This window comes from Heteronotia binoei, chromosome 2, assembly GCF_032191835.1.
Source record: "Heteronotia binoei isolate CCM8104 ecotype False Entrance Well chromosome 2, APGP_CSIRO_Hbin_v1, whole genome shotgun sequence".
Classification (NCBI taxonomy): domain Eukaryota; kingdom Metazoa; phylum Chordata; class Lepidosauria; order Squamata; family Gekkonidae; genus Heteronotia; species Heteronotia binoei.
Window position 1 is genome coordinate 18,034,076 of NC_083224.1, and position 128,147 is coordinate 18,162,222.

General features: G+C 47.3%; 1 protein-coding gene and 1 non-coding gene across 2 annotated transcripts; one reads left to right on the plus strand and one right to left on the minus strand.

Moving 5' to 3' along the window:
- Window positions 1-1,856: 1,856 nt before the first annotated feature.
- Window positions 1,857-110,702, minus strand: CABLES2 (Cdk5 and Abl enzyme substrate 2). The gene is made up of 9 exons (XM_060232935.1): window positions 110,146-110,702; window positions 48,428-48,520; window positions 46,606-46,683; window positions 26,940-27,048; window positions 18,723-18,888; window positions 12,811-12,914; window positions 8,535-8,641; window positions 4,959-5,163; window positions 1,857-3,047 (listed from the first exon to the last, which is right to left on the minus strand). The coding sequence occupies exons 1-9, from the start codon at window positions 110,700-110,702 to the stop codon at window positions 2,907-2,909; spliced, it is 1,560 nt and encodes a 519-aa protein (XP_060088918.1). The 3' UTR covers window positions 1,857-2,906.
- On the plus strand, window positions 95,687-95,753 carry TRNAH-GUG (transfer RNA histidin (anticodon GUG)). Its single transcript has one exon. It is a non-coding gene; the product is annotated as a tRNA-His (tRNA).
- Window positions 110,703-128,147: the final 17,445 nt, after the last annotated feature.

Below are 128,147 nucleotides of genomic sequence, written 5' to 3' on the forward strand. Positions count from 1 at the left end.
CATTTCCATATTTGGCCATACCCTCTGATGCTAAGCCAGTTGGAACTGCGTTCCTGTTAAAAAAAACAAAAACCCTGTATGTAGTCTCTTCAATGAAGTCAACCTGGCCTTATTTCAAGGTCAATCTGAATAGGTTTATATTTGTGTATAAGTTGCCAGACACATGGAAATCAAAAAGCCAAGCCATTTCTACAGTTTACATTCCCCTCTGCGATAAAGCAGGAGTAAGTTCCCTTCTTTATTTCAGATTCTTCTAGCACCACTGAGTGATCTCTCCTCCCTCAGGATCCAGGTTGGAATATATGGCATTCTAGATGACATAAAGCCCTCTTAAATGCTAGCAATTTCTGGCTCCTCATCTACATAAAAAGCCTATTTGCTTTTCTAACTATCGTTAAATGACCTGAATGTTACTGTAACATTCGATGCAGCAAATACACAGCTGCTGCAACTAAACGGTGTTTGTTTTTAATGAATAGTGAACAGTTTAACTTTTTTTGTTATTTTGCTGTCTTTTTCTGGTCAAACAGCCAATTGGCTTTAAGACCTTGATGGGAAATTCTAACAAGAGGTGAACTTTCTAGGCACCGACCCCTACATTACTCAGGATAAGGTGCCAGAATTCTGAACAGCCTGTAGGAACTGGGTCATATTTTTGGGTGTCCCTCTAAACCTCCCTGCATGTACGAGAATTAGCAGAAGAGTGTTTGTCCAGTTTGGTGCAGCAGAAGTGCATGGACTCTTATCTGGGAGAACCAAGTTTGAGTCCCCACTCCTCCACTTGCAGCTGCTGGAATGGCCTTGGGTCAGCCATAGCTCTCACAGAGCTGTCCTTGAAAGGGCAGTTGCTGTAAGAGCTCTTTCAGCCCCACCTACCTCACAGGGTGTCTGTGTGTGTGTGGGGGGAAGGTAAAGGAGACTGTAGGTCAAAGATTTCAGGTTTTCACGGCTGGTAACATCATTAGGGTTAGTAGAATCTTTCGGGATCAAGTGCCGTGTTCTACTGGAGCAAGTTTTCCTTCCAGACGTTTCGTTCTCAGCTGCGGAGAACATCCTCAGTGGCGTTGCAGCCGGAGCAGGCGCTCAGACCTTCTTGGTTGCTGTGGAGCAGCCAAGAAGGTCTGAGCGCCTGCTCTGGCTGCAACGCCACTGAGGATGTTCTCCGCAGATGAGAACAAAACGTCTGGAAGGAAACTTGCTCCAGTAGAACACGGCACTTGATCCCGAAAGATTCTACTAACCCTAATGAGACTGTAGGTCGCTCTGAGACTCTTGAGATTCAGTGTATAAGGCGGGTATAAATCTAATATCATAATCATATTCTTTTTACAATTCCTGTGTTTACTACACTTGGGACAAATCGTTTAAAAATTAGACTCCTGTTCCTATAAAGTCACAGTCCAGATTTCTACTTCCTCATTTTAGATTATATACAGAATAAGCCAAAGTCGCAGTTAAAAAAAAAATGAAATTCTCAATCGCAACACCCAAGTAGTAATTTTGTTCCCTGGCAAATAATATATACATCTACACACACATACACACACACACAAACACATTGACTTGTATCACAATATTGCTTAGAAAAGAAATCCAATACCCTAGCCCACTCTTTTGCTACAGATTCAGGAAATGACAGTTCATCTCTTAACTTGTGAATGCTTAAAAGCCGAAAGACCTTGCTAAAGCTGACAGAAGCGATATCCTCTGTATACACGTCACTGTGCTAGATATTAACCGCTAAGAATAAGGTGGTTTGGAAGTACAATGAAGGTCAGGTTCGTGAGTATCATCACAGTGGCAAAATAGCTTGGAAGTCCAAGTATTTTTTTTTTAAAGAGCATTTTTTTTAAAAAAAAAGAAGTCACACATGCTCAGTTTCATTGGCTTAATTTTAGATAACGACAGCTGTACCAGCTGCAACACTGGTGTCAAGCGCGCTCAGGAAAGACAATACGTGAAATAACATTGTTATAAATAAAACAGTTCTTCATTTCAGGCTACAGGAAGCGGTAGCGAGAGATGTCCGCTACAAAAATGAGATTTATCTCCTTTAAATCGCCCCACGTTCAGCTTGTCGCTGAAGGACAAGTTTAACGGGGGAATTGCTTTGTCGTAGCTGCCTTGTTCAACAAGCGCAACGTTTGAGGAAGAGGTTTCAATTAAAAAAAAACAAACAAACCAAAACAACCCCAACCTTTGATTCATGATCTAAGTGGAACAAACATTATTCTAGAACATACATCCCCTTCTGGAAGTTGATCATGTGGACACACTGGAATCATTTTCCCCCCCTCACGGGGCGTGTTGAAACAAGGCCACATCTCTATTTCACAATTCTCAACTAAGCAACGTTAACATTTGTTTTTTTAAAAAAATGCACGCACAAGACTGGTACCAGCCCAGTCCAATACCTAGGCACGTCTTTTCTTTCCCTCCCCCTCCCCCAAAGCAGTATCATTTAAAATGTACAAGAGTTCTCAGTAATACTATTTGAGAGATACGGCGTTTTGGTATGGAAATGATAGTTCGTCCTTTAGGTTTGACGAAGAAACGAACGACAAAGTTTTCAAGGGGAGGAAAGCGACACAGCGATCGATGCTCGGAGGGAAGGAAGAACGAAGTAGAAAGCTGAAAACGTCTACACGGTACGACCAGCAGCTCTAGCAGCAACTGGATGAGAACACTTTGTGCTTCAAACGTCCAAAGCTCAAAGGCTCTTTTTGGCCACTTCCCTCACGCAGAAGAAGCTGTATGGTCCACCGGATTCATGGCAGCTCCACAGATGTAGTCTTGCTGTAGTCTTCACACCAGTCATACCCACAATTTAGTTTGATACTGTGGTGCCGAAAAGACCAGTGGTCGATACCAGAAGTCAGCGGTGAAGCGGTAGCGGCTTGCTTTCGCTAGGATTGCTGCGTGAGACGCCTGAAGTGAGGTAACACTTGGTTTTCGGGAAGATAGAGGGCTAGTTCCAATGCGACGAGAACCGTGAATTCAAATCCGATGAGTTCTCGTCTGTTGAATCTAAACCTCTCTTCTAACTTCTGTAAAAGATTTTTGAAAGAGAGAAGGAATTTTAAAAATCGATTAATACTGGGCTGCTAAATCCTAATACTTTTGGGTTTTTTTTTAAAATGTTGCTTTGGCGATGTTTGAACACGTAACTTATAAGGTGAAAGACTTTGCTGTGGAGGCAGCAACAGTTATGGTCTGCGGTATCTGGTCCGTGGTTAACAGCTTCATTTCTGATGCTTGGACTACAGAAAGGAACTGGGTAGAAAGCAGTGCTATGCACTGTTTTCAACAGCTGAGCCGCTGCATTTTGCACCAGCTGGAGTTTCCAGATCAGTCTCAAGGGCAAGCTTGCATAGAGCATGTTACAGTAATCCAACCTGGAAGTGACCGTCAGTCACATGGATCACTGTAGCCAGGTTCTGTAGAATAGAACACTGTAGACATAGAACACTATGTCTAGAGCAGTGATACCCTGTATTCTTGGTGCTTGGGGAGGGGGTGGGGCTACAGTGGAAGGCTTTTGGAGTTCTGGCCCCACTGGTGGATCTCATAATGGCACCTGAGTTTAGTCTACTGTGTGACACGGACTGGATGGGCAATTGGCTGGATCCAACCTGATCTCTCTTATGTTGTTATTTGTAACAGGGTCCCTCTATCCAAATGGTAGCTTCCAATTCACAATCAGAACTATTAGATCAGGAGTGTCCTATCAGGCCCCCAAGCAACTGGCTGTCATCTGCTTCCTTCTCTCTCTCTTGCTTCCTTCTGCATCACAGCTTGCTTTGCCAGGCTTGCTCAATTGCACAGGAGCTACAGAGCAAAGCCTCTATTTTCTCCATTGGCTGAGGCTCCATTGGCTGAGGCTATTAGCCACAGTGTGTGTGTGTGTGTGTGTGTGTGTGTGTGTATATATATATATATATATATATATATATATATATATATATATATATATATATATATATATTTGGCCGCTGTGTGACACAGAATGTTGGACTGGATGGGCCATTGGCCTGATCTAGCATGGCTTCTCTTATGTTCTTATGCTCCTGTCTTGGGGAGGGATAGCTTGCTTTGCCAGGCTGTCTCAATCGCAGAGCAGAGCTACTGAGCTAATCCTCTATCCGTCTATTGGCTGAGGCTCCTCTCTTTCCTGGTCCCCTGGGGAAGGAAGGAAACAGCCAGAGCTTCCTTTGCCTAGTTCCCTGGATCACATGGGAGAGATACAAAGAAAGCAGCTTTAAGACAAATGATTATGTTTTAAGCATGTTTTATTTTAAGCTTTTAAAAAATCTTTGTGTTTGTCTATGTCCTTTATAAAGTTGGTATCTTTGCTACCTGACACTACATTTTATGATACACACGACCCAACAAAGTCTCATTTACGTCAGATCCAGCCCTCCTAAATGAGTTCGACCCCCTGTATTAGATTATGCATCGCTCTGGTCTTTTCTCAGTTTTATGGTGACAACTGAGGGAAGACTATTCCTGTCGAAACCCTTCCAAACCTGCATCTGATCTGTCCTCTCAACATGACAATTAATTCGATGTTCACAAGAGAAAAACTAGTATGCCAATTCTTATACACAGATTTAGGGAAAGGTTGTAGGGTCTTCAAGAAGAAGAATAACTGCAGATATATACCCTGCCCTTCTCCCTGAATCAGAGACTCAAGAGCGGCTTACAATCTCCTATATCTTCTCCCCCAACAACAGACACCTTGTGAGGTGGGTGGGGCTGAGAGAGCTCTGACAGAAGCTGCCCTTTCAAGGACAAGTCCTGCGATAGCTATGGCTGACCCAAGGCCATTCCAGCAGGTGCATGTGGAGGAGTGGGGAATCAAACCCGGTTCTCCCAGATAAGAGTCCATGCACTTAACCTCTACACCAAACTGGCTCAGCGTTCCGGATGTATCAGGCAGTTATTCCGGCCGTACTTACATCGATAAGGTGTTTGACTTCATGTTTCCTGAGATCGCTGCTAATCTTGGCTGCGAGGAGCACGCAAGCACCGGCGCACAGTTTTCGGTTCTGTTTATTGAGCTTGCCCTGGAGAACAAGCTTTTCGAAGTAAACGTAAGCCATGGAGACGGTTACCGGCTCCAGGTTGCATTCCATACTCAGGTTCCGCATCTCTCGCTTTAAGCTGCCCATGGGTGAGGAGGAGAGAAAAGACATCTATTTCAGTCTCAGCTTCCATAGTTCAAGGAAAGATGCACCGAAACTGAGGATTCTAATTTCCCCTCTGTCGCGCATCCACAGTGTTACACATATGCCTTTCATTGCTGGCAGTTCATCACAATAGATCCAAAGTGGGCAGCCGTGTTGGTCTGAAGCAGGGGTGGCCAAACTTGCTTAACATAAGAGCCACATACAAGACACATCAGATGTTTGAGAGTCTCAAGACATGAACAAATATTACACACGTGTCTTTATGAAAACTCTTAATGCTTTCTTTGCACAGAAAGATAAAATACATATGTATGCACTATATAACACCACCATTTTAGAAGGGGACTTTTTAAAGAACAAAAGCCGGGAATAACAGTACCCATAAAACCAGCATAGGGAAGACTCGAGACTCAGTCTGCATTAAGTTCCTCCTTGACCTCTGGGAGACGTGTAATATGTGTGAGAGAGCTGCATGTGGCTCCCAAGTCACAGTTTGGCCACCCTCGGTCTGAAGCAATGTGACAAAGTTAGAGTCCAATAGCACCTTTAAGACAAACAAAATTTTGTTTGACAAAGTGTGCATGCACATGAAAGCTCACCGCCTGAATAAAACCTTGGTCTCAAAGGTGCTATTAGACCTTTGTCACACTTCATCACAATGTTTGCAGTTCTCCTGGAATTCATTGCCACAGGAGGTGATGGCGGCTGCAAGGATAGACAGCTTCAAGAAGGGACTGGATAAATATATGGAGCAGAGGTCCATCAGTGGCTATTAGCCACAGCGTATTGTTGGAACTCTGTCTGGGGCAGTGATGCTCTGTATTCTTGGTGCTTGGGGAGGAGAGGGGCCACAGTGGGAGGGCTTCCAGTGTCCTAGCCCCATTGATGGGCCTCCTGATGCCACCTGGGTTTTCTTGGCCACTGTGTGACACAGAGTGTTGCACTGGATGGGCCACTTGCCTGATCCAACATGGCTTCTCTTATGTTCTTATGTGACACAGAGTGTTGGACTGGAGGGGCCACTGGCCTGATCCAATATGGCTTCTCTTATGTTCTTATGTGACTCAGAGTGTTGGACTGGATGGGCCATTGGCCTGATCCAACAGGGCTTCTCTTATGTTCTTATGTGACACAGAGTGTTGGACTGGATGGGCCACTGGCCTGATCCAATATGGCTTCTCTTATGTTCTTATGTGACTCAGAGTGTTGGACTGGATGGGCCACTGGCCTGATCCAACAGGGCTTCTCTTATGTTCTTATGGGACACAGAGCGTTGGACTGGATGGGCCATTGGCCTGATCCAACATGTCTTCTCTTATGTTCTTATATGGAGCAGAGGTCCATCAGTGGCTATTAGCCACAGCGTATTGTTGGAACTCTGTCTGGGGCAGTGATGCTCTGTATTCTTGGTGCTTGGGGAGGAGAAGGGCCACAGTGGGAGGGGTTCCAGTGTCCTAGCCCCATTGATGGGCCTCCTGATGCCACCTGGGTTTTTTTGGCCACTGTGTGACACAGAGTGTTGCACTGGATGGGCCACTTGCCTGATCCAACATGGCTTCTCTTATGTTCTTATGTGACACACAGTGTTGGACTGGATGGGCCACTGGCCTGATCCAATATGGCTTCTCTTATGTTCTTATGTGACTCAGAGTGTTGGACTGGATGGGCCACTGGCCTGATCCAATATGGCTTCTCTTATGTTCTTATGGGACACAGAGTGTTGGACTGGATGGGCCATTGGCCTGATCCAACATGGCTTCTCTTATGTTCTTATGTGACTCAGAGTGTTGGACTGGATGGGCCACTGGCCTGATCCAACAGGGCTTCTCTTATGTGACACGGAGTGTTGGACTGGATGGGCCACTGGCCTGATCCAACAGGGCTTCTCTTATGTGACACAGAGTGTTGGACTGGATGGGCCACTGGCCTGATCCAACAGGGCTTCTCTTATGTTCTTATGTGACACAGAGTGTTGGACTGGATGGCCCATTGGCCTGATCCAACAGGGCTTCTCTTCTGTGACACAGAGTGTTGGACTGGATGGGCCACTGGCCTGATCCAACAGGGCTTCTCTTATGTTCTTATGTGACTCAGAGTGTTGGACTGGATGGGCCACTGGCCTGATCCAACATGGCTTCTCTTATGTTCTTATATGGAGCAGAGGTCAATCAGTGGCTATTAGCCACAGCTTATTGTTGGAACTCTCTGTCTGGGGCAGTGATGCTCTGTATTCTTGGTGCTTGGGGGGCACAGTGGGAGGGCTTCTAGTGTCTTGGCCCCATTGACAGGCCTTCTGATGGCACCTGGGTTTTTTTTTGCCACTGTGTGACACAGAGTGTTGGATTGGATGGACCACTGGCCTGATCCAACATGGCTTCTCTTATGTTCTTATGAGGATTTGTTTCTTTCAAAACGGATACCTCCATACCCCTCCTCTATGATAGGGATCTTGCTGACCAAAGACACAATATGATGGAAGATGGATGTGCTACTGGTATGTAAACAGGGCTTTTTTTGTAGCAGGAACTCCTTTGCATATTAGGCCACACCCTCCCGAGGTAGCCAATCCTCCAAGAGCTTACAGGGCTCAGTACAGGGCCTACTGTAAGTTTCAGGAGGATTGGCTACATCAGGAGGTGTGTGCCCTAATATGCAAAAGAGTTCCTGCTACAAAAAAAAAGCCTTGTATGTAAGACATGGAACGTCTCTTTCTCTGGACTAGGGATACTCGCATTTAAGGAAGGGAGAACATGGCTCAAAGTCAGGATGGGCAACAAGAAATCGCCATGGGAATCAGAAGATGCTCAGAGCTTACTGTATTTCAGTAGGGATGGTATCTGTTTTTTTGCAAAAACAACTGATCTTATGAGCCCTGGGAAGAAGGAACATGCAGCCAGATGGACAGTCACAAGGACAATTCCACAATTTCGGACAAATTTTGTATAACTGTCCAAGAAGACAAAAAAAAGAAAAAAATCAGTTCTGTGGAGTACAGTGGAAAAGACCAGTTGTGGAGTAAAGTGTTGGTCCCATCAGACATCCACGTCCCAGACAATCTAAGAATTTGCTGCAGAAGGCCCAAGTAGAAAAAGAGGAAGAGACTGGGTTTATATCCCACCCTTCACTACCTGAAGGAGTCTTGGAACAGCTTACAATCTCCTTTCCCTTCCTCTCCCCACAACGGACACCCTGTGAGATAGGTGGAGCTGAGAGAGGCCTCCGAAAACTGCTCTTGAACAGAACAGCTCTGAGAGAGTTAGAACTGACCCAACGTCACTCTGGCAGGTGCAAGTGGAGGAAAAGGGAATCAAACCTTGTTTCCACCACCCTTAGTCTTTTCATTACCTTCTGATTTTGCTCAGTGTCAGCTTGATGTGAGGAAATTTCTCTTTAAATGTTTCATTCATATCCTTTTTAAGGTCTGAGGGCTTCACATATTCTATGACTGTGGTCTGAAATTAAAAAATAATAATTATAAAAGGTTTTAAAATGCCAGTTTTAATAAGGGGGGGGGGGAGGACCAAGCTTTCAAAACTCATGAGATGCTAATCCATAAAGGCAAAGGTAGTCCCCTGTGCGTTTCCGACTCTGGGGTTACATTGCTTTCACAATGAACATATGAAGCTGCCTTATACTGAATCAGACCCTTGGTCCATCAAAGTCAGTACTGTCTTCTCAGACTGGCAGCGGCTCTCCAGGGTCTCAAGCTGAGATTTTTCACACCTATTTGCCTGGACCCTTTTTTGGAGATGCCAGGGATTGAACCTGGGACCTTCTGCTTCCCAAGCAGATGCTCTACCACTGAGCCACCGTCCCTCCACAATGTTTTCATGGCAGACTTTTTACAGGGTGGTTTGCCATTCCCCAGTCCTCTACACTTTCCCCCCAGCAAGCTGGGTACTCATTTGACCGACCTCGGAAGGATGGAAGGCTGAGTCGACCTCGAGCTGGCTACCTGAAAAACCAGCTTCCGCCGGGGATCGAACTCAGGTCATGAGCAGAGCTTAGGACTGCAGTATTGCAGCTTTACCACTCTGTGCCAATGAGGGACAAAACAGAGAAGTATGTGTAGCCTTGTGTTTCCTCCAGCACTCCAATCTACCCCGAAACAAAACCACACAACACAGCCAACCTCTACCAAGCATTCCGGTTCACACATCCCTTCAGGCATGCGCAGAGGAATTTTTTAGGTGAAGCGCAGTGTGCGCGGTACTGGCTCCACCCTTTCACCTGGGGGTCATCTGCCATGGCCCAGTAAGCCGGGACGCCGGCAGCGAGTCCTCCAGGTGGTAGGTGTTACATTAACGAGCTCTATCTGCCCGGGTTTGATGTTAGAGTTTTCCTTCTCTTAGGCTGGCGAGGTTGGTGGGCCCAGCCTGCCCATCCGGTTATACCGCCGGACAATTCGGTCGCACCATGACGTAGCAAACTCTGTGAAAAATGGGGGGGACCAGCGAGAAGGTGTTGCTACGGATGCAGTAATGCAGGAGAGGCCATTGCAGTGACCATCTGCCAGGCATAGCCAGACAGTGACCACGCGGCGTTCACTACACCGGGAGAGGAGAGGCTATGTATTGCGCATACACTTTCCCTGGGGGGGTAGGATACCCAGAGGGAGCCCACACACACACACACACCCCGCCCCATGGGGGGGGTTCACGCATACAGCTGGTTGATCATGCGGCCTGCCTTTGAGCCAGGATCTATGCATTGTTGTTTTGGTGACTGTAACTGATATACCAATAAAGGCTGCCTGTCTTGTCTGTCTGAATATAACCATGGTGCGTGTATAAGCTTATATGCGCACTAGGAAAAGGAAAGATCCCCTGTGCAAGCACCAGTCATTTCCGACTCTGGGGTGACGTTGCTTTCACAACGTTTTCACGGCAGATTGAACCTGGGACCTTCTGCTTCCCAAGCAGATGCTCTACCACTGAGCCACCGTCCCTCCACAATGTTTTCATGGCAGACTTTTTACGGGGTGGTTTGCCATTGCTTTCCCCAGTCCTCTACGCTTCCCCCCCAGCAAGCTGGGTACTCATTTGACCGGCCTCGGAAGGATGGAAGGCTGAGTCAACCTCAAGCCGGCTACCTGAAAACCCAGCTTCCGCCAGGGATCGAACTCAGGTCGTGAGCAGAGCTTAGGACTGCAGTGCTGCAGCTTTAACACTCTGCGCCGCGGGGCTCTTATATGCGCACTAAGGGGGCCAAAAAGCCCCGGAGGTTCGTTCTCTCATCGGCATCCCAAAACACGGCCTTGGCTGTCAGAAAGGGCAACTTCAGAACAAGACGGCATTCCTGGGCTGGTGTCATGTTATGCTAAGCGTGTTACTCAACACCAGCTCTCTTTGTACAGACTCAAAGTCAAAGCCTTCTTGCATCTAGGGCATGGCCGAGGAATCCCAGATGAGAAAAGTCTTAATCTCTTTGAGGACAGAAGGTTTTCCAAGCTCTCTGGTAATCTCTTAATCCTGTGATCCTTGGCATTTCGAGTGCAGCGCAGCGCTGAGCGTTTTATACGGCTTCTCTTCTTGGCAATGCATGCAAAGAGATACCGTCAGATTCCCAAGGGCATTGTGTGACTAGCAGGTGAAGCATTAGAGGGAGGTTAACAGGCAATAAGGCAAAGTCTCAGCTGTTTGCCTGGAACCAGTATCATACAGAGACTATAGCACAGAACTTGACCCTGAGAAAGAAATATGAGTCTTTGGCTGCGATCACCCACACCAGATCCGGGGTGTCAAACGTGCAGTTCAGGGGCCAAATCAGGCCCCCGGAGGGCTCCTATCAGGCCCCCAATCATCTGCTTCCTTCTCTCTCTCTTGCTTCCTTCTGCATCACAGCTTGCTTTGCCAGGCTTGCTAAATTGCACAGGAGCTACAGAGCAAAGCCTCTATTTTCTCCATTGAAGAAGATGATGATATTGGATTTATATCCCGCCCTCCACTCCGAAGAGTCTCAGAGCGGCTCACAATCTCCTTTACCTTCCTTTACCACAACAGACACCCTGTGAGGTGAGTGGGGCTGAGAAGGCTCTCATAGCAGCTGCCCTTTCAAGGACACCCTCTGCCAGAGCTATGGCTGACCCAAGGCCATGCTAGCAGATGCAAGTGGAGGAGTGGGGAATCAAACCCGGTTCTCCCAGACAAGAGTCCGCACACTTAACCACTACACCAAACTGGCTGAGGCTCCTCCCTAGGGGAGGAAAGCTTGCTTTGCCAGGCTCTCTCAATTGCACAGCAGAGCTACTGAGCCAAACCTCTCTTCCTTCTACTGGTCCCCTGGGAAAGAAAGGAAAGAGCCAGAGCTTCCTTTGCCCAGCTCCCTGGATCCCATGGGCGAAATACAAAGAAAGCACCTTTAAGACAAATGAGTGCTAATATTTTAAGCATGTTTTAAGTTTAAAAAAATATTTGTCTTTTTCTGTGTTCTTTATAAAATTTATCTCTCTGCTACCCAATCTTAAATAGGTACGCACATGGCCCGGCCTGACCTGGCTCGGCCCCTCAAGGTCTCATTTATGTCAGATCCGGCCCTCATAACAAGTGAGTTCAACACCCCTGCACTAGATAATGCACTTTCAACCCACTTTCCAGTTCAGGCAGTAAAATCCAGTTGGAAAGTGCACTGAAAGTGGATTGAAAGCGCACTATTTAGTGCGTGTGATCGCAGCCTCTGACAACTTCGTTGCTATGTCAGAAGAAAAGGCTGTCTGGACAACCACCCCCGGAGACCACAGAAGCCAGATATTATGGTGGTAGCCAGTTATGTGGTTGCCATCTCCAGCGTATCTTGCTCATTTCTTCAATTATTTTCTAGCAGCTATCGATGCTACAGGGCAGCTATGTACCACTTCAGAGCGTTCAAAGCAATACACACATGCCAATCATCAGTCCAATTGCCTTCTAAGGGAGGACAATTTTAATATTCCTTTATTTCAGATGTGGGGCTGAGAGAAGGTGGTTTGCCCAAGGGAATGTATGGCCTATATAGGATTTAAAACAATAAATATCTTATTGATATTTTGGGGGTATTTATTCAGCTGAATAAAGGCTGATATTATCTGGCTTTTATTCGGGTGCAGCTAGAAGGCATTTAAAGAGACTGCTTTAAATGCCTTCAGTTCCCTTGCTGAGTCGGACCACTACAGCAGTGCATCAGTGAGCGAACTGAAATCATTTAAAGTTCAGCAGCCCACCTTGGTAAGGGAACTAAAAGCATTTGAACTTTAAACGACTTCAGTTCACTTGTTGAGTTGTGCTGCTGTGGCTGCCCTCCTTGGTGAGGGAACCGAAAGTATTTAAAGTTTAAATGCCTTCAGTTCAATTGTGAAGTTGTGCCACTGGGGCAGCATGACCCTGCAAGTGAGATTCTCCATCATACCCTATGGGGACGGTCCCCATAGGATATAATGGAGCCAAATACATTTGGGTTCCAAATATTTACCTGAATACTGGTAAAATACCGACACTGGTATTAAAGTATATTTGAAAAAAACAATATTTTTGGGGTTCAAAGATCCAAATTGGTAAAAATCTGAATTTATTATTTTGCACAGCCCTACAAACCAATCGACACCAACTGCACCGTGTGATGAGGATCTGTACTCTCAGCATCTTACCATGTATGAGGCAAAGATGAGGACCCGTTTATGCTTCCCACATGGCCACTGGGGGTCATCAAGGAGATTGGGATTGTATTCTGCTAACTCGCCAACTTCACTGCCTGCAAGGAAAAGCAGAGAGAGAGAGATCATAAGAACATAAGAGAAGCCATGTTGGATCAGGCCAACGGCCCATCAAGTCCAACACTCTGTGTCACACAGTGGCAAAAAATGTTATATACACACATACACTGTGGCTAATAGCCAAGATCTGCCAAGATCCATGAAGTGCTCAGCAGCATGGTAATGTTTGAGAAGAAAAAGCATATCAACCCCCCCTTCTATATTCTACAAACTATTTGCAAACAGGAGGAGGGCAAAGACAACGAAAAAGGCCTTCTGGAACGTTTAAGCTGTTTCTTTACGAAGCAAGAATAGAAAAATTATTTGGGTTGGAACATACCAGCTAGGACCAGAGGGATCTGAAAGAACCAAGGGTGGGATTCTAGCAGGAGCTCCTTTGCATATTAGGCCACACCCCCTGATGTAGCCAGTCTTCTAAGAGCTTACAAAAAAGAGCCCTGTAAGCTCTTGGAGGATTGGCTACATCAGGGTGTGTGGCCTAATAAGCAAAGGAGCTCCTGCTAGAATTCCACTCCTGGAAAGAACTATACTAGTTGCTTATCTTTCCCACAGATCTTGCCCATCCCTTTCCCTCCCAGGCACTCTGACATAATTCTTCCTATTGGAATTCAGACTGTTAATTCCTTGGGGCAGAGACCTTCCAGTCTGACTTATCTCTGCTGCTCTGTTAGAATGCACACTGATGGCATTACATAGAATTAGACAGGAAGTCAGCTACAGAGACGTCAAGGGCTTTTTTTGATCAGGAATGCACAAGAAGAAGATTGCAGATTTATACCCTGCCCTTCTCTCTGAATCAGAGTCTCAGAGCATCTTAAAGTCTCCTTTATCTTCTTCCCCCACAGCAGACACCCTGTGAGGTAGGTGAGGCTGAGAGAGCTCTAACAGAAGCCGCGCTTTCAAGGACAACTCCTGCCCAGCAGGTGCAAGTGGAGGAGTGGGGAATGAAACCTGGTTCTCCCAGATAAAGAGTCCACACACTTAACCACTACACCAAACTGACTCTACGCAGTGGAGTTCAAGCTGGCTTGGCGTCAGGGTGTGTGGCCTAATATGCAAATCAGTTCCTGCTGGATGAAACAATGGTGACGTTAGAAGGTGTGGCCTAATATGCAAATGAGTTCATGCTGGGCTTTTTCTACAAGGAAAAGCCCAGGAAACGTCACTTTTCATGAAACAGTAATCCAGGACTAGTTACTACTGCCTACAACCACCCACACCCCCAAAAAAGTTTATGGCATAAACAGGACGGAATAAAAGTTTGGATGCATTCTACTGCATTTGGAAAAAGACCTGGGATGGTGCTGGTAGAAATGGAGGAAGATTTCAAGGTGGATCATTTTGAGCATTTCTTCTTCCCAAACACACGAATCCCTCTTATACAACATACATTGATCACCTTATAAATAAGCTTAAATAGATGTTGCCACATTTGCTCACACTCCAGTTTTTCAGCTGTCTCCTCCCCCCCCCTCCCAATCTGAAAATTTATCTCATCAAACCACTGAAAATCAGTCTGGTTTCACTTGTGACCTTGTGCTATCGGCTGCAATAAGCTTTCAGTTTTTGTACAGGCTGTGAACGTAAGAGCAGAAGAAGAATTGCAAATTTATACCCCGCCCTTCTCTCTGAATCAGAGACTCAGAGCTGCTTATAATCTCCTATATCTTCTCCCCCACAACAGACACCCTGTGAGGTGGATGGGCTCTCACAGCAGCTGCCCTTTCAAGGACAGAGTCTCAGAGTGGCTTACAATCTCCTATATCTTCTCCCCCCACAGCAGAAACCCTGTGAGGTGGATGGGGCTGAGAGGGCTCTCACAGCAGCGGCCCTTTCAAGGACAACTCTGCGAGAGCTATGGCTGACCCAAGGCCATTCCAGCAGCTGCAAGTGGAGGAGTGGGGAATCAAACTCGGTTCTCCCAGATAAGAGTCCACCCACTTAACCACTACACCAAACTGGCTCCCTGCTTGGAGCTCACTAATGCCCATCCAGTCCAACACTCTGTGTCACACAGTGGCCAGAAAACCAGGGGCCATCAGGAGGTCCATCAGTGGGGCCAGGACACTAGAAGTCCTCCCACTGTGCCCTCCCCAAGCACCAAGAATACAGAGCATCCCTGCCCCAGACAGAGAGTTCCAACAATACGCTGTGGCTAATAGCCACTGATGGACCTCTGCTCCATATGTTTATCCAACCCCGTCCTGAAGCTGTCTATGCTTGCAGCCGTCACCACCTCCTGTGGTGATACATGAAACACCATGCAGTTTGCTCTCTGCATGGCTGGACTGTTGGTTCTGTAGAGCTTAGTTCAAGACAATAGCTGCGGGTTTTGCAAGCCAACACGTCTGCCAAGTACACTGGCATTTCTACATTGTTATTTCAACACAGCAAGATTGTGATGGAACCTGGCATTCTGGCTTGCAATTCAAACTGGGATGCTCAGAGACCTGGACTTGGGAAAGTGGAGAAAGCCAACACCGGCTGGAAAAGGTAACCATGAAGCACCATCATTAAACCGCTCCGTGTTTTGACCTTAAAGCGGCTGGTGCTTTGCCCACTTTCTTATTAAAAAGTGCATCTGGATTCTGCATTTTAAGGCATTGCCTTGCATTGCGTGTCATGGTTACGAAGCCCAAAGAAAGTTCTTGTCTATATTTAGACCTGTCTCAACATTTTCGTGCTCAGCTGCTGAATCTAAGCACCGTAAAGGGCAGATTTGCCTCCTCTTCAGCCACAAGGAAGCATGATTAAACCGGTAGCAGCAGAGAGAATTTGGATGTGGTCCGCATGCCTGTAAATTCTCCTACGGATTTCTGAAAGCTGGCATCTGGCTTGGAATTCTGCCTTCTGAGATTCTCACCTTGCTTTTAAAAACAACAGTTTTCCAGCTCTTACTGTTGGATAGAAATGCATGGAACCAGTGTATTGCTTTTAAAAAATCTGAGAAGGTAGACGAAGAACCAACGTGGTGTAGTGGTTAAGAATGGGATGGCTCTAATCTGGAGAACCGGGATTGACTCCCCAATCCTCCACATGAAGCCAGCTGGGTGACCCTGGGCCAGTCAAAGAACTCTTAGCCCCTCCTACCTCACAAGGTGCCAGTGTTCCCTCTAAGCTGAGTTAGTGTGAGCAAGCTCACAGTTTTATAGCCTCCAGCTCACCCGTTTTTGTCGTAGCTCAGGAAAAACGGCCCCAGAGCAAACTAATGGATGCAGGAGCTCGCAACTTTAATACCAGTAGCTCACAAAGTAGAATTTTTGCTCACTAGACTCCACAGCTTAGAGGGAGCATTGCAAGGTGCCTGCTGTGGGAAGAGGAAGCCACTTTGAGACTCTTTCTCTCTCTCTCTCGGCTTGGCTTCGCGAACGAAGATTTAAGAAGGGTGCAATAGTCCACGTTTGCTGCAGGCTCGCTGGTGGCTGACAAGACCAATGTGGGACAGGCAGGTCCGGCCACAGCGGCTGCAGGGAAAAGGCTGATTTAGGGTTGGTCCTGTAGCAGTGAGGCCACCTTTTCTAGGCCCCTCTCCGTGTGGAGCAAGCAGTGCTGTCCCTAGATAAGGCTGCTTGGTCGTTCAGGGTGCTGCCGAAAGATGCTTTCGTCTCCGGGTTAGCATCAGGCGACCAATACCCTGAACCGCCTACATGCAGGATCGGGACTGCGGCTTCCAGTGGCACCTTCCACCTGCCGTTTCGCCCCTTGCCCATCGCTGCAGGACTTGATGCGTTGTGGGTTGTGTGTGTGGATATGCCCTTCAGGCCTGCGCAGAGGAATTTTTTAGGTGAAGCGCAGTGTGCGCGGTACTGGCTCCACCCTTTCACCTGGGGGTCATCTGCCATGGCCCAGTAAGCCGGGACGCCGGCAGCGAGTCCTCCAGGTGGTAGGTGTTACATTAACGAGCTCTATCTGCCCGGGTTTGATGTTAGAGTTTTCCTTCTCTTAGGCTGGCGAGGTTGGTGGGCCCAGCCTGCCCATCCGGTTATACCGCCGGACATTCGGTCGCACCATGACGTAGCAAACTCTGTGAAAAACGGGGGGGACCAGCGAGAAGGTGTTGCTACGGATGCAGTAATGCAGGAGAGGCCATTGCAGTGACCATCTGCCAGGCATAGCCAGACAGTGACCACGCGGCGTTCACTACACCGGGAGAGGAGAGGCTCTTTAGGATAAAGCAAAATGAGGTATAAAAAGCTCTTCTTCCACAGTCCTCTGCCATAGGGCTCAGTAACCTTTTAATAATTAAACCGGCCAAGCGATGTCAAAATTCAGGGCAAGAGATCTGTAACAAGCCAGTGTAAGAAAGTCTATTTGCAATAGGGAATCAGGAGGGGGAGGAGTCTCAGCCAACAAAAGGAAGAGAGGCTTGGCTCAGCAGCTCTGCTGTGCCTGGCAAAGCAAACTCTGCCTCCCCGCTTTCCTCCCCAAGGGAGGAGCCTCACCCAGTGGAGACTATAGAGGTTTTGCTCTATAGCTCCTGTGCAATGGAGCAAGCCTTGCAAAGCAAGCTATGATGCAGAAGGAAGGAAGAGAGAGGGAGATGACAGACAGTTGCTCGGGGGCCTGATAGGGGCACTCCAGGGGCCTGATTTGGCCCCCAGGCCACATGTTTGACACCCCTGTTCTATTTTAGTCTCACAACCACTCTGGGAGCTAGCACTAATTATAAAAAGAGACTTAACGCCCCCCCCCCAAAAGAATGGAAACACTCGCTGCCCTAAAAATGGAATTTGCCTTCAGAAGTGGCATCCTTGTTTCTATGTGAAAAAACCTTCTAGCAACTGCATTTAGAAGAAGAAGAATTGCAGATTTATACCCCACCCTTCTCTCTGAATCAGAGACTCAGAGTGGCTTACAATCTCCTATATCTCCCCCCACAGCACAACAGACACCCTGTGAGGTGGGTGGGGCTGAGAGGACTCTCACAGCAGCTGCCCTTTCAAGGACAGAGAGCGGCCTACAATCTCCTTTCCCTTCCTCCCCCACAACAGGCACCCTGTGAGGTGGGTGGGGCTGAGAGGGCTCCCACAGCAGCTGCCCTTTCAAGGACAGAGTCTCAGAGTGGCCTACAATCTCCTTTCCCTTCCTCCCCCACAACAGGCACCCTGTGAGGTGGGTGGGGTTGGAGAGGGCTCTCACAGCAGCTGCCCTTTCAAGGACAGAGAGCGGCCTACAATCTCCTTTCCCTTCCTCCCCCACAACAGGCACCCTGTGAGGTGGGTGGGGCTGGAGAGGGCTCTCACAGCAGCTGCCCTTTCAAGGACAACCTCTGCCACAGCTAAGGCTGACCCAAGGCCATTCCAGCAGGTGCAAGTGGAGGAGTGGGGAATCAAACCCGGTTCTCCCAGATAAAGAGTCCATGCACTTAACAACTACACCAAACTGGCAGCAGCAGACGACGAAGACGACTGCAGATTTATACCCCGCCCTTCTCTTTGAATCAGAGACTCAGAGCAGTTTACAACCTCCTATAACTTCTCCCCCAACAACAGACACCCTGTGAGGTGGGTGGGGCCGAGAGAGCTCTGACAGAAGCTGCCCTTTCAAGGAAAGCTCTGCAAGAGCTATGACTGACCCAAGGCCATTCCAGCAGCTGCAAGTGGAGGAGTGGGGAATCAAATTCGGTTCTCCCAGATAAGAGCCCGCGCACTTAACCACTACACCAAACTGGCTCTCTTTTTGTTCCCTTTTGCTCCCTTCCTGAAATTTCACATCCCAAAATATTTAGCAGCAGCAGCGGCAGCAGCAATGTAACCATGTCAAAGGCGAGTGCAGAAGGGGCTTACCAATATCTGTTGCGGAGGATATCACTTTGGCTGTTGTGGCTTTGTGCCTGGATCCCCCGGCGCTCCGCGGAATGCTGGCTCGACACAAGGGAATGGCACCGTGGACATCGGCTTTACGGCCGACGAGAGCGTTGGTCGGATACAAGAACTTTGCATAGGACACCACCTGCAGAGAGAGACAGCGAGCGAGTTTCATTAACCTTGGCAAAGAAGCATCAGGTCACTGGTTTGCAAAGCAATTTTTGGTGCTTCGGTGCTTCCATTGTCAAAGTAACCGATGGGAAATGGTTAGCAATGGCCTGTAGCCAGTACTTTTTTTTGTGTGTGTGTGGGGGGAATCCCAGCAGGAACTCATTTGAATATTAGGCCACGCCCCACCACAGCGTCATTGTTTCACACAGGGCTTTTTTTGCAGAAAAAGTCCAGCAGGAACTCATTTTCATATCAGGCCACACCCCTCCCTGCGCCAGTGGCCCCCACAAGCCCAGCAGGAACTCATTTGCATATTATTTATTTATTTATGTCATATTCATGGGCCGCCCATTCTATGCAGGCTCAAGGCAGCTTAGTAATATAAAATACACAATAAACAATATTAAAACAGTAAAAACAATCAAATAAACTGCAATGGTGCTACTTCAGGCAGATCATGTAATATTTCCCTAGGCAGTTAATGCAAAAGAACGATAGATCCGGATATGGCGGCAGCCCTCTCCCATTAGATGTCATATGCCATCCGAAACAGTTCAGTCTCGCAGGCCCTGCGGAACTGCAATAAGTCCCGCAGGGCCCTGATAGCTAATGGGAGGGTGTTCCAGAGTACTGGAGTTGCAACCGAGAAGGCTCTTGTTCTGGTGGAATTAAGCCTAGCTTCTTTTAGCCCAGGGACAGCCAAAAGACTAGGCCACACACTCTGACACCAAGCCAGCTGGAGTTCAGTTCCTGTGTGTTCCGGCTCAAAAAAGCCCTGCCTGTAACCAATCATCCAGACTGAAATGTTCCTGCTTGTCCCTCCTGCATCGGCCCATTGTATTTCCCTCCTAAAGTCCTAAGAGAGAAGGAGGAGGGTCTCCCATGGGAGTGGTGGGGATCAGCAGAAACCACCAATCCCTCTTCTAGGAGATCAGAATTACTGTTCCATAAGAGAACTGGGTAGGGTTGGGTCCAAAGACAGAGACCACAGTTCAGTTTTCCTTCTAATCCTTAAACACGGCTGATAACGTTCCAAGATCGCAAAGGAACATTTGGAAAAAAGAATAGTTCTACTACCTCAACTTTAAGAACGTAAGAGAAGCCATGTTTGATCAGGGCAGTGGCCCATCCAGTCCAACAACACTGTGTCACACAGTGGCCAAAAATCCCAGGTGCCATCAGGAGGTCCATCGGTGGGGCCAGGACAGTAGAAGCCCTCCCACTGTGCCCCCACAAGCACCAAGAATACAGAGCATCACTGCTCCAGAAAGAGAGTTCCAACAATATGCTGTGGCTAATAGCTACTGATGGACCTCTGCTCCACATGTTGATTCAATCCGCTCTTGAAGCTGTCCATGCTTGCAGTTGCCACCACGTCCTGTGGCAGTGAATTCCATGTACAATAATCTTTATCGGCATGATATCAAACATAACAGGGAACCAATCCATCCATCAAATGGCAATTTGCAAATACATTAAGCACCTCTTAGATACAAAAAATGTGCAAGTTTCAATTACCCACTGGTTCCGAGTTGACAACAAGAAGACAATTTTATATTTGTCGGGCTTCACTGTTTGTTCGCTCAAAACCGGGGTCAATGAGTATGGAGCACAGGTCAGAATAAAAAGTACAGTTTAAGAACACATGTTCTAAAGTTTCTATCTCAGGACATGCACAAGCGCACCGCCTGTTAGCATAGGGAGTTTTATGGAATCTTCCAAGAAGTATCGCAGATGGTAGCACATTGAACGTAGTCTGCGAATAGGCTCTGTGTTGCCAAGGGGCTGAGATATTCAGCCCTATACCCAGGAGGTAAAACCCCCAAACCCAAGTGTGAACATCTGCCTTTAGCAAGGCTTTCGAGCAATTCCCAAAGGGTGATTAATATATGGAATTCACTGCCACAGGAGGCAGTGGCAGCTGCAAGAATAGACCAGTCACTGCCTTGTGAAGCAGATTTGCCTATTAAAAAAGTACCTGATGATTGTGCTTCAGGTTTTTTTAAAAGTATGGTAGGGGAGAAGAGAAAAGGCAACAAAGAAGAATAGGAGGGTTTTCCTTTAGCTTCTTCTTTCTTGTAATTTATTTCAGAATATTAAGTTGTATCTCAGAAAAAAGTTAGCATCTTTAATGCATGGATTAAAATGCAAGCAATTAAAATGTGGAATTTGCTGCCTGAGAATGTAGTGATGGCCACAAATAAAAGGGGATTAGATAGATTCATGGGCGATAGCCAGGGTGACGGAGGGGAGCCTCCAAATTCAGAGGAACTAAACCTTTGAATCCCAGAGCCAGGAGGCAAAACCAAGGGAAGGCCTTGACCTCCTATGACCTGTTGTTAGTCGTTCAGAGGAACTGGTCTGTGGGACTAGATGGAACACTGCTCTGATCCAGCAGGGTTCTTCTGAGCATAGAATCATAGAGTTGGAAGGGACCTCCAGGGTCATCTAGTCCAACCCCCTGCACAATGCGGGAAACTCACAAATACCTCCTCCTAAATTCACAGGATTTTCAGTGCTGTCAGATGGCCATCTAGCCTCTGTTTAAAAACCTCCAAAAAACGAGAGCCCACCACCACCTGAGGAAGCCTGTTCCACTGAGGAACCGCTCTAGCAGTCAGGAAGTTCTTCCTAATGTTGAGCCGGAAACTCCTTTGATTTAATTTCAATCCATTGGTTCTGGTCCTACCTTCTGAGGCCGCAGAAAACAATTCCACACCATCCTTTATATGACAGCCCTTCAAGTACTTGAAGGTGGTGATCATATCACCTCTCAGCTGCCTCCTCTCCAGGCTAAACCTGCCCAGCTCCTTCAACCTTTCTTCATAGGACTTAGTCTCCAGACTCCTCACCATCTTCGTCACCCTCCTCTGGACCCAGCTTGTCTATATCCTTCTTAAAATGTGGTGCCCAAAACTGAACACAATATTCTAGGTGAGGTCTTACCAGAGCAGAGTCAAGCAATACCATCACTTCATGTGATCTGGACACTATACTTCTGTCGATGCAGCCCAAATTTGCATTTGACTTTTTAGCCACCGCATCACACCGTTGACTCATATCCAGCGTATGGTCCACTAAGACCCTATGTTCTTATGTTATGTTATGTTCCCATGTTAAGGGTTTTCACTCCGCTCCACAACCATTTCAAAGCCATAAAAGGCAATTGAACAACAAGAGTCCAGTGGCACCTTAAAGACATAAAAAGATAGGGTATGAGCTTTCGTGAGTCAGTGCTCACACACCCTGCCACAATTTTTTTTTGGTCTTTAAGGTGCTACTGGACTCTTGCTGTTTTCTGCTGCTACAGACAGACCAAATACCAAAACGGCTACCCATCTTGATCTACCACCCAAGAAAACATTAAGGTAGAGAAACATGGTAGGAAGGGTTGGTTCTGACATTTGACTATCTTGTCTCTGATTCATTCAGCTACTAGCTAAAGATGCTTCCTCGATGTGCAGATGCTTGCTTGAAAAGGGCATCGGTGACTGCAGGCGACTAGATACAGAACAGACCGGACATTTTCAGAAGGTGGCAGGAGAGAAAAGAGTTGGGTAGCTCCAAGGTAGCAAGAAAGAGCTTTCTGGAACTCCAAGTGAGGTGGGGCAACTAGCACACTTTTGAGACCAGTACCTGCATTCTGCCCCATGCAGAGGTGGAATTCTAGCAGGAGCTCCTTTGCATATTTGGCTACACACACCTGATGTAGCCAATCCTCCAAGAGCATAAGAAAAAGAACCTTGTAAGCTCTTGGAGGATTGGCTACATCAGTAGGTGCAGCCTAATATGCAAAAGAGTTCCTGCTGGAATTCTACCCCTGGCCCCATGACTCAGACAGAGACCACCAGAAACTCCTTGTAGTATCTCCTTATAAGGAAACCAATCCTAGAACATGTTTCCCTGGAACTTCCCACCAATTGGAAATGTGAGGAGAGAAAAACGGCGTCGCTCTTCCTAGAAGATCCAAAGAACTTTCTAGATCTTTTTTAAAAAGTATGAATAGGCTCAGAGAAAATACCAAAAAAGAAGCTCAACTTCAAGTCAAGATTCCTTCCATGTTTAAAACAAGCATGTTTTTCTTTTTCAAATTTAGTTACCAAGATGATTTCAATACTGAGAGGAACGGTAGCTCGTGTAAGGGCATATGCAAAAGAGAGATTTTTAACCCTTTCCTCCCATGCAGCTTTCTAGCCAGGAAAAAAAAAGCCTTCCCAGAACTGCTACTTCCACTGAGGAAGGCATAAAGGTGCTTGTCTACTCCTCCTCCCTCATCTCCAACAGTGGTAAAAACACCTTGCAGCGATTTCTTCTATCAAGAACATAAGAGAAGCCATGTTGGATCAGGCCAATGGCCCATCCAGTCCAATGCTCTGTGTCACACAGTGGCCAAAAAATCCATTTGCCATCAGGAGGTCCATCAGAAGCCCTCACACTGTTCCCCCCACCCGCCCCAAGCAGCAAGAATACAGAGCATCACTTGCCCCAGACAGAGAGTTCCAACAATACGCTGTGGCTAATAGCCACTGATGGACCTCTGCTCCAGATGTTTAGCCAATCCCCTCTTGAAGCTGGCTATGCTTGTAGCTGCCACCGTGTCTTATGGCAGAAAACAACGAGGAAGCAAACTGTTAAAGCTTTTGTCTCTTCTTATGGCACCTAAATTTCCCCAAACGAGAACAAGTAATTTAAAACTAACATGGAAGAAGAAACCGGAATGGACAGTTGAGCCCTCAATGGCAGAACTGAGGTAGAATTCTAGCAGGGGCTCTTTTGCATATTAGGCCTCATCCCCCTGATGTAGCCAATTCTCCAAGAGCTTACAAAAAAGAGCCTCTTGGAGGACTGGTTGTGTGACCTAATGTGCAAAGGAGCTCCTGCTAGAACTCCATCCCTGGGCAGAGCACAACCTTGCCACGTTGGAGATACCCGGGTTCAATTCCCAGCATTCTCCCCCCTCCTATTTATGGGACCTCCAGTAGTAGCTGTAGGGAAAATCTCTTTTTTTGGCAAAGACTTCAGAAAACAGTTGCCAGGCTGCGCTGGCAGTCTTCAGCAAGATGGAAGACAGGTAGCCGTGTTAGTGTGTCCGCAGCAGTAGAAAAGAGCCAGAGTCCAGTGGCACCTTAAAGACCAACACAATCTGTGGCAAATATTGGAAGACCTAAAGAAGTGAGCAGTGACTTACAAATACTCATCCTCTGCCCCAAATTCAGCAAGATGGACTAGTGGGCCATCTCAGGTGTCAACAGCACATCCCCTGCACACTTTCCCCATCAACCGTGAACGGAGTTCATCAGGGCTTTCTTGGTAGCAGGAACTCCTTTGCATATTAGGCCACCCCTCCCTGATATAGCCAATCCTCCAAGAGCGTACAGCAGGGGCGTCAAATTCATGTTATAAGGGCCGAATTTGACATAAATGAAACCGGGCCATATTGGATTGGGCCAGGCCATGTATGTGCCTATTTGTGATCAGGTAGCAGAGATATAAACTTTATCAAGGACACAGAAAAAGACAAATATATTTTTTTTAAACCCTTAAAACATCCTTGAAATATTAGCACTCGCTCTTAAAGGTGCTTTCTTTGGATTTCTCCCATGGGGTCCAGGGAACTGGGCAAAGGAAGCTCTGGCTCTTTCCTTCCTTCCCCAGGGGGCCAGGAGGGGGAGGAGCCTCAGCCAACAGAAGGATGAGAGGCTTGGCTCAGTAGCTCGGCTGTGATTGAGAGAGTCTGGCAAAGCAAGCTCTCCCCCCCTTCTTCCCCAAGGGAGGAGACTCAGCCAATGGAGAAAATACAGGTTTTGCTCTGCAGCTCCTGTGCTATTGAGCAAGCCTGGCAAAGCAAGCTGTGATGCAGAAGGGAGCAAGAGAGAGGGAGAAGAAAGCAGATGACAGCCAGTTGCTCAGGGGCCTGATAGGAGCGCTCCGGGAGCCTGATTTGGCCCCCGGGTCACTTGTTTGACACCCCTGGCTTACAGGACTCTTAGTACGGGGCTTACTGTAAGCTCCAGGTTACATCAAGGTTTTTTGTGGCCTAAAATGCAAAGAAGTTCCTGCTACAAAAGAAGCCACATTTGGTGGCCACTTTTCTCCCTTGTGGAGCTCAAGGTGGCCTACAATATAAATGTTATGGGTGCTTTCAGATACACTAAGTAACACACTTTCAGTACACTTTCAATGCACTTGGCAACTGGATGTTATTGTGTGTAATGACAAAATCCACTAGCAAACGGCTGCACGAGTGGATTGGAACTGCATTATTTAGCATGCGTGAAAGCGCCCTACAGAAAAACACAATTAAAACCAACCATTCTAAAACCCCTTAAAAGTCACTGTTTAGATAACCTGATTTCTTCAGCATTTAGAATCATAGAGTTGGAAGGAACCTCCAGGGTCATCTAGTCATCTGCGTTGGTCATCTGCACAACGCAGGAAACTCGCAAATACCTCCCAGGGGTTATTTCATAGAAAAAGAGGTGCTGGGGCTCATCAGCACAACTTATTTGCATATACCACACATTCCTGACATCACCGGAAGGTGGACTAAATCATATCAGCTCAGCATCAGCCTTAAAATGCTTCTTGAGTTATAATCGCCATAATAAAACCTTACTCCCATCATACCTTTTAAATTACTTTCTCCTACGTGGCCCCAGTGGCATGAGGAAGATTTCCATCTGTCTGTTTTATATGTTTTGGTTATTTTCCCATTTTTTTAATGGGGAAAATATTAGAAAGCTTGTCAGATCTTAGGAGTTCAGCAAAATTCTTGCAGGGGGTTTGAACAATGGAGCCCAGAAGCAAGTATTTGGAGGGCGGGGGGGTAAGAAAGAAAGAGCACAATAAAATTTACAGGTTCCAGAGCTCCACTCCTGTGAACTTCTGCCCCGAATGAGGCCTACCTCCCCCACATTCATACACCCTCAGTGACCCCTGATCCATGCCCAGAAGATGGCAAAACCCTCCAGAATCTCTTACCAATCTGGCCTGGAGAAAAACAGCTTACTGACCCCCAAGTGGCAACCAGCATTTCTCTGGGTGTGTAAGAAAAGGCCACGAGAACTAAGCACTGATGCAACGCTTCCCGCCCTCCTTCCCATCCAAATAATTTTACTGTTATTGTAAATATAATCCGAGGGGAAAAGGAAAAAGGAGGGCGGGAAAGGAAAAGGGGGAAGGAGGGATGAGAAGATACAATATATTTCTTAAAACAATAAGTGTCTTCACTCTTTTTTGATCCGTAGGTGGTAAACTTCTAAACTGGGTATAAGGATAACATTTCAACACCTTAGTCTATGAAAAAGTCATAGAATCATAGAGTTGGAAAGGACCTCCAGGGTCATCTAGTCCAACCCCCTGCACAATGCAGAAAACTCACAAATCCCTCCCCCTAAATTCACAGAATCAGCACTGCTGTCAGATGGCCATCTAACCTCTGTTTAAAAACCTCCAAGGAAGGAGAGCCCACCACCTCCCGAGAAAGCCTGTTCCACTGAGGAACCTCTGTAACTATCAGGAAGTTCTTCCTAATGTTGAGCAGGAAAATCTTTTGATTTAATTTCAACCCGTTGATTCTGGTCCTACCTTCTGGGGCCACAGAAAACAATTCCACACCATCCTCTATAAGACAGCCCTTCAAGTACTTGAAGATGGTGATCCTATCACCTCTCAGCTGTCTCCTCTCCCCATTTTCATTACTTCATAGAAAGGAGTCCAATCTCTCCAGCACTTGGGTTTATCATTTAAAATGTCTGTCGATATGTCCGTTTCAGCTGTTTCTCATATTTTCCCATGATCTGCCTAAGTTCATAGAATCAGCACTGCTGTCAGATGACCATCTAGCCTCTATTTAAAAACCTCCAAGGAAGGAGAACCCACCACCTCCCTAGGAAGCTTGTTCCACTGAAGAACCGCTCTGTCCGGAATTTGTGTCAGAACCGGCAATTCTGTGCTACCACCCAACCAGAAGCAGAGAAGAGAAGTTCAGTGACGGAACTTCAGCCCACACACAGAGCTCCTTACCTTGCCGTCTGCTCCCACCTCAACTCCTTCCATTCCCAGCACCATCTCTGAAGACACGGAAACTCCGCCGGAAGGATGCCGCTGCTTTTGTCCCTCTATTTTCAGCTCACTGTGAAGCACAAAGTTGGTAAGACCGGAATTAAAGCAGCTTCTTTTGCTTCGACTCTGCAGCGTTAAAACAAGAATGCACAACTCCAGCCCCCCCCCTCAAACAAACAAACAAACTCCCACAGTTACCAAAAGATTAGAAGGGCAAGTCCTACAGCTTCCTTGCTCCTCTAAAGATTTATTTGACAAAACCCAAGAGAGAAAGACCTCTAGAACCGGCACAGATGTCATGTCTTCCTTTAAAACAAAATCATTTCTCTACAGGATGGTTCACGCTTTATTTGCATACACTAGAGTGAACGTGCGCACACACATACACACAAAGTACAATTCCACACATACACACATACAAAGTACAATTTTAAAGGTATTCAATGATCAACCCCATGACAGCATTGCAATTAATTATCCATCCACTTCCTTACTGACTAGTTTGCCTGAGTGGCCTCCTGTAACTGTGTGTGAAAGAAAATCCCTCATTTCCTCAATGAAGAGTAAACTTCCAGGTGAAAATTTTATTCCACCAGATATGCTTAAGACTTTTCAAGACGGTGGGCACCTGTTTTAGCCACTCTCTTCACTAACATTGACAGGACTAGCAGATTTCCTAAAGAATGGACCTCCTCTAATTTGGTCCCGATTTATAAGAAAGATGATCGTACCAACCCTGCAAACTATAGGCCAATAAGCTTGTTGGATGTGGCTGGGAAATTGTATGCTAGACATCTTCTATCTAAATTGGAAATATGGATATCTGAGAATAATTTGAAAGTACCACATCAAACAGGATTCAGGCATGATCACTCCACTCTTGACCACTGTCTATTTACTGCAGCATCTTATTAGTAAATATACAATCCGTCCTTTCAAAAAATTATATGTGGCATATGTGGATCTTAAAGCCGCATTTGATGTGATCTCAAGGAACCACCTATGGACGAAACTGAGTAATATGAATATTGACCATAGGCTGCTTGAACACATTAAAGGTCTTTATTCTGATACAAGTATGAAGATTCGACTTGACCCTCATGGTAAATTGTCCAACCCAGTTAAAACAACAAATGGAGTTCGACAGGGGTGCATTTTGACCCCACTTCTTTTTAATTTATACCTGAATGATTTAGTAAGCTATCTTCGACTTGACTCTCATGGTAAATTGCCTAACCCAATTAAAACAACAAATGGAGTCCGACAGGGGTGTATTTTGACCCCACTTCTTTTTCATTTATACCTGAATGATATAGTAGGCTATCTAGCAGGTCCACAGTTTTTCCCAGTTAGAGGAGGAAAATTTATTTCTACCTTACTTTATGCAGACGACACCTTGTTAATTTCTCATACCCAAATTGGCCTTAGAAGATTATTGAGACATTTTAGCCGATATTGCAAAGACAATCTATTACATGTAAACTATGATAAAACCAAGATTATGGGCTAGAAGATCCCATTACTATAAGTGGATGAGAAACCACTAGAACAGGTTCCCTTTTTTAAATATTTAGGTGTGATGTTCCATCAATCAGCCTCTTGGGTCTCTCATATTGAATACGCTAAGCGTAATCTCGAAGAAGCTGCTGTGGGGCTATTGCGAATTTATAGGAGAAGAGGTGGATGCTTGATACGTCCAGCTGTAGAAATCTACAAAATGCAGTTATTACCCCAGCTTCTGTATGGAGCGCCAGGATGGGCTTCTGGAAATTGTCATACTTTAGAAATTTCCCAAAATAAATTTACACGCAGGCTTCTTGCTGTCCCACCTTCAACACCTTCTGCAATTACTAGAATAGAATTATCTTTATCTCAGATAACAAACTTAGTTCATAAAATAACTATCAATTTTTGGTTGAAGATTATTTTTCATATGGCTTCTGAATTACTTACTTTGGCATATGGGAAAATGAAGGATAGGTCTCGGTGCGGTTTTGTTTTGAGAATAATGACCAAGCTTGGCTTCTCGGTTGATTAACTGAGATCCCTTGGTTTTTACAATGCCAAATCTCTTGTTAAGCAAAGATTGTTGGACCAGTGTATTCAAGCTGACATGGGACTATTAGGCAAACTGAGAATTCCTGTGATTTATAGACAGTTATCACCCTCACCTCTGGTATCTTCTTCATATTTTGTTAATCTAATTTATTTCAAGTATCGAAAAGCTTTTACTAGGGCCTGTTTTGATATCTTACCATTATTGGCCAATGAAGGTCGTTTTAAGCGGATACCTTATGAGAAAAGAGTTTGCCCCTGTGATCAAATGTCTACTGAAGACCTATCTCATGTCATATTTTATTGTGTAAAACATGAGACAGGACGAAATAGGTTTTTGTGTACCATTTTATCTCACCTTCTTGGAAGGTCGAACCAAGAAAAATTAGTATTCCTACTGTCAGATAGAGATAAATATATTAGTTTCCAAGTGGAAAAGTTTATGGCTGCCATAATAGATACAAAAATGAGTAAAGAGATATATTAACTACTCTCCTTTTTACTACTGTGAATTGTTTTCTTAGGATGTCATTGGATAAATTTTATTCAGCCCAAGTTTTATCATGATTTATATAATTCTATTGTTGTATTGAATGTTTTATTTTTTTGTCTGGTTGTCGGTTGCTATGGCATTTTGTTGCTAATGCAATAAAGATTAGAAAATAGAAATTCTGGTCAGCGGTTCCCATGACTGGTTACATCTTCTGAGCAAACTATGTGTCCGCCTTATAAACTGATACTTGGTGCCAGCGGGTTTCTTGGGGAGCAAACAGAAAGATTAAATTTTTACAGGAAAATACAAGCATTTTATCCAGCTATGGGAGTCTTTTTGCCAGGGGTAGAATTCTAGCAGCAGCTCCTTTGCATATTAGGCCACACACCCCTTATGTAGCCAATCCTCCAGGAGCTTACAAGGCTCTTTTTTGTAAGCTCCTGGAGGATTGGCTACATCAGGGGTGTGTGGCCTAATATGCAAAGGAGCTCCTCCTAGAATTCCACCCCTGCTGATGGCAAAGAATTCCCTATACCTAGAAACAAGATCTACAAGAAGAAGAATGGTAGGTTTTTGTACTCCATCTCTCTCTACCGTTAAAGCGTCTCAAAGGCAGCTTACAATCGCCTTCCCCTCCTTTTCCCACAACAGGCATCTAGTGAGGCAGTTGGGACTGAGAGAGCTCTGAGAGAACTGTGACTGGCCCAAGGGCACCCAGCAGGCTTCATGTGGAGAAGTGGGGAATCAAACTCGGTTCTCCAGTTTAGAGCCCCCTGCCCCATGCTTAACCATTACACCACGCTGGCTCCATTCTCCATGCCTCAAAAAGGGAAAAATTTTCTAGCATTTACTAGTCTGTATGGGGTTTTCAAGTCCAGTATGAGTTGGGCAGCTATATACACAGATCTAGTTTGGTGTAGTGGTTAAGTGTGCAGACTCTCTTCTGGGAGAACTGGGTTTGATTCCCCACTTCTCCACTTGCAGCTGCTGGATTGGCCTTGGGTTAGTCATAGCTCTCACAGAGCTGTCCTTGAAAGGGCAGCTTCTGTGAGAGCTCTCTCAGCCCCACCTACCTCACAGGCAATGTTCCCTCTAAGCTGCAGAGTCTTGTGAGCAAAAAATCTACTTTGTGAACTTTGTCTTCCATGGCGACACTAGGACTCTCCCAAGTAGTTATGACACCCACTCACCAGGCCGGTCACATGTTGGACTTGATCTTCGCGTCGGGAGTTTTAGTGAACGATCTTGCTTCTATAGCAGTGCCATGGTCGGATCACTATGCCCTCAAGGCTCGTGTGGACGTCCCACCCCAACCCCGTTTGGGCGGCGAGCTTATTTTAGCTCGCCCGCGGAGCCTGATGGACCCGGAACGGTTCCTGACGGCTCTGCGGGATCCCTGGCCCCCTGGCGATTCCCTCGATGACCTGGTGGAGTCTTGGAATAATAGGCTCACCGGGGCCATCGATGAGATCGCGCCTAGGCGTCCTCTGCGCCCTCGTTCAAGGCCGACACCCTGGTATAACCAGGGGTTGCGGCGGTTGAAACGAGGACTCAGACGACTAGAGAGGCAATGGCGGCGTACCCGAGATGAAGCGACTCGAACATCTTATAGAGAGGTTATGAAGTCCTATGAGATGGCAGTCAAGGCCGCAAAGAAAACTTACTTTGCGGCAGAGATTGCGTCCGCAATTTCGCGCCCGGCACAACTGTTCAATACAATTCGGACCCTTACAACGCTGCCACAGGGCAGACCAAATTTTAATGAATTGGAAATTGGCTGTGAGGCTTTTGCGGATTTTTTTGCGGATAAAATCGCATCGCTCCGTTCCGACTTCCCTGCCACATTAGATACAGTTAGTGAACCTGAGGCTCCGTGCCTGTCTTCGGATTGTGTCCTGGACGGCTTCGGCGCGCTCAGCCTGGAAGAAGTTGACAGGATCCTCCTATCTGCACGCCCAACAACTTGTAAATTGGACCCATGCCCCTCCTGGCTTATTAAGACCTGCCAGAGGGAGCTAAGATATCCTATACGGGATATCATAAATAGATCCCTATTGGAGGGACATTTTCCATCAGCGCTCAAAGAGGCGGTGGTCCGTCCCCTCTTGAAGAAAACAACGTTAGATCCGACCGAATTGGCACACTATCGGCCGGTATCGAATTTGCCCTTTTTGGGCAAACTTATAGAGAGGGCAGCGGCGTTGCAGCTACAGAGCTTCCTGGAGGATGCTTCTGTCCTTGACCCCTACCAGTCTGGTTTCCGCCCGGGCCACGGGACGGAGACGGTGCTGGTCGCCCTGGTAGATGACCTTCGGCGACATCTGGATCAAGGCGGCTCGGCGGTGCTGATGTTGCTGGACCTATCGGCAGCGTTCGATATGGTCGACCATCGGCTTCTGGCGTGCCGCCTTGCCGACGCAGGGATTCAGGGGTTGGCCTTGCAATGGCTTTCCTCTTTCCTTGACGGTCGGGGACAAAGGGTGGCGATTGGGGAGGAACTGTCCCGGAGACACACGCTTGATTGTGGGGTGCCTCAAGGGGCGGTGCTCTCCCCGATGTTATTTAACATCTATATGCGCCCCCTTGCCCAGATGGCCCGGGGGTATGGGCTGGGTTGCCATCAATATGCTGATGACACCCAGTCTATCTGCTTATGGACGGCCGGCCCGCCTGCGCCCCAGAAAATCTGGACCGGGCGTTACAGGCAGTGGCTAGGTGGCTTAGGCTGAGTGGGCTGAAGCTGAACCCGGCGAAGACAGAGGTCCTTTGCTTGGGTCGCTGCGGCCCGGGAAGGGAACTCCCCCTGCCAGTTTTTGACGGCGCTCCATTAACAGCGTCGGGCAGGGTTAAGAGCCTGGGGGTGCTGTTGGAGCCTTCATTGACGATGGAGGCTCAGATAGCAGCCACTGCCAAGTCCGCTTTTTTTCATCTTAGGCGGGCGAGGCAGTTGGCCCCCTTCCTGGAACGTGACGACCTGGCAACAGTGATTCATGCTACGGTCACCTCGAGGCTGGACTACTGTAATGCCCTCTACATGGGGCTACCCTTGTGCCGGACCCGGAAACTGCAGTTAGTGCAGAACGCTGCTGCCCGGCTGTTATTAGGGCTCCCAAGATGGGAGCACATTCGGCCGGGGCTCCGGGATCTGCACTGGCTGCCAGTAATATTCCGAGTCCGGTACAAGGTGTTGGTCATTACCTTTAAAGCCCTATATGGCCTAGGACCTGCCTACCTTAGGGACCGTCTCTCCCCACACGTTCCCCAGAGAGTACTACGCTCAGGTTCACAAAACCTGTTGGTAGTCCCCGGGCCAAAGGAGGCCCGTCTAAAATCCACCAGGGATCGGGCCTACTCAATAACGGCACCTTATTGGTGGAACCAGCTGCCGGAGGAGGTGCGGGCCCTGCGGGATCTAGGGCAATTCCGCAGGGCCTGTAAGACAGTCCTCTTCTGGCAGGCCTATGATATTAGCTGACAATGTAAAACATCTTGGATGGAACAAAATGTATCTATAGGCCGCCGGTTTTATTCTATCTTGTTTTTTTACTAATTTATGGTTTAACTGTATTTTTAAATGTTTTAAACTGAAGCTGTTTTAGTTATTATGTTGTAAGCCGCCCTGAGACACTTAGGTGAGAAGGGCGGGGTATAAATCTTAATATAAATAAATAAATAAATAAACTACTGGTCTTAAAGTTGTGAGCTACTGGTCTTAAAGTTGTGAGGTACTGCATAAATGATTGTGCTCTGGGGTCATTTTCCTGAGCTAAGACAAAAATGTGTGAGCTGGAGGCTAAAAATCTGTGAGCTAGCTCATGCAAACTCAGCTTAGAGGGAACACTGCTCACAGGGTATCTGTTGTGGGGGAAGAAGATAAAGGAGATTGTACGCTGCTCTGAGACTCTGATTCAGAGAAAACTGTGGGGTATAAATCTATGGTGTTCTTCTTACAAATCTGCTTCTTTGTCAATCATGTATCAGTGACCCAAACATTCATGACCCTGAAAGAAAGCTTTTAGCTCTAAGACGTCAGAGACATCAAAAATATACTGCTTCTCAAGAAAAAGCTGTATATGTGTTCAAATCATCACTAGACCAATTCAACAAGTACAAATGTTGGCTATGAATGTCAACTAAATGCTGACCGGAACATGGACTTATACCACTCAATTGGGATTTTGCCAGCCAACACCTCTCCCTGCTTCAAGTCCCCCCCCCTTTAAACAAAGGCAGTTTTTAGCAGAGCTGTGCTCTTTCAAAGCGACTTCACAATTTTCCCAGGGAGCCTGAAAGAAGTTTCCCATCGTCTATTTATAGAGCACACATCTGCATGTGGATTTCCATCATGAAAATATCCGCTTCCTTCTTCGCTGTGTTGGGAGAAGGGGCTTGGCCAGTCACTCAAACACATTTCCTGCTGCAGATGCACTAAAAAGATTAGGAATACAAAGGGTCGCCATCCTCAAGGTGGTGGCTGGAGATCTGCTGTTACAAGGGATCTCCAAGAGCCAGTTCCCCTGGAGAAAATGGCTGCTTTGGAAGGTGGGATCTATGGCATTATATCCCGTTGAAGTCCCTCCCTTCCCCAAACTCTGCTCTCCTCAGCCTCCACCCCCAAACCTCCAGGTATTGAACATATGAAGCTGCCTTATACTGAATCAGATCCTCGGTCTATTAAAGTAGGTATTGTCTACTCAGATGGCAGCGGCTCTCCAGGGTCTCCAGCTGAGGTTTTTCACACCCACTTGCCTGGACCCTTTTTAGTTGGAGATGCCGGGGATTGAACCTGGGACCTTCTGTTTACCAAGCAGATGCTCTATCACTGAGCCATCGTCCCTCCCAACCTGGACCTGGCAACCCCAGGAATACAGCCACTGGTTTAAGGAGTAACATGCGGTTTTTATCATTTATATCATAAGTTGTTAGCTGGCTTGGTGGCCATTGTGAGGGCAGGATGTAAACTGTGTAAATAAAATAAATAGAACAATAAAGAAGTGGCTGGTAAATGAATCTCCACTTAGCTCCTCTCCCCCTGACCTTTTAAGACTTGGTTCATATTTGCAACATAGAAGGTTAAACCACTTCAGATTGTAGGCAGGGGAAGAATCTGATTTAGCACTCCCCAAGGAAAGACTCCCTAAACCAGGGGTGTCAAACATGTGGCCCGTGTCAGGCCCCTGGAGGGCTCCTACCAGGCCCACGAGCAACTCACTGTTATCTTTTTCCTTCTCCCTCTCTTGCTTCCTTCTGTATCACAGCTTGCTTTGCCAGCCATGCTTAATCAAGCTACAGAGCAAAGCCTCTATTTTCTCTATTGGCTGACCAGCACATGAAGCAAAAGCTCACAATGCCCAGCCATTTTCATGTTTTCCTCTGGGTCTTAGGCTCAAAGCATTGACCGTGAGATTTCTGTCATGAATGTCAGTGAATCAAAAGTTGGTTTGCAACTTACAGATACACACCTGAACAACACCTGAACAGCCTACTCAAGATTGCTACAGCACAGACATAGTCTCCAGATTTTGATGTTATACTTCAGAGCAAGACGTGTCAGCTAGCAGAGACTGTTAAATAAACCAAATATTGCAAGAGTGCTAATCTTTTGAGCATGTTTTAAGCTTTTTAAAAAAATCTTTGTGTTTGTCTGTGTCCTTTATAAAGTTTATATCTCTGCTACCTGGCATTACGTTTTAATTACACATATGGTCCACCCCGACAGATGAGTTTGACACTCCTGCCCTAAATTATCACATCCAAGGGAAAAAAGGCCATAGTTTAGTCCTGGGCATGTGGTGCTAGTTTTCATTTACAATAACCCCCTCACCTGCAGCCTGACATGGTAGAGTCCATTCTTCCATTGTTTTCCATGGTCAGTTCTTATCAAGCACAGCTGTAACTAAAGTACAGTTTTAACCATCACCGATATTCCAGAGAATTTCAATGTATTCTGGCCCCAATTCTGCTCCAGAAGTAGGTGATATTGGATTTATGTTCCACGCTTCGCTCTGAATCTCAGAGCAGCTCACAATCTTCTTTATCTTCCTCTCCCACAACAGACACCCTCAGAGGTGAGTGGGGCTGAGAGAGCTCTCACAGAAGTTGCCCTTTCAAGGACAGCTCTGTGAGAGCAATGGCTGACCCAAGGCCATTCCAACAGGTGCAAGCGGAGGAGTGGGGAATCAAACCCGGCTCTCCCAGATAAGAGTCCACGCACTTAACCACTAAACCAGGGGTTGGCCAAACTTGCTTAGCATAAGAGCCACGTAGAATAAATGTCAGATGTTTGAGAGCCGCAAGAAATGAATGTCAGATGTTTGAGAGAAGAGATGAAGAAGATATTGGATTTATATCCCGCCCTCCACTCCGAAGAGTCTCAGAGCGGCTCACAATCTCTTTTACCTTCCTCCCCCACAACAGACACCCTGTGAGGTAGGTGGGGCTGGAGAGGGCTCTCACAGCAGCTGCCCTTTCAAGGACAACCTCTGCCAGAGCTATGGCTGACCCAAGGCCATGCCAGCAGGTGCAAGTGGAGGAGTGGGGAATCAAACCCGGCTCTCCCAGATAAGAGTCCGCACACTTCACCACTACACCAAACTGGCTCTCCGGAAGGAAGGAAAATAGATGATGGGAAGGAGAGGTAGAAAAACTTTAAATGCATTCTCCAAGTTACTGGCTGGTTTGGCTTGGAGAAGTGATTTAAGGAGACAAATGCCTTCTCCAAGCCAGTCGATGGGGTGGGAAGGGGCTTCAAGAGCCACACATGTGAAAGAGCCACATGTGGCTCCTGAGCCACAGTTTGTTCACCCCTGCCCCAAACCAAACTGACTCTAGCTGTGTGTCAGAGGGGTAGCGCACAGGTAGCTGTTCCAAGATCGCACAGAGCTGTGCACAATGGTATCAGGCAGTTGCATTACAGTCTGGTGGGGCTGTTTCACACAGAAGGCTTCTGTCGTGCAGAGCTTCCTTTTGCCAGACTGATGCAAATGCATTTAAATTCCCATTAAGAATGCTGAACATAATAACAGGACAAGTGTGTTGGATCAGATGAAAGGATTCAGTTTGCTCTGGGAGGCCCACAAGTCAGGCAGGGAAGACAAAGACTTTCTTAGTTGTTGTCTCCATCCCGCATCCCACCACCGCAGTGGTATTCAGATAGTTTACTGCCTCTGATAGCGAAGGTTTCTTTCGGTCCTCTGTGGCAGCGGTTCCCAGCCTTTTTGGCATCAGGGACCGATTTTGTGGAAGACAATTTTTCCACGGACCGGGGGTGGGGTGTGTTGGTTTTTGGATGATACAATTGCACACTTTATTTCTATTAGATAGATCCAAGTAGTCAGCCATATTGGTCTGAAGTAGTAGAACAAAATAGGAGTCAAGTTGTACCTTTAAGACCAACTTAGTTTTATTTAGAACGTAAGTTTCGTGTGCTCTCTAAGCACACTTCATCAGACGAGGAATCCGGTCTGATGAAATGTGCTTAGAGAGCACACAAAGCTTACATTCTAAATAAAACTAAGTTGGTCTTAAAGGTGCCACATGACTCCTATTTTGTTTTATTTTTATTAGTTTGGTGTAACGGTTAAGTGTGTGGACTCCTATCTGGAAGAACCGGGCTTGATTCCCTACTCCTCCACCTGCAGCTGCTGGGAAGGCCTTGGGTTAGCCATGGCTCTCGCAGAGCTGTCCTTGAAAGGGCAGCTGCTGGGGAGAGCTCTCTCAGCCCCATCCACCTCACAGGGTGTCTGTTGTGGGGGAGAAAGGGAAAGGAGATTGTAGGCCGCTCTCTGTCCTTGAAAGGGCAGCTGCTGGGAGAGCACTCTCCAGCCCCACCCACCTCACAGGGTGTCTGTTGTGGAGGAGGAAGGGAAAGGAGATTGTAGGCTGCTCTCTGTCCTTGAAAGGGCAGCTGCTGGGAGAGCCCTCTCCAGCCCCACCCACCTCACAGGGTGTCTGTTGTGGGGGAGGAAGGGAAAGGAGATTGTAGGCTGCTCTCTGTCCTTGAAAGGGCAGCTGCTGGGAGAGCCCTCTCCAGCCCCACCCACCTCACAGGGTGTCTGTTGTGGAGGAGGAGGGGAAAGGAGATTGTGAGCCGCTCTGAGACTCTTCGGAGTAGAGGGCAGGATATAAATCCAATGTCTTCTTCTTTCTCTTAATTATACAACTTAGGACCCAGTTGCTAACAGGCCATGGACTGGAATTGGTCCACAGCCTGAGGGTTGGGAACCCCTGTTCTATGGCTAGTAGCCATTGGTGGAGCTCTTCAGGAAGGACAAAAGGAAAGACTAATTTACATAAAGAATGATTAAAATGTGGAATTCTCTACCAGAGGATGCTGTGAAGGCCAGAGGCACAAACAGCTTTAAAGGGGATTAGGCAAGTTCATGGAGGATAGCCCTATTAGTGGCTTCAAGCCACGGTGACTGAGAGGAACCTTCAACAATCAAAGGCACTAAGCCTGTGAATTCCAAAGCCAGGAGGCAAAATTAGGGGAAGGCCTCGGCCTCTACTGCTGGCTCTTCAGAGGAACTGCTTGGCCCCTGTGTGAGACAGGATGCTGGACAACCTGAACCACTGGTCTGATCCAGCAGGGCTCTTCTGATGTTCTTATGAAGGCCTCAGCCTCTCTGCCCTGTTGTTGGCTCTTCAGAGGAACTGGTTGGCTACTGTGTGAGGCAGGATGCTTGATTAGATGGACCCTCACTGGTCAGATCCAGCAGGGCTCTTCTGGTGTTCTTACGAAGGCTTCAGCCTCTATGCCCTGTTGTTGACCCTCCAGAGGAACTGGATGGCCACTGTGTGAGGCAGAATGCTGGACTAGATGGGCCACTGGTCTGATCTAGCAGGGGCTCTTCTTATGTTCCTCCATGAATCTGTCTAATGTTATTCTAAAGTCATCTATGCTCATTTAATAACCTATTAAGTAAAGAAGGTTTCTATTTTCCATCCTGAAGCCACTGCACATTAACTTCACTAGGCGTGCCTGAGTTCAATTATTTTCTTTATTGACTTTCTCCACCCCAGGCATGATTTTATAAACCTCTGTTAAGCTCCCTCTTCTCTTAAATTAAGAAATCTCCAACTCCTTAGCTTTTCCTTGTTGAGAAAGTTTTCCAACCCCTCTACGAATCTGGCTGTCCTTTTCCTCTCCTTTTCCAGTAGTGCAATATCCCTTTCAAAACACCCCTGTATACAGCAGGGGTGGCCAAAGTTGCTTAATGCAAGAGCCACAGAGAATAAACATCAGATGTCTGAGAGCTGCACAACATGAACGTCAGATGTTTGAGGAGCCACAAGACAGGTAGGAAGGAAGGCAATTAAACAATTAAAATAATAAAATTACTCCACTTCAGGTGGAAGACAACTAATCAGTCTATAGTGCAAACAGAGCTAGAACCAATGATGTTCCAATAGGCCTGCCCGACAGACACTGTGACAAGGAGGCCAGACTCGATGTACTATGGCCGTCCGCTGCCTCAGTTGAAAGCCTGGCGGAACAGCTCCATTTCACAGGCCCTACGGAAAGGTAGTAAGTCAGGTAGGGCCCTAATCTCCAACGAAAGCATGTTCCACCAGGCTGGAGCCAGGGCACAAAAATCCCTGGCTCAAGTTGAGGCAAGATGGACGCCCTTCGGGCTAGGGTAGGGTGGCCAGACCGTCCCGGTCACCCGGGAAAGTCCCGTTTTTTGCCGCAAATTCCCGCCTCCCGGGCTGGCTATACCGGGACCATTAGAGATCCCGGTTTAGCCAGCCAGAAAAGCCGGCGGGCCGCGCGGGCGGGGAAGGCGGCGAGTGAGGGAGGGAGCGTCCCTGCGCGTGCGCATGGCGATTGGCGGCGGTGTGGTGGGCTCTGCGCATGCGCGGGGCCAGGAGCGTGGGCGGCGTAGGGCCCGCCACACCGCCGCCAATCGCCGTGCGCACGCGCAGGGACGCTCCCTCCCTCACTTGCCGCCTTCCCCGCCCGCGCGCGCGCGGCCCGCCGGCTCCTCTCGCTGGCGTGGGGCCCCGGCGGCGTTGGCGGAGGGGGAGGCGGCGGAGGCCCGCAGCGGCATGGCGGGAGGCCCCGGGTCGGTGGACTCGGCCGCCTCCTCCTCAGCCGCTGCCAGCCCGCCCGGAGGGGAGGCTGCGCCCTGGGAGAAGGTAAGACGGCAGGCAGGGAGGGGGCTGAAAGCGGGGGGGGGCAGCTGGCGGGAGGGGGCGGCCTTCCTTCCTTCCTCCTTCCCTCCCTCCTTCCTTCCTCCCTCCTTCCCTCCCTCCTCCCTCCCTTTCTTCCTTCCTCTCTCCTTCCCTCCCTCCTTCTTCCCTCCCCCCCTCCTTCCTTCCTCCCTCCCTCCTTCCCTCCCACCCTCCTCCCTTCCCTCCTTCCTTCCTTCCTCCCTTTCTTCCTTCCTCCCTCCTTCCTTCCTTCCCTCCCTCCTCCCTTTCTTCCTTCCTCCCTCCTTCCCTCCCTCCTTCCTTCCTTGGTTCTCAAATATCCGATGTTCATGTCTTGCGGCTCTCAAACATCTGACCTTTATTCTGTGTTGCTCTTTTGTTAAGCAACTCTGGCCACTCCTGGAGTAGACAATACTGACTTTGGTGGACCCCAGCACTGATTCAGTGTAAGGGAGCTTTGTGTTTGTGTCTTCTGGTGCAATTTTGTTCTCAAATCCTGTATTTACTTCATCAGTATATGGGATAAGGCACTTTCTCAACTGTGCTGCATAATGCAGCCTATTTATTTTGTCCTGTTTGCTCTGTTGGCTCTATCTGCGCCACCTTCATTTATTTATTTATTTATTCCGGGATTTATAACCCGCCCTTCCCACGAGTGGCTCAGCGTGGCTTACAACAGACAACAAAACAATAAAATTGGAATAAATTAGTTACATTTAAAATCAAGCATTTAAAAACCTAAAACCTTAAAATTAGTATTAACTATACAGTTATCACAGAAATCTAGAAAGCTACATTTATCCAGTCAGGGGTAGGCTAACCGGAAGAGGGTCGTCTTACAGGCCCTGCGGAACTGGGTAAGATCCCGCAGGGCCCTCACCTCTTCCGGTAGCTGGTTCCACCACATAGGGGCCGTTGTAGAGAAGGCCGTGTCTCTCGTCTTGAGACGCACTTCCTTGGGCCCGGGGATGTTGAGAAGATTTTGGGTCCCAGACCTCAGTACTCTCTGGGGAACGTGTGGGGAGAGACGGTCCCTCAGGTAGGCAGGTCCCAGGCCATATAGGGCTTTAAAGGTAATAACCAGCACCTTGTACCGGACCCGGTATGTTATTGGGAGCCAGTGCAGAGCCCGAAGACCCGGCCGAATGTGCCCCCATCTTGGGAGGCCCAATAACAGCTGGGCCGCGGCATTCTGCACCAGCTGCAGTTTCCGGGTCCGGCACAGGGGCAGCCCCATGTAGAGGGCATTGCAGTAATTCAACCTCGAGGTGACCGTAGCGTGGATCACTGTTGCTAGGTCGTCGGGGTCCAGGAAGGGGGCCAACTGCCTTGCCCGTCTAAGATGAAAAAACGCGGACTTGGCAGTGGCCGCTATCTGGGCCTCCATCTTTTAGGGATGGCTTCATCACTTTCGGGGTGTGGATCCCCCAGTGGGGTGGGCTCCCTCCTCCCGCTGTTTCTGATAGCCCTGCGCCCCCTCTTTCATTTGATATGTGTCCCGTGTGGGTGCCACCCTCCCGCCGGGAGATGCCGCAAAATGAGCCCCCTTGAGGCTTATGGCGGCAGGGCTCGGGGGAAGCGAGCTAGACTGCTGTTCTTTTGAGGGGTTATAGAGTGTTTCGAGCCCGTCCCTGTGGCATCAGTCCCATCGTTGTGGGACCCAGGGGGCCGGCGCAGCAGCCCGCTGAAGCAGCCTGTCGGTCACTTCCGGGTTTCTGTCCTGCATCTCGACCTGTGTTATTAGTGACAGGCTGCTTCGGCGGGCCGCTGCGCCGGCCCCCTGGGTCCCACAATGATGGGACCGATGCCGCAGGGACGCGCTCGAAACACTCTATAACCCCTCAAAAGAACAGCAGTCTAGCTCGCTTCCCCCGAGCCCTGCCGCCATAAGCCTCAAGGGGGCTCATTTTGCGGCATCTCCCGGCGGGAGGGTGGCACCCGCACGGGACACATATCAAATGAAAGAGGGGGCGCAGGGCTATCAGAAACAGCCGGCGGAGGGAGTCGGGAGACCACCCCACTGGGGGATCCACACCCCGAAAGTGATGAAGGTGGCGCAGATAGAGCCAACAGAGCAAACATGACAAAATAAATAGGCTGTATTATGCAGCACAGTCTCACTGGAATCTCACTGGAATCTGACTGGCTTCTCAGCGTGGAACCCGTTCTCTCTAGTCTTCTCACTTTGAAAAAAGTAAAAAAAGAGTTTTATTTAACTTTATTTCCCCCTTTCCCTCTCTATAAATAATCTTGGTGTTTCCGGCGGTGATATTTGGGGGATTTTGGGGGACGTCACAGGAAGTGCTGTGAAGTCACTTCCTGTTTCCGGCAGTGGCATTTGGGGAAATGATGTCACAGGAAGTGACGTCACTTCCTGTTTCCGGCGGTGGCATGGCGTCACCGGAAGTGACGTCACTTCCTGTTTCCGGCGGCGCGCGCGCTCCGCGCACACACATTCCTTCCCCCCTCAAGGTGTCCCTGGCTGGCCTGCAGATATTATGGCCACCCTAGGCTAGGGACAGCCAGCAGATGGAGATTAGCTCAACGTAAAGTCCTTCGGGGCAAATATGGGGAGAGGCAGTCCCTCAGATATGTCAATATCAGGCCAGGCAGCGCTTTAAATGTTAGTACCAAAACCTTGGAAGCTAATCCGGTACTCAATAGGTAGCCAATGCAATAATAGTGCGTGAGATCTTGTGAACTTCCCATGCAGGCATTAACAGTGTGAGTCAAGGAAAGGAACACGCCCCTACACCAGAGGTGGAGAACCTCCGTCCTGAGGGCCATATATGGTCCTCAAGGACCCTTGGTGTGGCCCTTGGGGATTGCTGGACTGAACCAAGACACGTGGCAGCCTCCCTGGGGCCTGGCTGGCCAGCGAGGATCGTGGGCTCCAGCCATGCTGTACAGCAGCCTCCCCAGGGGCAGGCAGGGATCACAGGGCCCAGATGTACTGTGCAGCAGCCTCCCCAGGGGAAGGCAGGGATCACAGGGCCCAGATGTACTGTGCAGCAGCCTCCCCAGGGGAAGGCAGGGATCACAGGGCCCAGATGTACTGTGCGGCAGCCTCCCTGGGGCCTGGCTGGCCAGCGAGGATCGTGGGCTCCAGCCATGCTGTACAGCAGCCTCCCCAGGGGCAGGCAGGGATCACAGAGCCCAGATGTACTGTGTGGCAGCCTCCCTGGGGCCTGGCTGGCCGGCCAGAATTGCTGCAGGGCCTGGAAAAGCTACTGTCACAGTTCAGTTTGCACTTGATTATCCCAGATGGTGTGGCCTAATATGCTAATGAGTGTGTGACTTAATATGTTAATATTAAGGGATGTGGTCTAATATGCTACTGAGTTCCTGCTGGGCCTTTTCTACAAAAAAAAGCCCTGGACCTATGCATTTGCCTAGGGTGGAGGGCCGGGTGTGCGCGTGCGAGCCAGATTAGGCTCTCCCCGCATGACTTCAAATAGAAAAACAATTATTTGCATTAATTTTGCTGGCCTGAATCGGCAAAGCACTGCTTTTTAAGTTGATAATTTTTTTATGGCCAGTGAATGATGTTATAAATATCCATATGGCCCTCAGCAGAAAGGTTCCCCACCCCTGCCCTATACTAAAGAGGCCAGTTCAAGAGCATGAGCATGTCAAAGAGCAATCAAGAGCCCAACAGCTCAGAAAGGATGACTTTTCAATGGGTTAGGAGCTGTTCCCATTTCAAGTCACACAGCAAGAATAAAGTTCACATTTTAAGCAAGGGAACATATAGGCAACCCCAGCCCCTTGTGTCAAATATTTAAACATCCAACGCAGTAGGATCCTCAGACAAGTGAGCATTTGTTGTTCTGAACAAAGAAGAAAGCTTCCAGCGGCAAACCTATTATTATCGCTGAGTGGGAGTAAGATGGGGGAAAGCAGTGTTTAAGACCACGGACATCTAAATAATTCTGGTGGCCCAGCCTCAAGACTGTGCCACTAAACTGCCTCTGAAGAATGCACTTTTTCTACCACAACTGGTAACCCCCTGCAAACAACATCCACTGTAGGATTGAAAAAAAAAGGAGGAGGAGGAGGAGAAGGAGGAGGTATTACTCCTTACTCTGAATCTCAGAATGGCTTACAATCTCCATTACCTTCCTCCCCCACAACAGACACCCTGTGAAGTGGGTGGGGCTGAAAGAGCTCTGACAGAAACTGCCCTTTTGAGGACAGCTCTGTGAGAGCTATGGCTGACCCAAGGCCATTCCAGCAGCTGCAAGTGGAGGATTTTTTTTGTGCTAAAAAGGTAGCTGTGTGGGGAGCCCAATATAGATCAAAGGTATGCTGTTGGGAAAGAGAGGTTTTAACTCTTTCCTTCCCATACCATTTGCCTCACTAGAAACCCCTCACCACTGCTTAAATCCCCTGGAGAAAAAACTGTATCTATATCACTGGGCTCAGCAAATCCCAGGCACCAGGTTGCCTAAACATTTCATTGTGGCACCTAATTATGTCCAGTCATTTATTGCAAGTACTTCTTGGTAATTTTCAATAGATGTACAATGCTTGTTTAGGTGAGGGCAAAGGTTTTTTTTGGTAGCAGGAACTCATTTGCATACTAGGCCGCCCCCCCAATGTAGCCAATCCTCCTGGAGTTTACAGAAGGCCCTGTGCTAAGAGTCCTGTAAGCTCTTGGAGAATTGGCTACATTAGGGGTGTGTGGCCTAATATGCAAAGGAGTTCCTGCTACAAAAAAGCCCTGGGTGAGGGTCACAGGCTAGCTCTTTGTTCTGATGACGACTGTACCCCATATTCATTCATACTCTACTACAATTTTATTAAAGCATTTACAAATGACAAGCAACTGTGAAGAGTTTAGGATTTGTGGTAGCAACAACCAAAATGCATTTCAAAGAATTAACAGCATTGTCTAAATCCTTATGCTTTGCTTCAGTTTTGTTTTTAGACTTCTGGTTGATTCAACAACCCTAATCCTATTGTGTTATTAAATGTGTGACACGGAACACTGGACTGGAGGGGCCACTGGCCTGATTGAACATGGCTTCTCGGATGTTCTTATGTCCCATTCATGGACCGTATGGACTCACTCCGTATGATCTGCCTCGAGTCCGGGAAAGGTGGACTATACATAATGTATGTAAATAAATAATTTTTCATTGATATATAAAACCCTAAAGGCTGCAAAAAAATAAGTCTTGCTTCTAAATTTTGGAGGTCTTTCTTAAACCAAACGAAGCTTGTCAAGGCTGCTATAGTGTATCTGCTTTTGTTTTCGAAGCCCCACCTCCTCCACTGACAGACCCTGTCCCCCACTGTTGATCAGCTGACTAGTGGGGGGACTTAACAGGAGAAAGAGGAATGCCCAGGAGACATCGCCGGTGACGTGGCAGCATAACTTCTGGTGCGTAGAGGAAGTGACATCACACTAGCAGCATCTGGGTGACACTCTGGTATTTGGGCAAAAACTCTATGGTAGAAGCCATTTTTACCATATATATATTTTTTGCCCAGAGTGTCAGAGTAGCTCTTTGTTCTGATGATGACTGTACCCCATATTCACTGCTGCGGTGTGATGACATCACTTCTTACGTACATCGGAAATGACGTCTCTGTGTTCCTGGTGGCATCACCTGGGTCCCCCTCCTGCTCCTAGTAAGTTCCCCCCCCCCCCCATCTCCTGCCAGTTGCCAGGAAGGACCTGGCAAACCTACGGATTAAAGAAGCATGTCTGTCTGTGTTTTTGGTCAGAGAAAGAGTGCACGGGCCCCCATGGCAGCCCTGATCCATACTGCTCTCTTCTTTCTTTTTTAGGAACAAAATGACACACATGGAATTCGAAATGTAGACCTCCAGCACCCCGCATGGCTTAGCCCTCGAAGGCACCTCATCGTCAACAGATTTGGCTGAAGGCTGTTCAGCATCCATTTTCTTTATCAAGCACAGCTCTATCCTTAACAGAATTTAGCTACAAGAAATTCTATATGGTATTTGTAATGGGCAGCTTTCCCTAGACCTTTACATAGTTTGCTGTTTCACTGAAGGAGTTACTGAGCACGTTTTTATTTTGCTAGCATTCTCATTTGTGCTGGTGTCCAGAGAGAACTCGGTGTGTGTGAATTAAACGGCATTCATTTGTGGAACGCAGGACAGCACTGTAAGACAAAGCCCCACGGATTCTGCGACACCCAAAACAGCTATATCCAAACCCATGGAAACCTCACTTCTGACATGAAGAAAACCAGCTACTTTGCATACTTTCGTTATCTTGCATGCAATTTTTTAAAAAAAAATTAAAGAACTTTTTGGGCAAAAGCGGAGGTACCGGAGGAAGAAGAGCTAAGGATACAGCGGAGAAATGGCTGATGGGATGAAAGGGAATGCTCATGCATGCTGAGCAGGGCGCTAAAGCCCTGGAATGCTTATGGAACTTCTTTTGATATTTAAGCCAAACACTGCCTCATGTTTCCAGGCTTCCCAATGCCGCAGTTAGGAAGAGAAAATTGCTTTTTAAAGAAGCGAGCAGACTTATACTTCAACCATGCTGGTTGCACCCAAGCTATTAAGACACTGTGCATACTCAACTGAAGCCTCATGCAGATGTATACAACTCAGCTCAGTTCATAACAACCAATGGTCCCTCTAAGCTGCAGAGTCTTGTGAGCAAAAATTCTACTTTGGGAGCTACTGGTAGAAAAGTTGTGAGCTACTAAATAAATTATTGTGCTCTGGGGTCATCCTTTCTGAGCTAAGACAAAAATGTGTGAGCTGGAGGCTAAACATCTGTGAGCTAGCTCACATTAACTCAGCTTAGAGGGAACACTGTGAATCGTAACTATATCCCAGAGAACACAGCATTTAGAAGTGACATGTTGCATTTGCAAATGAGTACATAAGAACGGATATAAAAGGTCAACGGTCTTTAAGGAAAGAGCAACCACTCACCTGATCCGTAAGCTCTCCCCATAAGGCAGGATAGAAAAAGCCACACACAGAGTTCGCTTGGCACAAATCAATACTATCCTACAAGGAGGCAAAAAACAAACAAACAGGCTCATATGAAACATCAGTAGTGTTTTGCATTTGTCTGCAACCTCTTTAACTGCCCACTTAGCTCAAGTTTTTATTGAACACCTGTCGGAACTTTTGTTTTAAACTTCGGCAACTCAGCAATGGAATATGTTTTTGGTTGCAAACTAGTATACACGTCCATTAACCATTTCTGACATATCGCCTTAACAGAGAAATTTATTATTTATTTATTACTTTAAATTTTTATCCCACCCTCTCCGCAAGCAGACTCAGGGCGGCTAACAGTTCAAACATCTATAATACAATTTAAAACCAATAAAATACAATTTGAAACATTTTGTGGTGCTGTACAACTTCGATATAAGAGAGATCTTTCTTTTTCTGTTAGTGATCCTATAATGTTCGTAGCTCCTCAGCGGTGTAAGGCGGCAGTTCTCTCCCGGTTTAGGTGTTGAAGGCCAGTTGGAATAGTTCAGTTCTGCAGAACTGAGAAAGATCCCGCAGGGCCCTGATGGCCTCCGGGAGGGCATTCCACATTTCTGGTGCTGCCACCAAGAAGGCCCTAGCCTGTGTAGGACCGAAGATTTTGTGTCCCTGAATGCAGTACTCTCTGGGGAACATGCGGAGAAAGGCGGTCCTGTAGATAGGCAGGGCCCCAACCATAAAGAGCTTTTAACGTCAAAACCAACACCTTGAAACGGACTCGGAACACAATAAGTAGCCAGTGCAGCTCTTTCAGCACTAGCTGAACAGTTCAGCAGGAGATCCCATGTTTTGCAAACAGAATTCCAAGAATTCAATATCCTGCAGTCTCCAATTAAAAGATCTCGGGCAGTTTTAGGTAAGACCTTTTCTTGAGAACTGCCGCCGTTCAGATTAGATGATAATAGTCCAGACAGACCCAATAGTCTCACTCATCTCCATCCACTTCGTGCGACCACTACAGGCATCCCAGCAATGAGGCTTAAGTTCAGGCTTAGTTAGTTAATGGTCATTTTGAATGGTGTTGTTGTCAGAATAGCTGTGTCAAGAAACCTTCTGCAAGTAACTGCAATGTTGCCCTTCACTACCACTCTGAAAACAGTTGTTTCTCTCCTGCTGAAAACTGCCAAGCATGGTTTGACCACACTTCTTCACTAGCAACACAAGTTTTCCCATGTCTCCCATCAGTTCCTTGAACAGCTAGACTAAAGGGACATAGAAATGCTCAACCATTTTGTGGGGGAGAGGAAGGGAATGAAGCTCAATTCCCATGGATGTTATTCCTTTCCCACCCCATTCAGTTTAGTGGCACTTAACAGCTCTGTTCACTCCCAGTGACATCCTCCGAGAAGTCAAATCTGATTGGTTCATAGGCTTGATGTCACCATACTACCTATCTGATTCCTGAGTGACTAGAATAACGTAGGGAAAAAAACCGAAAACCCACAAAAAACAAAACAAGGCTTTGGTAAGGAAGAGTTCTGCTCTCTCAAAACAGACTTTCAGTGCAAACAAAGCTTTGCTCCTGAACATTCGGGACTAAAAATCCCTGCTTCTGAACATTCGGGACTAAAAATCCCCGCTTCTGAACATTCGGGACTAAAAATCCCCGCTTCTGAACATTCGGGACTAAAAATCCCTGCTTCTGAACATTCGGGACTAAAAATCCCTGCTTCTGAACATTCGACACATCCTCAGCATGGGAATGTTTGCCATAATCTCTGAAGAACCCTTCTGTTCACAAGAAAGTTACCTGCTGTTCTTTGTGTCGTACTGCCTCATGTTCTTGATGAAGTGTACTTTCTTCAAGCCTTTGTGTCTTGGTGAGCCAGATATGTGCTTGGTTCTACGATGGGGGGGAGAAAAAGATGAAATTAAGCAATCTCAACATGGAAAGATAAATGGCAAAATAATCTGGATTGTACAACTGAAATGCGCTCGCATGCAGGGGGCCTTGGGTATTCAGCTCGGAGGAAGATGCAGGGGAAAAAAGGACTCGCAACGCATGCAACAAGGGCAGGTTGATGCTGCTTTGGAACAAGTACCTTCGGACACTGGCACATTCCACTATGTCTTCTAAAAACTCTAGAGAGCAGCGCTGGGAGATAAAACGCCTTCTGCAAAAATGCACAACATCACGAAGAGCGAACAGTATTAGTTCATGGCCTCCGAGATCCGCAAGGTGTCTTACTACAACAGCAGACCTATAAGTTTAGTAGCTCCCCCCCCCGCTCCCACCCCACCGTATGCCTTACAGATTAAAGTTGCTGTTGCCAGACCTCTGTTTACAGGAACACTTCCCCAACTGACCTGTCACTGCTGAAGACTCTCTAAACATCTGCCACGGAACCCTTGAGCACAGCAGAGATTTCTGGGGCTCGCTGTAAGGGGCACACAGTTCCCCTGACGCAAAGGCCAGGCATGACGGACTTCACAATTACCCTGCACAAACCCTGTGTCCTAAAAACCCATGCAACTGACTTCTAGCAACTTTAGAGAAAGAACAGCAGCTCATCTGGAATATGGAACCCCTGGCGAGCTTCCAATAGATTCCCTGAACAGAATGATCTAGCCGTAACATCCCATCCCTGCCCAGGTCTGGATAGACCACTTCCAACATTTATTTTTTTACCATTGTATCGGATCAGCAAGAACAAATCCCCCCCCCCCCCGCCAAATCTACCTGAATGGCTCCCTGTTAGTCTTAATGAGATTAATACTCTAATCAAAGATTTCAGCTTTTCACGGCTGGTAACATCATTAGGGTTTGTAGAATCTTTCTGGCTCAAGTGCCGTGTTCTACTGGAGAAAGTTTTTCTTCCAGACGTTTCGTTCTCAGCTGCGGAGAACATCCTCAGTGGCGTTGCAGCCGGAGCAGCCAAGAAGGTCAGAGCGCCTGCTCCAGCTACAACGCCACTGAGGATGTTCTCCGCAGCTGAGAACGAAACGTCTGGAAGAAAAACTTTCTCCAGTAGAACACGGCACTTGAGCCAGAAAGATTCTACAAACCCTAATACTCTAATCAATCAGTTGAAGGCAGGGAAGGCCCCAGGCTCAGACAGTCTCCCAACAGAACAATTTACAAATAATTCTGACTGGTGGGCTTCTCCTTTGGCAACTCTCTTCACAGTGATCAATAAAACAGGGACCATGCCTGAATCATGGACAAATTCCATAGCGGTCCCAATTTACAAGAAGGGTGACTGACCCGCAAGCACTAGAGAACTACTGCCCAATTAATCTGCTTGACATAGCAGGCAAATTATATGCAAGACACCTCTTGGGGAAACTTACTTCATGGATGCAAGAGCAAAATCTCCCAAGTAGGGAACAGATTGGATTTTGCCCTGGCAAGTCTACACTGGACCACGGTATAACTCTTAGCCATCTGATAGAGAAATACAGCGGTACAGGGGGCGGTTAGAAGGCTGTTTGCGGCCTTCCTTGATTTAAAAGGGGCATTTGACTCTATTCCCAGGGACCGTCTATGGAATAAATTGGACATCATGGGTCTGGATAAATGCCCACTTTTTCTTATCTGTAAAATGCATTCTCTTGATCTAGCAGTAAAAAAAAAAAAAAGGTAAAGGTAGTCCCTGTGCAAGTACTGAGTCATTACCGACCCATGGGGTGATGTCACATCATGGCGTTTTCTTGGCAGACTTTTTTACAGGGTGGTTTGCCATTGCCTTCCCCAGTCATCTACATTTTACCCCCAGCAAGCTGGGTACTCATTTTACCAACCTTGGAAGGGTGGAAGGCTGAGTCAACCTTGAGTCGGCTACCTGAACAGTAAAAACAGGTATACAATTTGATTAATGAGTGAGCATTCTCTTGAAAAAGAAAATTCCCTAGATTCTCCTTCTGGTTGCTGGAGTTCTGGTGAAATTCAAGTGGAAAACTTGCACGCTGTTATCCTTGCACATACGAGAGACCGAGGCAGGGAAGACGTGGTAGAATGGACCATCCCGCTTCAGACTGCAGGTAGACGACTCCATTTTGAACGCCCCCCAACTTAATATAAAGAATTCCTTCCGAATAGAAAGCAAGAACATGACGCAAAGAGAGAGGATATAACTTTGTCTCCTCTCTCAAACTTCAGCTTTCCAGAGAATTAGCCAAACAGTACATCATATGACTAGAACAGGGGTGTCAAACATGCAGTTCAGGGGCCGAATCAGGCCCCCGAGCAACTGGCTGTCATCTGCTTCCTTTTCCTTGTATCTTGCTTCCTTCTGCATGCTTTGCAAGGCTTGCTCATTCGCACAGGAGCTACAGAGCAAAGCTTCTATTTTCTCCACTGGCTGAGGCTCCTCCTTTAGGGGGGGAAGGAGAGCTTGGTTTGGCAGGCTCTCTCAATTGCAGAGCAGAGGTACTGAGCCAAGCCTCTCTTCCTTCTATTGGCTGAGGCTCCGCCCCCTCCCAGTCTCCTGGGGAAGGAAGGAAATAGCCAGAGCTTCCTTTGCTGAGCTCCCTGAATCCCATGGGAGAAATACAAAGAAAGCATCTTTAAGACCAATGAGTGCTAACGTTTTAAACATATTTTAAGTTCTTAAAATATATATATATGGCCTAGGACCTACCTACCTACCTTAGGGACCGTCTCTCCCCACATGTTCCCCAGAGAGTACTTAGATCTGGATCTCAAAACCTTCTAGTAATCCCCGGGCCGAAGGAGGCCTGTCTGAAGTCAACCAAAGATAGGGCCTTTTCAATCACAGCCCCTTGCTGGTGGAACTAGCTACTGGAGGAGGTGAGGGCCTTGCGGAACCTTGGGCAGTTCTGCAAGGCCTGTAAGATTGTCCTTTTCTGGTTGGCATACAACTGACCCGTATTTAAGAACTGCGGAGGAAGGCCGTCAGAATAGCACCAAACTGTTAGACTGTTCTTTCTGGTTTTATAGTTTTAATTATTGTAAATTATTGAATGTGTTTTAATATTTACTAATTTTATTGTTCTGGTATTTTATGTTGTGAGCCGCCCTGAGCCCGCTTTGGTGGGGAGGGCGGGATATAAATCAAATAAATAAATAAAATATATATCTCAGCTACCTAATCTTATACAGTTATACACATGGCCTGGCCCGACATTGCTGGGCCCAACCCGACATGACCCGGCCCAACAAGGTCTTATTTATGTCAGATCCGGCCCTCATAACAAATGAGTTCGACACTCCTGGGCTAGAAGGTGGTTGTTGTGATCTAACATTGGAAAGAACCATCTGTTCCTCTTCATACAGTGCCAACGGCATGCTAGGGAAACCTCAATTTGTCTCCAGGCTGTGCAGGGAATGGCTAAAGTTTAACCCATTCAATCTTCTGGGGTTTTTTATTGAAAACCAAGGTTCCTGCTTGGTTGTGTTTCAAACAGGAAGTGCATTTGTCTCCTTTAAACTTCCAATAAAGAAAAAAACAAGACAGCTTGGTTTCAAACAATGAAACTAACAGAACTGAAGGGCTAACTGGATTCCCTTCTTCCAACTTCAGAAACAAACTGAAGCCGCACAAACCTGCAATTTGCATTTTGTAGACTGAAAGTCTTATTTATGATTGCATCGTTGCATATTCATGGATAAGCATTTAAAAACACACACACACAAATGCACACACAAATTCAAGTTACACTTGAGCATCGAAAGCAATTCTAGCACTGCTATTTTTTGCTGAGTAATTAGAACTTACACAAGTGATACCTGCTTCTGAGAATTCTACAGAGGAGAAAACAGAAAAACAGTCACCCACGCTGGAAATGGATTTCAAGTTCAGTTCCGCTTCTGTGTCAAGAATGATAGTCTCTGAATTAGCCTATGAAATTATACCAAATTGCTCTCTGGGGCAAGAATGTCAAAAGAGCAGTTTCCCACACTCAATCATACTGTGGTAGGGAGCACTGCTGTGTGCGAGTCATTAAAATCCTATGATTTTCTGTTCTTGAAGACCAAGTTTTGAAAAGCTGCAATTGTACTACTTTTATTCCTTTCTCTCAAGAGCGTTCCAAGCACGACTACCCCACTGCGAGTAGTTTTGCTCTTTGGCTGTAAAGAGTAAAGTATGCAGCGGGGGAGGTACAGTTTCTCAGTGGTAGAGCATCTGCTTGGTAAGCAGAAGGTCCCAGGTTCAATCCCCGGCATCTCCAACTAAAAAGGGTCCAGGCAAATAGGCTCTCCAGCTTGAGACCCTGGAGAGCCGCTGCCAGTCTGAGTAGACAATACTGACTTTGATGGACCGAGGGTATGATTCAGTAGAAGGCAGCTTCATAGGTTCATGCAGCCATGAAAAGCCAATACTGTTTATTACTTTGGGGGATTTGCAGCAGGTTATTCCTCAGGTGCGAGGCCTGATAGTTTCAGTAAACTTAACTTCTTGAGTCCTACTGCAAATCGAAAATAACCAAGTTATCGAATATTGGTTATCAAAAATAACCACGTGCAAACGGTGGTGGGGGGATAAGTGTTGTCATGGCTCACGGCTCTGGTATTCCTTGGAGGTCTCCCATCCAAATACTAGTCAGGGACGACCCTGCATAGCTTCTGAGATCTGATGAGATCGAGCTAGCCTGGGCTATCTAAGTCAAGACCAAAGTGAAAGTAAGACATGTAAAAGAACTGGCCACAAGAGAAACACCATCCATGGCCCTCCTTGGAACAGAATGTATGGTAAGGTAAGTAGGACGAAAACGTGCTAGTGAAAGAAGTACTTTTCTCCCTTTCTCACAATACAAGAACTTGTGGACAAAGGATAAAAGGAAGTACTTCTTCATCCAAAGGGTGATTTACACGTGGAATTCACTGCCACAGGAGGTGCTGGCAGCTGCCAGCTGCCAGCTTCAAGAGGGGACTGGATAAACATATGGAGCAGAGCTCTATCAGTGGCTATTAGCCACAGTATATTGATGGAACTCTCTGTCTGAGGCAGTGATGCTCTGTATTCTGGGTGCTTGGGGGGGGGCACAGTGGGAGGGGCTTCTAGTGTCCTGGTCCCACGGATGGACCTCCTGATGGCAGAGTGTTGGATTGGATTGGCCATTGGTCTGATCCGACATGGCTTCTCTTATGTTCTTATCTGTAATAACAAGACCAATTCTCCCACAGTAAAGCAGCTCCTTGGTCAAAGTGAACTAATCTGTTGCCTTGAGATGAGCTGTAATCCCAGGAAATCTCCAGGTACTGCCTGGACGTTGGCAACCCTAGTTATAGGGGTTAAAGTGCCAGGCTAGGATATGAGACACCTGGGTTCAGCCCCCACAGTTCTGCCAAGAAACCTGCTGGGCAATGCCTGTCAGCTAAAGCTACCTCAGAATTATTCTGAAGATAAAATGGTAAAATGATCAATGTATGCAAATTTTCTTAACATAAGAGCTACACAGAATAAACTTCAGATGTTTGAGAGCCACAAGTTGGGAAGGAAGGAAGGGAGGGAAGGAAGATAAATAGATGGGAAGTGGGAGGGAGTGATGAAAAGAAAACAACTTTAACTTTAAATGCATTATCCAAACTGCTGGCTGGTTTGGCTTAAGGAAGTGATTTAAATTGAGAAATGCCTTCTCCAAGCTGGCTGATGGGGTGGTGGGGGCTTCAAGAGTCACACAATGTGTGTGAAAGAGCAACACATGGCTCCTGAGCCACAGTTTGGCCAGCCCTGGTGTACGCTCTTGCAAGGAGCTCTAGGGAGGAGGGGTGTTTTGCTTTAAAAAAAAAAAAAACCTTAGATAGGCTCCACTTCCCTCAGTAATACCTTCCCCACTGGTGCTTTAAGCCTTGAAAGAGGTTAAAAGGGTCATAAACGGAGGCCCGGGCCCAATGAAGACGGTGGGAATTGTTTCAGGTCAAGCACATCAGCTATCAGTTGCCTGACAAGAATTTCCTCTGAAAAAAACCACGAACAAAGGCGTCCTTAACTGTCATTCTCACCAGTCAAAACACACTCTTACTGACAAATTGATCGGCTAATTGTTCTATTAAACCTCACAGCTTTTATACTTCCTATAAAATTTAAAAAAAAAAACGAAGAAGCGCAAGTGCAATCCAAGCACAAAAGCCACATGAATATTTATAATGTAAAACTGCCTCTCGTTTGTGAGGGAGAAAGGTGGTCAGCATTTTAAAACAAACAAAGAAATAAAATGAAATATGTAACAAGAGCGTGCACAACTGACTTGAGTTACTGTGGCTGATGTTCATAAATTTGTTTTTAATGTGGCTTCTGTTGGGACTTTTACTTTGGATAAAGGCAGCTACCCACGATCTCTGTTTACAGGATAAAAAAAGAAGAGACGTATCTTGTGAAGGCCATCTTTGTTATCAGCAACCTCCCTCCCATTTTTAATCAGATCATAAGAACCTCAGAAGAGCCATGCTGGATTGAACAATGGTTCATCCAGTCCAGCATCCTGTCTCACATCGTGGCTGACCAGTTCCTCTTGAGGGGTAACAACAGGGCATAGAGGTTGAGGCCTTCCTCGGATATTGCCTCCTGGCTCTGGGATTCAGAGGATTAGTGCCCCTGTACATGGAGACTCCCCTCCTTTACCATGGCTAGTAGCCATTGCTAGACCTGTCTTCCATGAATCTCTCTAAAAAGGTCTAGGTAGTCCCCTGTGCAAGCGCCAAGTCATTACCCATGGGGGTGACGTCACATCATGACATTTTCTTGGCAGACTTTTTATGGGGTGGTTTGCCATTGCCTTCTCCAATCATCTACGCTTCACCCCCAGCAAGCTGGGTACTCATTTTACCGATTTCAGAAGGATGGAAGGCTGAGTCAACCTTGAGCCGGCTACCTGAACCCAGCTTCCATCAGGTCATGAGAAGAGCTTGGACTACAGTACTGCAGTTTACCACTCTGCACCATGGGGCTCCTATGAATTTCTCTAATCCCCCTTTAAAGCTGTGGTCATCACACCTGCCAGTGAATTCTACGTTTCAATCACTTTCTGTGTAAAGTAGTATTCCCTTTCGCCAATCCTGAACTTATTCCCTTTCGCCAATCCTGAACTTACAGTCTACCAGTTTCATTGGATGCCCTTGAGTTCTAGAATTTTGAGAGAGGGAGAAAAAATTATATTTCTCAACTCTCTCCACTCCATGCATAATTTTATAAACCTTCATTGTGCTCCCCCCCCCCACATAGAAAAGTCCCAGACTTTTCAGCCTTTCCTCATAGGGAAGGTACTTCCAACCCCCTAATCCAGGGGTGCTGAACATGCAGCTCGAGGGCTGAATCAGGCCCCCAGAGGGCTCCTATTAGACCCCCGAGAAATTGGCTGTCATCTGCTTCCTTCTCCCTCTCTCTTGCTCCCTTCTGCATCACAGCTCGCTTTGCCAAACTTGCTCAATTGAACAAGAGCTACAAAGCAAAACCCCTATTTTCTCCATTGGCTGAGGCTCCTCCCTTGGGGAGGAAGGCAAAGCTTGCTTTGCCAGACTCTCTCAATCGCACAGCAGAGCTACTGAGCCAAGCCTCTCTTCTATTGGCTGAGGCTCCTCCCCCCTCCCGGTTTCCTAGGGAAAGAAGGAAAGAGCCAGAGCTTCCTTTGCCAGTTCCCTGGATCCCATGGGAGAAATATAAAGAAAGCACCTTTAGGACCAACGAGCACTAATGTTCTAAGCATGTTTCATTGAAATCTGCCTCCATTCCTGAGGACTGGAAGGTAGCAAATGTCACCCCCATCTTTAAAAAAGGTTCCAGAGGAGATCCGGGAAACTACAGGCCAGTCAGTCTGACTTCAATACCGGGAAAGTTGGTAGAAACCATTATCAAGGACAGAATGAGTAGGCACATTGATGAACACGGGTTATTGAGGAAGACTCAGCATGGGTTCTGCAAGGGAAGATCTTGCCTCACTAACCTGTTGCATTTCTTTGAGGGGGTGAACAAACATGTGGACAAAGGAGACCCGATAGATGTTGTTTACCTTGACTTCCAGAAAGCTTTTGATAAAGTTCCTCATCAAAGGCTCCTTAGAAAGCTTGAGAATCATGGAGTAAAAGGACAGGTCCTCTTGTGGATCAAAAACTGGCTGAGTAATAGGAAGCAGAGAGTGAGTATAAATGGGCAGTCTTCGCAGTGGAGGACGGTAAGCAGTGGGGTGCCGCAGGGCTCGGTACTGGGTCCCATGCTTTTTAACTTGTTCATAAATGATTTAGAGTTCGGAGTGAGCAGTGAAGTGGCCAAGTTTGCGGATGACACTAAATTGTTCAGGGTGGTGAGAACCAGAGAGGATTGTGAGGAACTCCAAAGGGATCTGTTGAGGCTGGGTGAGTGGGCGTCAACGTGGCAGATGCGGTCCAATGTGGCCAAGTGCAAAGTAATGCACATTGGGGCTAAGAATCCCAGCTACAAATACAAGTTGATGGGGTGTGAACTGGCAGAGACTGATCAAGAGAGAGATCTTGGGGTCATGATAGATAACTCACTGAAAGTGTCAAGACAGTGTGCGTTTGCAATAAAAAAGGCCAATGCCATGCTGGGAATTATTAGGAAGGGAATTGAAAACAAATCAGCCAGTATCATAATGCCCCTGTATAAATCGATGGTGCGGTCTCATTTGGAGTACTGTGTGCAGTTCTGGTCGCCGCACCTCAAAAAGGATATTATAGCTTTAGAGAAGGTGCAGAGAAGGGCAACTAGAATGATTAAAGGGCTGGAGCACTTTCCCTATGAAGAAAGGTTGAAACACTTGGGACTCTTTAGCTTGGAGAAACGTCGACTGCGGGGTGACATGATAGAGGTTTACAAGATAATGCATGGAATGGAGAAAGTAGAGAAAGAAGTACTTTTCTCCCTTTCTCACAATACAAGAACTCGTGGGCATTCGATGAAATTGCTGAGCAGACAGGTTAAGACGGATAAAAGGAAGTACTTCTTCACCCAAAGGGTGATTAACATGTGGAATTCACTGCCACAGGAGGTGGTGGCGGCCACAAGTATAGCCACCTTCAAGAGGGGTTTAGATAAAAATATGGAGCACAGGTCCATCAGTGGCTATTAGCCACAGTGTATGGAGCACAGGTCCATCAGTGGCTATTAGCCACAGTGTATGGAGCACAGGTCCATCAGTGGCTATTAGCCACAGTGTATGTGTGTATATAACATTTTTTGCCACTGTGTGACACAGAGTGTTGGACTTGATGGGCCGTTGGCCTGATCCAACATGGCTTCTCTTATGTTCTTATGTTCTTATGTTTTTTTAAATCTTTAATTGTGCTTGTCTATCTCCTTTATAAAGTTTATATTCCTGCTACCTAATTTTAAGTAGGAACATACACAGCCCGGCAAGGTCTCATTTATGTCAGATCCAGCTCTCATAACGAATGAGTTTGACACCCCTCACTTAATCATCTTGGTTGTCCCTTCTCTACTTTTCTCAGCAGCTTTCCTTTTTACAAGCAGTGAAACAAGCAACAATTTGTGCGATTACAGTCATTCAGCTACAGTTTTTTATTTCTTTTTATTTTTCAGCTGACACGTATCCGTAGAGGCCTTCCTCTGCAGCTCATCACACACACCAAAGCTCTTTTGACAGGGGCAGAATTGTTAAGAGCGCAACAATGTGTGGGCACAACCCCATGTTCAAGCAGCAACCTGCTAGCAACCGCTAGGCCTGAAGGAACTGCTGAGCCTTTCACTCTGGAAGGGATCCTCCAGAAGTGATTTTGTTCAAGCCCAAAAGGTTTATTTAAACCAACTAAAGGAGCCATTCATAAAACACAGTTGAAGTTGTCCTCGCCCTCGCTTCCTGATTCACAACCATAATGCACATTTTATCGACAATAATAACAATTCTCGCATGGCATCAGGTGCGACATAGCCTGGCGATCGGAAGAGCACCTGTCTGCCTGAAGTACTAGCTCCTATTACTGTTATGCACCACTAGGGGGTGAACTAGATTTATTTTGGGGGCTGACAGCTCTGATGGCTGCGACTGATCCAAGGTCACCCAGCCGGCGTCACGTGGAGGACAAATGGGGAATCAGAGTTCTCCAGGTTAAGAGTCCGCTGCTCTTAACCTCTACAACCACCCTGGTTCTCTGTTTTATTAACTAACTGGTTGCACTGGGCCAGTAGTAGATATTGGATTAGCTTCTGCTTTTCAGTTCTTTTTGAGCATGTCAGCTTCGTTTCTGGTTTCAATTCCTTTAATCGTGTCAGTTTATTTATACCTGATGGAGGGAGCATGGCCTCTCAAAAGCTTATACCCAAAACACTGCTGGTCTCCAAGACGGGTGAAATTCTAGCAGGAGCTCTTTTGCATATTAGGCAACACCCCCCCCCCCGATGTCGCCAATCCTCCAAGAGCTTACAAAAAAGAGCCTTGTAAGCTCCAGGAGGATTGGCTACATCAGGGGTGTGTGGCCTAATATGCAAAGGAGCTCCTGCTAGAATTCCACCCCTGCTCTAAGGTACTACTGGACCAGCTCTTCTACCACGGATCAACACGACTACCTTCTGAAACTAGCTTATTTGCACTGATTCATCTGCAGTATTTTATAAATTGGCAGCACACAAAGTTCTGTGCCTCTTCACTACATTCATCAGAAATTGGGGAGGAACGGTGGTTCAGTGGTAGAGCATCTGCTTGGTAAGCAGAAGGTCCCAGGTTCAATCCCCAGCATCACCAACTAAAAAGGGTCCAGGCAAGTAAAGGCTTGAGACCCTGGAGAGCCGCTGCCAGTCTGAGTAGACAATACTGACTTTGATGGACTGAGGGTCTGATTCAATAGAAGACAGCTTCATATGTTCATATGTTAGTTAATATCATCCAGAGCACATTTTGTTCAAAACTGATGGTTGAGAACCGATGGTAGAGAATGTCATGGGTTACAGGTCCCAAACGATGTTCCCTGCAGCTGAGTGCAGCTTCCTGTGTTAATGAGTGGCCGTTCATGCACACTGGTCCCTTCTTAAGTGAAAGAATCTCAGGGAGCAGGAAAGGTCTTTCTCTGGCCAATAACCTGCAGAGCCAATGAAGGTCACAATAGGCCAGGGGTGGCCAAACTTGTTTAACATAAGAGACACACAGAATAAATGTCAGATATCTTACAGCCTCAAGAGATGAATGTCAGATGTGGAAGGAAGAAAGGCAGGCAAATAGATGGGAAGAGGGATGGAGTGATGGAAAGAAAGCAACTTTAACTTTAAATGCATTAACTGCCAGCTGGTTTGGCTGAGGGAAAATGATTTAAAGAGACAAATGCCTTCTCCAAGCCAGCTGACAGGGCAGTGGGGGCTTCGAGAGCCACACAGTACGTGTCAAAGAACCACATGTGGCTCCCAAGCTGCAGTTTGGCCAGCCCTGCAGTAGTTGATACCGAGCTAGATGGACCAATCCTGCCCAGTGATATTGGGCATCCAGTCCAAAGCCATTCAAATAAGTTGCTGTCTTTAACAACCGCCCCCCCCCCCCCCCCCCAGTTACTGGAATGTTCTTACAAGGGTTTGGTCAACAGGAGTCCGTGTAGTCTAATGCTAATTATGACTGGGAAGACTTAATTTCAAAATTGTCACTCAGCTGGCTGGATGACTTTGTGCAAGACACACCTGCTCAACCTGACCTACCTAACAGGGATTTATACTCCGCCCTACACTGTGCATCTCAGAATCTCTGAGCAGCTTACAATCTCCTTTACCTTCCTTTCCTACAACAGACACCCTGTGAGGTAGGTGAGGCTGAGCGCGCTCTTCCAGCAGCTGCCCTTTCAAGGACAACTCCGACAAGAGCTATGGCTGACCCATGGCCATCCCAGCAGCTGCAAGTGGAGGAGTGGGGAATCAAACGCGGTTCTTCCCAGATAACAGTCCTCACACTTAACCACTACTCCAAACTGGCTCTCAAGGTGCAGTTCAAAGCCTGGGGTATATACACACTGCACACATTAAAGAATCTGGATCAAGAAATGCTAACTTCTGTTGCCTACACAGTTTGTACAAATTGGTGTGTACATGCTTGTTTTGAACAATCCATTGAACATATGAAGCTGCCTTATACTGAATCAGACCCTTGGTCCATCAAAGTCAGTACCGTCTACTCAGACTGGCAGCGGCTCTCCAGGGTCTCAAGCTGCGGTTTTTCATGCCTATTTGCCTGGACCCTTTTCTAGTGGAGATGCCAGGGATTGAACCAGGGACCTTCTGCTTACCAAGCAGATGCTCTACCACTGAGCCACCATCCGTGCTACACAGAAGGGCATCAAGTCTATTCCCCTGTGGCTACTTAAAATCCTCCTGCTTAGCTCCTGACATTTCATCGGGATTTTGCCCACACATTTTAAAGCACGCTCACATTTCACCTAAGGTCAGCTGCTGCATATGAGACACACCGCCCTGCCTGTGAGGAATGGGCAAAAACAAAACAACAGATATGAAAGCGTGTTTGTGGCAGGCACAAGAAGAGAAGATGAGGGCTGTTACTGACGGCTCTGGGAACTCAATACCTTTGCTATGCGACTTCAGTAGCGGCGGCTAAGAGCCTTCGGATAGCAGAAATTCTGTAAGGCTGCTTATCACTCTCCTCTAAACAGGCGGATAAAGAACGCCATCGACTTTCACAGGAGATGATTTTCCGCTTTGACCAGAAAGGACAGATGCCGCTGTATCCACACCCACGCAACCTCCAGAGTGTACAACTAGCTAAAATTAGGTTCTGATGTGCTTTAGAAGGACAAAGACGAAAAGCGTACAAGTCTCAAAAAGACACAACTTTTAGTGGTAGTACCTTTGGCCACTGGATAGTGGTTCAAGAATTCCCCCCCCCCAAAAAAAAATCTCAGAGCAACTGCCCCCAGTGCAAAAGGCTTCAGTAATAATTGGGATTTGTCCTGCATCTTTCTGGAATGGAACAAATTACCTCAAGGCACATGTTTTCTCACGAATCTGTAGGCACTCATAAGAACATAAGAAAAGCCATGTTGGATCAGGCCAATGGCTCATCCTGTCCAAAACTTAAGAACATGAGAGAAGCCATGTTGGATCAGACCAATGGCCCATCCAGTCCAACACTCTGTGTCACATAAGAACATAAGAGAAGCCCTGTTGGGTCAGGCCAATGGCCCATCCAGTCCAACACTCTGTGTCACATAAGAACATAAGAGAAGCCATGTTGGATCAGGCCAGTAGCCCATCCAGTCCAACACTCTGTGTCACATAAGAACATAAGAGAAGCCATGTTGGATCAGGCCAGTGGCCCATCCAGTCCAACACTCTGTGTCACATAAGAACATAAGAGAAGCCATGTTGGATCAGGCCAGTGGCCCATCCAGTCCAACACTCTGTGTCACACAGTGGCCAAAAATACCAAGTGCCATCAGGAGGCCCACCAGTGGGGCTAGAAGCCCTCCCACTGTGTCCCCCACCCCCCAGCACCAAGAATACAGAGCATCACTGCCCCAGACAGAGAGTTCCAACAATACGCTGTGGCTAATAGCCACTGATGGACCTCTGCTTCATACATATTTTATCATACTCTATCAACACATATTTTATCCTGCCTTTTCACTAAATGTTGGCTTCCACAGTGACTCTTATTTTAACCCAAAGGATAACTAAGGATCAAGTTAGAACTTTTTTGCCCAGAGGAGTCAGATGTGGAGGCAGTGCAATCAGGGTCACCATCTCTAGGCTGTGAGATTCCAGGAGATTTAGGGGGGGTGGAGCCTGGGGAAGACAGAATTTAGAGAAGGGAAGGACCTCAGCAGGGTATAACACCACAGAATCCACCCTCTAAAGCAGGGGTGTCAAACTCATTTGTTATGAGGGCTGGATCTGACATAAATGAGACCTCGTCGGGCCGGGCTGTCGAGTTGGGCCAGGCCACATCAGGCCAGGCCATGTGTGTACCTATTTAAGATGAGGTAATAGAGATATAAACTTTATAAACGACACAGACAAACACACCACCCCACACTGGGAAGCATGTTGGGCAAGGACGAGAGAGATTTGGGTTCAACATATATATAAACTTAAAACATGCTTAAAACATTAGTACTCGCTGGTCTTAAAGGTGGTTTCTTTGTATTTCTCCCATGGGATCCAGGGAACTGGGCAAAGGCAGTCTGGCTCTTTCCTTCCCTCGGGGACGGGGGAGGATCCTCAGCCAATAGAAGGAAGAGAAGCTTAGCTCAGTAACTCTGTTGTGTGATAGAGAGAGCCTGGCAAAATGTTTTGCTCTGTAGCTCCTGTGTGATTGAGCAAGCCTTGTGAAGCAAGCTGTGACGCAGAAGGATGCAAGAGAGAGGGAGAAGGAAGCAGATGACAGCCAGTTGCTCAGAGGCCTGATAGGAGCCTTCTGGGGGGCCTGATTTGGCCCCCGGGCCACATGTTTGACACCCCTGGTCTAAAGTGACCAGTTTTTCCGGGGGGACTGATTTTGGTGTTCTGGAGATCAGCTGTAATAGCGGAGGGTCTTCCGGTGCCACGTGAAGATTAGCATCCCTCAGTGTGAGGGAAACTGAGGAGGGACAGTGGCTCAGTGGTAGAGCATCTGCTTGGGAAGCAGAAGGTCCCAGGTTCATCCCTGGCATCTCCAAAAAAGGGTCCAGGTAAATAGGTGTGAAAAACCTCAGCTTGAGACCCTGGAGAGCCGCTGCCAGTCTGAGAAGACAATACTGACTTTGATGGACCAAGGGTCTGATTCGGTATAAGGCAGCTTCATATGTTCATAAACCTGGCTGTCGCTTCCCCTCCCTCAGATACCATCAGCGATGGTAATATATTACCGCTGGCCAGTGGGGGGTGGTGGGGAGCATGTCAAGCGAGGACGAGAGAGATTTGGGTTCAAATCCTATGCACAGGTATACTAGTTTAAGCACTTTGAAGTCAGTGGGTTCAGACTGAAGTAACTCTGCTTAAGAGTGCACATTTGTGACCCTAGGCTAGGTAACCGTCTAACCTACCTCACAGGACTGATATGAGAACAGAAGGGGGAGCGTAAATCATGGGAGGGGCATAAACCCCTGGAGGGAAGACATGATGAAAATAGATGAATATGTAGCCTTTTACAATTTGTGTTGTAACAGCTGATTAGCTTCAGTTTTGTGTTTTGGTTTTTAAAGAAGCTAAAAAAAGGACAAATCAGTGGGTTCTAGATCAAATTGAGCCCATACTCTCCCTAGAAGTTAAAATGATTAAGCCCAGGCTATCATACTTTGGTCACATTATGTGAACAGGAGTTGTTGGAAAAGATAAGAATGGGAGGCAAAGTTGAAGACAGCAAGAAGAGGGGAAGACCTAACGTGAGGTGGGTTGACTCTATGAAGGAGGCCACGGCCCTCAGTTTGCGGGACCTGAGCTAGATGTAACAATAGGATTTTTGGAGGTCATCAATTCTTATGGTGCCATAAATTGGAAGTGACTTCGCTCTCTCACACACACACACTCACACACTTCTATTAGGACTAGTGGTCTTTGTGATCGCTATTCATGAGCCTTAGCCTAAAGGAGATATTTGATTCTACCAAACACTAACCAGTGATCCATGAAATCCCCATCTCATTATGTTGATCAATATCGTCATCCATTTCATTTATCACTGGAACACAGCCCAGGTCAAACACACTCTTTATATTTACAGGAATCTGAACACCCAAGAAGTTATTGAGGAAGACCCATTTTGCAAGGACAACTACACATTATTAATTCACCATTTTCATAGAATCATAGAGTTGGAGGGGACCTCCAGGGTAATCTAGTCCAACCCCTGCACAATGCAGGAAACTCACAAATATCTCCCCCTAAATTCACAGGATCTTCATTGTTGTCAGATGGCCATCTAGCCTCTGTTTAAAAACCTCCAAGGAAGGAGAGCCCACCACCTTCTGAAGAAGCCTGTTCCACTGAGGAACCTCTCTAACGGTCAGGAAGTTCTTCCTAATGCTGAGCTGGAAACTCTTCTGATTTAATTTCAACCCACTGGTTCTGGTCTTACCTTCTGGGGCCACAGAAAACAATTCCACATCAACCTCTATATGATAGCCCTTCATAAGAACATAAGAGAAGCCAATGGCCCATTCAGTCTAACACTCTGTGTCACACAGTGGCCAAAAAACCCCAAGTGTCATCAGGAGGTCCACCAGTGGGGCCAAGACACTAGAAGTCCGCCCAAGTACTTGAAGATGGTGATCATATATCACTTCTCAGCCATCTCCTCTCCAGGCTAAACATTTTTATTTTAAATTTTATTACTTAAGTAAACTTTATTATTTAAAACCTAACATTTTGCATTTTCCTAATTCATTCATTGTATACCTTAATATTTTATTGTTTTGTTTTTATCTCCTTTGGTGCTGATAATCTGTCCTCATGGAATATTTGAGCTGAATTCGAACGTCATTTGAATTCTTTCAAATTCCAATGACCCACTTTTGGCTGAGAAAGCAGATTAAAAAACACAAATATCGGTGTGTCTCAGGCTATAATATTAGGGGGAGGTGAATTCAGGGGGAGGTGTTTGTGAGTTTCCTGCATTGTTTAGGGAGTTGGACTAGATGACCCTAGAGGTCCCTTCCAACTCTACGATCCTATGATTATGGAGTAGATCAGGGGTAGGGAACAGTGGTTCTCCAGATGTTTTTTTGCCTACAACTCCCATCAGCCTCAGCCAGCATGGCCAATGGCTGGGGCTAATGGGAGTTGTAGGCAAAAAAACACCTGGAGAGCCTCTGTTCCCTACCCCTGGACTAGACCTACAAAACCAGTTTCGGCCAAGGGCAGCCATGCCTAGGAAGGACACCTGGGCCTTAAAAGCAGAAAGACTAGCTCCAGCCACACCAGAAAGAGGACAGAGCTGATGAGTGAGGAAGACGCTAGAACATGGAGTGATGCTTGACCCGATTAAGACAAAAGTTCATCTGTTCCCGGGGCCCCTACAAGGAAGCCGGAGCTCACAGAGAAGCAACAAGGAGAGATGCCCTGTTGATTAAGTGGAAACGCAAACAGGATTTCTACTTGGCTTGGCGTACCCAGCAACTTCTTGCCATGAGACTGACACTGGATCTCTATTCCCAGGGCGGTGTGTACTCCATGCTAATTCAAAAAAGAACAACATCAGCTCTGCTCTCAACAAACAGATTCAGAGCCAAGGTAAGCTGAATTCTGACCTTCAAAAAATTACGCAACTCACGTCAACAGAGTTTCTTTTATGTTGCTTCTGGGGCATGGGTAAGAAAGAGGAGCCAGCTACTCGAGACACTGAAGCTCTGGTCTCCAGCTTCTGGATATCTCATTGCATCATTTCTGTAACTTCCAAGGCATTGTTCAAGGCATTTTATTTTATTTATAGGATTTCTATCCTGTCCATCCCGCCAAGGCAGACTCAGGGCTGAAGGGACTTTTTAAATGCTGGCTTTTAATTAATATCTTTTAGTGCAGGGTCCCAAACCTTTTGAAGCCTGTGGGGACTTCTGAAATTCTGATACGGTACGGTGGGTGCAGCCACAAAATGTTTCCCACAAAATGGCTTCTTCGGGAGGTAGAGCCAGCAACAAAATGGCCGCTGACCTTTAGTCACACAGGGAAGATCCGTGTGCTGTGGCGGCAGCTGCTGCCATAGGAATGGTTTTAAAAAATCTGCAAGGCTAATTAAATCTCGAATGGCCAACAAGAAACCTGACTGGGCAGAAGCCTCATTTATCCCTGTCCACTTTCTAAAAAAACATAGGTGAGCGCCCAAAAAGATATCAGTGGGCGCCACATTGAGGATCCCTGTTTTAGTGTTTTGTTCATAATATTATTTTCTACAACGCTTTGGGCAGGTTCCTGGAAAGCAGCATAAAACCGTTCTAAATAAAGTATTCTTTTTTTATGTTGCTTCTTTTTAATGACAAGTCCTACCTTTACTAACCCTCAGTTCAAAATGTACATATGCCCAGAGCTTTTCTTGTAGCAGGAACTCCTTTGCATATTAGGCCACACACCCCTGATGTAGCCAATCCACCAAGAGCTTACAAGGCTCTTAGCACAGGGCCTACTGTAAGCTCCAGGAGCACTGGCTACATCAGGGGGTATGGCCTAATATGCAAAGGAGTTCCAGCTACAAAAAAAAAAAAGCCCTGCTTAACATACAGCTTATCCTAACTTATCATATTCCCTGAACCCTTCTTGTTTCTTCAGATTTTGAAGAAAAGATATTAGGATCTCCGGCTGAGCAAGATAATTCAGCTTCTTCTAGAATCTTGGGGAATTCCAGAAGATCACTAAAGTTTCTCATCCTTCCCTATTAAAATGTATCTAAGCCTCCAAGCACTGAAACCCTCAAAGGCATCTTTGATTCCAGCCTTTACCAATCTGGCTTTATAGCATCAGTCTTCCTTTGGGACAAATATCTGCAGTGTTTTCTTGTCCTGCGTTGGAAAATACAGCTTCTCGTTGGCAATACACACCCTTATCCCCCAAACTGACAGCCTTAGTACCCAATTTAATAATAATAATAAAAGCACATTAATATGACAGTGACGTTTCAAGTCCCACTTAGATATTATCCCCATTTTTACTGCCTAGGCAAGACACAATGTAGAGTGACATTTTAACAGGACGAGGGCAGCAGGTTACAAAACCAAGACTCTTGCGAGCCTTGTTAGCATGTGAAATCTGAGATTTCCTCTCACTGTGGCATGTATGGGAGATCGGATATCCATTCCGGCTCCTGCACAAAGCTCTCAACAGGTTTACAGCAAGCAACTGGGAAGTTCAAGTTCTCACTGCTAGAGCAGAGGTTGGCCAAACCGGGATGTGCGCATCTTAAAAGGATGTTATTCTGGTAAGGAGATTTGGAAGTACCACAATCGGTCACTAAACAGAGGGATTCTTCAGCGGAAGGGACCTGGGAAGAGATTCTGCTTATTGGGACCCTTAACCCACAGCCCATCACTAATTGATGTCACCAGGGGTGGAATTCTAGCAGAAACTCCTTTGCATATTAGGCCACACACCCCTGATGTAGCCAATTCTCCAAGAGCTTACAAGGCTCTTTTTGTAAGCTCTTGGAGGATTGGCTACATCAGGGGTATGTGCCCTAATATGCAAAGGAGCTCCTGCTAGAATTCTATCCCTGGATGTCACCCAATTTGACTTCAGCTGACACGTTACCTAGTGCATCGTCTAAAATTAATTTCTGCTTTTGTTAATAAACACTACCAACATTGTTCATCTACACTCAGTCTTCTAAGGGACCAGGTGTGTTACATTCAGAGTCTGAGGCAATTGATCCATTGCTGGTTTTCATTTCCAACTAACAGTTTCCATTTTTCTTCCTTCAACAGAGAAGACCACCATAGATTTATATCCCACCCTTCTCTCTGAAACAGAGTCTCAAAGCGGCTTACAATCTCCTTTATCTTCTTCTCCCACAACAGACACCCTGTGAGGGTCTGAGAGAGTTCTCCTAAAAGCTCCCCTTTCAAGGGCAACTCTGCGAGAACTATGACTGACCCCAGGCCATTCTAGCAGCTGCAAGCGGAGGAGTGGGGAATCAAACCTGGTTCTCCCAGACAAGAGTCTGCACTTAACCAAGACACCAAACTACACCAAGAGGTTGAAACCTGATAGAAGTACCACACAGCACCTCTTAGTCCATTCAGGCCGGGGTGTTGACATGTAACCATAAGATCAGAATCTGAAAAATCTTTTCCTCCCGTCCTCTTTACATTCCAACATTCAGCCTGAACAATTCTGGAGAATTCTAAAGCTTGTACAAAACATTGTGTTATTTTCATGTGACCCAATAGAAGGTTTTTGGTTATTAAGGTACCAGATTCTACCAAGGCACACAAAAATTGGTACAATGATTATATAAAAGATTACTGCTAATATTTTCATGCACTTTTAATTTTTTTTTAATTAGAATTAAATCACAAAAATACAATACTCCATGGGGCAGGGATGTCAAACATGTGGCTTGGGGGCTGAATCAGCCCCTCGGAGGGTTCCTATGAGATCCCCAAACAACTGGCTGTCATCTGCTTCCTTCTCCCTCTCTCTTGATTCCTTCTGTATCACAGCTTGCTTTGCTAGGCTTGCTCAGTTGCACAGGAGCTACAGAGCAAAACCTGTATTTTCTCCATTGGCTGAGGCTCCTCCCTTGGGAAGAAAGGAGGGGAGGCAATGCATGCTTTGCCAGGCTCTCTCAACTGCATAGCAGAACTACTGAGCTAAGCCTCTCTTCTTCTGGAGAGCCAGTTTGGTGTAGTGGTTAAGTGTGCAGACTCTTATCTGGGAGAACCGGGTTTGATTTCCTACTCCTCCACTTGCACCTGCTAGCATGGCCTTGGGTCAGCCATAGCTCTGGCAGAGGTTGTCCTTGAAAGGGCAGCTGCTGTGAGAGCCCTCTCAGCCCCACCTACTTCACAGGGTGTCTGTTGTGGGGGAGGAAGGTAAAGGAGATTGTGAGCCGCTCTGAGACTCTTTGGAGTGGAGGGCAGGATATAAATCCAATATCTTCTTCTGTTGGCTGAGGCTCCTCCAGTGATGGAAGGAAAGAGCCAGAGCTTCCTTAGCCCATTTCCCTGGATCCCATGGGAGAAATACAAAGAAAGCACCTTTAAGACCAACAAGCGCTAATGTTTTAAGCAGGTTTTATTTTAAGGTTGTTTTTTTTAAAAAAAATCTTTAATTGTGTTTGTGTCCTTTATAAAGTTTATCTCTGCTACCTAATCTTAAATAGATACACACATGGCCCAGCCTGACAAGGCCTCATTTATGTCAGATCCAGCCCTCATAACAAATGTGTTTGACACCCCTGACCTAGATAAAATCTTAAATGCGTTCTTATCACTGAGTTTTTAGAGTGAAACGAACATGAACAAGTATGGTTGGCCCTACTTGAAAGGCTGTCCTATAGAGGATGGTGTAGAATTGTTTTCTGTGGCCCCCAGAAGGTAGGACCAGAACCAATGGGTTGAAATTAAATCAAGTTTCTAGCTCAACATTAGGAAGAACTTCCTGATGTTTAGAGCAACTCCTCAGTGGAACAGGCTTCCTCCTTGGGAGGTGGTGGGCTCTCCTTCCTTGGAGGTTTTTAAACAGAGGCTAGATGGCCATCTGACAGCAATAAGGGTCCTGTGAATTTAGGGGGAGGGATTTGTGAGTTTCCTCAGTGGAACAGGCTTCCTCCTTGGGAGGTGGTGGGCTCTCCTTCCTTGGAGGTTTTTAAACAGAGGCTAGATGGCCATCTGACAGCAATAAGGGTCCTGTGAATTTAGGGGGAGGGATTTGTGAGTTTCCTCAGTGGAACAGGCTTCCTCCTTGGGAGGTGGTGGGCTCTCCTTCCTTGGAGGTTTTTAAACAGAGGCTAGATGGCCATCTGACAGCAATAAGGGTCCTGTGAATTTAGGGGGAGGGATTTGTGAGTTTCCTCAGTGGAACAGGCTTCCTCCTTGGGAGGTGGTGGGCTCTCCTTCCTTGGAGGTTTTTAAACAGAAGCTAGATGGCCATCTGACAGCAATGAGGATCCTGTGAATTTAGGGAGAAGTTTCCTGCATTGTGTAGGGGGTTGGACTAGATGACCCTGGAGGTCCCTTCCAACTCTATGATTCTATGCTTAAAACTTGGAGAAAACCAAGGAAGTTCAGGGTTGTATGCCGAGGCAGGCAATGGCAAATCACCTCTGAGCATTGAAATATTGATGCAGTCACCATAAACTGGCTGCAACCTGCCAGCACTTTACACACACAATATTCAAAAGAAGAGATATACTCCAATATAAGCCATCCCACCCCCCACAAGGTGGTATATAATCCCTATAATCTGAAGAAATGCCCTCTGCAAAAGCTAGTCAAGTCCCCCTGCAACAGAAAGCTTGTTACAGCAATAACACAGCCTGTATAATCTTTACAAGCAGATTTTGGAGGGCCTAGGTGGACCAGGAGAGTGGGGAGGGGGGGAAGGAAAGGGGGGTATATATTAATTAAGATACCAGGCAAGGGTGTCAGTATATCATCGTTATGGCTCTGCAGTCCCGGCAAGCAAAGTCCTAAAAGCAAGAGGGATTTTATTTCGAGACACGGAAAGCCGTCTCCGTAATGAAGCTTTTGCTCATCAAATTTAATGGCATATTGTACAGTGGGTATAAATGTCAAGCTTCATGAAGAATACGACTTTAAGCAGTAGATGGATATCAGCAAAGGATTGCTGGGAGACATACTAAAACAGGCTTCTAATATCGAGGAGGACTATTCTAGCCTTAAAAAAAAAACAAACACGTAAGTGCCTCTGGGAACTTTATTTCAACAGCTTGTGAATTACAGTTTCCAACGCTCTGGTATGAATTCAAGGCATATGAAATTACGCTCCCCCCCCCCTTTCATTTGAAAACGTGAAAATGAACTATGCAATCACCACAGCTGCACAAACTGAGAAATTCTACAAAGCAGGCTTCCCCGATGCATGCCTGTGGGCACCATGGGGGCCTGCTCGTGTTTTTATTAAATGGGTGGGACCGGATGGGGCTTTTGTCCAGCATGGCTTCTGATTGGCCACTGGAGACATGACGGGCTGTGCAGAACTAGGTTGCCCCGGCAGCAGCTGCCACCATAGCCCAAGGATCTTCACTGGGTGACCGATGAAAAGCTGTGCGCATTGAAGGAAAAAAACCAGTTTGTAAAGGGGTCGTTTTGTAGAAAAGTAAATGGTGGAGCTCATTAGCATATGCCGCCCCCCCCCCCCACCAGCCAAAAGCAACCTGATTCAAGAAAGCAGAGCCCTGGGCGAGTGAGGCCTGCTTGGGCTGGCTAGAGATCCAGCCAGCCCAAGCAGGCCTTGCTCACCTGAGGCTCTCCTTGGTTATTCCCGCAACAGTCAAAAGGCCAGCAAGCCACCCGCCACCCAAAATCACATAAGAAGTGGAGAAAGGGTGGCATAGGCTTCTCCAGGGGTTAATGAGGGCTGCTGGGGGTGTGGCAAAGCCCCTGGGGGCGGGCTGGCTGCTCTCCTAATCCAGGGATTCTTATGCAGCTGCACCTCCTATTCAATGGACAAAGTAGGTGGGGAGGAGGAGGGGGAACCCTCAGAAAGGTTCAGGAGCAGTGTTCCCTCTAAGCTGAGTTAGCGTGAGCTAGCTCAGAGATTTTTAGCCTCCAGCTCACACCTTTTTGTCTTAGCCCAGGAAAAAACGGCTCCAGAGCACAATAATTTCTGCTCACAACTTTAATGCCAGTAGCTCACAGAGTAGAATTTTTGCTCACAAGATTCTGCAGCTTAGAGGGAACCTTGTTCAGCAGCTGTGCTCCTGTGAGCTCCTGCTGAATTCAAGGCCTGAGTATGTTCATTTAAAAAGGCAGTCTGTTAAACAGATCTACCTGAAATGCTGAAGAGCCACTATTGGGGTTATGCATAACATACCAATCTGACTTTTTTTTTGCAGTTGGCTCTGCCTCTTGTGGCAACTATTTTGTGGTCAGAATTCCAATGGTGCTGAAAAAGGTTGGAGACCCCTACTACAGACAAGCACGATTCGAACCCAGCAATGCATCCAGACAGCATCTTGTTAATATCTCAAGGAGGTTACTCCCCACAGTATTGTGAAACCCATTCACACAGTCAGTAGAGTGGGGCTTTTTTTGTAGCAGGAACTCCTTTGCATATTAAGTCACACACACCCTGATGTAGCCAATCCTCCTGGAGCTTACAAAAGGCCCTGTACTAAGAGCCCTGTAAACTCCTGGAGGATTGGCTACATCAGGGGTGTGTGGCCTAATATGCAAAGGAGTTCCTGCTAAAAAAAAAAAGCCCTGGGTACAGCTATCTCCGGACTATACAATTTCAGACTATATGCCTGCATAAGTGCTACTTGTCACAGTTAATGACAAGTTGGCCCAGTTAATTGGGGGCACATCTTCTAGCAGAATAGCTGCTTCCACCTGAACTTGGTGTTCAGAAGCTTTTCTGCTAAAAAAGCATGGGGCAACCCATCTGCTGGGTTGCATCCTATCAGCTTTTCCACCAGAATGCATATTCCTCCCATTCTGTGGACGCTCCATTGGTTGCCCATATGCAACCAGGCTCCATTTAAGGCATTTGCTTTCACATACAAAGCCCTCCATGGCCATCTACAGAACTGCCTCTGCCCGAGCTCTACCATCTGAGCAGGAACTTCTCTGCAGGTGCCAACCTGCAAATGGGCATAATCAACCACCGCGTGTACATACACTTTCTCAACTGCAGTGCCAAGTTAAGGAACGGCCTCTGCTGGACGTCAGGAAGGCCCCAACTCTCCGGGCTTTCTGCAAACTATGAATTATTCAAGGGGGTCTTTTTGCTCAGGTAATAGGGTCGCGCTATACAAAATGGTTCACAATCTTACTTACACAAGTTATTAGAGACTGCTGTCTATACCGCTATGTATAGCTTATTGTAACAGCAGGATGCTATTAAGCAATTTTTGCACTGCTTAAATTGTCATGTTAATATCTATGCTATGCTTCAGCTCCTTCTGGTTGTTTCAGATTTAAGAATATCAGAAGAGCCCTGCTGGATCAGATCAGTGGTCCATATAGTCCAGCATCTTGTCTCACACAGTGGCCAACCAGTTCCTCTGAAGGGACAACAACAGGGCACAGAGGCCAAGGCCTTCATAAGAACATCAGAAGAGCCCTGCTGGGTCAGACCAGTGGTCCATCTAGTCCAGCATCCTGTCTCACACAGTAGCCAACCAGTTTCTCTGGAGGGCCAACAACAGGGCAGAGAGGCTGAGGTCTTCATAAGAACATCAGAAGAGCCCTGCTGGATCATACCAGGGGTCCATCTAGTCCAGCATCCTGTCTCACACAGTGGCCAACCAGTCCCTCTGAAGGGCCAACAACAGGGCAGAGAGGCTGAGGTCTTCATAACATCAGAAGAGCCCTGCTGGATCAGACCAGGGGTCCATCTAGTCCAGCGTTCTGTCTCACACAGTAGCCAACCAGTTCCTCTGAAGGGACAACAACAGGGCACAGAGGCCAAGTGACGGCACGTCACTCATAATATGTGGTCTGCCCCCTCCTCCCCTGAAATACTTCTAACCAATTGGTCATCTACTCAATCAGAAGACCAAATGAGAGGGGTGGAAAAGAACTATTAGATCACTATCACACCCAGATGCAGAGTAAACATTTTTTTAAAATAAAATATTTTATTCATGGGTCTAAAAATGCCAGCATCTGACCCTTCAGGTCATGGGAACATTCTGGCTAGAATGCCATAGATGGGAAACAAGTAGAACATGACACACAAGGTTATACAAGCACGGGCAGTTACCATCTGGAACAGGCAGGCCTTTCCCACCCCCATGCCCCAAGTAAAATGGGTAGTTCCAGCTGAAGAACTATCCTTAGCCTGCAGGCGTCTTTACCAAACTACCAGCTCATCTCCATCTGCCTTCTGCTTGCGGTGAACAATTAGACAGATCTGGGTTGCTGATATCTTTCAAGGTATCTGAGCATGGAGGCCTCATCTGCCATGTAATACGGGTGCTGGGTGTTACGCTACAAAACTCTGCATGCCTCTTTGTTCTTGCGTGGTTTATTTTTGTCTTTTTTAACTCAGAATCCCCATGGTTTTGAATCTTTCAAAACCAGAGACAAGAATACATATTCAGCATTTTTAACTGCGGCAGCTGCTAAGAAAGCAGTCATGCAGAAGACTGTATGAAGTGCATGATAGAGGTTTACATGATTATGCATGGGATAGAGAAGGCAGAGAAAGAAGTACTTTTCTCCCTTTCTCACAATATGAGAACTCGTGGACATTCAATGAAATTGCTGAGCAGTCAGGTTAGAACAGATAAAAGGAAGTCCTTCTTCACCCAAAGGGTGATTAACATGTGGAATTCACTGCCACAGGAGGTGGTGGTGGCTACAAACACAGACATCTTCAAGACGGGATTGGATAAACATCTGGAGGAGAGGTTCATCAGCGGCTATTAGCCACAGTGTATTGTTGGAACTCTGTCTGGGGCAGTGATGCTCTGTATTCTTGGTGCTGGGGGGAGGGGGCACAGTGAGAGGGCTTCTAGTGTCCTGGCCCCACTGGTAGACCTTCTGATGGCACTTGGGGTTTTTTTGGCCACTGTGTAACACAGTGTTGTACTGGATGGGCCACTGGCCTAATCCAACATGGCTTCTCTTATGTTCTTATTCCAGAACTGATAATTTGGCCAAATATAACTTGTTAGCATTGATGGCAAACGCAGGCAGGATGCCACGTTTGGGAGGTGCCGAACAAAAATCCCTTTCCGCTGGGCTTTTTTTTTTTCCTGCTGGAGCTCGCAAAAGCAGAGCTCCACCTGGGTTGGCCAGGGCTCCAGCTGGCCTTACCCACCATGCAGCAGCCATGTTCTCCCAGGCCAGGTGGTATGTTCTAGTACACAAATGAGTTTGTGCTGGGCTTTTTCTACAAAAAACCCACTGTCTTTCTAGAAGGAGATAAGACTATAAGAACATAAGAGAAGCCATGTTGGATCAGGCCAATGGCCCATCCAGTCCAACACTCTGTGTCACACAGTGGCCAAAAAACCCGGGTGCCTTCAGGAGGTCCACCAGTGGGGCCAGGACACTAGAACACTAGCGTCAATTTCCATCAGTACTGGCAGATGAAGTTATTAACTGTATCAATTGTATTGACTGGTTTTTAAAATTGTTAAGTTCAATGTTTTATAATGTTTTATATTGTTAAATTTAACTGTTTTGATTATTATTGTATGTTTTTATGAAATGTTGTCAGCCGCCCTGAGCCTGCCGAGGTGGGGAGGGCGGGATAAAAATAAATTATTATTATTATTATTATAGAAGCCCTCCCACTGTGTCCCCCACAAGCACCAAGAATACAGAGCATCACTGCCCCAGACATAAGAACATAAGAGAAGACACGCTGGATCAGGCCAATGGCCCATCCAGTCCAACACTCTGTGTCACACAGTGGCCAAAAAACCCAGGTTCCATCAGAAGGTCCATCAGTGGGGCCAGGACACCAGAAGCCCTCCCACTGATGCCCCCCCCCAAGCTCCAAGAATACAGAGCATCACTGCCCCAGCCAGAGAGTTCCATCTATACCCTGCGGCTAACAGCCACTGATGGACCTCTGCTCCAGATGTTTATCCAATCCCCTTTTGAAGCCGTCTATGCATGTAGCTGCCCACCACCTCCTGACAGGCAGCAGGTTCAGTCTGGTGATAGATTTCCACTCAAAAGAAGCAGAGTGTGGGTGTTTTTGCGGGGTCCCACCTTCCATTGCAAATTTACCTACAAACTGTTCCTGAGCTTCCCCTGTTCCTCAGAAGCAGCATTTCACAGAGCCCGCTGTGCTGCAGCAAGACAGGGAGGAGTGAAAGTCCCATTCCGCTGACGAAAATCCTTCAACTGGGTCCCATTCACTCGTGCGTAAGCTGGTGGCGGAGAGTGCCGTAAAGCTGCAGTCGGCATACAGTGACCCTGCTGGGTTTTCAAGGCAAGAGATGTTCAGAGGTGCTTTGCCATTGCCTGCCTCCTTAGCAACCTTGGACTTCCTTAGTGGTCTTCCCATCCAAATACTAACTAGGGCCAACCTTGCTTAGCTCCAACCCTGGTGAGATCTGGCTATCCAGCTCAAGGCATTTTGGGCTGCAGCAAAGGCATAATAAAAATAATGGTCTGCTGATGAAAATCTGTTCATCAGGAGATACTTGGTGGGATCCAAGGCCAATTTGATTCATTCTAACTTCCTTCCGAGAAACTCAGGGGCAGTGTGTATGGCTTTCCCATTGTGGTGCTGGAGAAGACTCTTGAGAGCCGCTTGGACTGCAAGAAGATCAAATCAGTCAGTCCTAAGGGAAATCAACCCAGGCTGTTCCCTGGAAGGTCAGATGATGAAGCTGAAGCTCAAATACTTTGACAACCCAATGAGAAGGGAGCCCTCACTGGAGAAGACCCTGATTCTGGGAAAGACAGAAGGCAAAAGAAGAAGGGAGTGTCAAAAAATGAGATGGCTGGACAGCGTTAGTGATGTAGCTAATATGAATTTGAGCAGTCTTCGGAGGATGGTGGAAGACAGGAGGGCCTGGTGTGACTTGGTCCATGGGGTCGCAAAGAGTCAGATTGACTGTGTGACTGAACAACAACAAAAACTTGTGTGGCTAGTCAGTCCAAGAATGCTCCTAGTCATCCAGTGGGCCTTACAGCAGAGTGAGGATTTGAACCTATGTCTCCCAGGTCCTTGTCCAACACAGTAACTGATACACCACATGATGCTCCTAGATGCCTACTGTTTCCTTTATCTTCCATCCTTAATTGCTGAGTCACTATACTAATGTCAGTACCCAATTAAGCAGAAGTTATTTTTATCTCTGTTCTATCTTGTTTCGGATTGCTGGCAGATTGTACTTCTCCACCCATATGATTATATGGCCGGGATTTAGGACAGGACGTCTTGGCTGGTAGCCAGTGAGATGCAACAAGTGATGTAGAAGACTTGAGACAGCCAAAAGATTTGAAACGACGATCCATGAAGGTTAAAGCAGAAAGTGCCAAAAGCAGGATCGCGGCTGAGTATCAAGTATACAAAAGTAATGACTACCGGGGAAGTACACAACTTTAAGGCTGAAGATGAGACTACACCCAAAAGATCAGAAGGATACTGAAACTGGGAAAGGCAGACATGAAGGAATTGGAAAAGATCCTTAAGTGTAGGGATGGGTCACTGACTACAGCCAGAAAAGAGAGCCAGTTTGTTGCAGTGTTAAGTGCACAGACTCTTACCTGGGAGAACTGGGTTTAATTCCCCACTCCTCCACTGGCACCTGCTGGTATGGTCTTGGGTCAGTCATAACTCTCTCAGAGGTGTTCTGCTCAAGAGCAGTTCTGTGAGAGTTATCTCAGCCCCACCTACCTCACAAGGTGTCTGTTGTGGGGAGTCGAAAAGAAAGAAGATTGTAAACCATTCAAAAACTCCATCGGGTAGTGAAGGGCTGGGTATAAATCCACCCTGAGACTCCTTCAGGCAGGGGTGGAATTCTAGTAGGAGCTCCTTTGCATATTAGGCCACACACCCCTGATGTAGCCAATCCTCCAAGAGCTTACAAAAAAGAGCCTTATAAGCTCTTGGAGGATTGGCTACATCAGGGTGTGTGGCCTAATATGCAAAGGAGCTCCTGCAAGAATTCCACCCCTGCCTTCAGGTAGTGAAGGGCTGAGTATAAATCCAATCTCCTCCTCTTCCATCAAGTTAATTCATGCCACAGTATTTTCCATTACTACATAGAGAATCATAGAATCATAGAGTTGGAAGGAACCTCCAGGGTCATCTAGTCCAACCCCCTGCACAATGCAGGAAACTCACAAACACTTCCCCCTAAATTCACAGGATCTTCATCGCTGTCAGATGGCCATCTAGCCTCTGTTTAAACACCTCCAAGGAAGGGGAGCCCACCACCTCCCAAGGAAGCCTGTTTCACTGAGGAATCGCTCTAACAGTCAGGAAGTTCTTCCTAACGTTGAGCCAAAAACTCTTTTGATTTAATTTCAACCCATTGGTTCTGGTCCGACCTTCTGAGGCCACAGAAAACAATTCCACACCCTCCTCTATAGGACAGCCCTTCAGGTATTTGAAGATGGTGATCATATCACCTCTCAGCTGCCTCCTCTCCAGGCTAAACATCCCCAGCTCCTTCAACCTTTCTTCATAGGACTTGGTCTCCAGAAGTGTGAAAGTTGGACAACGAAGAAAACTGACAGAAAGCTTCCTTTGAAATGTGGTACTGGAGGACAGTTTTATGGATACTGCAGACCGCCAAAAGACAAATAAGTGGTTTCTAAACCAAATTAAGCCTGAACTCTTCGTGGAAGCGAAAATGACCAACCTGAGGGTATCATATTTTTGGATACATGATGAGTAGACAAGAGTTATTGGGAAAGACAGTCATGCTGGGAAAAGCTGAAGGCCACAGGAAAAGAGGAAGACCCAATATGAGATGGATGGACTCCACTGAGGAAGTCATGGCCCTCTGGTCGCAACACTTGAGACTGACTGTTAACAATAGGACAGTTTAGAAGATATTCATAGGGATCTGTAAAGATTTGAATTTATATATGTGTGTTTCTTTAGGTGTTGGGGGAGGGAGAGAGAGTGGGGGGTCAGTAGTGAACTCTCAGTGGAGTGACAGCAGTTGTCAGTATTTCGTTTCAAAAGTTGCAAAACTGAGACCCTCAACATCTTCTTGACCAAAAGTTGCTTAGCAGACACTTCTTGGCCATTTCTGGCCTGTCTTTTAGGTACTCTCACAACCAGGGTTCGTTTCAAAGAAAAATAGGTGGTGGAGCTCATCCAGGGATTGTATGTGCAGCTGCGCATGCTATTCAATGGACAAGGTGGGGAGGAGGGTGGGGAACTGTCAAAAAGGTTCAGGAGCTGTGCTCCTGTGAGCTCCTGCTGAATCAGAGGCCTGCCCACAACCAATCTTTATCTGCTGCCCGTCTGATGGAGAGAAAAAGGAAGGGAAAAGGATTTGCACGTCTCCCACAACAGTAACAAAAACGCAGATGTCCTCCACAGCATTAATAACAGTGTTTGGATTCTCATCTAATGATAAAGACACCCAAATTCCAACTGTGGTAACATTCACAACAGAAGATAGATGGCCATCTGACAGCAATGCTGATTCTGTGAATTAGGCAGATCAGGAGAAGAAGGGCTTGAAGGGTTGCATCAGTGTTTAGTTCTTGTGGCCCTTTCTTACACATCCAGGGATCCTAGAGGGCTGTCTGTCTCTCTCACACACAATTGGGGGGGGGGGGGGAAATCCAAGAGTAGTTCAGACATTATATTCAATAAATTCAGAACTTTATCCAGAAATAATGCAAACATTTAGAGAAAATCAGGGCTTTCTTTGTAGAAAAAGCCCAGCAGGAACTTATTTGCATATTAGGCCACACTCCCTAACACCAAGCCAGCCAGAACTGTGCGTTTCTGCTCAAAAAAAGCTCTGGAGACAATACAGTACACACTTCCTTAACAGTCTTTAACTTAAGAAGGCAGTGAAAACAATCCATGCTAAATCCACTGAGGGCCCTTCACATTACTGTGAAAGCGTGTTAACATCTGCTGAAACGAATATGTAGAAAGAGATCACAGGGGCACCTGCGTTTTACCATCCCTCCTCATAGCATCATGTCTATTACCTATTTATTTTCCTCACCCTTTCTCCACAAGCTTAAGTTGTTCCTCTCTCCTCCATTTTACTTGCCAGCTCCAGTTTGGTGTAGTGGTTAAGTCCACGGACTCTTATCTGGGAGAACTGGGTTTGATTCCCCACTCCTCCACATGCACCTGCTGGGATGGCCTTGGGTGAGTCAGAAGCAGTTCTGCTCAAGGGCAGTGTCTGTCAGAGCTCTCTCAGCCCCACCTACCTCACAGGGTGTCTCCTATGGGGAGGGAAGGGAAAGGAGATTATAAACTGTTCTGAAACTCCTTTGAGTAGTGAAGGGTGAGGTATAAATCCAATCTCCTCCTTCTATTATGAGACTGGGTATTACAACATCCTTTCCATCTCAAGAAAATTTCAGAGGGTAGAGGTGTTGGTTTGCAGTAGAACAGTTTGATTTGAGTCCAGTAAAGATAAACCAGAGTTTCAGGGTATAATCTTTTAAGGATCAAAGCTCCCTCTGAGGATGTTCTCCACAGCTGAGAACGAAACGTCTGGAAGGAAAACTTTCTCCAGTAGCCCGAAAAATTCTACAAACCCTAATGATGATGCCAGCTGTGAAAACCTGAAATCTTTGATAACACGCCTCTACGGGGAGGAATCCTACCGCCTGATCCGACGGCTGGAGACACTTCGCAAGAGAAAGGCCCAACTCCTCTGCTCACTCACCTTTCTGCTACGCTGCCGAGATACATTCACAAACCAATTGCCCTCTCACCACACCCCCTCCAGCCTAGAAATAGCAGCTCTCCAGCAGCCCTGGCCTCACTCAATGCACAGCAGCCAAGAAGGTCTGAGCGCCTGCTCCGGCTGCAACGCCACTGAGGATGTTCTCCGCAGCTGAGAACGAAACGTCTGGAAGGAAAACTTTCTCCAGTAGAACACGGCACTTGAGCCCGAAAGATTCTACAAACCCTAAAGCTCCCTCTGTCAGCCATGAGTAGGAATGGAGATCCCTGAATCTTTTTTATCCCAGTCAGAATGTCCCAAGGCATTTCCCCTCTGTTCCAATCACTCTGATTATAATATAAGAACATCAGAAGAGCCCTGCTGGATCAAATCAGTGAGGCTCCATCTAGCCCAGCACCCTATCTCCACACAGTGGCCAACCAGCTCCTCTGGAGGGCCAACAACAAGGCACAGAGGCCGTCATAAGAGCATTTGAAAAGCCCTGCTGGATCAGGCTAGTGGTCCATCTACTCCAGCATCCTGTCTCACACAGTGGCCAACCAGTTCCTCTGGATAGCCAACAACAGGGCAAAGAGGCCGAGGCCTTCCCCTGGTGTTGCCTCCTGGCTTTGGGAATCAGTCCCTCTGAATGTGGAGATTTCCCTCAGCCATCATGGCTAGTAGCCACTGACAGACTTATCAATGATAGACATTGAGAGACATATATGCATCCTTTAAAAGCATTTTCTACAACATCTGGTGTCTGTTGTGGGAGAATAAGATAAAGGAAATTGTAAGCTGTTTTGAGACTGATTCAGAGAGAAGAAAAGGCTATAAATCTACAGTCGTGGTCTTCTTCAACATAATCTCAAAAAAAAACAAAACACATGTGGAATTTGAAATCTGGTTCGGGATGCCCTTAACTTCCTCCCTTCCCCTCTCCTTTTGACTAAAGTCCGTTACAAACACAACGTTCTAGTCACAGGTTTGCTAGAAGCCTGTGGAGAACTGGAAGAAGGGAACATGTGAGAAACATTTTGACATGTATTTAAACTGAACGTTTCCACCAAACTGGTGCCACGTCAACTCCACAAACACCTCACAAGCCTCACAGTGTCAACAGCAATAAATTAGCCCTTCAAAGCAGAGATTTTTTTTTAAAAGTAATGACCACAGTTTCCATGAGGCCAGCAGCTGCAGACCTGAAGTGCCCCTGAATGTATTTAAAAATGCAGAGATCTTTATCCTGAGAAATGCCAGTGTATTCCACTTTTCTCCCTGAAGGAGACCTTTTCAACAGAAACACTCTGTAAACAACAAACCATATTTTTGGCCAGTCCAGGGGTTACAAGTCAGGGCCTATTAGTCCAGGGGTGTCAAACTCATTTGTTACGAGGGCAGGATCTGACATAAATGAGACCTTGTCAGGCGGGGCTGTGTGCGTTCCTATTTAAGATTAGGTAGCAGAGATATAAACTTTATAAAGGACACAGACAAACACAATTAATTTTTTTTTTTTTTTTAGAAAAACCTTAAAAATAAAACATGCTTAAAACATTAGCACTGGTTGGTCTTAAAGGTGCTTTCTTTGTATCTCTCCCATGGGATCCAGGGAACTGGGCAAAGGAAGCTCTGGCCACTCCCTTCCTTCTCCAAGGGACCAGGAGGTAGAGCTTCAGCCAACGAAGGAAGAGAGGCTTGGCTCAGTAGCTCTGCTGTGAGATTGAGAGAGCCTGGCAAAACAAGCTTTGCCTCATCCCCAAGGGAGGAGCCTCAGCCAATAGAGAAAATAGAGGTTTTGCTCTGTAGCTCCTGTGCAATTGAGCAACCTGGCAAAGCAAGCTGTGATGTGGAAGGAATCGAGAGAGAGGGAGAAGGAAGCAGATGACAGCCAGTTGCTTAGGGTCCTGATTGGAGCCCTCTAGGGGCCTGATTTGGCTCTCGGACTGCATGTTTGACATCCTTGTTTTCAGCTCACATCTCTGGTCAAGCTGTACAAAGTACCTCAAAAAAGAAGCAAGAATAAAATCCTTAGCAAGCTATAGCGGCTAGTATCTCCCTTCCCCTTCTATCACCTCCTTCCATAGGTAGTAGAAAGTGTGGTCAAGTCACAGCTGACTTACGGCAACAACGCTTGGTTTTCAAGGCAGGGTTTCCAAGAGATGTTCGGGGGTGGTTTGCCATTGCCTACCTCTCCCCCATGCCCCTGGTATTTCCATCCATATACTGACCAGGGCAGATCCCGCTTAGTTTCCAAGATCTGATGACATCAGGTTAGCCTGGCTATCCTGGTCAGGGATTACAAACATGCATTCCTGGTTTAGCAGCTCAAGTACATAAGAACATAAGAGAAGCCATGTTGGATCAGGCCAATGGCCCATCCAGTCCAATTCTCTGTGTCACACAGTGGCCAATACATGTGTGTGTGTATATATATACATACACACATACACATACATATATATATATATATACAGTGGCTAATAGCCACTGATGGACCTCTGCTCCATATTTTTATCTAATCCCTTTTTTATTTTATTTTTTTGTCTTCGCCACTCCAGATTCGGGGATCTGAACCCGACTCCCTTTCGATCGGCCGAGGGCAACAGAGGCCGTCGCCTGTTCCTTTGGAACGGCGCTCACCTATCTCTCAGGACTGACTAATCACACTCTCATCAGGAATTAGAAGCTTACCAGTATCAGCCATGGTTGGTAATTGGATGGAAGCAGGAGGTTTTTTTATAGTAGGAACTCCTTTGCGTATTAGGCCACACACCCCTGATGTAGCCAATCCTCCCGGAGTTTACAGCAGGCCCTGTAAGCTCTTGGAGGATTGGCTACCTTAGGGGTGTGTGGCCTAATACGCAAAGGAGTTCCTGCTACAAAAAAGTCCTGGATGGGAGCCCATCAAGGAATATAAAGGTTGTTACTCAGAGGTAAGAAATGGCAAACCACCTCTGAATGGCTTGTGCCTTCAAAATCTATGCTTCTGGGGTCATCGTGAGTCAGTTGTAACTTGACAGCACACAATTATTATTATTTGTGGTTTCTGAGGAAGATCTGTCCAGGCCAGTTGTGCCCTTCCTCTCCTGAATGCCTCTTCACATAGTGAAGAGCTGCCTTTGAGTTTGTGTGGTAAAACAATATACTTTTTTCGTTTTTCCTGAGTTGGTAATGAGTAAATGTTTAGACTGCAACGTGACTTTTTAACCACCGGCATTTCTTAGGATAAGGATCTCCATATTTGTAGATAACTTGGGGGCACCTCAGGTTTGCAGCTGCTGACCTCATGGAAACTGTGGCCATTGCTTAAAAAAAAATTCTCTGCTCTGAAGGGCTAATTTATTGCTGTTGATGCTGGGCTTGTGAGGCGTTTATGGAGTTGATGTGGTACCAGTTTGGTGGAAATAAACACACACGTCAAAATGTTTCTCACACATTCCCTTCTCCCTCCAGCTTCCAAACTCGCCGTATTTATTAGATAGATCGTTTGTTCAAACCTGGACATGCAAGCCTTATTTTCTAGATCTGGGACCCACTTCATCTCTCCCACTGGTGCTCAGATACAAATGGTGGTTTTGTTTATCAGCTGTTCCTCCCAACTCTATTTGTCTTGGGCTGTGCAATTCTAGGGGCAGTCATCAAGACCAAAGGCAACACAGCAGACTTTCATCTAGCAGGTGACAGGAAGTAAAATGACAGGAAGTAAAATGACATCACAGCCATGTGACAGCCCTGCTAAAAACAAATTTTCTCCACTCTTTACACTGCTATTCTGCTGCAAGTGGTCTGAGGTCCTTCCTCTTGAGCAGCAGCAGGTGATCTTCCAAAAAGTGGTGAAACCAAAAAACTCTGGCTATATAAGGACTTACAACCCAGCAGGAAAGGATCACCCACCTAAGGTCTTGATCTGTGAACTGAAAACCACTATTCTGGATGATCCAAAGGCAGGTGACTCTTTTCCCCTCACCTGTATTTTGGAGCAACAGTTTTACCTGCTTGGGAAAATACTATTGTTGCTGCTATTTTAGGAAGTCTTTTAAATGACTTTTTTGTTTTTACTGTTAAGACATTTGTCAGACAGCACTGAGAACTTAAGAAAAGTAATATTGTAAACCAAAGAACCATTCTATTTGCCTGTTTATACTTAGATTTTCAGGCATCAATGTACATAACATATAGCATATTATTTAAAATAGAGAGCCCCGTGGTGCAGAGTGGTAAAGCTACAGTACTGCAGTCCGAGCCCTCTGCTCACAACCTGAGTTCGATCCCGGCGGAAGCTGAGTTCAGGTAGCCGGCTCGAGGGTGACTCAGCCTTCCATCCTTCTGAGATCGGTAAAATGAGTACCCAGCTTGCTGGGGGGGGGGGGAAGTGTAGATGACTGGGGAAGGCAATGGCAAACCACCCTGTAAAAAGTCTGCCATGAAAATGTATGATGCGATGTCACACCAGAGTCGGAAACAACTGGTGCTTGCACAAGAGACTGACTACCTTTACCTTTTTATTATATCACATAAACATAAGATATTATAGCATTGGGAAAGGTGAAGAAAAGGGCAACTAGAATGATTAAAGGGTTGGAACACTTTTCCCTATGAAGGAAGGTTAAAGCATTTGAGGCTCTTCAGCTTGGAGAAACGATGACTGAGGGATGACATGATAGAGGTTTACAAGACTGTGCATGGGATAGAGAAGGTAGAGAAAGAAGTACTTTTCTTCCTTTCTCACAATACAAGAACTTACGGACACTCAAGGAAATTGCTGGCTGTTGGGTTAGAACAGATAAAAGGAAATACTCCTTCACCAAAAGTCATTAACACATGGAATTCACTGCCACAGGAGGTGGTGGCAGCTACAAGTATAAATGGCTTCAAGAGGACATGGGATAAACATATGGAGCAGAGGTCCATCAGTGGCTATTAGCCACAAGGTACAGATGGAACTCTGGGAAAAGAGATGCTCTGTATTCTTGGTTCTTTGGAGGGAAGGAAGAGTGGGAGGACTTCTAGTGCCCTGGCCTCACTGGTGGACCTCCTGATAGCACCTGTTTTGGCCACTGTGTGACACAGACTGTTGGAGTGGATGGGCCAATGGCATGATCCAACATGGCTGGCTTCTCTTATGTTCTTATGAGTGTCAGACTAGGATCTGGGAAATCTAAGGTTTAGATCCCCATTTGTGCTATGGGAAGCTGCTGGGTAACTTTGGGCTGGTCACATACTCTCAGCCTAGCCTACCTCACAGGGTTGTTGTGGGGATAAAAAGGAGAAGAGAACGATGCAGGCCGCTCTGGGACCCTGCTGGGAGGAAGGCAGAATATAACTGAAGTAAATAAGCAACCACAGTAAGAATTTAATTTACATCTTACAGCATGCACTGTGTTTTATAAGTAGCACAAGCAAAAGCCCCCTGCCCCGCAGAGCTCGCAATGTACATTTTGATAGGTGTGCATGTACGCATGAGAGATAGAAAAGAGCAGTCCAAAATCTGAAGTTTAGCGTTGGCCTAGTTACAACCCTCCTTCCCCAACAGAAAAGCATTCTTCTCTAGTCAGATAAAAGGTATCCCATACCTCAAAAAAAGGGCTAAAAATATCTCTGACTTTTGGGTTTGTTGCTAAAAATGCTCTGTGGCAACTCCAAGAGCACAAAGCCTCAACTCTGCCAATCTATTATCCCCGTTAAGAACTGCTTTTATATTCCGTCGCAAAACTTAATTTTAAAGTACAGCTTTCCTGGGCTCTTTGCATAATCTGGTAACTGAGTCTCAAAAAAAAATAAAAATAAAATAAAACCGCTCTGAAAAGACAAAAAAGAAAGCCAAATGCACGAAACGAAATAAATCTACCCTAACCTGTTATGTAAGGAACAGCCTGAGTCAATATCATGCCAGTCATGAAAGTCATTAATTCTGAACCCTGCAGGGACAAGATCTTAATGTGCTTTTTCTTTTTTTCGATGCTGAGTACGGATGTCTGCTACTTCATCCCTCCCACTGGTGCTGGGATACAAATGGTAGTTTTGTTGATCAGCTGTTCCTCCCAACTGCATTTGACTTCAACTCTGCAGTTTTAGGGGCAGTCATCAATGGCAACACAGCAGAATTTCACCTAGCTTGGTCCTCAGAGCTGTAAGCTTTTGCTAGTCATAGCTAAAATCAATACAACATCCAGGGCTTTTTTTGTAGCAGGAACTCCTTTGCATATTAGGCAACACGCCCCGCTCCCCCCCCCCCGATGTAGCCAATCCTCCAAGACCTTACAGGGCTCTTAGTACAGGGCCGACTGTAAGCTTCAGGAGGATTGGCTGCATCAGGGGTGTGTGGCCTAATATGCAAAGGAGTTCCTGCTACAAAAAAAAGCTTTGCTTGTGAGGAGAAAATTGGTGAGAAAGATGTAGCCAATCCTCCAAGAGCTTACAGGGCTCTCATTACAGGGCCGACTGTAAGCTTCAGGAGGATTGGCTACATCCGGGGTGTGTGGCCTAATATGGAAAGGAGCTCTTGCTGCAAAAAAAAAAAAAACCCTGACAACACCCTTAACAGCAACTGTGTTGGATCAGACCAGTTGTTTGTCCATGGGTTGCCGCATCCTGCTGTACAGAGTGGAAAACTATATGACCCCAGAAACCAAAGCCTTTCCCTGTCATTGCCTCAGCAATGGTGTTCAGAGATACGCTGCCTCTGAACATGGAGGTTCCATTTAGCCATCATGGAACAGTAGAGCACAGGCCTTTTAACACCCTTGCTGTTTATGAGCTACAAACTACGCCTGACTATCCCTTCATTCCAAGGAGATGGGATGTTTTCCATTGTGGACCACCTGGATCACAGAGGTGGAACTAGACTAAATATTCATGTACTGCATGATGGATATAGAGAGGTAGTCCAGCAGCAGATCTGGAACAGGAAGAAGAAGAAGAAGAAGAAGACTGCAAAATTATTCCCCGCCCTTCTCTCTGAACCAGCTTACAGTCTCACATATCTTCTCCCCCAACAACATACACCCTATGAGGTGAGTGGGCCTGAGAGGGCTCTCACAGCAGCTGCCCTTTCAAGGACAGAGAGCAGCCTACAATCTTCTTTCCCTTCCTCCCCCACAACAGACACCCTGTGAGGTGGGTGGGGCTGGAGAGGGCTCTCCCAGCAGCTGCCCTTTCAAGGACAGAGAGCGGCCTACAATCTCCTTTCCATTCCTCCCCCACAACAGACACCCTGTGAGGTGGGTGGGGCTGAGAGGGCTCTCCCAGAAGCTGTCCTTTCCAGGACAGAGAGCGGCCTACAATCTCCTTTACCTTCCTCCCTCACAACAGACACCTGTGAGGTGGGTGGGGCTGGAGAGGGCTCTCACAGCAGCTGCCCTTTCCAGGACAGAGAGCGGCCTACAATCTCCTTTCCATTCCTCCCCCACAACAGACACCCTGTGAGGTGGGTGGGCCTGAGAGGGCTCTCACAGCAGCTGCCCTTTCAAGGACAGAGAGCGGCCTGCAATCTCCTTTACCTTCCTCCCTCACAACAGACACCCTGTGAGGTGGGTGGGGATGGAGAGGGCTCTCACAGCAGCTGCCCTTTCAAGGACAGAGAGCGGCCTACAATCTCCTTTACCTTCCTCTCCCCACAAAAGACACCCTGTGAGGGAGGTGGGGCTAAGAGAGCTCTTACAGCAGCTGCCCTTTCAAGGACAACTCCTATGAGAGCTATGGCTAACCCATGACTATTCCAGCAGGTGCAAGTGGAGGAGTGGGGAATCAAACCCAGTTCTCCCAGATAAGAGTCCCCACACTTCACCACTACACCAAACTGGCTCTCAAACAAGGCATTCAAAGGAGGAGGAGTTGCTGCGATATTGAGCAACTGGCTACCCTCACATTGACTGGATAAATGGATGTTCCAGTCGTGTAAAAGAGGTACAATTTCTAGAGACCCTAAGTGACTGCACCCTAGAACAGCTGTGCCACAGAACTAACCAGAGAGGAAGCAACCTTGGACTTCATCCTCAGTGGTGCTCTCCAAGACCTACAACAAGATGCAGATGTGGTTGACCTGAACTTTTCTAAAATGAGGAATCAGGTAAGAAGGAAGCTGAAAGGAACAGTCAGGTGGGTAAAATCAAGACCACAGGTGAGGAAAGGAAGTAGGAAGTCTAAGAGGTCACCAGCATGGTTAGCGGGTAGTGGGATGGAAGCTTTTAGAGTGAAAAAGGCTTCCTTTGGAAACTGGAAGACTTGCCCAGGAGGCACACGAAAAAGAAAACATACTTGGCACAAAGGGAATGCAAATGGTCAATTAGGGATAGGATAAAGGATTCTGAGGAACTATTGTCAAAGGCTTCAAGACTAACACTGAAGAATTCTTTAAATACCTGAGGAGCAGGGAAAAAAATGGTTGGCCCATTGAATGACAATGGAATTAAAGAGTACTTAAAGGAGGATAAGTGTGCTGCTGAGAAGCTAAATGTATTTTTCTCATCTGTCCCTCAGTGCTGAAGATACAATGCAGGGATTCAAGTTGCACCTTTTAAGACCAACTTAGTTTTATTTAGAACGTAAGCTTTCGTGTGCTCTCTGAAGCACACTTCATCAGACGAGGAATCTGGCACAGTGAGCAAAGCCACACATAGCTGGTAGTCCATGGCTCAGAATGCAAACGGACTACCAGCTATGTGCGGCTTTGCTCACTGCGCCGGATTCCTCGTCTGATGAAGTGTGCTTAGAGAGCACACGAAAGCTTACGTTCTAAATAAAACTAAGTCGGTCTTAAAGGTGCAACTTGAATCCTGTTTTGTTCTACTCCTTCAGACCAACACGGCTGACTACTTGGATCAATACAGGGATTGTTCCTGAGCCCAGTGTAGAAATTTCTGAAACCATGAGGATAAGGTGGAAAGTTTGGAGGAAATGGATGCATATGCAATGTGTGTGTGTTAAATGCCTGCAAGTCACTTCCAGCAACCTTATAAATCAATAATCTCCACAGCATCCTGTTAAGAGCCTTGTCTATGTCTGGCAAACAGACCATCCAGTCCAACCCCCTGCTCCATGCAGGATCAGCCTAAAGCGTTTCCGTGGCTTCCTTGATGCAGTTAATCTATGTTGTGTTGGTCTTCCTCTTTTCCTGTTGCCTTCAACTTTTCCTAGCATTACTGTCTTTTCCAGTGAGTCTTGTCTTCCCTACAAGTCAAGAGTCTTACACAATACTTTCATATTTACTGTAAACTTATTTTGTTTCTTAAACAATATATCGCTGACAACATATTTCTCCACGCCTACTAGCCCTTTGCATATCACCTAATCCAATCATGCCTGCTATTGTCATTCACCTGCTAGAGAGCCAGTTTGGTGTAGTGTTTAAGTGTGTGAATTCTTATCTGGGAAGAACTGGGTTTCATTTCCCACTCCTCCACTTGCAGCTGCTGGAATGGCCTTAGGGTCAGTCATAGCTCTTGCAGAGCTGTCCTTAAAAGGACAGCTTCTGGGAGAGCTCTCTGAGCCCCACCTACCTTAGTTAATTTGATTTATATTCCGGCCTCCCCCGAAGCAGGCTCAGGGTGGCTCACAATACATAACAATAAAAACATTTAAATTAAACATTAGATTAAAACTATGTGGTGCTAATTTCCATACAGTTTAAAGGTGGCATTCAGTGATCTTACAGGGTGTCTGATGTGCAGGAGGAAGGTAAGGAAAGGAAAGGTCCCCGTACAAGCACCAGTCGTTTCTGACTCTGGGTTGACGTTGCTTTCATAACATTTTCACAGCAGATTTTTTATGGGGTGGTTTGCCACTGCCTTCCCCAATCATCTAAGCTTTCCCCCCAGCAAGCTGGGGACTCATTTTACCAACCTCAGAAGGATGGAAAGCTGAGTTCAACCCGAATCAGCTACCTAAAAACCCAGCTTCCACCGGGGATCGAACTCAGGTCATGAGCAGAGCTTAGGGCTGCAGTACTGCAGCTTTAACACTCTGCGCCATGGGGCTCGGAGATCGTAAACTGCTCTGAGACTCTGAGATTCAGAATGAAGGTGAGGTTTCATTCTCAAATATATGGCCCCTTCCAGCTCTATGATTCTGGGTATAAATCCAATATCCTCCTTCTTCCATCCAGCATCTGAAACCATTCCACTTTCCAAGATATAAGGACAGATGGACTCACATTCTAGCTGAATCTGAAGAAGTGAACAGTGACTCATGAAAACTCGTACCTGGCCACATATTTTATTAGTGCTAACGTACATTGTTCTATTTGGCATGTTTATGAAAAAAAATATAAACGCTTGTTCTTTTGTACAAGCAAAATTACGACTACCTGCAGTGCTAGAGTCAGCTGCCAAGCGCTGCACCCAACAGTACCACACAGAACATCGTTTCTGCCTTCTGAGCAGAGTAAACATTGAAAACAGAAGGTCGATTTTGTAGAGAACAAAAAAGGATATCTTGTTTGTTCAGAAACAAACAAGTCTCGCGCATTGACTTAACATCAGCAGGATATTTGGATACCCAGTTAAAAACTGCAATGTTAAGAACAATGAACGCTCTATGCACATATCACACATTACAGCATATTAATTGTGGACAAAATGTGTCATATTTAGACAATGTGTCCTTAAGGTACACGTTATTTTCATAGTTTCAACCACCACCACCCAGCACTTCCACACAGTTGCTATTCTTTTAATCAGAACAACAGGCGGAAAGTCCTTGGACAAAAATCCGTCCATCTTCTCATTCATTCTACTTTTTCTTTTTCTGGGGTGCCACACCTCTATACAATGCATATGTTTATTAAGAAATTGGTTTCTAAAATGGAGCCCACTCCCCCTAAGAAGCAAAGAAAAGTAAAGAAGTTATAGGGATGCCAGCCTTCAGGTGGGACCTGGAGACCCCCTGGAATTACAGTTCATCTCTAGACTGCAGAGATCAGTTCCCCTGGAGAAAAATAGATGCTTTGGAAGGTGGAATCTATGGCATCATACCCCATTGATGTCCCTGTCCTCCATAGGCTTTATTCCCAAATCTTCAGGAATTCCCCATCCTGGAGTTGACAACCCTACCGCTCCCACCTGCCCGCCAGTGGCCAGGGGAGACCTGGCAACTCATTATATGTATACACAGCACTTGTCAGCCCATGCTACACACTCATACAAAGATACCTTAAACCATGGGTAGCCAAACTGTGTCTCAGGAGCCACATGTGGCTCTTTCACACATATTGTGTGGCTCTCAACGTCTCCACCGCCATGTCGGCCGGCTTGGAGAATGCATTTAAAGTTAAATTTGCTCTCTTTCCACCTCTTCCTCCCTCCCCCATCTTCCTTCCTCCCTCTCTCCCCTCAAACCTCTGACATTCATGTCTTGTGGCTCTCAAACATCTGAGATTTATTCTATGTGGCTCTTGCGTTAAGCAAGTTTGGCCACCTCTGCCTTAAACTAAGTGTGGCCATTCATCCTTCTAACCTAGTAACACTGACTGATAGAAACCCTCCAATGGTCTGAGTCAGAAAAAGCCTTTTCCCATTACCACCATCTTGTAACTGGAGATATCAGGAACTGAACCTGAGATCTTCTGCATACAATAGCTTTACATACAATAGCTATGGCTTCTCCTGTTCTATTATTAAAGCATTCACTTTAAAAAAAATCACATTTTTTTTCTTTCTTTCAAGATCAACATGCCTACACGGGATAAAATCGTGGCATCTGTGCATGAGAGGGAGACAAAAAATCCTGATGGACAAAAGGGAATACTTCTTAACGAAGATTAAAATATGGGATTCACTGCCAGAAGATGTAGTGACGGATAGATTGATGGAAAACCCACTATCAGTGGCGACTAGGCACAGAGACTAAAGGGAATTGCCATGTTCCGAGGTGGTCAACCTCTGAATTCCAGAGGCACGAGGCAACATCAGGGGAAGGCCTCAGACTACAGAATCATAGAATTGGAAGGGACCTCCACGGTCATCTAGTCTAACCCCCTGCATAATGCAGGAAATTCACAAATACCTCCGCACCCCTCCCCCAGTGACACTCATAGAATTTAAAATTGCTGACTGACCCCAAAATGGCGAACAGCATTTCCCTGGGTGTGTAAGAAACGGCCACGAGAACTAAGCGCTGATGCAACCCTTCCTGCCCTCTTTCTCATGATCTGCTTACGTTCACAGAATCAGCATTTAACCTTTAAAAACCTCCAAAGAGCCTGCACACCTCCTGAGGAAGTCTGTTCCACTGAGGATCAGCTCTGTCAGGAAGTTCTTCCTAATGTTGAGCTGGAAACTCTTTTGATTTAATTTCAACCTGTTGGTTCTGGTCCTACCTTCTGGGGCCACAGAAAACAACTCCACACCATCCTCTATAGGACAGCCCTTCAAGTCCTTGAAGATGGTGATTGTAAACATACCCAGCTCCTTCAACCTTTCTTCATAAGACTATGCCCTGTTGTTGGACCTCCAGAGGAACTGGTTGGCTACTAAACAGTCTAGTGGCACCTTTGAGACCAACAAAATTTTCACACAGTTCGCCACTGTGTGAGATGGGATGCTGGACTAGATGGGCTACTGGCCTGTTTCAGCATGTTTTTGGTTAGGCCAAGGCAGCAGCTGTGCTGTGATTTGAACTTGAGTTCCCAGTCATATGAAGAGCCCCGTGGCGCAGTGTTAAAGCTGCAGTACTACAGTCCTAGGCTCTGCTCACGACCTGAGTTCGATCCCCGGTGGAAGCTGGGTTTTCAGGTAGCTGGTTCGAGGTTGACTCAACCTTCCAAAGTCGATAAAATGAGTACCCAGCATGCTGGGGGGAAAGTGTATGACTGGGGAAGGCAATGGCAAACCACCCCGTAAAAAGTCTGCCGTGAAAACGTTGTGAAAGCAACATCACTCCAGAGTTGGAAACGACTGGTGCTTGCTCAGGGGACCTTTCCTTTCCTTTCCCAGTCATAATCTAACTATACAATCACACTAGTGAGTTAGTGAAATGACAGCACCTAGCTAGATTTCTTTTTTAAAAAATCCTTACATGTAGCATATCATTGCTTATGCAACCCAAAGAAACATGTGGCATGTTTGATATAGAACAAGGGTGGCCAAACTTGCTTAACGTAAGAGCCACACAGAATAAACATAAGATTTTTGAGAGCCACAAGACAGGAAGGAAGGCAAATAGACGGGGGAGGAGGAGGGAGAGAGAGGTGGAAAGAAATCAACTTTAACTTTAAATGCATTATCCAAGCTGCCAGTCTAGCTTGGCTTGTCGAAGTGACTTAAAGAGACAATTCATAGAATCATAGAGTTGGAAGGGACCTCCAGGGTAATCTAGTCCAACCCCCTGCACAATGCAGGAAACGCAAATAAAAAGGTAAAGGTAGTCAGTCCCCTGTGCAAGTACCAGTCGTTTCTGACTCTGGGGTGATGCTGATTTCACGTCAGACTTTTTGTGGGGTGGTTTTCCATCCTTCCGAGGTCGATAAATGAGTACCCAGCTTGCTGGGGGGAAAGTGTAAAAAGACTGGGAAAGGCAATGGCAAACCACCCCGTAAAAAAGTCTGCCGTGAAAACGTTGTGAAAGCAACATCACCTCAGAGTTGGAAACGACTGCACAGGGGACCTTTCCTTTCCTTGCCATTGCCTTCCCCAGTCATCTACACTTTCCCCCCCAACAAGCTGGGTATTCCTTTTACTGACTTCGGTAGGATGGAAGGCTGAGTCAACCTGGAGCCGGCTACCTGAACCAGCTTCTGCTGGGACCGTGAGCAAAGAGTTCAGACTGCAGTACTGCAGCTCTACCACTCTGCGCCACAGGGCTCTCTTAACTCACAAATAAAGGTAAAGGTAGCCCCCTGTGCAAGCACCAGTTGTTTTCAACTCTGGGGTGACGTTGCTTTCACAACGTTTTCACGGCACACTTTTTACGGGATGGTTCGCCATTGCTTTCCCCAGTCATCTACACTTTCCCCCCAGCAAGCTGGGTACTCATTTTACTGACCTCGGAAGGATGGAAGGCTGAGTCAACCTGGAGCTGGCTACCTGAACCCAGCTTCCGCCGGGATCGAACTCAGGTCGTGAGCAGAGGGCTCCGACTGCAGTACTGCAGCTTTACCACTCTGCGCCAGGGGGCTCTCTTAACTCACAAACACCTCCCCCTAAATTCACAGGATCCTCATTGCTGTCAGATGGCCATCTAGCCTCTGTTCAAAAACCTCTAAGGAAGGTCCAACAAATGCCTTCTCCAAGTCAGCTGAAGGGGTGGGGTGGGGGGCTTCAAGAGCCCCACTGTATGCGTGAAAGAGCCACAAGCGGCTCCTAAGTCTCAGTTTTGCCACTTCTGATACAGAAAAACAATGCATTTCTGTTCTGAATTGGGCAGGAGCTAGGGAGAGAGAGATTGTATCTAACAATGCAGAATGGAAAAGGAGAAAAGCCCACACATTCCAAAAGGTCACAAAGAGGACGTTGCATCAAGCGGCTATTGTGATGTCACCTTTTGATTTACATGGAACAACAGGGTGGGAGTTATCAAGAACCACGATAACTTCGGAGGCTAGCACAGCTAGAATTTGGTACAGACCGTACAGGGGACGGGACTGAAGCATGGGAGGTATTTTATACAAGCAAAAAAGTCGCTGCAGGTTTCGAGCCCTTTGCACTACCCTAGCTGCCGGCCGGCCTCAACAAGATTTAGGGATTATTCCCGAGCATGGCATATGGACATGAGAAAGAGGGTCACTATGGGAGGGCGGGAGTTTCGATGCTGTTTGCTGCGGTGACCCCATGGGGATCTGAAGGCAAGAGTCGTTCAGAGGTGGTTTGCCACTGCCTTCCTCCACATTTGTTCCTCAGACAGATTTCACAAAACTAAAAAGCCAGAAGGGAGATAGAATCATAGAGTTGGAAGGGACCCCCAGGGTCTTCTAGTCCAACCCCCTGCACAATGCAGGAAGCTCACAAACACCTCCCCCTAAATTCACAGGATAGATGAGTAGCATGTGTGTGCACCTGTACCTATCAAGTCACACCTGACTTATGGTGACTCCGCACCAGGGGTGTCGAACTCATTTGTTATGAAGGCTGGATCTGACATAAACAAAACCTTGTCAGGCCAGGCCAAGCTGGGTCATGTGTGTACCTATTTCCGATTCAGTAGCAGAGATATAAACTTTTTAAAGGACATAAACATGACTAAAGATTTTTTTTTAAAAAAAAACTTAGGGAGGGACGGTGGCTCAGTGGTAGAGCATCTGCTTGTGAAGCAGAAGGTCCCAGGTTCAATCCCAGGCATCTCCAAAAAAAAAAAGGGTCCAGGCAAATAGGTGTGAAAAACCTCAGCTTGAGACCCTGGAGAGCCGCTGCCAGTCTGAGAAGACAATACTGACTTTGATGGACCCAGGGTCTGATTCAGTGGAAGGCAGCTTCATACGTTCATATGTTCAACTTAAAACATGCTTAAAACATTAGCACTTGTTGGTCTTAAAGGTGCTATCTTTGTATTTCTCCCATGGGATCCAAGGAAAGGAAACTCTGGCTCTTTCCTTCCTTTCTTAGGGGGTGGGAGGGGCCTCAACCAATGGAGAAAATCGAGGTTTTGCTCTGTAGCTCCTGTGTGATTGAGCATGCCTTGTAAAGCAAGCTGAGATGCAGAAGGAAGCAAGAGAGAGGGAGAAGGAAGTAGATAAGAGCCAGTTGCTCAGAGAACATAAGAACATAAGAGAAGCCATGTTGGATCAGGCCAATGGCCCGTCCAGTCCAACACTCTGTATCACACAGTGGCCAAATATATATACACACACACACACACTGTAGCTAATAGCCACTGATGGACCTCTGCTCCATATTTTCATCCAATCCCCTCTTGAAGTTGGCTACGCTTGTAGCCGCCACCACCTCCTGTGGCAGTGAATAGAGGCCTGATAGCAGCCCTTTGGGGGGCCTGATTTGGCCCCCAGGCCACATGTTTGACACCCCTGCCATACAGTTTCCAAGACAAGAGATGTACAGAAGTGGTTAAGAATATAAGAGAAGCCATGTTGGATCAGGCCAATGGCTCATTCAGTCCAATACTCTGTGTCACACAGTGGCCAAAACCCAAGTGCCCTCAGGAGGCCTACCAGTAGGCTAGAACTCCAGAAGCCCACTGTGGCCCACAGCACCAAGAATACAAAGCATCGCTGCCCCAGACAGAGAATTCCATCTATATGCTGTGGCTAACAGACACTAATGGACATCTGGTTTGCCACTGCTCGCTTCTGCATTGCAACTCTGGACTTCCCTAGTGGTCTCCCGTCCAAGTACCAACTAGGGCTGACCCAACTTTGCTTCTGAGCAGATCGAGCTCGCCTGAGTTAACCAAGTCAGGGCCAAATCTACCCACAACATGCTAAAAAGAGAATCTGATGCTTCCGCAGTCCAAAAGGAAGCATAAATTATGCAAACCCAGCCACTTTGTTTTAATACAATTTTTCCATGATGTATTCCAGCTTTGCATGTCTCAGGAGAAGATTAGGACCTAGGCAGGATAACAAAAACCCACCTCCAGTCCCTGAAAACCTCATGCATTCACCAATCTCGTCAGCTTCTACTATTTTATCTACATACTTTCAAGGATATCTTTGCAATCATGAGGGCCAGAAACTTGATCTCCACCCTCCCCCCCCCCCCCACAAAAAGGGCACAAATAAATGCAAATTTATTTATTTAATTCAATTTCTAGACCTCATAAGAACATAAGAGAAGCCAATGGTCCATCCAGTCCAACACTCTGTGTCACACAGTGGCCAAAAAAACCAAGTGCCATCAGGAGGTTCACCAGTGGGGCTAGAAGCCCTCCCACTGTGCACCCCCCCCCCCAGCACCAAGAATACAGAGCATCACTGCCCCAGACAGAGTTCCAACAATATGCTGTGGCTAATAGCCCCTGAAGGACCTCTGCTCCATATGTTTATCCAATCCCCTCTTGAAGCTGGCTATGTTTGTAGCCGCCACCAGCTCCTGTGTCAGTGAATTCCAGGTGTTAATCACTCTTTGGGTGAAAAAGGGCTTCCTTTTATCCATTCTAACCCAACTGTTCAGCAATTTCATGGAGTTCTTGTATTGTGAGAAAGGGAGAAAAGGACTTCTTTCTCTACCTTTTCTACCCCATGCATAATCTTGTAAACCTCTCTCATGTCACCCTGCAGGTGACGTTTCTCCAAGCTAAACAGCCCCAAGTGTTTCAACCTTTCTTCATAGGGAAAGTGTTCCAACCCTTGAATTATTCTAGTTGCCCTTTCCTGCACTTTTTCCAATGCTATAATCTTTCTTGAGGTGTGGTGACCAGAATTGTACATAGTATTCCAAATGAGGCCACACCGTCAATTTATACAGGGGCATTATGATACTGGCCTCCCTCCCCTGTGCTGTTTAAGACTGTTTAAAACAGCTAAAACGCAGTTGTGCAATATTTGAAACCTATTTAGAAACAAGTAACACAGCTCACAAAATAGCAATCAGGCAGTTTACAAGTGCTCCCAGAGAATTGTATGTGTGCCCATGGCTTTTTTCTTTAAAGTAGAAAAGGCCCAGCAGGAACTCATTTGCATATTAGACCACACCCCTGACACCACCATTGTTGCCCACAGGGGTTGTTTTGTAGAAAAAGCCCAACAGGAACTCATTTGAATATTAGGCCACACACCCCTGACAGCATCATTGGTTCATGCAGGACTTGTTTTTGTAGAAAAAGCCCAGCAGGGACTCATTTGACTATTAGGCCACACCCCCTGACAGCACCATTTCCCCCCCACGCAGGGCTTGTTTTGTGGAAAAAGCCCAGCAGGAACTCATTTGTATATGACACACCCCATGACACCAAGCCAGCTACAACTGTGTTCCCGCTCAAAAAAAGCCCTGTGTGTGACTGAGTGAATACTAACCCAGTGGGCAAAGCCATCATCAATAGCACAGCATAAAATGGCGCAAAACAGAGGGGAGCAGGGGAGACCGCTGTAATTAGACACCTGCAGGCTCAAACAAAAGCCTGGCAGAACATTTCCAGTTTCCACAGGAAAATGCATTCTGTTCTAATTCTGCAGTTTGTATTGTTTCTGAGCTCCCATGAATCACACGCACTATCCCCAGTATATCAATTCAGACCAATACATCGCTTACTCACTAGTATTACCCTCTGTGCAAAACAGCAGGCTCCACCCCTGACTTGGTTAGCCCTGCTAGCCTGATCTCATCAAATCTTGGAAGTTATGCAGGGTTGGCCTTGGCTAGTATTTAGATGGGAGGCCTCCCAAGGAACACCAAAGTCGTAATGTGGAGGAAGGCTATGACAAACCACCTCTGAACGTCTCTTGCCTTCAAAACCCTATGGCGGGGTGGCCAACGGTAGCTCTCCAGATGTTTTTTTGCCTACAACTCCCATCAGCCCCAGCCATTGGCCATGCTGGCAGGGGCTGATGGGAGTTGTAGGCAAAAAAAACATCTGGAGAGCTGCCGTTGGCTACCCCTGCACTATGGCAAGGGTGTCAAACATGCAGCCTGTTTCCCTCCAAACCCCTTGCTATCCAATCAGAGGGACAGAGGGGATCCTGGGAGATCAAGGTTTTTCCCAGTAACTCCTAAGCAGGCTTCCCTGGGGCCTGCAGGCCTCACTAGGCCTAGGATCATGACAGGGAGGAAGGGGGAAGAGGAAGAGCTTGCTTTTCCAGGCTCTCTCAATCACACAGGAGAGCTACTAAGCCAAGCCCTCTTTTCCTTCTATTGGCTGACACTCCCCCTCCCCTTGGTCCCCTGGGGACGGAGGGAAAGAGCCCGAGCTTCCTTTGCCCAGTTCTCTTGATCCCACAGGAGAGATACAAAGAAAGCACCTTTATTTTTTTTTTTTAAAGAAAGCACCTCTATGTCCTTTATAAAGCTTGTATCTCCGTTTCCTGCCATTTTATGACACACACGGCCCGGCCTGAGAAGGTCTCATTTATGTCAGATCCAGCCCACATAACTAAATGAGTCTGACATCCCTGCCCTACGGGGTCACCATAAGGAAGCTCGAGTTCAGTGGCACCTTTAAGGCCAACAAAGTTTTATTCAAGGTATGAGGAAGTGTGCGTGCACATGAAAGCTCATATCTTGCATAAAACTTTGTGGCCTTAAAAGTGCCACTGGACTCTAGCTTTGTTCTACCGCAGGGGTGGCCAACGATAGCTCTCCAGATGTTTTTTGCCTACAACTCCCATCAGCCCCAGTCAGCATGGCCAATGGCTGGGGCTGATGGGAGTTGTAGGCAAAAAACATCTGGAGAGCTACCATTGGCCACCCGTTCTACTGCTTTAGACTAACACAGCTGCCCGCAGGGGACACCATGAGCCAGCTTCCAGTGTCCTGGCCCCACTGATGGACCCCCTGATGGTGCCTGGTTTTTTTGGCCACTGTGTGACAGAATGTTGCACTGGATGGGCCACTGGCCTGATCAAACATGGCTACTATGGCAGTGACTTGGTGGCAAATAAATAAATTAATACTGATATTTATACACTGTGTGAAACAAACTCTAGCTCCAATTATTCTGTCTCTGGAAAGATCCTTCCCTGTTTTGCTACCAGAGATTTCCTGCAACTAGCAATGTCAGGAATGGAATCTGGGTCTCACCCACACAGATCATACGCTTGACCCACTGTCTTACAATTCTCTTGATCATTCTATCATCTGTAGGAGAAAAAAACAAGAACAGATGCGCCAGTATGAGATTTTTTTAAAAAACAACAACAACAGGTGATGGGGCCCTGAAAAAGCTATTCAGGAACATCATTTCAGAAAACAAAACAAAACACAGCATCTCTGTAAACATAGAGAAGAAGAAAATAAAAAAGAAGAAATTTAACTGAATATTTAAATCTATACCCCACCCTATCCCGCAAGCGGGCTCAAGGCGGCTTACAACAGATTGGATTTATACCCCATCCTTCACTACCCAAAGGCATCTCAGAGCAGTTTACAGTCTCCTTTCCCTTATCCTCTCCACAACAGACACCCTGTGAGGTAGATGGAGCTGAGAGAGCCCTCCCAGAACTCTTGAGCAGAACAGCTTTGAGAGAACTTGTGACTGACCCAAGGTCACATCAGCAGGTACGTGTGGAGGAGTGAGGAATCAAACCTGGTTCTCTCAGATTAGAGTCTGCACACTTTTAACCACTACACCAAACTGGGTTATTTGGCTCACGACAGGAAGAACAGCCTTATTTCTGAACATGGCCACCTGACTTATTAAAAACAGCCATTTTAAAAATCCTTTGCTGAGGAACTGCGTGTCTCTTTCCTCCAGCTGCAACCCTCCAAGTCAATCAGCTCTGACCTGGGCAGGCCAGGCTAACCTGTTAAGGAATCTTAGAAGTTAAGTAGGGACAGTCCTGAGCCCGCTTCGGTGGGGTAGGGCAGGATATAAATCGAATGAAATAAATAAAATTAAAAAAAATATTTGGATGGGAGACCTCCAAGAAAGTCCAAGGGTTGCTAGATTTAGATTTATTAGATTTATATCCTGCCCTCCCCGCCAAAGCAGGCTCAGGGCAGCTCACAAACAATAAAATCACAATAAAACAATTCAACCATAGAATAGAATCATAGAGTTCGAAGGGACCTCTGGGTCATCTAGTCCAACCCCTGCACAATGCAGGAACCCACAAACACTTCCCCCTAAATTCACAGGATCCTCATTGCAATCAGATGGCCATCTAGCCTCTGTTTAAAAACCTCCAAGGAAGGAGAACCCACCACCTCCCAAGGAGGAAGCCTGTTCCGCTGAGGAACCGCTCTAATGGTCAGGAAGTTGTTCCTAATGTTGAGCCGGAAACTCTTTTGATTTAATTTCAACCCACTGGTTCTGATCCTACCTTTTGGGGCCACAGAAAACAATTCCACACCATTCTCTATAGGACAACCCTTCAAGTACTTGAAGATGGTGATCATATCACTTCTCAGCTGCCTCCTCTCCAGGCTAAACATCCCCAGCTCCTTCAACCTTTCCTCATAGGACTTGGTCTCCAGACCCCTCACCATCTTCGTTGCCCTCCCCTGGACCTGTTCCAGCTTGTCTATATCCTTCTCAAATTGTGGTGCCCAAAACTGAACACAATACTCCAGGGGAGGTCTTACCAGAGCAGAGTAAAGCGATACCATCACATCACGTGATCTGGACACTATACTTCTGTTGATACAGCCCAAATTTGCATTTGCCTTTTTAGCCACCGCATCACACTGCTGACTCATGTTCAGCATATGATTCACTAAGACCCCTAGATCCTTTTCGCACATACTACTGCTAAGACAAGTCTCCCCCATCCTATAACCATGCATTGGATTTTTCCTACCTAAATGCAGAACTTTACATTTATTTCCATTAAAATTCATTTTATTGATTTTAGCTCAGTTTTCCAGCCTGTAAAGGTCATCCTGTATCCTGTTTCTGTCCATATCAGTTGCCTCAACTCCTTCCAAACATCCCCCAGCTGGTATAAGATAAATGGGGCAACAGCGTTATCTCATCAGGGTACCTGCAGCAGAGATGGATATGGGGTGGATCCATATTAGTTACATACAGAAGTAGGCAATGGCAAACTACCACCATTCCTCTCTTGCCTTGAAAAAGAAGAGGAGACTGGATTTATACCCCACCCTTCACTAGGAGTCTCAGAGCGAGTTACAATCTCCTTCCCCTTCCCACAACAGACACCCTGTGAGGTAAGTGGGGTTGAGGAGAGCTCTTTTGAGAACTGCTCTTGAGAAAGCAGCTCTTTCAAGAACTACGACTGGCCCAAAGTCACTCAGGAGGTGCGTATGAAGGAGTGGGGAATCAAACCTGGTTCGGTTCTCCAGCTGTGCTGGTTACCAATTGAGTACCGGATCTGGTTCAAGGTTTTGGTTCCGACCTTCAAAGCCCTGAACGGTCTGGGACCAGCATATCTGAGAGACAGCCTCTTCTTGTATACCCCCTGGAGAGCCTTATGCTCCATGGATCAATATCTGCTGGTAATCCGTGGCCCAAAAGAAGTCCACTTTGCCTCAACCAGGGCCAGGGCATTCTCTGTCCTGGCCCCTACCTGGTGGAACAAGCTCCCATTGGAGATTAGGCCCCTGCAGGGACTGTTGCAAGTTCCGCAGGGCCTGTAAGACAGAGCCAAGCATTCAGCTGAGGCGGTGGACATTTTGTTATTGTGTGGCCTCTCGGCTGCAGGGGCCCTGATGAAATAACTCTGTTGACCCACTTTTCTTATACCAGCTGGGGGATGTATGGAAGGAGTGGAGGCAACTGATACCACCAACTGCAGAATTGGGAGTTTATTCTTATCGTTTTTAGATTGTTATACTGTTTTATTATATCTACCTGTTTTTAACCTTGTATTATTAACTGTTGTTACCTACTCAGAGCCCATTTGGGAAAGGGCGGACTTTAAATTCAAAAGAATAAATAAATACAACCCATACACTTAACCACTACACAGAACTGTCTCTCTCTTCAGGGTCAGCAAAAATTGGCTTTGACTTGACAGCACTTTCCACCATGACCAGGATAAATTACCGTCTACCCTGGCACATAACACTGGCCATGTTTTTTGCCTCGAAACTGTGGCAGCTGACTGTAGGTCAATAGATTTAAGCAAGGCTTTTTTTGAGCAAGAATGCACAGGAACACAGTTCCAGCTGGCTTGGTGTCAGGGGTGTGTGGTCTAATATACAAATGAGTTCCTGCTGGGCTTTTTCTACAAAAAAGCTCTGTGTGAAATGATGGGGATACTGGGGTGTGTGGTTCAATATGCAAATGAGTTCCTGCTGGGCTTTTTCTACCGCAAAAGCCCTGGGTTGAAGCACCAGTTTGAATCCAATGGGATTTTAGAAAACATATCCCAATGAATTCCTGTTGGCTTTACAGCTCTAGTTACATAATGGCTTTCGGACCCTTTTCGACACTCATCTGGGATTTAATTTAAAATATTAGCCACCTTTCTACCTTATGGGAACTCAAGGCAACTTACGACGTAACGAAAAACAAAATACAAAGAAGGACAAGCCACCGAGATTCGATTATATGACTGCCGTGCTACATTACAGTATTAGAAGCCTTCCCCGGCAAGCACAAGAGTTTATGAAGAAATTCTTATATTATTGGTTGGCTGTTATACTGTGACAAACGAATTCAATCGCTGTTCAGCTGTATTATGTCATTCCGAAGCTTTGTACTGGGAACAATATATGAAATTGTTCATGTAATGTAGTTGGTTTGTTGGTTTACATCAGCGGATAATGTTATTACAGATGAAAAGCAATAGATTTAAAAATGTAATGCATAGTATGTAACGTTGTGTCTATGGATGAGATGCAATTGATATAATATAAACAGGTTCATTTTTTATTACATTAAATTCATTAATTGTTTATTTAAATTCCTTATTATTTTTGCAAACCTCTCCTCACGTTGGTTGTTCTTTTTGCATTTCGCTTGAACACTGTGTTTCCGATATTTGCTAGGGTTAGGCATCAGATTCACAGGAGCTCACAGGAGCATAGCTCCTGAACCTTTCTGAGATTTCCCCCTCTTCCTTCCCACCTACCTGCCTTGTCCACTGAATAGTAGGTGCAGCCGCATAACAATCCCTGGATTAGGAAAGCGGGCAGCCAACCAGCCACCTGGGGCTTTGCCACACCCCCAACAGCCCTCATTAACCCCTGGAGAAGCCCGCACCACCCTTTCTCCACTTCTTATGTGATTTGGGGTGGCAGGCGGCTTGCTAGTCTTTTGACTGGGGGGAGTGCGGCCCAGGAGAGCCCCAGGCAAGCGAGGCCTGCTTGGCTGGGGTGTGCGTGTGTGGCATATGCTAATGAGCTCTGCCACCTATTTTTCTACAAAAGGACCCCTGGCTATGGTCAAATACAGACACTCTTTAAAGATAAAAGTGTTCTTCTACGTGGAGGACAATCTTCAGCCAATTTAACTGGTACGATACTCCATCATGTTTCTAGGATGAACAGTAATCTTTTTTAAGAATTTGAGATCTGCACCATTATCTCTGGGTTCCCTCTTCCCGGTTTTAACACAGGGGAGACTTCTGGGTTCAGATCTTCACCTTGCCACGAAACTCAGTTTCTTACAGCCTAGCCTCCTTCACAGGGTTATTGCCAACAGGGGGTTTTTTTTGCAGCAGAAACTCCTTCGCATATTAGGCCACACACCCCGGATGTAGCCAATCATCCAAGAGCTTACAGGGCTCTTAGTGCAGGACCTATTGTAAGCCCCAGGAGGATTGCCTACATCAGGAGTGTGTGGCTTAATATGCAAAGGAGTTTCTACTACAAAAAAAAGCCCTGGTCGCCAGAATGAAAACAGGACCAATGTGCTACCTTTTGGGGGAAGCTTCCAGAGAAGCCCCTCACACCGTAGCCTGAACCCAAGAATTTATTTATGAAACGTATATTCTTTCTGCCCAGTCAGAGCTGCCAAAGCAGCAGTAGAAGCAAAACATTAGGAAACTCATCATTAAAAATACAAATAAAACAAAAAATAAGACACATACCTAAAAAACACTATCCCAGCCATCAAAACATAGGGCACAGACAGAGGGAATGGCCAGATGATATAGAAATTTTCACCTGCTGTTGGGAGATAGTGATGTCAGGGAAATATGAATGTCCCTGAGAGTGGTGTTCTATAAGTTTGGTGTTACGATCCGTCATTGCCCTCCATCTAAACCAAGGGTGGCCAAACTGTGGCTCTTTCACCCTTACTGTGTGGCTCTCAAAGCCCCCACTGCCCTATTGGCTGGCTTGGAGGTGGCAGTTCTCTCTTTAAACCTATCCTCTAAGCCAAGTCAGATGGCGGCTTGCAGAATGCATTTATAGTTAAAGTTGCTTTCTTTCTACCTCTCCTTCCCCCGTCCCTCCCACATCTCCTTTCCTTCCCTCCCACTGCTTCCTTCCATCTTGCGGCTCTCAAACATCTGACTTTCATGTCTTGTGGCTCTCAAATATCTGATGTTTATTCTCTGTGGCTCTTATACTAAGCAAGTTTGGTCAACCCTGGTCTAAAGCCATAAAATTACTGCAGCAGTCAGTTATGTTTGCACAGGAGTAGCTGCAGCTAAAAGGGCAATTAAAACGATTAAGGGGATGGAACACTATCCATATGAAGACAGGTTAAAGAGGTTATGGCTTTTTAGTTTGGAGAGACAATGACTGAGAGGGTGACATGATACAGGTCTACAGAATTATGCATAGGATAGAGAAGGTAGAGAACTTTTCTCCCTTTCTCACAATACAGGAACTGGGGGGGGGGGGGCTCAATGAAATTGATGAGCAATAGGTTTAGAAGAAGATGATGATATTGGATTTATATCCCGCCCTCCACTCCGAAGAGTCTCAGAGCGGCTCACAATCTCCTTTACCTTCCTCCCCCACAACAGACACCCTGTGAGGTGGGTGGGGCTGGAGAGGGCTCTCACAGCAGCTGCCCTTTCAAGGACAACCTCTGCCAGAGCTATGGCTGACCCAAGGCCATTCCAGCAGGTGCAAGTGGAGGAGTGGGGAATCAAACCCGGTTAGAACAAATAAAAGGAAACACATCTTCACCCAAAGAGTAATTAACATGAGGAATTAACTGCTATAGGAAGTAGTGGCAGCTACAAGTACAGACAACTTCCAGAGGGGATTCGATAAACATATGGAGGAGAAGTCCATCAATGGCTATTAGCCATAAGGTATAAATGGAACAGTCTGTGTGGGGCAGGGATGCTCTGTATTCTTGGTGGTTGAGGGGGGCGACAGTGGGAGGGCTTCTGGCCTTGCTAGTAGACCTCCTGATCATAGAATCATAGAGTTGGAAGGGACCTCCAGGGTCATCTAGTTCAACCCCCTGCACAATGCAGGAAACTCACAAATACCTCCCCCTAAATTCACAGGATCTTCATTGCTATCAGATGGCCAGCTAGCCTCCGTTTAAAAACCTCTAAGGAAGGAGAGCCCACCAACTCCCGAGGAAGACTGTTCCACTGAGGAACTGCTCTAACGGTCAGGAAGTTCTTCCTAATGCTGAGCTGGAAACTTTTGATTTAATTTCAACCCATGGGTTCTGGTCCTACCTTCTGGGGCCACAGAAAACAATTCCACACCCTCCTCTATATGGCAGCCCTTCAAGTACAAGTGATGGAACCATATATTTTTTTTGTCACTGTGTGCAGCACTGGATGGACTAGTGGCCTGATCCAACTTGGCTTCTCTTATGTTCTTACATAGGTAGTTCTTAAGGTATGCTGGTCCCAAACCATACAGAACTTTAAAGGGCAGTGCCAACACCCTGAATTGTGCCCAGAAACGGAGTGGGAGCCAATGAAGACAGGCCAAGATGATCCCTACGACCTGTCAGCCAACCGGCTGCAGCGTTCTGCACTGACTGAAGTGTCCAAAGGCAGCCCCATGTAGAGTGCATCACAGAAGTCTAATCTAGATGTAACCAAGGCACCGACCACACGGGACAGATCTTTCCTGCCCAAGATGGCCACCTGACAAACCAATAGCAATCGCTCCTGGCTATAGATGCCTCCTGTGTATCCAGCAGCAGGCCCAAACTATGGACCTACTCCTTCAAGGGACATGGCAATCCCATCCAGAACATTTTAAATCCAGTGTGAATGGCTCCACTTTCTTTTAAACAGAGCTTAAACAGCTTGGCTAATCTCTGGGCAACAGCAGTGCACTGGTCTAACCAGTGCCCATGATTCCACACTCACAAATACAACCCAAGCTGTTCTTTTTAACAGGTACCTCTGTCTGCTCAACATACGCAAGCCCACTACGGGGACTGATTCAGCAGGGAATCAAAAAGCTTTAATCAACAGCTCTGCTAGGACTGAAAGATGTATCCCAAGGCCAACACCAGTGAAGCATCCTAAAGGCAAAACCAGCAGTTATACTCCAACTCTGGAGCAGGTATCATGCAAGAAGGGAATTGTAAGCAGAGGGGTCTCTCTGTTTTCAGACTCTGTACTACAGGGGCATAAAAAAGAAAAAAGAAGGGAGGTTAAGGAGATTGGAGGAAAGAAAGAAAAGGGGCACAGAGACTCCTCCATAAAGAGCATCTAAGAAACGCTTTAGTCCACCAAGCTTCTTCCAACTACCGTTTCTTGACCTCTATCCCAATTACATAAGAGAGAGATGAAACTTCCTGCAGAACCAGAGTTTTACACTCACCTACCTTTTGTACAAACCTCTACTAATCATCTCAGATTTGCCTCCAGTTTGGGAGATCCACAACAATGCCAAGAAATCCAGGGACACTCGGCAAAGATGTAGACCAAGGCCGGCCAAACTTGCTTAACATAAGAGCCACAAAAAATAAGTGTCAGATGTTTGAGAGCCACAAGGAAGGAAGGCAGGAAAATAGATGGGGGAGGGAGAGGTAGAAAGAAAGCAATTTTAACTTTAAATGCATTCTCCAAGCTGCTGGCTGCCTTGGAGAAGGGACTTAAAGAGAGAAATGCCTTCTTCAATTTGGCCAACAGGGTGGGGGGTGGAGGCTCCAAGAGCTGCACAATATGTGTGAAAGAGCCACATGTGGCTTCCAAGCCTCAGTTTGGCCACCCCTGATGTAGACTGACACTCCTAACTTCAGGTTAATATCTTGGGTCTAGGGGGTCAGGAGCCCTCCCCATTTTAGGCTGCCTTGGAGGATTTTTTGTTTTAAAGCGTAGTGGCTTTTATGGCAACCTTCACAGATTTCCTCTGTATATCTTTCCTCTGTATATCCTTTTCTAGGGTTATCACAATGTCCTGTCAGTCTGTCTTTAGCAGCAGAAAAAAGAGACCAACAAAATTTGTGGCAGGGTACGAGCTTTCACAAGCCACGAAACCTCATACCTGGCCACAAATTGTTAGCCCTTAAGGTGGCACTGGGCTCTTGTTCTTTTCTAGTGTTATCGAAGTGAGGAACATTTTAAAAAAATGAACACGTATAGAGAAGTGAAACTTCCATGTAAAAAAGGTTAAGATTGCCTCCGTATAAATATACAGCGCTGTGAAGTATAAAGAAGCGCACACCAGATCCAAGGAGGCATCCGGAAAACAATAACCAGCAGTGTTCCCTCGAAGTTGAGTTAGTGTGGGCTAGCTCACTCACGGTTTTTTAGCCTCCGGCTCACACATTTTTGTCTCAAGAAAAATGGCCCCAGGACAAACTCATTTATGCGGTCGCTCACAACTTTAATGCCAGCAGCTCGCAAAGTAAACTTTTTGCTCACAGGACCCCGCAGCTTAGAGGGAATACTGATAACCAGATGTAAAAACGCACACACTCCTTTTTTAAAACATCGCACCTGCACCGTTTAAAAGAGCAGCAACCACCACTGTTCTTTGCAACCTGCAGGAAAAGAACTCTAGAAGCGATGGCAAGGTTACAGAGGTAAGTAAGCATCCCTCCAGCTAAAAAGCAGAAGTGGATAAACTTTAACAAAAAAAAATCGCCTTTCCCTGTGCAAACAAGGAGCAACGGTCATAAGACAAAGAGAGCCTCTTTACAACCCGCAGGAAAAAAAACAACCTTGGAAGGAGTATACCAGGCTCTTTCACACATATTGTGTGGCTCTCAAAGCCCCCACTTGGAGAAAGCATTTGTCTCTTTGAATCACTTCCCAAAGTCAAGCCAGCCAGTGGCTTGGAAAATGCATTTAAAGTTGCTTTCTTTCCCCCTCCCTTATCTATTTCCCTCGCTTCCAACATCTGACGTTCGAGTCTTACGGCTCTCAAACATCTGATGTTTATTCTATGCGGCTCTTATGCTAAGCAAGTTTGGCCAGCCCTGGAGTATGCCAAAGCGAGGGGAACAAGAGCGGAGCGGGCATCTTTCAGAACCAGGCATTGCTGCCCATGTTCCCTCAAAGCTGCGGAGCCTTGTGAGCGGAAATCCTACTCCGTGAGGTTACTGGCGTTAAAGCTGTGAGCCACTAGCATCAGAGTTGTGAGTGGCTGGCATTCGAGCTGTGAGCTCCTGCACCAATGAGTTTGCTCTGGGGCCATTTCCCCTGAGCTGAGACCAAAAGGTGTGAGCCAGAGGCTAAAAAACTGTGAGCCAACTCAGCTTAGAGGGAACAACCAGGCCTTGGATTCAGCCGGCATTCGGGCTGTAAGCTCCTGCACCAATGAGTTTGCTCTGGGGCCATTTCCCCTGAGCTGAGACCAAAAGGTGTGAGCCAGAGGCTAAAAAACTGTGAGCCAGCTCACGCCAGCTCAGCTTAGAGGGAACACCCAGGCCTTGGATTCAGCCGGCATTCGGGCTGTGAGCTCCTGCACCAATGAGTTTGCTCTGGGGCCATTTCCCCTGAGTTGAGACCAAAAGGTGTGAGCCAGAGGCTAAAAAACTGTGAGCCGGCTCACGCCAACTCAGCTTAGAGGGAACACCCAGGCCTCGGATTCAGCAGGAGCTCACAGGAGCGGAGCCCCTGAACCTTTCTGGGGGTTCCCCCTCTTTTCCTCGCCTACCTACCTTCTCCACAGAAGAGCGGGCGCACCTGCATAACAATCCCTGGATGAGCTCCCACCACCTCTTTTTCTACAAAACGACCCCAAGCCGCTGCCCATTCTCTTTTTGCAAAGCCCAGAAGCCTGGTCCAGCCAGCCCCGCCGCCCCGCAAGGGACCCCGGCGTCCTTGCCGCCCCTCACCTTTGCCTCTGGGCTTCCAAAGGGAAGGCTCCTCCGGCGGCGGCCTGGGTGGGGCTCAGCAGCCCTTGGGCGGCGGCGGCGGCAGCAGCGATGCCAGGCTTGGGGGTGCCCGCCAGGACCCCGGCTAGGGCGGCGGGGGAGACGGCGGCGGGGGTGGCGGGGCTGCCGAGCAGCAGCTGGGGCAGGAGAGCGGCGGCGGCGGCGCCCAGTCCCCGCGCAGGGTCCAGCTCAGCGGAGGGCAGCAGGAGCCCCTGGGCCGGGGGTCCGTTGGGGGCCAGCCCCAGGCGAGGACCGGGCTCGGCGGCGGGAATTGCATCTTCGTCCGGCGGCCGCGGCGGCTGCTCGGCGGGGGCCGAGGCGGAGGAGGGCGGCCGCGGCGGCAATTGCTGCTGCTTCTCCGAGGCCAGCAAAGGCGGCCGCCCGTCCAGGGAGATGTTGTTGAGGAAGAAGAGGGCGGCCTGCCTCCGTCTCGAGTCTCCGCCTCGCTTCCTGGCGGCGGCCGGCGGCGGCTCCTTGGGCGGCTGGTCGGTGGGAGAGCCGCACGCAGCCGCAGCCATTCTGGCTCAGCCCGGCTTCCCCGGGTGGAGCTGCCTCGCCTTCCCTCTTCTGCCCAAGCCCAAAGGCCGCGCAGGAAAAGCAGCCCGCACGCCCATTGGCCGCGTCGCGCCGGTATGGAAATATGGAACGCCCGGCGACGGCGCTCATTGGCTCGCGGCAGCCTCCCATTGTCTAGGCCGGCCTTTGGGCCACGCCCCCCCCGTCCGCCAGCTACTCGCCGGGTTTCTTCCTTTCTGTCTTTGTAAAGGAATCGACGGCGACTGGGTCCTAAAGGCCGCCGGGTCAGAACCGGGAAGTCACAAATCATCAACAAAAGGGCTTCGGAAGGGGGAGATACCAACTTGCAGTGTCTCCCCCTCCCCCTCATAAAAAGAATTGTATTGAACAAAGATTTTCACTTACAAGCAACATTAGAAATATAGCAAATTGTGATATACGGGGTTTTGTGGTAAAATATTATTATTCATAAGATAAGTCACAACTGGTAACCAAAGTATTGCGACTTTTTTCTCATAACATTGAGGAGAACGTTTTTGAAGAAGAATACGCCATTTTCGTTAAAATGAAATAATCCCATATTTTGCCCTTCCGATTTTTCAAAGATGGAGGTTTTTTATCTTTCCATTTCTTTGCTAGTTCAGTTTTTGCTCTAGATAACAGAATAGATATCACCTCTTTTTTCCTGTGTTCAGCCTCATAATCCAGCATTCAAACAAAATCAATGCAGGGTTCAACAGGCAAATTAACAATCAACATTTGATTTAAACTTTTTCCCGATAACTGCAAAATAAAAGGACAAGAGCACCAATAATGAAAGTGCGATGCTATTTGGCCACACTGTTTAGGACAAAATGGAGATACCAAAGCCTGCAGTGTCTTTTTGTGCCGATATTTCACATGATCACCGGGACTGAACCGGGGTTTAGGGTTCTTATCTCAATTAAACTTGAAGCTGTGTGTATTTCCTTTGCTTTGCAAGAATGTAATGGGGGTTGGGTTGCCCCGTCTGGGTGGGGAGGGGAAATATCTGGAGATTTGGGGGTTGAAGCCTTGGCAGGGCAGGGTTTGGGGAGCGGAGGCATCTCAGCAGGACAACAATGCTATAGAGTCCACCCTCCAAAGCAGCCCTTTTCTCCAGGGGAACTGACCTCCGTGATGTGGAGATCAGTTGTAAACAGTGGGATAGCTCCCGGCCCCACCTGGGGGTTGGCAGCCCTAGGTGTTACGAGGCTTAGATTCCTCCATGGTGGGGAAAGAGGCTTATAAATATCAAATTAAATAAATGTGAGTCTTTTAACAAAACCTGGGACTTTGCACATGGCAGGCTTTAACCCAGAGGTGTCAAACATGAGGCCCAGGGGTGAATCAGGCCCCCAGAGGGCTCCTATCAGGCCCCCAAGCAACTGGCTGTCATCTGCTTCCTTCTCCCTCTCTCTTGCTTCCTTCTGCATAACGGCTTGCTTTGCAAGGCTTGCTCAATTCACAGGAGAACTATTGAGGCAAGCCCCTCTCCCAGGGGAAGGAAGGAAAGAGCCAGAGCTTCCTTTGCCCAGTTCCCTGGATCCCATGGTAGAAATACAAAGAAAGCACCTTTAAGACCAACGAGTGCTAACAGTTTAAGCATGTTTTAAGTTTTTTAAAAAACGATTTGTGTTTGTGCTCTTTATAAAGTTTATATCTCTGCTATCTAATCTTAAATAAGGTAAATACATGGCCTGACCCAACATGGCTCAGCCCCACATGGCCTGGTCCACCCCGACATGACCTGGCCCAACAAGGTATCATTTATGAGAGCCATTTTGGTGTAGTGGTTAAGTGTGTGGACTCTTATCTGGGAGAACCGGGTTTGATTCCCCACTCCTCCACTTGCACCTGCTGGAATGGCCGTGGGTCAGCCATGGCTCTCCCAGAATTGTCCTTAAAAGGGCAGCTGCTGTGGGAGCCCTCTCAGCCCCACCCACCTCACAGGGTGTCTGTTGTGGGGGAAGAAGATATAGGAGATTGTTGTCCTTGAAAGGGCAGCTGCTGTGAGAACCCTCTCAGTCCCACCCACCTCATAGGATGCCTGTTGTAGGGGGATAGGGTTGCCAAGTCCAATTCAAGAAATATCTGGGAACTTTGGGGGTGGAGCCAGGAGACTTTGGGGGTGGAGTCAGGAGCAAGGGTGTGACAAGCATCATTGAACTCCAAAGGGAGTTCTGGCCATCACGTTTAAAGGGACCGCACACCTTTTACATGCCTTCCTTCCATAGGAAATGAGGGATAGGGGCACCTTCTTTGGGGGCTCATAGACTTGGACCCCCTGGCCCAATCTTTTTGAAACTTGGAGGGTATTCTGGGGAGAGGAACTGGATGCTATGCTGAAAATTTGGTGCCTCTGCCTCAAACAACAGCCCCCTTCAGAGCCCCAGATACCCATGGATCGATTCTCCATGATTTTCTATGGGAATAAGTCTCCATAGGGAATAACAGAGTTCCCAGAAGACATTTCCCTCCCCTCCCCCCGCTTTCTGATGACCCTGAAGCGGGGGGGAGGGCCTCCAAACCGGGGGATCCCCTGCCTCCACCTGGGGATTGGCAACCCTATAGGGGGAGAAGATATGGGAGATTGTAAGCCGCTCTGAGTCTCTGATTCAGAGAGAAGGGTGGGGTATAAATCTGCAGTTCTTCTTCTTATGTCAGATCCAGCCCTCATAATGAATGAGTTCAACACCCCTGCTTTAACCAGCTTAGTGTTTTGCATGGAATTTCTATTTGGATTGTGCATCATTACATCTTACCCTGAATTTCCTGCATTTCATGAACACTGTTGTTTGCTCCCCCAATGTTCTACACAAATTGGGCTTCTGGGCCCAGTTCAGGTGCTGGAGGTACTGCCTTGTCCTACTGACTCGAGGCCAGCTTACTTTAAAGGGCAGCCCTTCCTATATGAACACCCATGAATCAGACTGTCGGTCCATAGAGATCAGTATTGTCTACTCAGACTGGCAGCAGCTTCCCAGGGTCTCAGACTGAGGTCTTTCACATCACCTCCCACTTGATCCTTTTAACTGGAGATGCCGGGGATTGAACCTGGGACCTTCTGTGTACCAAGCAGAGGCTCTTCTGCTAAGCCACAGCCCCTGCCTATCCACTTTGGTCACTTTTGGAGGCCCTGCTTCAAGTGTCCCTGCCTCCTAAGGGTTAGATGGGTTTCCTGGGATTACAACTGCTCAATAGGCGACAGAGATCAATTTACCTGGAGGAAATGGCCACTTTCGACAGTGGACTTTATGGCACTATACTAGGGTTGCCAAGTTCAGTTCAAGAAATATCTGGGGACTTTGGGAGTAGAGCCAGGAGACATTGCGGTAGAGCCAAAAGTGAGGTTGTGACAAGCATAATTAAACTTCAAAGGGAGCTCTGGCCAGCACATTTCAAGGGACTGTACACCTTTTAAATGCCTTCCCTCCACTGGAAATAATGAAGGATTTTCAGTGAGTTATCTACCACGACCCCAAGTTCTCTCTCTTGGTCAGTCTCCGTGTTGGAGAAGAAAATAGAGACCGGTTTCAGCCATACCTTTCTTAATCGTCACTCACAATGCAAATTGCTGTGTCCACCTTCTCCAATTTTTTGGAACGATCATTCGCTAAATGGGAGGCGATGCCCATTAACATAGCAGGACTGGGTCCCATTTAGCGAAGGATTGTTCCAAAAAATTGGAGAAGGTGGACACAGCAATTTGCGTTGTGAGTGACGATTGAGAAAGGCGTGGCCGAAACCGGTCTCTATTTTTTTCTCTAACACTTCTTACAAGAAATTGAAGATTGCATCTTATAGCATGTTTTGGAATACAGTGGACTTTTGCGGACTGGGACTTTAAGAATATGTTTGTATGGTTTGTGTATATGGAATGAGCAATTTATGAGCAATTGAATATATGGTGTGTGTTTGTGCGACCTGAACTCTGTTGTTTTTGACACATCTATATCGGGTATCCTCTGTTCTTCCCAACCGGGAATTGGCAACCCTAAAAACAAGCCTGGCAGAGTTTCTCACAGATAGGGTTGCCAATTCTGCATTGGGAAATTCCTGGAGATTTTTTTTGGGGGGGGGCGCAAAGTGGTAAGCTGCAAAACTGCAGTCTAAGCTCTGATCATGACCTGAGTTCGATCCCGGCGGAAGCTGGGTTCAGGTGGGTGGCTCAAGGTTAACTCTACCTTCCATCCTTCCGCAGTCGGTCAAATTAGTACCCAGCTTGCTGGGGGGGGGGGAAGTGTAGATGACTGGGGAAGGCAATGGCAAACCACCCTGTAACAAAAGCCTGCTGTGAAAATGTCGTGATGCGACGTCACCCCAGAGACGGAAATGACTGGCGCTTGCCTTTTTTGAGAAAGAGAGAGCACAATAGAATTTAGAAGTTCTGGAGTTCTGCTGCTGTGAGCTCCATCCCCAAATGAGGCCTGTTTATAAGCTTGCTGTCCTCCAGGTTGGGCTTGGAGATCTCCTGGAATTTCAGCTAATCTCCACACTACGGATTTGTTCCCCTGGAGAAAATGGTTGCTTTGGACAGTATGGCATAACACCCCACTGAGGTCCTTCCCCTCCCCAAAGCCCATCCCCAAATCTCCAGGAATTTTCCAACCCAGAATTGGCAACCCTAGCTGTGAAAGACTCTGGCAGGCTTGTTTTTAGGATTGCCAATCCCCAGTTGGAGGCAGGGGATCCCCTGGTTTGGAGGCCCTCCTCTTGCTTCAGGGTTATCAGAAAGTGGGGGTGGGGAGGGAAATGTCTGCTGGGTGAACTACATTATACCCTATGGAGACTGGTCCCCATACGGTATAATGGAGAATTAATCTGTGGAGATCGGGGGGGGGGGGCTGTTTTCTGAGGTAGAGGCACCAAATTTTCCGCAAAGCATCTGGTGCCTCTCCTCAAAACATCCTCCAAGTTTCAAAAAGATTGGACCAGGGGGTCCAATTAGGGTTGCCAAGTCCAATTTAAGAAATATCTGGGGACTTTGGGGGTGGAGCCAGGAGACATTGGGGTGGAGCCAAGAGCAAGGGTGTGACAAGCATAACTGAACTTTAAGGGAGTTCTGGCCCTCACATTTAAAGGGACTGCACATCTTTTTAAATGCCTTCCTTCCATAGGAAATAATGAAGGATAGGGGCACCTTTTTATGGGGCTCATAGAATTGGACCCCCTGGTCCAATCTTTTTGAAACCTGGGAGGTATTTTGGGGAGAGGCACTAGATACTATACTGAAAATTTGGTGCCTCTATCTCAAAACACAGCCCCCCCAGAGCTCCCGATACCCGCGGCTCAATTCCCCATCATTCCCTATGGGAATTGTTCATGGAGGTGCATAATGGCTGTGGGGTGGGGCTTCCCCCGTCGGCCAGCTGGCTGGGGGAGGGGGGAAGCCTGTAAAACCGGGGGATCCCCCTCTGGGACCTGGGGGTTGGGAAGCCTAGCTCCAATTCTATGTGCCTCCAAAGAAGGTGCCCCTATCTTCCATTATTTCCAGTGAAGGGGAAAACATTTAAGAGGAGCACAGTCCCTTTAAATGTGATGGCCAGAACTCCCTTCAGAGTTCACTCGTGCTTGTCACAACCTTGCTCCTGGCTCCACCCCCCAAAGTCTCCTGGCTCCACCCCCAAAGTCCCCAGATATTTCCCAAGTAGGACCTGGCAACCCTACTTCTTGTGCTCGTTTTAATTCTGAATATTCTTTGTTTTCTTGAGAAGAGCCTTGGCCTATAAGCGATGGTTGCATATTACAGTCGCCCCACTGTGGAACTCCATAGGAATCCCCACTCTCCACAATAGCTACTTGGCCTTCTTCTTCATTACAGCTGGTTTTTATACTTTTAACAATCTCAGCAGGAACGGGTATTGTCCCTCAAATCTGAGGTAAGAAACGTTGCCTTTCTCTCTTTGTCTCGAGTGCCGCAAACCTTCCTTTTCAAAGGATAACGCGCTCCCCAGCCTCGGGGAGAGAAATTGCCAGCCAGCAAAGAACGGCACACGCAGTGCCCGTAGCTCTCTGCCTTGGGAGATGAATCAGGGTTTTTATTATGACATTAAGCGTTTAAGAATGGCTGAGCGGATTGATTTAATCACAGGACTCTTGCCTGCGGAGGCTGCTGTGTCTTCCTAATGAAACACACTTGCAGGCCTGACGTGAATGAATCAAAGATATTCCCTTTAACTGCCAGCCTCAGGAGGTGTTCTGGGAAGCCTCACAAAAGAGCTGTAGGACTTTTGGGCAGGGAGGCCAGGAGAAGAATGAACAGGGGAGACACAACCGCCTGCCCCAGCGTTCCAAAGTGCAATACCATCGACTGAGTAAACCTACAACCGGAGCTTTTTTTGAGCAGGAGTACACAGGAATGCAGTTCCAGCTGGCTTGGCGTCAGGGGATATGGCCTAATATGCATATTGACAGCAATGCAGATCCTATGAATTTAAAAAGGTCAAGCACCAGTCGTTTTCGACTCTGGGGTGATGTCACATCATGACGTTTTCACAGCAGACTTTTTACGGGGTGGTTTGCCATTGCCTTCCCCAGTCATCTACGCTTTCTCCCCAGCAAGCTGGGTACTCATTTGACCGACCTCGGAAGAAGAAGATGAAGAAGATATTGGATTTATATCCTGCCCTCTGAATCTCAGAGTCTCAGAGCGGCTCACAATCTCCTTTACCTGGCTGTCATCTGCTTCCTTCTCCCTCTCAAGGACAACCTCTGCCAGAGCTATGGCTGACCCAAGGCCATGTTAGCAGGTGCAAGTGGAGGAGTGGGGAATCAAACCCGATTCTCCCAGATAAGAGTCCACACACTTAACCACTACACCAAACTGGCTCTCAAATATTGACAGCAATGGAGCAATGGAAGGATGGAAGGCTGAGTCAACCTCGAGCCAGCTACCTGAACCCAGCTTCTGCCGGGATCGAACTCAAGTCGTGAGCAGAGCTTAGAACCGCAGTACTGCACCTTTACCACTCTGCCCCACGGGGCATTTGTGAATTTCCTGTATTGTACAGGGGACCCATCCAATTCTTTAGTATACAGAGCATAAAGGAGGGAAAGGGTGTGAAGAGGGGAGGAAAAGGAGCAAATTCACGAACCCAACGAGAAACTTTCAGAAAGTTTTCTGCGATGCTTTATGAAGGCCACCCACTTTCCTGGCATTCTGTAAAGTGCAAAACAGAATAATTCAGGCAGTCGTTTGGATGCAGGTGATAGAGCTATATCTGAGGCGAGAACCAGGGGAAAAATTTTAGCGGGAGCTCCTTTGCATATTAGGCCACACGCCCCTGATGTAGCCAATCCTCCAATAGCTTACAAGGCTCTTTTTGTAAGCTCTCGGAGGATTGGCTACATCAGGGCCTAATATGCAAAGGAGCTCCTGCTAGAATTTCACGCTTGGGTGAGACACACATGAAGCTGCCTTATACTAAATAGGACCATCAGTCCGTCAAAGTCGGTATTGTCTACTCAGACTGGCAGTGGCTTTCCAAGGTCTTTTACATCACCTGATCCTTGAATTGGAGATGCCAGGGATTGAACCTGGGACCTTCTGCATTATGCTCTACCACTGAGCCATGGCCCCTCCCCCTGAGAAACCTGAAAAAGGGCCTTCTTGGTAGTGGCACTGAAACTCTGGAACACCGTCTCCAAGGAGATCCGTCTGCTTCCTTTGTCATTGTCTTCTGCCAGCGGGCAACACTTTGTCCCAGCTTTCTGCTTGGTAATCCTACTTTCCTGTTTATAGGGTGTCCCATCCTGATGGTTGCATCGAGTTAGCCCTGCGTAATCCGCCTTGAGTCTCAGTGATGGAGATGGGTTATAAATAATGCTAATAAAACTAATTAAAATAGTGGTCAGATAGGGTTGCCATCCTCCAGCCGGTGACTGGAGATCTCCCGCCATTGCAAGTGATCTTAGTTCACCAGGAGAAAATGGCCACTTTGGAAGGTTGACTCTCCAGCATTATACTGCACAGAAGTCCCTCCCTTCTCCAAACCCTGCCCTCTTTAGGCCTCACTCAAAATACAGTTGCCAATCCCCGGGTGGGAGTAGGGAATGCCCTGGTTTGGAGGCCCTCCTCCCGCTTCAGGGTCATCAGAAAGTGTGTGTGTGGAGGGAGGGAAATGTCCTCTGGGCACTCCATTGTTCTTTATGGAGACCGATTCTCATAGGGCATAATGGAGAATTGATCCACGGGTATCTGGGGCTCTAGGGGCTGTTTTTTGAGATAGAGACACCAAATTTGCAGCATAGCATCCGATGCCTCTTCTCAAAAGAACCACCAAGCTTCAAAAAGATTGGACCAGACAGTCCAATTCTATGAGCCTCTAAAGAAGGTGCCCATAGCCTCCATTAATTCCGATGGAGGGAAGGCATTTAAAAAGTGTGTGGTCCCTTTAAATGTGATGGCCAGAACTCCCTTTGGCGTTCAGTTATGCTTGTCACAACCTCACTCCTGGCTCCACCTCAATGTCTCCTGGCTCCACCCCCAAAGTCCCCAGATATTTCTTGAATTGGTCTTGGCAACCCTAACCCAAAATCTTCAGGTATTTCCCAGTCTGGACCTGGCAACCCCATGACCGGAGGAAATGGCTTCTGCAGAGATACTTCTGGGAGGGGAGGTGCCAAATGACGCTTGGGCCCTGGCAAACATGGGGGAGGGGCTTTGTTTCTTCCTATGGATGCCAACCTCCAGGAAGAGCCTGGAGATCTCCTGGAATTACAACTCATCTCCAGGCTGCCGTGATCCGTTTACCTGTGAATTTTCTGGATGGTAGGCCTCAGTTGAGGGAATAAGAGCGGGACTAGGGGAAATATGTTCTGAAAAGATGTCAAGAACTTTCAGCTGCTCGACCCCACATATTAACGTTTTTAAAAAAGGAGACTGAGCAGAGGTGTGACTGATGCCCCGCTCCCCCTCCCCCCACAAAAGCTCTACAGGTTTTTAGCATTGTCTTTTCCGCAGCATGCAGACTGAGTCTTGTGCAGCTTCGCCAGGGCTGGATCTACATATTTTTTTTTGGGGGGGGGGGGAGAAGAGTAAAAAAAATGTGCTTCCACTCAAAAAATGGTGAGGGGCATCACCAGCGCTAGCGTGCTGACTCCCCTCCCCAGAGCAAAACTCGGGGCTGCTTTTCCACCCTTGCTGAGAGGGGGTAAAAAGAGCCGATCTACCTCCCTCCCCGTTTAAAGACCCCGCCGGCCAGATGGAGAGGGTGCAGGGGTGCTTTCACCATCTCCCCACCTTGCGGAGAGGGGATGAAAACAGCCTATCTGCCTCCCTTCCCATTTAAGAGAAGCCAGTTTGGTGTCGTAGTTAAGTGTGCGGACTCTTATCTGAGATAACTGGGTTTGATTCCCAACTCCTCCCACTTGCAGCTGCTGGAATGGCCTTGGGTCAGCCATAGCTCTGGCAGAGGTTGGCCTTGAAAGGGCAGCTGCTGTGAGAGCCCTCTCAGCCCCACCCACCTTGCAGGGTTTCTGTTGTGGGGGGAGAAGATATAGGACAGGGGTGGCCAGCGGTAGCTCTCCAGATGTTTTTTGCCTACAACTCCCATCAGCCCCAGCCATTGGCCATGCTGGCTGGGGCTGATGGGAGTTGTAGGCAAAAAAATATCCGTAGAGCTACTGTTGGCCACCCCTGCTTTAGGAGATTGTAAGCCGCTCCAAGTCTCTGATTCAGGGAGAAGGGCGTGGTATAAATCTGCAATTCTTCTTCTTAAATGGGGGCGGAGGCAGATCCAGACACTGGGCTATTTTCTTCACCTCTCTGCCTTGCGGTGAAATAGGCTTGCCAATCCCAAGGTCCCAGCGGGGGTTCTTCCACTTTCTCAGGCTTCTTCCCACCCCCAGTCAGCTAGCCGGCGTGGGGGAGCCCCGCCCCAGAGGACCATGTGCCTTTCCACCTCCGGAGGCTTCAGTCTCCGATTGAAAGGCTTCCTCTTGGGATGGTGTGTCTGTGTTACTTTGAAGAAGTTGGCAGCAACTTGTGAGTAGAGAGGCCAATCCCTCACTTCAGAGTCGCCAGAAATGGGGGGGGAGGGAAACCTCTGCTGAGCACTTCATTATTCCCTATGTGGAGATCGATTCTCATAGGGTATAATGGGGAATTGATCTGGAGGTTTCGGGGGCTCTGGGGGGGCTGTTTTTTGAGGTAGAGGCACCAAATTTTCAGTATCGTATCTAGTGCCTCTCCCCAAAGTACCCCCCAAGTTTCAAAACGATTGGACTAGGGGGTCCAATTCTATGAGCCCCAAAAGAAGGTGCCCCTATCCATTATTTCTTATGAAAGGAAGACATTTAAAAAGGTGTGCTGTCCCTTTAAGTGTGATGGCCAGAACCCCCTTGGAGTTCAATTATGCTTGTCACACCCTTGTTCCTGGCTCCACCCCCAAAGTCTCCCTGCTCCACCCCCAAAGTCCCCAGATATTTCTTGAACTGGACTTGGCAACCCTACGGTGAAAGCAGCGGATCTGCCTCCCTCCCCATTTAAAGACTCCGCCAGCCAGCCGGCTGCTGGGTCTTTAAACAGGGAGGGAGGCAGTTGGAGGGTGTGAGGCTGCTTTTGAGGCCTCACAGCAAGAGAGAGAGGCGGGGAAAGCAGCTGATCTGCCAGGCTGCTGGCTTGCTCCTCCCATCTGCCCCCCCCCGGGAGAGTGCCCAATTTGGGGGGGGCCCCAGGCGGTGCCAGGGGCAAGCCACCCCGTGTGCCCCCCTTAGATCTAGCCCTGAGCTTCACAATGGAGCAAATTATGTTCCCCCACAGAGCCATCCATGGGGTATGATGCCGTAGAGTCCACCCCTCCAAAGCAGCCATTTTCTCCAGGGAGAACTGATCTCTGTAGTCTGGAGATAAGCTGTAATTCTGGGCAGGGCTTTTTTTTTTTGGTAGCAAAAGCCCAGCAGGAACTCATTTGTATATTAGGCACACACCCCTGACACTAAGCCCACTAGATCTGTGTTCCTGTGCATTCCTGCTCAAAAAACGCAAACAAACAAAACCCCCATCTGATTCTGGGTGATCCCCAGGTCTCACCTGAAGGCAGGCCTGCCCAAAAAATGCTGATGTGACCACCTCCTTTAGACTAGGGTTGCCAGATCTGGGTTGGAAAATACCTGGAGACTTCGGGGGTGGGTCTGTAAGAGGGTGGTGTTTGGGGAGGGGAGGGGCCTCAGCACGGGACAAAGCCACACAGTCTGCCCTTCGGAGTAGCCCTTTTCTCCAGAGGAGCTAATCTTTGTCATCTCGGGATCAGTTGTCAAAGCCACTGTTAGGGATCTGAGGAATCTTGAACACACCGTTGATGAGCCTCCAGATGTAACTGATGAATCTACCTTTGGCATCCTGGTTTTGTAAATAGGTCATGGTGTGTTTCTTCACAGGAGCAAAGAAATCTGTTCTGCCTTGTTTGTGTCAAAAAGTTTAGAAGTTTGCCTGACTGTCCAGGTGGTGGCAGCCACAGACCAAGGGAGAGAACTGAGTTTGGTTGGGCTTCAAGACGCTGCTGCTCTCCAACTCTGTTCTGCTGCTTCAGACCAACGCAGCTGCCTGCCTGAGTTCTGCTTGTTAGCAAGGGACAGGGCTTTTTTTTTGAGCAGGAAAGCAGTTCCAGGCTGGTTTGGTGTCAGGGGGTGTGGCCTAATACGTAAATGAATTCCTGCTGGACTTTTCCTACAAAAAGGCCTATGTGAAACAATGGTGACATCAGAGGTGCGTAGCCTAATACGCAAATGAGTTCCTGCTGGGATTTTATTCAGAAAAAGCTCTTGCAAGGGATAACAAATTGACGATTTTGTACTCTGGTTTGTAGCAGATATTTAAGATAACTAAAAATGGACTGCAGAGAGGTTGATAGTCTGGATTAATTCTTATGACGTTTGTGAGCTGAATCTTGGCTCCAGGGTTAGCATTGCCGCTGCCTGGAGGGAAAAGAAAAAGGTCTCTTTCCCTGCATGGAGGGAAAAGAAAAAGGTTGGCAACACTACATTCCCTGGGCTTTAGACACATCTCGATCAAACGGCACAAATGCAAATGATAAGGACCCAAACAGCATTGCTGTGGTGTGCTGGAAAGAGGGCTATCTCAGGTCCAGGGGTCATTTCGTAGAAAAAGAGATGCCAGAGCTCATTAGCACAACTCATTTGCATATGCCACATACCCCTGCCATCACTGGAAGGTGTACTCAATTACATCAGCTCAGTATCTACCTTAAAATGCTTCTTGAATTATAATTGTCATAAGAAAACCTTACTCCCATCCAGCGTTCCCTCTCAGCTGAGTTAGCGTGAGCTAGCTCACCGATTTTTAGCCTCCAGCTCACACATTTCTGTCTTAGCTCAGGAAGGATGACCCCAGAGCACACTCATTTATGCAGCAGCTCACAACTTTCATGCCAGTAGTTCACAAAGTAGAAATTTTGCTCAAAAGACTCTGCAGCTGAGAGGGAACATTGTTCCCATCATACTTTTTGAATTAATTTCTCCTGTGTGGCCACAGTGGCATGATGGCATGGTGACACAGAGGGTTGGACTTGATGGGCCGTTGGCCTGATCCAACATGGCTTCTCTTATGAAGATTTCCTTCTGTCTGCTTTATATCTTTTGGTTATTTCCCCATTTTTTGTGGGTGGGGAAAAATATTAGAAAGTTTGTCAAATCTTAAAGTTCAGCAAAATTCTCACAGGTGGGTGGGTGGGCTGAACAATGGAGCCCAGAAGCAAACGGTTTTTTTGGGGGGTGGGGTGGGAAAGAAAGAGCGCAATACAATTTAGAGGTTCTGGAGCTTTGCTCTTGTGAGCTCCTGCGCAAAATGAGCCCTGCTCCGGTTACCTTTCCCCACCTGCAGTCAAGACCGGGAACTGGATTCCAGCCCCCGTGCTCCTTTGGACCTCTCCCTTTGGAAACATTCAGGAACTGTTTATCCACGTAAATGACACTGCTAAGGTCAGCATGAACTTCTACGTGCCGTACGGTGTGACTGCTGCTTGGCAAACAGGCGGTTGTTTTCCAGCAAATGTCCAATTTCCTTGTATGTCACCTCATTTTCCTCCTGGTGCTTGTTTCATTTGCTGCACAGTTGCAACACGGAAGGCTTCTGGCTCTCTCGTAGGTCCCTGTTCCTGAGGATTGCTCCTAAGAGTCTCATGTGCACAGTGCCCCATACCAAGAAGGTCCCCAGCATACTTGCGTGGAACAAAAAAATGGGTCGTCGCACAATCCTCACGTGAAATTCTTGAGAGTGATTTTATGTTCCTTCCTACACAGCAGGGACGGGTGGCACACCCTAAACATTGTTCTGGGGAACTCAATGCTCAACAGAAGTATACAAAATGACCATGCAATTGATTCAGATAACTTGTGCAGAAATTTAATTGATATAGCATTTATGTACAACAATATAGGTACTTAGGAGTCTTTGGACAAAAGGTTTAATGTTCCAAACCTAGATTTTCTCCCATGATTTAGGGTTGTCAGCTCTGGGGGTTAGGAAATTCCTGGGCAGTTAGGGTGGGGCCTGCGAAGGTGGGGACAGGGATGCCAGCCTCCAGGTGGGGCCTGGAGAAACTGGGAATTACAGTTTATCTCCAGACTACAGAGCCCTGGAGGAAAAGGATGCTTTGGAGGCAGGGCTGGATTAACAATTAGGCCAAGCAGGCACTGGCCTATGAGCCCCCATATCTTTAGGGGCCCCAGGCTATCTTCTCTCCCTGGTTTCCCCCTTGCTTGCAGCCCTCTCAGCCTGTGTACTAGGCTTCCCAACCCTCCCGCCCTGGCGGGGGACCCCAGGATTTCCACCCTCTTCCCCCGCTCCCCCCAAAAATGGAAGCGGGGGGAGGGGGTGGAAACGGCGCCGGGGAGCATGGCCAGTCGCCGTATCCCAGAGCCGGCGAAGCCGCCGCGCCGCTGCTGCCCCCTCCCCTCCCACCACAGCTGCTCCTCCGAGATGAGCCCAGGCTGAGCCCATCTCAGAGGAGCAGCCAAGAGGCGGCAGCAGCGCAGGGGAGGGCGAGGCAGGCCAGGAGCATGGCGAGCCGTGAATCCGGGCCCTTCTAGGACCCGGATTTGCGGCTCGCCACGCCCTCGGTCCGCCTCCACCCCCCCCCTCCGCTTCCACCCCAGAGGCGGAGCAGGCTAGGCGGCAGCGGCGCGGCGGCCTCTTCTCTGCTCGCCGTGGCTGCTCCTCCGAGATGGGCTCAGTCTGAGCCCATCTCGGAGGAGCAGCCACGGCGAGCAGAGAAGAGGCGTCAGCTGCGCAGCGGCGTCGCACGCTCCGAGACGGGGCGGCTCGCCGTTTCCCCCCCTCCCCCCTAGCTCCACCCCAGTGTCTCCTGGCTCCACCCCCAAAGTCTCCTGGCTCCACCCCCAAAGTCCCCAGATATTTTGGGGGTTGGACTTGGGAACCCTACTGTGTACACAACCAGCAACTGAGCTGCTCTTTGCCCGACTTGCCTGGTGCAGCTGATGCCGGTGTCAAGTTTGCCTCTGTCTGCCTCTCCCCCACAGTTTTGTGAAAGGGGCTTTTTGAGAAGGTGCCTGCAGGCTGCAGCAGGGACTGTGGGTGCTCCAACTCTGAGGTAATTTGTGAGGGGGCCCCCAAGATTTTGACTGCCATGCAGCCTCCACAGGGTTTAATCCGGCCCTGTTTGGAGGGTGGACTCTATGGCATGGTACCCCTCTGAGGCCCCTGTCCTCCTAGAGTTGCCAAGTCCAATTTAAGAAATATCTGGGGACTTTGGGGGTGGAGCCAAGATCAAGGCTGTAACAAGCATAATTGAACTCCAAGGGAGTTCTGACCCTCACGTTTAAAGGGACGGCACACCTTTTCAATTCCTTCCTTCCATAGGAAATAATGAAGGATAGGGGCACCTTCTTTTGGGGCTCATAGAATTGGACCCCCCCCTGGTCCAATCATTTTGAAACTTGGGGGATATTTTGGGGAGAGGCACTAGATGCTGTGCTGCAAATTTGGTGCCTCTACCTTAAAAAACAGACCCCCCCAGAGCCCCAGATACCCATGGATCAATTCTCCATGATTTTCTATGGGAATAAATCTCCATAGGGAATAACAGAGTTCCCGGCAGACATTTCCCTCCCCTCCCCCTGCTTTCTGACGACCCTGAAGCGGGGGGAGGGCCTCCAACCCGGGGGATCCCCTGTCCCCACCTGGGGATTGGCAACCCTATATCCTCCCCACCCGCAAATGTTCAGGACTTTCCCAACCTGGAGTTGGCAACCCGACCCGTGTCCCTCCCCAGTGGCTGGGGGGGACCTGGCAACCCTTGGTGGGATTGGGGGAGGGAAGAACTGCCACGAAGTGAAGTCCACCATCCTAAGCAAGAAGAAGAAGAACTGCAGATTTATATCCTGCCCTTCTCTCTGAATCAGAGACTCAGAGCGGCTCATGATCTCCTATATCTTCCCCCGCCCCCAGAACAGACACCCTGTGAGGTGGGTGGGGCTGAGAGAGCTCTGAGAGAAGCTGCCCTTTCAAGGACAACTCCCACGAGAGCGATGGCTGACCCAAGGCCATTCCAGCAGCTGCAAGTGGAGAAGTGGGGAAATCAAATCCGGTTCTCCCAGATAACTCCACGCACTTAACCACTACACCAAACTGGTTCTGGGCAATTTGAGACAACGTCATTAGCACTCTGACAATACTTCAGACTAAATACAACAATTTGTGCCCTGAAAGACTCGTATAATTGGGACACAATCACATTCATAAGTCCATGCAGGTGTTCAAGAAGTCTGCGAAGTCTATTGACGAACGCCCCGGGATATTTTAATTCTTCGTTTTGATTAAAATTCTTCTATGAATGGTCTCTAGTCATTTCTAAGGACGCCAAGAGGAAAAGCAACGTAGCAAATCAATGTGTTGCTTTAATTCCTAGTCCTCCCGTCACAAAGTAACAAAAAGCGTATCCCGGATTTAATCCTGATGCATAGTTTAGGTGGCAGCTTTACTCTCCAGGGAAACTAATCTCTCAAGCCTGAAGGCCAGTTGCAATTCTGGGAGAAATCCAGGCCCCACCTGGAGGTTGGCAACCCTACCTTCATAGGCAGATAACCCCTTCAGTTTGCCAGTAGCTCAAATAGCCACCTCTGGGTTAGGAAGTTGCTGGAGATTTTGGAGCCTGCGGTTAGTAAAATTGGGGAGGGGAAGGAGCTCAACAGGGTCTATAAAGCAATTTTTATTTTATTGCATTTATATCCTGCCTTTGGAGAGTTCACCCTCCAAAGCAGCCATTTCCTCCAGGGGAATTGAGCCCTCTAGTTGACAGATCAGTTGTAATTTCAGGAGATCTCCATGCTCCACCTAGCCTGTTTTTACAAAGGACACTTGTCAACAAATTAGGTCAGTTCATTCTTGGCCCTTTATTCTCTATGGCTGTTACCAGGGGTGGAATTCTAGCAGGAGCTCCTTTGCATATTAGGCCACACACCCCTGATGGAGCCAATCCTCCAAGAGCTTACAAGGCTCTTTTTTCTAAGCTCTTGGAGGATTGGCTACATCAGAGATGCGTGGCCTAATATGTAAAGGAGCTCCTGCTAGAATTCCACCCCTGGCTGTTACATTCTGGTGCTATTTCCCCGCTTGCCCTATATTTAGCAGGATATTTGCCAGTACGTAGATTTGCTACTTGCCCAGTTGGAGTGGATGATTTCCCACCTCTGCCCTCAGTCTGTTGCCCTTGTTAATTTTAGCAACAGGGAAAAAAATGGGGGGGGGGGAAGGAGTGTAGATGGTGACCAGGGCTTTTTTTTGTAGCAGGAACTCCTTTGCATATTAGGCCACACACCCCTGATGTAGCCAGTCCTCTTGGAGCTTACAGCAGGCCAGAAGTGAAGAAGTGAGCAGCGATTCACGAAAACTCATACCCTGACACAAATGTTATTAGTCTTTCAGGTGCTACTGGATTCTTGCTGAGATCATGATGAACGTTCACATGTAGTGGGAACCTGTGCTTCGAGATACCTGCTCAGACTCTGTGCCTAAGATAAGATTTACAGTCACATTGATATTAAAATACTAGTGACCAGTAGGGTTGTGAAGTCCCTCTGCTGCTCCACCAGGGGACTCCACCAGGGAACCCGAAAGTGATGTCATTGCGCTGGGCATGTCACACCGCAGACACTCTAGGATTCGCACTAAAAACTCGATGGTACCACAGAGTTTTACCGCAAATCCTAGAGTGTCTGTGGTGCCATGTGCCCGGCAGAATGACATCACGTCCAGGTGACATCATCATGCAGGGCAACGGGGCTGTATGAGGGCAGGGATCTCTCCGGCAGCCTGCTCTGTGCCAGCAGGTTGGTCCCCCCAAACTGGGGGATCTCCCGCCCCTGGCAGGAGTTTGGCAGCCCTAGTGAACAGGTAGAATCTACATCTGAACAAGTAGAATCACGGAATAGTGGAGTAAAACCAACCC

What these genes read in the sequence shown, in the direction of transcription:
- CABLES2 (XM_060232935.1), bottom strand. Translation starts at nt 110,702, where the DNA reads ATGGCTGCGGCTGCGTGCGGCTCTCCCACCGACCAGCCGCCCAAGGAG. An exon ending in ATCCTCCGCAACAGATATTG is followed by an intron (nt 12,915 to 18,722) that starts GTAAGCCCCTTC and finishes TTTTCCTTGCAG; the next exon opens with GCAGTGAAGTTGGCGAGTTA. An exon ending in AAGTCAAACACCTTATCGAT is followed by an intron (nt 3,048 to 4,958) that starts GTAAGTACGGCC and finishes AATCTTTTACAG; the next exon opens with AAGTTAGAAGAGAGGTTTAG.